The sequence below is a fragment of the Hetaerina americana genome, unplaced genomic scaffold (assembly GCF_022747635.1).
Source record: "Hetaerina americana unplaced genomic scaffold, ioHetAmer1.1.p SCAF_5, whole genome shotgun sequence".
Taxonomy (NCBI): domain Eukaryota; kingdom Metazoa; phylum Arthropoda; class Insecta; order Odonata; family Calopterygidae; genus Hetaerina; species Hetaerina americana.
This window is the reverse complement of record NW_027287095.1, coordinates 86,095,333-86,217,228: the sequence shown is the minus strand read 5'-3', so window position 1 is coordinate 86,217,228 and position 121,896 is coordinate 86,095,333. Positions and strand designations below refer to the sequence as shown.

Genomic DNA, 121,896 nt, shown 5'->3' with positions numbered 1-121,896 from the left:
AAGGGAAAATGTTGGAGAACTGAGGTAGAGAGCAGGAATTTATAGCCTTTCTGGAGGGAATTAAGAGAGACAGAAAATATAGAGGGTCAAAAGATGAGTTATTGTAGTATGGAGTATGCCATAGGCATTTCTCGAATCTAAAAAGTTACAGAGGTGCGATTTCCTGGTCAAAAATCATGCAGCAAAGAAAACAGCATCATTGAAATAAATAGTGACTTGTTGAATCCTTAAGTCTAGACAATAACCAACCAGCAAAATGGAAAAGAACATTTCAATGATGATCTTGTGATAGCAATTAAAAAGCAGTTTGCATTAATCCAATGTGCCAACAACTGGAAGAATCTAACTGCATAATACATCACACAATATTCCATTGTTGGGGAACAATCATGCCTGGGCAGGTTTTCATAACTGTTAAATAAAAATTCTGGGTGTTTTGCATATCACTCGGTGTTATGAAGAGTTAAGGATATTACCCATGAGATAATGGATTGTAACAAGACACTGCACAAAGGATAGTATCTCTATACTGGTACATTTCTGGAAAGAATGAAGAGCAACTTCTTGTGGTTCCAACAGGAACTGATGAAGCTACACTCTCCAGTGTGTGTATGTGAAAACGTTAAATGCACGCTTGGATAAGATGAATTTAAATAAAGAATCAAAAAAAGATGAAAATTCTCTCTATGGTCAAAAAATTTGAATTCTGCCATCACACTCATGAAAAAGTGAGTTTCTTAAGCACTTCATCAATTTCATTGCCCTATAAATGTTTTTATATAAATGATTAAAGAAGGTCTGGGGGATATCAATGATGAACACCAATCAAGTGCAGAGAAGCTGCTCGAAATTGATGCTATGACTTCTGAACCACTGTCATGACAATATGAATAAAGGATATAATGCCTGAAGATACTCTGGGATCCCACAGATCTTCACTATGGTGGGTTTATGTTTGTTGCAATATATTTATTTTAGAATGTTAGGTGACAGAAAATGAACAGAGGGTGAAATCTGTATTTTAACCACCACAAATCATAGAAGAGAAGAGTTAAGAACAGTTTCCAGTGTTACTGCTCCCAAATCTGTATTTTTATCATTAATTTCACAACTTTTGAAATCTCCAATGAACAAATAATTACAATTAGGCAAAATTGACAAGAAGTAACTTGGGAAAGTTCCTGAAGCATTATATTTTAGTTATATGACAGAGCCTGGTATGCATAGAAATAGTTAAACAATGATAATTTTACTCAAAGATTATTATTATCACGGTCAAGGTTGGCACAATTTAAACACAGTCCTCATCAAGTGACCTACAATTGAACTCAAAGAATTTATATGCATGCAGTGTACATTATTTTTTTCCAGATACCACAGTTCCACAAATATGATCTCCCTGAAACATTATGACGGCAACAAAAAGCTATCATCAGAAAATACAACAGCTGAACTCTTTAAGCATGATTGTTGCAACGACACACCATTCAAGGTCAATACTGGGCAAACTTTGCTTCTGTGAACACTATAACAATTTTTTCTCAATATCACCAGACTAGCATTTGCAATGGAAATTGAAATCTATTAATACCAATCAATGGTTCAGGAGTACGAGGACAGCTGTTACATGAATCAAGGGCATTAATGGCTAAGCCAAAAATTGCCTTGCAGGAGAACAACAAGCTCCACAAGTTTGAGGAACAAATAAAATTTTTATTGATTGTGGCAAAATTCAAGTAACCTAAGAGTAGAAACCAGTAGCAGCATGACAGGTTTTTTGTGTGAAAAAATCCTGGCTATTCATTCACTATGGAATTTTCATCTGGTAGAGCCTCAAACTATAAAATTCAGTCTATTAAATTTACGTATTCCCCATTTTTTTCTTGTGGCAATTTGTTTCTATGATTAATAATCAAGTAATTCAAAATACTTATACCTACATGGGCGGTCTTAAAAGTTTCAAACCTAACAAAGATACCAGACATTTTTCCTAAAATCAGAAACTTTCCAGACCCCCCTTGTAATACGTTGAATCCAGGGAACAATCCTTCAGTTTTTTTAAATTAGCAGAAAATTCACATTCATGATTTATTTGAAGGAAATAACTGAAATGGTTCCCCCTTTAAATTGAAAAAAATTAAAACCACCCTATTTTGAATGTACTAGGATGCACACACTGATTAGAACAGGTAGTGATGTAAGAAAGATTAAAAAGAATAACATTAAAACTTATGTGGCCTGAGGGCTGACTCTTTATCAGCACAGGAATGAATTGTTCAATTGAGTACAGAGAAGGAGGGTACAAACTCTGGGAAATGAGAAGTGATTTCCGAAAACATGGCAATTTTTCACAATAATTGATTAAAATAATTATCTTGGGTAATTCTATTCAATGTGACGTCCTTACCAGCAAAATTTAGAAAAATGTGGAAAATTATGAGGGGCTTCTGCCATCATCAGTAAATTTCACCAATTGTAACTCACAGCACCTCCAACATGTGAGTTTTGCGGGTGGGAGAACTTAAATTGACTGGAAGATGAGGAGAATTATTACATAGAAATGGAGCAATGTTTCTGATGTTCGTGAAAGAGGCTAGAGAAAATAATTTCTTGGCACTATGCAATGGATAAAAAAAAAGTAATAACCGAATTTTCAATTATTCAGTGTCGAGGGGAACAATCTGTATTGAAGGAGAGCTTATCAACACGTGAAATAAATGTTAATTTTTGCAGAGACCTGGCACAAGATCTCGGGTGATGGAGGATTTTAGCACTTCAAGTAAGCCTACCCTTATCAGTAGTATTTGAGACCTTAATGGTGTACACAGTGCACATATTAGCCTTGCGTTGGAATTGGGTATGAGATAACTTTTCAGAGAAATTGCAGAATTGCTTTCTCTGCCATTGGTAATGGCAGAGAGAGAGTTCACTTCTCTCTGCCATAACCAATGGATTTTCGCCAATGAACAACGAAGCAACTGTATAAATTGAGAATCTCAATCAGCGAGTTTGTCACTTAACCAGTTTAAAAGCCTAAATCCCTCAATACCTGGCAGAGCGCTTAAGTCAATTAAGTTACAATTGTAACCTCTCACACTGAATTCCGTTTACATCAGCAAGTAAATTCACCAAATGCCATTTCATTTTTCCACATTCTTTGAATTTTTCAAAAGAAAAGTCAATCTTAAATATGCAAGAACACCCTAATAAATTTTTATTAAATATCAAATTCTTTTCCAATTCAAGATCAACACTGAACCTTAAGAATAAATTGTGGCTTATTATTCGTAATATACAAATTTCTCACCTTTCATAGATTTCAGTGAAGACTTACCTTTGAAAAATTTTAAAAAGTATCTTCGATAATATCTTTTCCCTAGAACTGCTAAAATAGTACAGAAGAATATATGCTGTATTGGATGTGAAACAGTTTTAAGGCTCTCATAAATTATGAATTTTTGATCATTCTCAAAATATTAGCATATCGAGGAAAATACAATTATGCACAGAATCCCAGGCCAAGTGATCGCAGCAAACTGATGATGTTGATACAATGCATACCAAGACGTACAACTTTAAAAGTACTAGAGAAAAAAACCAAACGAGTGTTGCACTAACTTAACTAAGTAATCTCAGTGAAGGCAAATTTTTAACTAATGATGAGCCAAGTAATGTATTTTACTTTTTAATAGTTTGAACTTCACTAAGAGAGTTTTATTAGCACATCATATAAGAAAAACCTTGCAGCACTCTTGGCTACATATATGAATAACTATACTGTCTGACTATAGCTTCTTCACACTTCCACAGCCAAAAGAGGTTAGTTCCTAACATCCTTGCTGCAGCAGAAATTCACAAAAACAGCAATTGATTTGGTTATACCAACCATTTATAATAATCAATTCCTTCAGTCACTCATTCCCTAGGTAGCACTATTTAACATAGCAATGACTAGAACCATTTACTAGAACCAGAACCAAAAGCACACGAAGAACTGTTATCAATACAAAAATTGTGAGCACAGATGGGAATTAAATGCATTATTGATTTTCGCTGAAAAATAATCAGCAGGGACGCATGTAAGCCAGGAAATAAACCATGAAACTATTGTTTGTCAGGCAAATGCATGGTCCAATACACCACCAAGGATTTACGACTCCAAGGCAATCTTCAGTGGAATAAAGAGGAGCCAGGAATTAAGAAATTGAACTGTAATACATGAAAGATTGACTGCAAACAGCATTGGACTAAAATGCAGTCACTTATCGATGAAGTTATTTCTGTGCCAACGTTTTGAAAAGAAATACTACAACTACCTGATTTGGAAGTCACTAGGCAATTTATTTTTAAATTGTAATCATTGTACTGTTAGAGGATCAATAGATCCCATAAAAAATATGTTAACTAAAGCACTGACAGCCCTTGCGGTGTCAATGAATGTTTAAAATTTCCAAATCCCAAACAGTACGACTGGCATTTCATTAACAAGGTGCATTGAAGACACTTGACCACATTGTGGCCCATCTTGAAAATCTTCTGCCTTTATTTATGGATCAGGGTAAATGATTACAACTGGAAGGTAGGTACTGGGCCTGAATGTCAGCAGAATAATTACAAAATTACAGATGTAAATAGCAGCAAAGGAGGCATTAAAAGATGGAAAAGGGGAGGGGGGGGGGAATATGGAAGGGATATCATCCTAGAAAAAAACACTCGTGACAAAATCCACTTGCTGTGATCAGCCAAAAGTCAAAACTTGCAAAGTTTTTTTTTTGATGGCTGCCATGTTTTTTCCACTTTGAATGAAATACAATCCTAGATGCACTCAAATGTTGTAGTCTCCCACAGAGAAACACACTCTCTCACATGCACAGACAAACACACTGATGCAAACTTGTGCATGGCCATACTTTCAAAGCAAAATTGCCAAGGTATCACTGAAAATGAATTGACCAGTTTCCCTTTCTGAACCCCAAGCCCCATTCCCTACACTTCTGCCAGAGAAAAAAATAATCAATTAAAACGAAAGAGAGCAATTCGCCAGTGTTACATACAAAGAATATTTTAAGCTAAGAGCACAAGAGGATGTTGCGAGAATCATCAGAGTCCAGACAGCTGAGCGAAATAAATTGGATAAACCAAAGATTACCACTTTCATGATCACCATTCCAACATTTTTATTTACATTACTATTTTGGGTAAGGTTTACGGGTTCTATTCAGGGTAAACTGCAATAATTTAACAAAAGGATGACAAACACTTCCACTGAAATATTACCACAGTCAAGCCACTTTTAGCACTGATTTCACAATGATAAACAGCATAGCACACAGATAATTCAAAATTAGAACTCTATAAAATAAAACAAGCCAAAATCATGAATTAAAATCACACACAATCTTGAAATGATCATTACGGAATGATTAGAATGATTTACTGATTGCTACCTTTCGTTTTTTGAGACCATCTAACAAGGTAGTTTCTATCATAAATAATCAATGACAATTTATTACAATGGAAGGTAGGGTTGTCTGCTTATATCTGATAGTACACATGAAAGTAACAATATCAATGATATCAACTATGGTCAGACAACGTAAAGAAATAGGCATAAATGAGCATGCAACAAGCCATTAACTGGGATTGGAAAACAGGAACAAATGATTGAATGACTAAATGATTAGCTGAATGAATCTAGCATCACACAATTTATGATCCTGGGGTGTAACCAGAACAGATCCAAAGCTACATAAAGAATATATACCTATTGACAACAAAAATTCCTTTGTTCCTCATCATGTGCTTCAGTTATGATGTCCTCTTTGCCTTCACAAAAAGACAAACTCAAGTTGCAATATGACACACTATCTCTACATTTCCAAGATGCAATCACATGGCTTTCTCTCCACCTTTGGTGTGGCTTCTTGAGTTCCTCAAAACCACAATATCTGTAGAAACTGATTCTGACCTTGGCATCATAACTTTGACTAGTAGAGTGTGGCAGCATATGAGGTAATTGAGTAAATTAAAATATAGGCCCACGATGTTTTCCTTCATTTAATGTTTATCGACAGTAGGTGAAAAATAGGAAATAAATAGTCAATTAAGGGATTGGTAAGAAGAGTAATATTTGGTTTGGCACAAACAGTTGGCAATGTAAGTAGTGTGATTGCCAGACATGAAAAAACTACGGTTAAATTAGCCAACACACGAATGCTTCTACTATATACCAGTTCTTTCTTGGAATGCAAAAAAAGCAATAACTTAGCACATTCAAGAGAGCCACTCACAGTGTGGTCATCCAATTCCAAGAATTTACACAGAATTTGGCCACCAAGTGGAACAAGGAATTAAAATAAAAAAAAAGGGGGGAAAAGGAGCAATGGAAGGTCAACCACTTCGAGGCATCATCAATGCTTGCACTCTTCCACCGTAAGAGCATAAAATGAATGTAACACATAGAACTCATGATTGTGATTAAGACTACACCACGTCAGGAGAAAAGCCAAACTCAGGAATTGAAGCTACACTTGCTTTGCTTTTGACAAGTATAAAAACCTTCTAGATGCTAAATAATGTCTCAAATACAGGAAAAACAATTCCACAGCACCTTTAGCAGGAAGAGAAATTTTCGTACATATCCAATACAAGTAACTTGACCAATTTAACAATTCTGAAAATAAAATGATAAAACATAAGTAATAACAGGATACCGAGAATGATTTTCAGTATGTGAACTTTCACTTTTCACACGTGTTCTAAAATAATACATGGATATTTCAATTAGAGGACAGACAAGGATCTCATGATTTTTTTTACAACAAGGTTCTCACAGAAGGAACCTTACTTCACCCAATATACATACACGGTCCATAGAGCCAGGTCAGCTCAATAGTGTCTTCGTCACCACCACGTAACCAGTCACACAAGTTGCTGCGCTCTCTCTCTCTTGCACACGCACACACACACAGATACACACAGACACACACCACCTTGGGTCCACATCCTAAGAGAGGAGAAATAATGTCTCCTCTTCCCTCTCACAAGTAACTCCATGCAAAAAACACACTCGCTGACAACACGCTTTTGGCAACAATGCACATTCACGCCCCCAACTGCGCGCACTGTCATCGATCGGTAAGCTCTTTCTCTCTCTCTCTCATCGCATCTTCTTCCTCACGCAACATACAAATGTGCACACATGCACGCACAGGCTTACTTCCTTTTTCTCTCTCTCTCTCTAGTAACTCAACGGCCGAGCGCAGAGGAGTGGGTGTCGAGGAGGGGGAACAAGAGGCGCACGCAATGATAGATTAGAGAAGGCAGAGCAAGTTACGACAAAGGGTAAGACTAGGAGGCCACTCGAGGAAAAGCCATTAAGTTACCCAGCAAAAGTATGAGTTTTTTCAAAGTTAATAATAATAATTATAATAATAATAATAATATTGACGACACCCAAAGTGATGTAGAGCCAAGGTTCGGACAAACAGATAAGAAAAACATGGGCGTTTTGGGAAGATACAAGGGGGGGGGGAGACAAAGGGTCGACTGGATCTCCTTAAACAAGAGTGTTTCATTGGGGAAAGGAAACAAGGGGCAGATTGGGGAAAAGAGGGGACTAAAGAGGTAACAACGCCAGAAACATTATGCTTCACACCACTTTGGGGGACGACGATTCAATCCACATACACACACTCGTGCTCACTCACTCTTCCCCCCCCACTCCTCTCACATGCAAGCTCTCACACACACATATTCATATTTATTTATATATATATATATTTATATATAAGCTTTTACTTTAATACACATATGTTTACAAAAAAAATAATAATTATTATTATTATAATAATATAACATGTTTGCATTTACGTGTTCCTCTTCCTCCTACTCTGTACTTCTTCAGAGTTCCATTCATTTCAATTATTCCTTCTTAATATCCCTAAATGAATGCAAATGCACCCCGTATTTTACCCCCTCTACCTTCCGTTCACTTTTCAGTCTCTCTCTCCCCCCCCCTCCCCCCAAAATCAACTTCTCTTCCATTCTCATTCTTCCCCATGCTTGATTCCGACAAACACGTATCTACATGAATACGTATGCATACACCTCCGGTCATATGCATACATAAACACATATATACATACACGTATGCCCCCCTCCTTGCATCTTCACTCTTCTCCTCCAAGGGAATCTCGGTTCCTTCCTCAATCACTTCATCGAGTCAAAGAAAATCTCTCTTCCTCTTTCCAGAAAGAGGAGTAGGGAAAGGCGGTGCAGGCAGTATAGATTCCTTGGCATGAACTCATATTTCACCACAGCGTGAAATATCTTTGTAAAAAGGCTTTTGCGGAGGAGGGGGGGTGGGGGGGAGTTTTCGTTTAATGATTTGGGACACCATGGGAGAGGGAGCGAGAGAAGGCGAGAAAACGAAAATGGACATCAGGTGACTGAACTAATTTCATCAGGAGATTTGGGTTGGGGTAGGAGGAGGAGAGGAGGGGATGGGGTGATTTGTTTCAACGGTTTCCGAGAGGTAGATGGAGGAAAGATGACAATGAAATGGAAAGGTAAACACGCCCACATGCACACACAGGAGGAGGAAGACAGAAACTCCTCCTTTCTTTCTCTCTGTCCATGGTGAGGGGTGATGGGACCTGGCAAGGGGATGAGGGAGACAAAAAAGATTTGCGGAGCGGCAGGGTGGGTGGTTCGAAAGGATGAGAGGAGCCAGGAGGATGGGGGAGGACCAGAAGAAGGGGGACGATGCATGTCAGAAGGGGGCTAAACACTCCCGGGTGGGAAGGACATTGAGCTGTTGCTATGGGCCAGACTGAGAACACTCCCAGAGAGGCTCTCGTCGTCTGGGTATGCTTCCTTTGATGCCTCCGCTATGGCTAGGGCACTGGAAAGAAGGACACATGGACAATTTCAACACACACACAAGCAAATCATCAACTGACATGCTGACCACTGACATGCTGAAATATCATTCTTTCCACACCAAATGGATACAAAAGAATATAGGCCCAAACAACCCACCCCTAATCAGTAATTACAGCAGAATCTATTAAATGAGAGTTAACAATGCCTAAAATCACTAGCTAAATTGATGATTTTTAAATATCAATGGAGATTTTATAACCAATAGTGATGCAATTCCCAAGACTAAGGATACTGTAATAGCCATCGCTGGGGGCATTTTAAATGATGAAGTAAAGCCCCTTATTTGCATTACCAGACTCTGTTTTACCACAACATACAACCAATTTTTTGGGTCGCATCAACTTTCTTTTTATTACAATACAAGTAAAACACCAAAAATACAAATTTTGTTGTCTTAATTTGAAATAAGTTCAAAAGAAAACCATGCCACAGCTTACATAAGTAGGACAGCTAGTCACAAGTCCATATAAACAATTGGCCATTGAATTGTTGGAGTGGTGATGGATCAGATAAGCCTTGATTGGCATGCTATCTGACATGATCAATTTCCGCCAAGGCTCTGAAAATAATGGTTCTGATTCCAATACGCTTCATAATTGTTGAGGTGATAAGAATTGAATTTAGATTTCCCACTCTATGAATGCCCTGTGCAAAGAAATGTACAAGGTGTCAAGCCTCAGTTTTCCATTGCTACTGTATTTAATAGGCTTGTCCATAAGTTTTGTCCCCATTCCATTGCCTTGATAACACAGATTTGTCATTTTTTAGTTTTCCTAATACCCTACTATGCCAAAAATTTTTCAATTAAGGGACTAAATCATTCAGATTTAATCAGAATTGATATCCTAAGAACAGACATGGAGAGAGACAAGTTTCCGAGAGACAGATGCTGGAAACACGGAAATGAAGGCATGAGATTTATCAATAAGACAAATGTATGTTAAGGAAAAAGGCAGCAAAAGGCTCGCCATTGCTATTGCTTTCGGCAGAATTTTAATGGCTCACAAGGGTAAGGAAATGCTCTTTAAGAGTTCATCCACCAAAGGGAAGGGGGTACCACGAACCTAAAACCATAACGTGCAGACTCCTCATCAAAATTCTCCAAGTCTCGGTCTTGCCCTTGGTGGAGTAAGCGAATCCTCTCTGAGCGCTCCTGAAGGAACTGCTGGGTCTCCTCTTCCATCTGGAACAAAGACAAAGAATTAAAAAGACTAAATTGAAGACAAGTAAAACAGAGACGCACTTATTAGGGCTCTTGGTTTTCAATATAATGTACATTGAGTATGTAAGATATAACAATCGTTAACCCTCTACTAGTTCTACAATTATCTATTGATGGACCATTATTTGTATTTATTCTCTAGAAATGATTTTAATGTTGCTGAAATTGACAATTACCACAAGGTGCAATCGCAACTCCTGCGATAGCACGAGAAATTTTAGGACCAAATAATACCTCAATGCAAATTGGAAATTGATAAATATCTACCAAAACAGATGAACTGCTAGAAATAATCTTACTAGGGCGGTTCAATAAGTACCCGTGTTAGAAATGAAGAAACCATCTTTTCAAAAACATTTTTCTTATTTTTCAACATAGTCCCCTTTGTGATAATTATGTTAAGTGTGTACATCGAAAACTATATGAATAATCGTGCAACTTATAGATTTTGTGAATATTACAAAAAATTACGTTTGTACACGTAAAAATTCTTGTCGGTCTTGATAAATTGCCATTGCAATTTTCAAGTGAGCCCCTCTCTAACTTGAATAAATTTTGGATTCATCTCGTATAATCATAATGAGTAATTCAAAGCCTTGCATTATTGTAATGTACTCGTGAATGCTCTTGGTTGACACGGAACATACCTTTTGTTCAAGTAGAGCTCTTCGTACCGAGACACGATCTTCCAACTCTTTCCGTTCTCTATTCCTCTGGGCTTCAGCTTGCATCTTATTTTTGGACTGGTAAGCCATCAGAATTTCCAACTCGTAGTGCAAACGCTCCTTCAACTGATGACACTCAATTTCCTGGGACTCGTCCAGACGTATCTATGGACAGAGAGAGTGAACACTTATTTCAACAGTTCACACGTCAACACATTTGGTGGAATCTTCAACTTGAAGATAGATCTACTTTCATTCTAATATATAACTACAACATCTATCAGCCTAGTAGAGAATTTTAAGAATTTCAGATTTAAAATTTGATTCAGAAAATCAGAGAGGCGCACGCTCAAGAATGAAACCCCAAAAAAAAGTCTTACAGTTTAGCAACCTCATTAACACTTGGTGAATGGAGTTAAGAATTTAGGGTACAGACTGTTTTATTACACGAGTCTTACTATGAGAGGCTAGAGAATTATATAGGTAGCTTTATGCCATAGACAAGTTTTCCCTAGTTTTTCACCAAAATATTTTTTGCTATCTGGATGCTTCTGACAGTTTATACGACCCGACCCTTGGGATTCCAATAAGCCTAAGGTCAGCCAGTTAGTAGGTTTCCCAGATACCGAAACAATAGAGTTGACCAACAAACCATACCCAAGGAGGAACTTGAACTCCCTCACCTTTGGGCCAATAGTCAAGCACCATTAGCAAAATGTAGTCAATTAGCAGTAATTTTAAATATCTCAATATTTTCAGAGGGGTGAACGGAAACAATGATTGAATGAAGTTTATGATGAAATGCAACATCAAATTCACATTTCACCGCAGGACATCCGTGAATGCCCAAAAAAAGCTAAAATAGCCCATAATATACATCCAACTGTCCATATTTTTCATTAAGTCATTGGTGCTCTTTCATCAATGACTTCAGAATAATTGGTGCTTGACTGTACTAATACCAAAAAGAGTGGTCTCCAACAACAGAAAACCTGTAAATGATATCAGTTAAATTGAACCAAAACACAAAATGATACACATTCTACCACTAAGATTCGTGAAACACTTACCGATTGCTTCTGAAGCATTTCAGCAATGCTCTGCTCGTATTGATCACCCAGGAGTGCCAACTTCCTTCTCTGCTCGTCCTTCATTTTCTTTATTACAGCCTTTTGTTCCTCCTTTGGTGTTGTTTGAAGTATCTGCGCTTTCAGTGCTTTGTACTGTCTCGTTTGGATTTTGCATGTTTCTCTAAATTGTTTACGTATTTGCATTTCTTTTTGCTGGAGAAACAAAACAAAACGAAAGGTTATGAAAACAAATGTATTCATTGGGAGCAATTAACTGAATTGGTGATTTCTACAAACAAATCCACAACTTTCACATGTTCAGTAAATTCCCAAATTCGGTCTACATCACTTAAGTAACTGTATTAAATTATGTCAACCACTTGAATATTCCGGCAATTTGGAGCAATAATCTTTTACTGTAATATCTCTGTCCTAGAATGAGGATAGTAAGTTAAAAATCACTCCATAAGGCCACCAAGACTAGTAACACATGAAGATGATATTGAGTCAATGAAGTGATTGAGAAAATTCATTGGTTCAGGCTCCATTTAAGAATTTAATGAATTTCCATTTCGAATAATCAAAATTTCTCAATTGTTTTTAAATGTTCACAAACTACTGATATTAGCAAAATTACATTCCTTTTTTTTGGGGTTCTTACAAATTGAACTAACTGTCACATCTAAAGAACAAATTTCAAATTTAAAAGAATGAATTAGAGATTAAACATTTTTTCTCATAGAAAATTATGAATTAACAAGTTTTATTTTAATGAATGTAAGTGGGTTTTAAAATAAGTCTTAAGAAAATCCAAGAGATGGCACTCATAGTGTTGGAAAAGGTTGGTTGGAAAAGGTTTGCTTTTAGTAAGCCTCATCTCTCGCTAGACTGCTGTTCAAGTTTCAGCCATATCCATCACGTGATTTCATTTGCATACTCAACTGAAGCAACAAAACTCTTTGTTTACCAACAAAAATAAAAAAACATAAGTTTTGTGCCGTGATTAAACACTTTTATTTAAAAGGCTTAACACCAGAAGAGATCAAAACTGAGTTGCTGAGTTGGATGAAGTTCATGGCACATTTGGACCTGTCTGCAGGTCTTTCTGATTGGGTAAATGAGTTTAAACATTGCTGTTCATCCACAAATGATGAACATTGGAAAAAGATTCACCCCAGATGAGCAAAAAGAGGAATTGCCAATTGAGATGCCTATTTTGAGGACTTTCTGAAATCCTACTTTTTGGATGGCTTTCAAAAGTTGGAGGAACACTGGGAAAAGTGTATAGTAATATAAGGAGATTATACTGAAAAAGAAAAAAAAAATCCACCCAAAATAATTTGTACTTTTATTTTTTCCCAAGGACTTACTGAACAATCGATGATTCCAATGCCTTGAGGTCATTCTCGACAAAAGCTGCATTATGATTTGCAAACGTCAAAACATACTTCAATTGTTTCCAGCTCAACTTTGTGGAAATTCATTTTAATTAAATAAAGAATACAATGTATGTATACCTCATGACGATGCTTGAGCGTTGAAACTGGTTGTACGTGAATAAAAGACAGTGGAAAGAGTCAAAACATATGTTTGATTTACATGCCAATACACAAAGTACTCATTTCATTACGGTCGCCATCAATGAAACGGTTGAAATCCTTTCAAATGAAGGCACTAATTAAATGAGAACATGATAAAACATGTGCACAAATTAATTGCAGGACAATAAAATTTTGTGAATATAAGGTAGGGAGTTCTCACCTTGAGGCACTTAGGCTGTTGTTTGAGCTCCAATGCATGCCTCTTCCTCAGCTCCCTCTCAGAGCGCTGCATATAATCTTGCTGATTGGCTAGCTCAGTCTGATGCTGGCGAATCACCTGGTCTTCTCTAAGCGTATGAACGGCCTTCTGTTGCCTGTATTCCAAATCTTGGGTCTGCTCATGGTGACGTAACAGTATTGAATGTGCCTGCTCCAATTGCTGTTGCCTTTTATTTAATTCCTATAAATCCACAATTAATATTAAATTTATATATGTTTACCTGGGAGATGGGAAACAAATACTCAAATGTCACAAAAAATGCAGGATTGGTAATGCAAAAGGAAAAATTAGAACAGCCTTGAACAAAAATAACTAAGCCACTTTTATTTTATTTAGCTGGAGCATATATCAGCAATGTAAATGCATTGATGATCCTTAGGGGTACATAAGGCTTCAAAATTGCAGATTTCTTGATTTTGTGTAATATGATGAGTTCACAACTTATTATTATTTCACATTCCAATAAGGAAAGAGAAAATAAATTACTTTTGCATATTTTATGCATCCAAGACATTGAAATGGAATTATTGACGTGGTAATTCCACACAATTTATTCAGAACACGACCCAGGTTTCGACGTTGAACTTTGTCATCAGGCACCAAATGATGATGCTTTACGTCGAAACCTGGGTCGTGTTCTAAATAAAAAGTATGGAATAACAACATCAATAATTTCAATATGTTTGTAAATTCCATTAAGTTACGCCGGAGACAGAAAAAATGCATCCAAGATGTTTGAGGTATTATTATTATTTTCATTCATCAAATATAAATAAATGAGGACAGCTATAGTTTAAGATATTAATTATACATCCCGCTTCCCATCAGTTTTTTTATTTTTTCCTTTACTTCAGTAAGTAACCATGCAAATGTGAAAATTCTCCTTTTTCAGAGACTAACTATGCAATGTATTTAAATTACAAATTTTGGAAGGGATATTAAGTTCTAGGAAGCAAGTGATTCTCAGTGGAAAATATGAATTCACCAATATGCAGTCCAATGTCTATTGTTGTTCATTTAACAATCACTGCGACTTAGTTTGGATTTATGCTTACAGAGAGGTTTTCTAATTTACCCATGCACCCCCTAAGGAAGCTTCCTACATCTCACTGTGTCGCTGCCTTCACAATGACAATAAAAAACTAGAGAAATGACTGGCTGGCTGCAAGACCAGTACTGCCAAAAATAAGATAACTAGACAAAACTCAACTGAAGACTCATGGCCTGTGCCCCACCAGTTAAGAGGGTAGAAGGGTTTATAAAAAGGTTCGTCCACCTGCTCTGCTTAAAAGAGGAGCAGTTCTAAGATACTCTTCGGAACAGAAATCCACCCTGCCCTTCAAATATCTGTCCTTTACAAGGTCAACAGTTTCCTATTGCTCCACACATTTACAGCTTTCACCAAGGGGCTCAAGAAGCAGGGTAGTCAAATCACCACTAACTCTGGAATTGTTGTTTGCAAGCACATAACTTTTTGGTGATGAACTCTCCCAAAGATGGGCTATCCTTGGAATAACCATGTTTCCAAAATCCACTATCACTTTGCCAAGTTCACCCTTCCCCAAATCCACTTCCGTTTCCCCTTAATGGGTAAAAACTTAAACATCCCCATTCTCTACCAGAAGATAATGTAAAAACATTAACACAAATGTCACAATCGATCAAGTTCAAGTAATGGAAAAATGTATTTATTGATCATTTAGTGTGAGACAGTTTTTCATAGAGCAGATTGTGGAGAAATTTTATCCAGATAACCCAAAGTCCAGCAAAGATCCCCTGTCCATAGTTTTGGGAAATGGCATGAGCTGATGGAATTGAGAAGGGAATGGCAACTGGAATGGCTGGGTATATTCTTCGGCTTTAACTGAGGTTGATTTTGAGGTGAAAAATAACAATATCTTTCTCAAGACTGAAATCAACTGGTACAATCTCTATGATAAGAAAGTAAAGTAAAACTACTTGCCTCCCTTAGCAATTCTTGTTCTAAACTATGAAATATAAGAAATCTTTTCCTGCGAAACTTTCTTATTTCCAAATCCAGATATTCCTTCTGCACTCGCATCATCCTCTGCTCCTCTTGGGCCTCCATTTGCTTCAGGCTCTCTTTGTGAGTTCTGAAAATTATTATGGGAAGAAATCAGTTTATTTAAAATGAGACTGAATAAGTATTAATTATAAACACACTTATCAAATACTTTTTTGGTCAACTTCACTTAACTTTTGTTCCAAACACCTGAACTTGAATTAAAATACAAATTTAAAAATCAATAATAAAACACTGGCCAGTACTTGGATTGATGAGAGACAATGTGGCCATGTTGGGAAGAAAATCGAATGTTGGACACAATTACAACTGGTTAGCAGTTATAACCAAAAATGAAAATGAATTATACCTTCGAATTCATAACCAATCTATTTAAAACATACAATTTTTTCTCTTTCCTAACACAAATGAGTATTGAATTGTTAAGATGGCATGTCACACACATTAACACACAAAATGTATGTTTACTAGCAAGTTTAAGTTTAGTACATCTGCCATCTCGTGACCACTAAATAAACAACTCACATTACATGATTTGACTCTGTCTGAATTACCTGGGGTCTGGACTAGTAATACCTGGATTAACAATGGTTTACTACAGCTCTGAATATGAAGATGTGATGAATGTAGCAACGCTAAATTCCTACACTGTACTCAATATAATATAAAATGTGGCAAAGCAAAAAATACATGCAATGAAGGACAGTTGTACATTGCATAAACCAAAGCAGCAGATATGAGGCTTCTTTTTCAGTTGACTATGAAATATAATTGCCATGGGTACCTTTTCACAGGGGAATAAACAATCCTGTATTAGTGATTGACAAATTAACTTTGCTAAATGTGATTCCAAATTTTTTTTATCAAATATCACAGGGGAAATGCCACTTTTCCCAGTCTCTAGCCACTTCAAGTGAGAAAAATAATTCAATCTGCCCATTAGAAAATATGGGAATAGCCAAACATACAACTGTATTCATCATACTTACTGGAGTGTAGCATCTCTCTGTCTCTTTGGTGTAGATTCATCCAGACTAAGCTCCCTCTTCCACCTCTCCTTATTCTGCTTGTATTCCTTCTTCTTCTGCATCTCAAATGCCTTTCGATCTTGCTCTTGCCTCGAAGAGATATCCTTTACCAGCTTCTTCTCTGCATTCACATTCTGCTTCATCTGAAAAAATTCCACCAATGTAGTAATCATGACACCAAAGACAAGTCCCAATTAAACTCTAATCATGCTACCTTGGATACCATTAACTACATTAATTTTGGTAAGAATGATTCAATAGGAGGATTTGCAGAAATAACTTTTAAAATATACTTTAATTGCAATTTTCACTACTTATAATTTGCACATATTTAATCATTTATTTCATTGTAAATACGAAATGTGAGGGGTAAGCCAGGTTGATACATGCCACAAAACACGTCATGGTTCATACAGACGGAAAACATAAAAGATTGCAAAACAGCACAAAAACTGCCAGGATATTTCATGAAAGATGTATTGTCTTTTCAATTGATGTATATTTAAAAAAATATTGGAGCATAAATGCATTTAAATAGTTTAATCTCATGTAATTCTCTTATTCTAACACTAGCTTTCAAAAAACTACATGTTGCATATCATGTGACGATATACCAGTTTTGAATGTCTTGTTTGTATGGCACACTTGCAGACAAGTTTAAGTACAGTGGAATTTTGAATGGCACACACTTAAAGTCCATGAGTTATGCAAGCCTTAACTTATGTAAAACTAAATTTATTTAGGTGGTCATTCTCTAGGCGGATCCCATTTTCCTAAACAGTTTACAAAAACACAAGAGCAATAAAAATCTGATCGGAATACATTTATTCTTAATTGCAATGAGTAAATTCAGTTTTTGGAAACAACATTCACAAGTTTGCATGCATCATGGGATTGTCGGCAAATGATATCAACTAAGTCCTATGAAGTTGTCAAGCTTACCCACACTGTTGAATGGGGGGAATGGGCACTCATATGTACTTTGCCCATATTTTATCTTCACCAAAGAAAAGGAAGAACATCTTACTCAAGTTCAAGTCCCTTCCTTCTACCCCTAGGCCCTTCTGCATGTAAAGATTAATTAACCCCTCTTCTACCTCCCAGGGCTTTATATCACGGATTTTGATCCGAGGGAGGAGATCTGTTGGTTTACTTGTCATTTAAGGCCATTCAGCACTGTCTGACATCCTTTCACAATACTCTTGACATCGTTTCAACAATTTTTTGTTTGTACCATGCATAAAAACCATATTTTTTTAGCAGCTATATCGACAACTTTGAGGTTTTGCAATTAATGTACACAAAGTTCCTAAAATGAGTTAATTCAAAATATTACAGGCTTTAACAAAAAATGAAAAACTAAAATTAAACAAAAAGACTGAAGGAATAGGAAATCACTCAATAGGACAAATGTACAATATGCCTGAATGTTGCAAAATGAAGGAAAAATTTGATGGTTATCCCATCATTGATCAACAAATGGCCAAGTACATAACGTATGATAGACAGTTTGATTATGCAATATCATTTAGAGGTTGAAAATTAAGCCCAAACTTCCACTACTTCACTATTTAACACAGAGGGTGGGTGCTGTTAACATCCTCGTGAAAATACATGTGAATGTGTATATTTACCACTCATTCACTTTACAACTAATGCATCTGATGTTGGAGTGCATTAATGCCAGAACTTGGGAAACGGCAGCATAATATTTTTTCTTCAGCGAAGTGATATGCTGGTATGATGAAATTATGTGTTAGTAGTAGACAGTTAACTCTTGATTACCCTAGTTAACGGATGTACAATGAAACAAAGATAACCAAAAAATCTGGACAGTGAAAATATGGCTGTGATAACGAATATATACGTAAGGTTTCCTTTCCACTCCATGTGATTAATATAAGTTTCTTCCATTTTCCAGACAATTTTTGATTATGGAACCATAGAATTACAAGAACACGAAACTTTAATAAAGTAAATAGCAGAGCAAGTTTCCCCAAACAAGCTAAACCAATCATATAGCCAGGAAAAAAAACAAATGACTGATGGAAGGACGAATTAAAAAAAAAGGATCGCTGATATTGAGTTGTATTCATCATATGATACCGATTAAAATACCAGATTCCCATGGCTAAAGAATGCAAGAGACACGATAATGGAAACGAGAAGTGGATACTACAAAAATGTTTAAATTTAAATATTGAATATTATTGACAACTTCTGATTCAGTGAAATTGAAAACTTTTAATAAAGGCGCTCTTTCTTGAATTTGCATTTTTCAAAAAGTATACTGACGTTTCAAACCATTCACTGAGAAGAGATTAGCATGGATAATCTGCACACGGAAAATCAAGAGTTTACTGTATTTGCATTTGACTGCAGACATTTTTAACTGTAGCTGAAATTTAAGATAATATCATCCTAGCAAACAGATGTTGGAGCTTAATATTTCATGGACTTGACATGGTCAACCATCTGTGATCAAAATAGTTCCTATTAGAAGTTGATAAATTGTTACAATTACATGCTGCACAGTGATTGTTAGCATATTCTTAAAGAGAATGGAATCCTAACGAATTATGCACAAATACATTGTGAGCACAACACTCCTCTCCCCATCCTACCTCCTCGGTGGCCGTAAATTATGTATTCATTTCTGGGCAATTTTCACAGTCTTCCTAGAACATATCATGACTGTGCATGGAACCATACAGAAGCACTCAATGAGATCAATTCCAATATGAGATGAACATTCACATCAGTTTGAATAGAACATTTAAAAAAAATTTCAATTGACTCCACTGAATTCTGGCAAATTTTGATGTAATTTCATAATATTCATTCATTATTCCCCAGGAATTATTAATAACTTAATTTTTAGAGCCAGTTAAAAGTCACTCAAGAATATTTTACTTATTTAGCACGCACCACAATCATCAAAATTTCTATTTTGTTAATTAAAAACTGGAAACTTCTTTAGAATATTTAACATAAGGCCTATTATAAAGTTCAATTTTTCTTTTTCCAAAACTGAGTTTTCAGGATTTGGGAAGGGGGGCATTCTTAAACATGAAGTCAGTTCAAAAGTTTCAATAAAATTAGAATGCTATTTGCCGTACTCAACGATTTAAGGTAGATTTAGGATGGACAGACTGAGCATCACTACATTCCTTAACCTTGCCTAACAAGACACAACCTGACATTCCACGCTACATTAAACTATTCTTCAATTTCTCATTCTCTCTCCACCTCTCTTCAATCCATTCAACATGCCTATCCATTTCTTCCAACTACTTCACTTGCCTTTCCTTCACAGTCTCTAGCATTTCATTGACAATCCAAATGCTCTGTGCGCACCACTCCTTTGATTTCTCCCAACAACCTACTCCCAACCATGTACTATTTGGTTTGATTCAACACCCACTTCTCAAAAGCCACCAGTTTATGCTTTAATCTCCCTTCAGAGAATATTTTTCCAAGCAGTATTAAGCGATACTCTAAATCAAGGTTTTCACTAGTCTTTTCTGAACATCCACATCAACAATTTCTTCCGTAAGAAAGCTCCTTTGCCTAATGCAATTCTTTTTCTTACAGAGCTATAATTTTTTTTACAAATTTTTTAACAGCATGAATATAAATACAGTATCATGCAGACCAAGAACCACACGTTTGTAGATTTATTATAAACGTTTCCTTAGAAAACCTTCCTTGATCTCCCTTCCTCTGCGGTTTAATGGGGGATTCATCCATATTCTCACCTTCTTCTCCTTCTCCTGTTGGTGCCTTATCTGCAACTTTTCCAACTCCTTGCTGAACTGCTGCAGAAGACTTTCATACTCCTTGTCGAGCATCTGCTTGTGGGCCTCCATTTCAACCTTACACCGCTCTTCCAGCTTCAACAGTGCACTCTGATGCTCACGCCTCATTCGCTTGTAGCCAGTCATCTGCTCGTGCATCTCCTCCTTTGAACAAATTCAAAACCAAAATCACTCAAAAGCTAATCAGTAAACTCAATTGTGGATTTTCCAACTTAATTTCTGCTGTGAATACATCACAACAACATACACAAAGTGATGATTAGACATTTTATCCCTCTCCAAACAATCGGGGTAATTAATTTTACACAAAACTGACCCCTTGCACCCCAAGAGATTAATTATTCATTAAAACATAACATCAACCCCTTTGATAAATGAAATATATGAGAGTATTACAGGCCAGTGCCTCGAGTATTTTTAGAAAATGACAACTTATAATTGCATAACAAAATAAGATTTTTAATACCAAGATATACATTTAAGGGATTCATCACACGAATCATTTAGATAAAAGTTACCAGCAATTCATCTCTGTCATCTCCAGTTAAAAAATTGTAAAAGGGCAAATTTAATACCATAAATCAGTTTGCAGTTTTTAATAAAAACAGCAGATTGTCACTTAAGTTATGCAGTGGCATAGCAGAAAAGCAATATCCTAACTCATCACAACTTAAGTAGGTTTTTTTTTTACACATTAAGGCCATGCACCAACTTGTAACACGGTCAAATCCTAACCAATAGAACCCCTGAATGTGCATGACACCAGATACAATATGTATGCTAACACCAACATCTTTCCAACAAATCTCACAACTGACGAGAGATCATCACTATATCATAGGTGATGACAGAATGAAACTGGATTGAAACCAGCCACTTCCTTTGAAGGAGGCAGAGTAGCTTGAACGAATGTGGCTGTACCTGCATATGCTCCTTTTGCTGCTTCGTCACAATGGACGTTGTCCGTATGGTGGCAAAGTTATTTGCTCCCCCACTGAGCCCAGCACCTCCACTCACAAAGCCCAACCCCATCATGTCCGCCCCTGCGCCGCCACGCCCACCTCCACCACTAAGACCAGGGCCGACCATGTTTGCACCTCCATGATCAGCGGCCGCAGAGTTGCTCACCTGAGGCAAAAAAATATACAAGCTTCCTAAATTGTCTGCAGAGGCGACCCATTCTCATTCCTCACACATGCATGTGATATGAACTATAAATACCGACAAAGATATGTGCACACAAAGCACTCTTATAGCAGAAGCATCGAAGTTTGAGGCTATTCATTACCATCTTCCGCCATATGCATTAGTATCTTCAACGATACATACTATAGAAGTAACTATGGCAGAGAGATCAAGGTGCATACATACTAAGATATGACTAAAAATAGCAAACACAACTGTTACAATTGAAATGTTGCATTTTACAGACAAATGCATAGAAGGGAGGGAAAGATTATTCACCTTTAATTAAGTTCGAGTCTCACAGTTGTGCATAGATTTGATCTTACTTTAAATGAGAATACTTGTCACCTCAAATCACTCAATGAACACTGCAGGTTAAAACTGATCAAATGCTTTTAACCTCAAAATAATTTCTGTTGTACACACTTTTATTGAAATTACAACATCAGCGAAAAGTTTAAAAACTGAAATTATTCTGAATAAATGAATCACTCCTTGAAAGCATAATGATGAAGATCTGCACATGAAATAATTCATCACACAGCGTACAGAACATTAAAATCTCAAATGTATACTTTGAGAAGACTTACAAAAAAAAGTAACACTGGGGTTTAGATGTTTTTTTAACTTAAAAAAATCTTAATTTGATATTTTCCAAATTAAATATGCAAAGGTTATAATTATAATCGGAAATAAAATAAGTTTGTTCATGTAAATTGATGCAAACTCACAAATATCTGTTATGACTCATACTTTGATTCACAGATTCCCATTTGGAAAAAGAGACTTTTATTACATTTATATAAAGGTTCTACTGTTATTACTGTTCCATGCTTGTATTCTTCCCTGATATAGAAACTATACAATATTTGTCAAAAACTTAAAAATGAATAAGGGAAAATTTTTTATTGTTTTGGTTCAAGTTACGTGAATAAATGCGATTCAAAAGCAGCATATTCCCACTCCCGGAATATTTCAACAAGAGAAATACAATTCAACCACGTCTCTTTACCTTATGCCTGTTTCGACCTGATGGGTAATTGTTGTCGTTCCCATCTGCATTTGGTGGTAAGCTGTTCGTAGAACTACTCTGTGAGCTGGCACTGACTCCCATCGAATGAATGCTATGCTCTGAAGTGATGCTATTGCTTTTGCTGCTATCCCCTCCTGTTTGTTCATCTGGAGTGTCTGGAAATTCAGGGAGAATTAACAATGATGTAGGTCATAGGTAAGACATAGAAATCATAAAGGAAATACTTTGAAAACGTAAAAACGTTTGCAAGAATTCACGATTCTCTACTCAAACAAGGAAATTAGAGAAGAGAACAACCAATTCAAATCAATCAACCACCACTACCCATACAACGTCCGGTAGTCATATTTAACTCAAAAATCCAATAAGTAAACATCTTTATAAAGATAAAATAAACTGTAAGCATAACTAATTGCAAGTTCTTCGTAATTACAAATTTTCCTTAAAGCTTATGAGTGGAATTTTAAATAGACCAAATTATAATTTAGCAATGATAACTTTTACACACAATTTGTAGATGCCCATTAACTAATCAGGTAATGAACACTTATCATTTGAAACCATCAATGCATGAAAACATAAAACTGCTGGGTCAACAAGCCAGGCTCCTAACTCTTGAACCATAATCATAATTATAAAAAACAATGAATAATTGGATTAAATACCAGCAAATAATGGAAGCGTACTCCTTATTTATGACAGAAAATCATGAGAAACAACATCAAGTGAAATATTAAATTCACTTTTTTCAGGGCACTAATGAAAATTATTTTTAAGTTTACAGACTTTGTTTTGTGTAAAACTTGAGGTCAGGAGAAAGTAGAGAAAAAGTTTCTTTAAAATTTCTTTTGCTGTAATAATAATAATAAAATACCTGTCAAGATTACAATAAAGCAAAAAATATAAACAAACACCTAATGTTTTTCAGTAAGATAGTGGAATACATTTCACTATATAAATATTCTACAGAAATATCAAGACAAAGATATTTTAATGCCACAGTTGTTGCGTGACCAATTCTCTTTAATATTATGTTCAGATTCAAAATGTATACACTAACCTTTCAATTAAACATTCATGTCTACTTCTGCAGGATTTTCTGATTTAACTCTTCAGGTGATTTTGCTTTCTTTCAACTTTTTTAAAGCCATCTAAAAATTACATAATATGCTACAAAATATCAGCCAACAGCAGTGGTGTTCCTTAAGATGACTTAACAACTATTTCCAATACCAAAACCAAGCATAAGGTATAATGCAAGTCTTATTACTGCGTTGGTAGTGTCTACATTGATCATTTTTTTAAAATTGAATAACATATCCCGAAAAAGTCAACTGAAAGGCCAAACCTTATTTAATGGAACAATACACATAAACATTATTGAATAAAAACATAAGGAAACTGACAAAAATTAGCTTGTGATTGCCACAGAACAGGGAGCTCTGAAATAAACATTATGGTTCAGAAACATAAATACAGGATTTTTAATCCATCCATATTTATAGAACTTTCTTGGACGACATAAATTACATGAATTCGAGAATACTATGAATCTGAGTTATGTAAATTGATGTGTAAACTGTAATGCAAGGCGAAAAATATCCTGAAAGCATGCAAAACAAAATAATTTCTACCTGCATTGGTAATTAAAAATGTACCCAATATACATGTATGACTTGCAAATCATGGAAAACATCTGAGATTTCCATGTGCAATGCAATACTTTGGGACCATACAGTTGAAGTACAATTCGATGAATGAAATACTGACCATCGGCATCCCCAGCAGCACTCTCAGTTTCACATGCATCCACCATGAGGATCTTCTTCATCTTCCTGTAATTAAGATTGTCCAGTTCACGAACTGCAGCCTTGGTCCGCTGTATCAAGTCGATTAAAACATGGGGTGACCTTTGTCTTGTCACCATTTGGTGCTACGAGTAAAAGAAACCATGAAAATTAATTAATTAATATCCAATGCAAAACAACATTCATTGGAAAATCATTTATCATATTTCCTGTCTCATAAGACGCACGAGGGTAAACGGGCATAAATTCATTCTATAAGATGCAAGCTGATTCACTGGTAAAAATACTTACTATAAACTATTAGAAAGTATAGAAATTTATTCAATGCAATAGCCACAGGTAAAGCATGTGATTTTCCTCACCTAGCTATAATCTGATAAAAACTTTTTTAAGTTATTAACTCAACAATTTCAAGACAAGCTGCAATGCATTAACACCTATGTATTGTAATGAACTACTGAGAAGTTCTGATAGAAGTATTCACCGCCAGTAAGAACTCTAATTTCATTTAATCTTGATGCAAGCCTTCATTAGTAAAATAAGCCAGCATGTTGGAAGCAGTAGTACATTGAAAAAATGTATCATACCTTATATACTTGTAATGTTAACCACATCAGACTTGTAATACCTTGTAACATACTATACAAACTTTTTTATGCTTTATACACAAGTAAATCCTTGTTAATCTGGACTCAAGTATAACATTGTAGCAAGTGTGGGTAATAAATAATTATAACATTTCAATTGTGGACCATATTCCCATTGCATCTTTGAAATCAAGAATACATTCCTGCTACAAGAAACATAATTCACATGTTCACTTGGTCCCTTTTTAGTATGGAGAACCCTACTTTCAAATTATATGTAGTATTCTGTTCTGGGGTATGTCTACCCAGTCTGACACTTAATAAAATTAAACAAGGACCATGTGACTAATTGCCAATGAATAAATAGGCCCCCCTGCCTCCATCTGAAATATTTAAAATACTACTTTTGTCCGGCATATATATCTTTTTGTGTTTACTCCTATGTGAAAAACAAGTCTGTATTCTTATAAGACTAGATTACATAATGTTTATCAAAGATCATTTGCTTGCGCAAATGCACACTACAAATTATGGAACCTATGCTGGAAAAGGGTTCTTTAAATCACATTCAGCACATAGTCCTATTTATTTTTGAAAAGCAGCTTTAACAAAGCTTTTTAATCGCCATTCATGTATTCCACTATAAAATTTTCATTTGGTTTACTCATTCGCAATTGAAAGAATCCATTCCAAAGACTGATAGAAAAATTGAAAAAATAAAAGAAAAGTTACTCACGGATAGTAATTTTCCGGAAGTAGGGCGGTCATTTGGGTTTTTCTGCAGGCACGATTCCACAAAGTGACGGAAGACATCAGTCCATTCCGGTGCATGCATAAGCGGACTGTCATTCTGGGCAATGTGGTACAAGGCACTCATTGCATTCATGTTGAAATACGGCGGTTTCCTTTCAGCTAGAGGTCAAATACAAAAGTCGCTGAGGTCAGAGTCATTGATAAGTTTATAAAATTATACATTCAATTAATGAATTATAAAATCTTCCCAAGTGCTGAGCATTTAAGCCATAGAACATAGTGAACAGAAAATACATTTTCTCATTGTGCTTCTAATTTAACATTTTTCAAATTTAAATACCATTTAATGAAGAGAAAAGAACTTGATTTATTTTTGCAATTTACAGAACCTTAAATAATTAGAACAGATTGAAAATAAGCAATAACCAATTAACATTTCGAAGTATACTTAAATGAATTGTATAACTCAAATGAAAGTTATGAAACTTGATGCGAGTAACCTGGTTATTTTATCTGCACAAGCAAAGTGAATAGATTCTACATGATAATAGCTTGACCAAAAGTTATTAACTAAGGTATGAAATGTCTCCCTTATCTTTGCCAGGAGATTGAAGCATGCTTATGTTATTAATAAGTATACATTTATGTTCTGTCTACTGAGGAAAGAAACTTAATGGTAACCCACGGATCTCCATAACTGAAAATGAGGCACAAGAAGATCCTATTTTTGTAACAGTATTCAATTTGAGTGAGAACTCGAGATGGTTACAATTGAAAAAATGAAAAAAACAGGGAATGGCGAACACACTGCCATCTTAGATCTTGAGACATGTGATTGACAGGAGGCCAGCACTTGGCAGAAAAATCAATAGAATTGAAGTTTACTAAACCCCTATCATGTTTAGTGTAAGGCATTTGTAAGCTAGACACATTTTGTTTTTGAAGATTTGAGTAGGCATAATAGGCTATATGTCTTCAAAGCAGAGTTCTCTCACAAATCTGGGCTTAGTTTAAAAAATGGAAGTGGATTTGAAAAACTTGACGGCAAACCAGGAGTGATTTACAAATAATCCCCCAAGGTTCAAGGGACACACCAAAGTCATCCAATGAGTAAACCAAAAATCCAACTTGATTAAGATAAAAAGGAATAATTCAAATTGGGACTCACCTAACTCAATGCACGTGATACCTAATGACCAAACATCCACTTTCCCATCATACTGCCCTTCGTCCATTGCGAGTATCACCTCGGGAGCCATCCAATATGGTGTCCCCACAAAGCTGTTTGCTGGACATTTGATACTAGCGGAACCAAAATCAGCTGGAAAAAGACAAAAAGTCAAGTGTTATAAGTACAGGGAAAAAACTCAATGCACTCCATTTAGGCTACACTGCTTCTAATAGTACCAGAAAATGAATCAACAATTAGTTTTACAAAAAAAATTCATATTTTCTTCAAGAGAATTTTATGGAAACTGAACTTTGTCATTTGGACAAAATAAGGGAAATGCTAAAAGAAAAAACAAGACACAATTGTGATAAGTCTCCGATGGATAGAAAGAGAAAAATCTTTTGTATGACCTGCATTAAATCCATGAATAAACATGTCCCTGATAACTTCAACTCAAAAGGTGTTGTTTAATGAATAAAATGATATGATCTCAATAATTTCTATTCACTTACCTAACTTCACAGTGCCATTTTCAGTGAGTAAAATGTTTCCGGCTTTCACATCCCTATGAATCCGCCCAAGTGAATGTAAATAGTGTAGACCCCGAAGTACTCCCTCACATATTGCAGCTATTTCTTCCTCTTTCAATGGACGCTTGTGAACCTCAATTATGTCAGATGCAGAGCCTAAGCAATACTCCATCACAAGCTGAAATTAGCAAGGACATTAAAATTGCGGACATTGATGCATTCAAGCATTTGACAAAATATTATTTAACAGGACTCGAGCAGTCAAATACTGCATGCATCCATGCAGTATTTTGACTCAACAAAAATACAATCTCTCAGAATAATTTACAGCAAAACAATTCTATAGTAATATGTAGTAAGAACATAATACCTTAGTAAATATGCAAAAGGAAAATATCTTTTTCGTAAATGTTATAGACACCATTTGAATGCAATGACTAACAGAACAGATTTGGATATTAGTATTTTGGATACATTTATATATAATTTATGAAAATATTGTTCAGCAGATTAAGTATTTAAATACCATAACTTTCCAGTCAAATTTCAATTTTCCTCGTCTTCTAAATATTTTGCTGAACGCAATCATCCAGTTTTATCATGCGTGTAAGTTGCATGACCTCGAATATTTTGAAATGGTCAAATGACACACTGATCAAAAAATACTTATTGCTAATCATCTTGATGTGATGTGTTATGACAGCACCAAACCTCCAAAAGAATACTAATCAAGACCACAAGAAGAACAAAGATGCCATTAAATGCATGTAAGCTCCGAGTATCTAATGAAGGGAAATAAGAAAGAACTACGAGAAGAGTAATTTAAGACTTTTATTGAGATGGATTTGGAAGCGGCCCAAGATATTATCAAATCTCCCCAAATTAAAAACAACCCTCATCCATCTACAAAAATTTCTGTCATTTTTGTCACGATATACTAAAGAATTCAAGACATGCACACACAAGTTAGAATATTTTATACAACGAATTTGCATGAGCCTTGAGTCATAAATAATGGCCTCCAACACTGGGAATGGGTTCTCTCTATCTTACATGCCACAAATGAAGTCAAGAAGTGTTTTGCTATTTTTCAAATATTTCTGCAATTAATTTTCAATCATGCTTTAAAGCGGTGTAGGCAGTGTATTTTTATATTTAATTGTAAATATAAAAATTTCACAGGGTGTTTTTCTGTCCTTTTTCAGATGAGTGGCAGTTGATACACCTCAATAATTATGTCATCAGTGATATCAGCGTAAAAACAGTTGAGCATTGAAATACACAATCGAATTTTGGTAAACATATTTGTTACATATTATTTTAGCCAATCCCATGAATTGGATGAAGTAATTATTTACCCTAAAAATCTAATTAAAATTTATAGAAATGCCCTAATGATTACAATGAAAATAACATTGAAGCTTTCATTTATAGAGAAATTTATAGCCCAGAGATATGACAGAATTATATCCAAGACAAAAATATTTCCAATAGTTGATTTTTTTCATCACAAATTACAACAAAAAAATCTCTAAATCACTAATAGTTTGTTTTGTTCAAACATCTCGGTGGCAACTAAAAACAATAATTCAAACAGTTGTTGCATGTAGTAATATTAGTGTAATCCCTTGATCCTCCCCTCTAATTAAAAATATTCAGGTTGCCAAAGAACAGTTGCTTGAACTTGTAATAATAATTATTGGGCCTCCTGCACCACGTTTTCATAAATTGAAAATTCTACCACTACCCTAAGTTTGTAAAATGACGGTCATTCTTCACACTAGAGCTAAATTATAGGAATATAATTTAACCAGCCATGGAACTGAATAGCACGTAGTTATCTATAGATAGACGAAAAATTGCCACTGAACCTAAATGAACATATCTATAATAACCTCCAAGTAGAATTTAAATAATTAAATTCTATTGCAAATCCAAACAAACAAAAAAAAACAGATCTACATGATTAACTATACCTATTCACCTTCTAAACCATACCTCATGCTTTGACACTCCCATTTTATCTCCAATAACAATATACTGCTATCTTCAAAATGTACATTTAAGAAAATGCACATCCTAAAGACGTCTACAGCATGCTATATAATGACATTTTTTACTTATTTTTTTAGTAAACAATGTTGTCCCTCATTACATATTGTAATTATCTACGGTATCATTATCTGTATTACTGGACAAGTAAACATATCATTATCACTCTGAGAAAAGTAGAAATTAGCCAGCGAAAGAGTCAAAATTAGACATCCTCTCACCCATGCTGTATGGTCCCGTAAATAGCATCCTTTGTACTCAATCGTATTGGGGTGACTGAGCTGACGCAGGAAACGTATCTCTTTGAGTATATCTTGCCACTTGTCCACACTCTGCTTGCCAAGGTAAGACATCTTCTTGATGGCAACAATTTCCTTAGATACCACATTTCGAGCATAATAGACGGCACCAAAACTTCCATGGCCGATCTCCCGTAGGTCCTCAAAGATCTTATCAGGATCATCCTTGTCAAAGAGTTCTGCTATCTCAGGGTCCTTCAAGCTTCCAGGCCTAAAATTAGAAACAAAGCTTAGGGGAACATGTCCAAAATTCACAGCATGACAGAAATGTGCAATAATGATACAGACTAGCTGCAAGAGTGAGTTCATAGGCTTTGAAAACATTAAGAAAAAAAATTCCTTAGGCAGAATAAAATTGCATTATGGTGATGAACAGTACCAAAAATAAGTGCCTGTGAAACATATTTAAGAACCAGCCTTTATCCAGCCCTGCCCAAAATCAAATGAGACAAAAATATATTAATGCTAAAAATAATTTAAGCTTTGAATTAATATAAAAATAATAAATTGAAAAACTTAAAAAGAAAATGGTCATTTACAAATTACATAAGCAGTATTAAAGACTACTCAGTCACCTCCCCCCTCTCCCCACACTCATGAGATAACAAAAGGGCATACACCCCACCCTAACATCATATGCTAAGTTCTCCCTTAATTAAGCAAATGGTACAAAAATAATTCATTTTAGTTTTTATACCACTTAATTATAATCACAATAGCAGTTATCTGATACATGAACTCCGGTTACTATGGCAATTTATAATGGAAAGAGTCAAAGCCATTGGGCAGCAGATGATGCAATATCCATGATCGCAGGATTTGAAACCTGCAACCTTGTTTTGGGTCAGAGAGAGAGAGAGAGGATGCTATTCCCCAAAACCAATTATAACAGATCTTAGATGCATGAAAATACAAAATATGCTGGCTTCTTTTCAATTTTTAACATATCCATGGCAAAAGAAGCACAAAATAACATACATGGTACATTAACCCATAATTGGATTACCTACATGTCTAGGTGCATTACTTTTATTAATATTCTATTCATCAATATAAGATTTAATGGGGTTTACTTGGACATTAGACTAATTAAATAAATCACTCTCACAATTTCCCACTCTATAAATCTTTATTTCACAATGAAATATCCACTTGCTGAGTCATTAAATTAATCATGTGTACATATTAAATAGAAGTACACTTGATGATAGCTCAGCAAGTTGAAAAATATTGTAAAATCTACACAGTGGAAAAGCTCAAGATGTGATTCTTTTAATATCCAATCACCATCCATTGTCTAGCCTGACTCAAGTGAACTTTACATATATACACATACAATCAATGAAATGAATAGGGCGAGAATAGGTTACAGATCAAGAATCATCAATGAAATTGCAAGGAGTTAAAGCAGCTCTAAGCATTTGCACTTTTGATAATTAAACGAACTACACTCATCTTTAGGAAAAATAAATGATATCACATTCATTAATTCAATTCAATGAGTGAACAAAATGTAACTTTGACACATACGGCTCTTACATTTTCCGTTTTGATTGAGAATAGGTGCTTCACCGCATTCTACTAATTACAATTCTCATCACAACGGACCCACTATCATCGCCCAAACCTGCTTATGTAATTTAAGAATGACCCAAAACAATTATGCATGTAAATGGGAAAAGTGGCTGTCATGGATTTACCCAATATGGAGGCAATGGGCCGTGGTTGGCATCAGTGCAATACGTGTAGCGATGCCACTCATGCTAAAAATGGCAACAGATGCCAGATATTAGAGTTTTCTTCAGTCCTGCAAGTTGAATTGTATTGTGTGAATGGATGTCATTATAAGGTGCTTCATATCACATGATATGTGCAAATTAAACTGTCTCCAGGAGAACATCTTCCCTTCAGATAATCCTATCAAATATACTGACTGGTCCAAAAGAAAAGAAACACAAAATCAAAGAAAAAGTGATTTTTCAAACATGGGATACAAGCAATTCAACAGTAACTGAATGTCACATCAATGTCCATCATATAAAGAATGAGTTTAAATGGACTTCCACTTTGAAATAAAATGTTTAACTTGAATGGTGCAAAAACAAAATAATTTCTCATGTAAAAACTATAAACAGGCAAAGCAGTTTTTTAACATTTCATAATAGTACTTCTCCTATTTACATGTCACTTAGAAGGGGGATGGTTAAAGCGGAATCAAGTAAATATATGCATAAGTGATGAATAATACATTTTGGTGAAAAGTAACAATATAGGCGACTGCTGGCTTACGACACATAGGAAAGGAAGCAGGAGCCCTAAGGAGAAATGAATAATATTGAAAATTTTAAAACTAAAATGAACATTTATTAACTTCAGTTTTGAAAATAGGCAATCCTTACAAAACTTTATAACTCATGTATATTTCCACTGTACTGTCCACCAAGGCTTAGCTTAATTTTGACTAAAATGCATATTAATGTGAATGCACCATAAGGTGCTTCCCATTATTCAAATCACATATTAATATTTTACAGTAGTTCTCTTTCGAAAAAAAAATAATTAACAAAACATCAGTAACTATAAATTTGTCTGTTTCATACTCTATAAACAAATATGCACTGAAATGAGTTCTGGTAAGGGTTGCCTGCTTAGAAATTAGTAACATAACATCAGATGTGCTCAAAGCAATAAGCTAGTTTATGAGGTGATCCATACAAGTAAAATCAAGGATTAGCAGCTAAGTAAAGCACCCTGTGTTCGAAAACTCAAAAGCCAGCAATGCGACTGTTGCACAAATGCAAAGACCCTGATGGTGGCTACATAATAGTTACTTGTAAATGATAATTAAATACTGACATAGCATTCTATATCTTCTGTGCTAAATGTATGAAGCCTAAGCTTAGTGCAAATAATGTATCTTACTATGCATATTTGCACTTATTCCAATCCTAACCTACATTAAAACAAATTGCAGGCCATTAATGAAACTAAATTTCAAGTATTTGAAAACAATGTACAATAAGCATGGATGCTGTAGTTGGAGTAACTATCAGTTTGATTACTCACATCACTTTACTCATTCCGATCAAGTTAGTAAACTAAGTCTCAAGATCTTAACACTGGGATAATCATTGAAAATGAGGCTCATTAACATAAGTAGAAGGCCACAGCTTGTCTTGACAAAAGGGCATCGCTTTCCAATTGGTCACTTCAGGGCCAACCTCCACATACTTTTCATAAAACACAGACATCTTCAAAAGTTACCTACATTCAAGAAAAATTAACACTTAATGACACTAAAAAAATTATTATTATTGAAACATGTGACAGCTTAAAATATCCAAAATAATTTATTAAAATAATTTCACTGCATTGCAGCTAGACTTTCAAGCATACTGCTCATAAAAAAGAGCAGCAATTTCCAGCTTTCATTTCATTAAATAGGAATTCAATGTTGAACATTCCCAAGGAACTCATCACTGTCCATCAATATTATGGCAATGTTGTGTGGAATTGTGCTGGACTGGAGTTCTACAAAGTGCTGGTGAGTCATTACCAAATTCACAAATTTTGTCTGTTTTTGGGCAAGTTCCAAAAATTTTAATCTAATTGATGGGTTTAACATATATAAGCAACTGACTACCAGAATATGCAAAAATGAATTGAGCTTGATGCCTGTTTGAACTGTTTCACGATGAACAGAGTGCAAATTGTGCAGAAAGTGCGCCCATGTAGCAGCAAATGATTAAAAAGAATCAAGAAATAGTTCAACACAAAGCAAATTGTTGGAAATTCCTTCAGGATTTCCTGATATCACTACATTCTTAGCTCGACAAAATTTGACTTTATGGAACCATCTAGAGGGAATTGAGAGACTGATGTTGAACCTGAAGTAAAGGAAAAGACTTTTTTATAGTAGTTACATTTATTTGCAAAATACCCAAAGGTGAAACATTCAAAAAGAGCATAAACCATCTGGGAGGCCTCCATGAACAATTTGTTCATATGTTGAAATCCATTTGTTCATATGTTGAGAACTTAAGTTTTAAATGATGTAATACTGTAGTTGATTTTTCTCACACAGCTAGCAACATTTTATTTAAAATGTTGCTTGATGTGATGTGTTCTTATACATGAAAACTGATATAGAATAACCAAAGAAAATCACATAACACTTACCATAAGGTCCACTGAACAATAATGGCATATGAAATAGGATGATTATTTAACTGAGATTGTTGCTAATAGGAAAGCAAGATTTATGAATTTTCCAGTGGTTATAATTACTCTCTGCATTTCAGAAGTAACTAAAAATTCTAGTTTTTTTCATTTTCTCTACACACTATTTTTACTAATGAGCCAATAATGTTTTACAGCGGGGGCACAAATTCCTTCCGAGTATAGCAGAAGGATAATCATTTTATTCAGCTAATTTTTCGGTTTTACAAGCATTGAATAACCCATAATAATGATTTATGTGGAGAGAATAATAATTCACCAGCAAAAACAGGCACTATCCTTGGGATTATGGTTTGGATGACATGGAATGGATGGCTTTGTTTATCCTAATAGGCAGGCAAAGTGAAATACATCCAGGGTTTCACATATACACACACAACTAATAAATAAATATTGACCTTTTACCTAACTTGGGTAACAGAGCAAGGCATTAATTACAAAACTCCTAATCCCATGGCTATACAATTAAATAATTTTATTCCTAATGATTCTGTCAAAATCAGATTTTTCCCTTAAAGAGGTATTTCTTTAGTAACATTTAGTTTATGGTAACGTTTGACAATCATAACTTTTCTTTAACATTTTGCATGAAAATTGTGAAATTTTTTCAAACATAAACTAATAGTGAAAAGTTCTATAATAGCAGCCTTAGCTTTGGTTTGGTTTGGATGAGCATTATCTGTCAGCATATTAATTATCACATCTCCCAGTCAAGACTCAACACTACAGGATTTCACTTCACATAGAGGATTGCAATTTCACCCCGATTCCAACACACACGCAGCCAGCATGATTAGTGCCCTCATAACAAAATGAAGGGATGTTTTCGAATGCATTGAACAGTTTATCATTGCTGCAAAATGCGTGTCACAGATTAAAAATGACTTCATTTGTGAGATCTCCTTGGTCAATTTCAATTTTAACATGGGGACATTTTCTAGGTCAAGGATAACTGAAAATGTTTAGCCTCAAAATCTAATGTACCGTTTGCCAAATGATATTCTCATTCCACTCACCCAAGAGCCTAAAGAGCCTAAGAGAGAGGGATGCTATTCACATCATGTACTTTATACTAAATTACACACATGACAATGCTTTTGAAGTACACATACTGTGTCTAATTCATGAAGACGGCTGACATTAGACTGGTAAAAAAAATGTTCTCATATGTTCGCTTTAATGTTGCCCAGTGAGTCAGCATATTTTTTTCAAATTAACAACTGTCTACCATTTTCCACAAATAAATAACATTTAAATATGGTAAGGACTTGTGGAAGGGATTTCCTCGAGAGACAAGCATTGTGAAACGTTTACTGTGTGATGGTTCTCTTTGGAGTAATTCAACAGCATTGACGCCCAGAGTACTTTCTTTGCCTTAAGCTGAACAGAAGTGTATCATGTAGGCATGATATTCAAGAAAATGATACATCAGCGAGGTTCAGGAGTTTTTACCAATTCCATTTACAAGTTCATCATGCATTAAATGTCATAGGCTGAGGGAAAGTTTCCACAATTAATGCTAAATTTGAAACTTCCATTCTAGAAGACAATGCATACACAAAAACTAATTCTTTATCAACACCTCATCTCCATTTCAGAGGTAATATTTTTTTATCTCTCCTTTGGCTACCCCAACTCCTTGCCTAATTATTTCTTGGGTGTTTATCCACATGGCCCAAGCTGAACTACCAGTGTGGAACCATATCTCTATCACCTCAAGGACCATTACCTCGTCTGCAAGTTCCATTCCTGGCCAATGGAATGCAATCTCAGCTCTGCTCCATTAATATAAATATTCATTATGAAAAGCATGAGGAGGCCAATGATGAATCAACCATAGTTCTTTTACGGTTCTGGTCAGTCAATGCATCTTGAGCAGTTCCTTTCCTTGGGTTCTGGTGAATTCTGATTTTGGTGTTGGGTTTGCCTTGCAAGAGGGTTTTCTCAACCCAAATGTTTTTAAACGTTTCAAGGAATATTCCATATGATGGCATTGAATAGGAAAGAGAGTTCTTCGCACAAGAAGAAAATTTCACAAAAATCTACGCGCCAATGACTTGTCAGATGTACCAATGGAGTATGATGAAGAGAGCGATAAGAGTAGAAGAGAGTCTGATATTGTAGTGAAGGTCAGAAATTTAAAATCTACTCCTCTCTTGATTAGTGAAAGTGACTCTGATTAGAGTGCCAATGAAGACAATACTTTATCAGGAATCCCTCTCATTAGCTTTCATGAACCATTAGTTCAAATAGAGGACTCCCTGACACATTGAAGAGTGAGGCGAAAACAACAGAAAAGGTACAGTGCACATTTTCCCATAAAGGGTAAGTGCTTCCAGTGATTTGGAAAGACAAAAGGAAGATGAGGATGATTAAGTACTCTTCACAGTGCTTGGATGAATAATACACTGCTGAAATATAGATTCACAGGACTGACAATCAAAAAACTATCTGCATTTTGAAATACAATTTGAAAGTTCATGAAAGGCATAGATTAAGGCAGATATGTATTTATCATATTATAAAATCAAGAGAAAAACCATAATATGGTCAAAGAAAGTAGTGCTGTAGTTTATTCATTGTGCTCTTTTTTAATGCTTTTAAAGTTTATCAAACTTTTAGAGTATGCAACGAGTGGAGATGAGCGCGTTCCTTCAAGGGATCACCCTCATCATCATCTCTTGATGAGACCTTAGTAAACATCATCATCATTTTGCTACTATTGAGGGTAAGGGGAAGAAAAAATACCACACAAGAAGATGCTAAGTGTGTGCTTCAAGAAAAATGAGGAAGAAGATGAGGTATGTGTGCTCCTCTTGCCATGTTCCACTCCACAAAGGAAAATGTTTCATAGAATATCACACAAAGAAGAAATACTAAAATTATTTGTGAGTATTACATTCCAAGTTCCACTAAAATTCTTTATTTTTGAGAAAGTTATGATGATTTTACTGAAGCAAAGTATGTTCGAAAACTAGATTTTTAAAATCCACTGGAACATAGGGTTAGACCCATTCAAATACCCCATTACGCAACATGTTAATGAAGAATGTATTTTTGTAAGGCATGGAAGCATGGTCTTTGAAGCAAGGCCATGGGTGTAGATTGAGAGGCTTTTGAGATGTGGCTGTGGATAAGGATGGAAAGGTAAAATGGACGGAAGGGAAACCAAACAAAAAGCAATAGGTGTAGTAGCGAGGTGAAGGGATTGTTGGCCGAGATCCAAGCAAGGCAAGAAAAGAGGATAATAGAGGAGAATTACAACTGGAGATGGGATGCCGAGGAATGTGACAGAGAGGAAAACATTAGGCAGGCGAGATAGGGGAATGAAAACTACAGGCATAATAGACAGAATGAAATGAGGAAGGAAGAATGCAGCATTGAAGAATATATACAGTTTACTATAGAGAGGGGCATCAGGTTGCCCCTTATTAGGCAAAGGTAAACTTGAATGGCAGACAATAAAAACTGAATTTAATGAAAATAATTAAGGATGAAATTTGGAATGAAATATCACATTCTTTTCAAAAATTCTTTTTTATATTTTGCTACTATCTTATCTTTTGTGGAAGTTGGATTGACGAGATAAGACTAGAGAATGGATGCCAGAATAATGATTGGCTTCAAAAGATATCTTGAATGAGGATTAAAAACTGATATGTCAGGATGAATTTTTAAAAGACTTCATTTCAACTAAGACCATCCATCCTATTTGAGCCTCTACCAAGATTTTAAACATTAAGGAATGAGCTGAGGGAAATAGAAAATGTGGGTTCTGCAAAGAAATAATAAGAACATGCATACTTAGAGTGACGATACCTCACCCTAGGAAAAGGATAGGAGTGAATTCTCTGATGTTGGTCGATAAAATATCTGTGTAAATTATACCAAGTTGGCAAAGATCATATTCCAGCAAAAATAATGAAGTGAATCACATGTCAGACGTTCAACATCCTAATATATAGTAACACATCATCAAAACATTAATTTAAATTCAGTCCATAGTAAAACCCCAAACACATAAGCATTAAGGTTTTACCACCACGGATGGCATCTAAACCTGAACTTTTGAAAATATTCAATTCTTAAGGGAAACCTTTAATTTCATAAAATTACTCATTGGGAAATGTCAACCATGATATAGGTTGATAGAAGACCCATAAATCACAATAAAAATAGATAACAGCAAGCTATTAATTGGCAATATCTATTTCTTAGAGAGCATACATCATTATCATCGCAGAAAAATCTGAAGTGAAATAGATGAATAATTCCTATCTATCTATCTGGTTTTAAAATAATAAATGTGACGTGGAATGTCACTGCCACTCTTTAACGCATATAGCAAAGGAGCAAGGAAACGTCACGATTGGACCATCTCACATATTTGAACAGCATTTAGGAGAAAACTTGCCATGGTAATAAGGGCATTAGGAGAACCACGTTAGCGTATTGGGCATTTGTGGAAATGAGAGATGGGAGGTAAGCTGATTAGAGACACAAAGGGAAAATTAGTGAAGTAATATGGACTCCTGTATGATTGTATGGTCTTTGGGGCAAGAAGATAACATACTCGCACGCATTGGAGGATTTGAGAAGTGGGAACGAAAAAGAATGGAGAAAGTTAAGTTGGACAAAGATGAAGATGAGGAGGGGTAAAGGTTGGAAGGCATAAAGGGTAGAGGAGAGAAGACAATGTACTCTCTAGGCAGTATAAAGGCAGGTAAAAGTTTTGAAAAATCAAAGGCGGAAGTAAGGTAAGACAAACAGAGGTTCCCATGATATACATGAGATGATAATCATTAGGGACCACAAAAAACCTGCCTTAATAGGTATAACACTTCGAATGAATGAAGATGGCACCACCTCTCATGGAGACAGGCCTTATAAGCTGTAATAAGTCACGATTACGGCAGTGAAATTGTATTTACAGGTAAATAAATAAATAACGAAACAATTGGGCAATCACAACAGATTTTTTCACACAACAACAATATTAAACAAATATGGAAAAATTCTCATTAAAACATAAACTTATCTTGATCATTAACATTTTTAAAACTTAGTCATGGAATAAAATGTTAAAATTATGAGATAATAAATTACATAGGGAAATCATGGACACCATATTGAATTATAATGTCTTTGACATGGTTGAAAAACAATATATGCTCACAATGTTAATCACTACTGATAATATTGATTAAAAATAAGATATTAGGTTTCTTATAGCATACCGATCCTGATAGCTGTAGCCTGCGAGTGGTGATGCAGTGAATGTTAGTACAAACATAGCTTCTAATCATGAAACCTGGATGTGGTTATGAGTACCATTTTACATCTTGATTCAGAGATTTTACGTTTGTGGAGGAGCTGATGTAGATCCATTTGAAGCACTTTCCCTTGAATGGACGATCTGCGGTTTTGAGTAGGGTGGAAGTTATGGATTTGAGTTATGTACTTCATGAGGGGACGGGAGCACACCTTGGCGGTGCCCATATCATGAATAGTGAGCTGCAACCTTTCTAGTGTTTACTACCAAGCGAGTTCATAATTGACCATGATAGCGTTCTTTTAGGCCTGAATCCATAGAAGAAGAGAGTATACAATAAGTATACACAACCAGTATATAGGTATATACAACTTGGTCCTTAAGGGTTTCTAGATGTGAGCAAAGAGAAATTAAGTTGGACAGTTGGGAAGATCGAGTGCAATGAAGTTTTAAATATGCTGCGAGGAGAGGAATGCTGGTTAAGAAAGGTAGATCATGGAAGAGAATGTCTTTTAGAAAGCATGAAGCCTTCATGCAGAAGATATGAAGAAATAAGGAAGGAAATATTGACAATATATAGCAAAGAAGAGGAAGTTTTCTTGATGTGCAGAACAAATCAGGTATTAGAGACCATCCAAAGCCTAACTTTTACAGTTCAATACTACGAGTGAATGCTTTGAAAAAATCTTAGGAAACTGAGGGCCCAGTCCAAATTTATTTTGGGATGAGGTAAAATGGTAATGGCTTTTCAGGAACCAACTAGGGTGGAGTGGATGAGTTTTACACTCTCAGAAATTTAGTCACTCCTAAATCTCCATTGTGTTAACCTTATAAATCTGTGCTGTGCTGGCAAGCATCCATTGAATTAGTTTTCTTTTTTCCCCCCAGCTGGTTTTCCTTCATTCAATCCTTTTTCCCGTGCTATATGCTCCCTCCACTTCCTCATCACTGCCACCTTTCCTGCTCTTGGTGCACCATTTGCTGCCAAATCAACCAGGAAATCACTAATAAACATTAGTGCATAGTTGCTTATCATCTCCATTTAACACGAAATTAATAACTTTTACTTTCAAATGTCCATGTATGAATCAGAGAGGCGACTTTTTCTAGCAACCTTAATGCTCATGAAAATCCACGTTAATTTTCAAGGCAATCATCCCTTGAATTGAAAAGAATAGTACCTAGAGTGAACCTTATTTTTTCATTATTGTGGTGTCAGACTGCAGAACAGCTGATTCTTCATTTGTGTGATAAGATTATGCCCTTGTGAAACTTTTCTTGAGGTATGATTGAAATACTACAATAATATAATCAAGTTAGAGTACCATGTACCCATTCTGAGAATCTATAGCAATGTCAAAGTCTGAGCTGTCATTCTAGAAGCACTTCCCTCCCTTGTTCAACCTCCTCTACCAGTGGGAGTTGCCCTACCGGTTCTGACCACACACAAGAGGACCAATCCCCAAGATATTTGAAAAGGATAACAAGAAGCAAGATGATTCCTGCTGCAAAATGACGAATGTTATTCATTTACAACATTCCACAAACATGAGAAATTAAACAAAAGCAATTGAATATGCTGTGAATATACTTCAATCTTAACTACTCTTTCGACCAAGCACAAAATGTGACTGAAATCATGAGGAATTGATGGTATAAAATAATCGGGGGCAAGATTTGCTTCAAGTGGGAAAACAACACCTTATAATTTACAGACATCGGTCTAAATCGTGAGATTAGTCTCTTACATTTTCTAAGTAAATGTGATCCGCTATCTATCTCTAACTTTTGATCTACAAAAAAATGACCCAATTCTAAATTGAGGCAACAAACTTATTCCCTCCCAACACATTCATCCACAAGACACAAGAGTTATTCAAATGGTCTCTACAATATTTTTATTTATGATATTAAAATCTCAAGATGCTACATAAAAAAAATGAGAAACTACACAAATAAATGCACAAGAAATTCCCGAAACCCACACAACTTCATTAACTCTGTGAGGAAATATGGCGAAACTTACTCGCGTGCCATGCTAAGATTGGGCCTAACATGAAAAAAATGATGACGATACTATGTATTGAAACCTGGTTCTTAAGATTAAAATATTAAGTGAAATTAACAAAGCTGCAATTATTATTTCCGTAGTGAAAAAAACATACTTGACACACATTCGAGCTTTGTTAAAGTATACTAGTTTAATCGAGTGAAGAACGGAATACATTCAAATGAGCTCGGTAAAGGTATTATTTCACAACTGCATCTATGCTTGAATAGATCTTGCGTGCATTGGATCCAGTGCATAATGATATTAATTCTGAACTAGATCAGATGACTACGAAAATGCCTAATTTTTTAATGACCATTTACAATCAGAAAACAATTATCTCTAAACCTAGGACTGGAGCAAATTGAGGTGTGAAGATTACATGCAAGTCTTAATATATTAGACAATCATAAACTTATTCAAGTTTAACACTAGTATTGAGGGCATATTTCTAACTGTACACCACTGACCTCTGCATTAATATTATCTGAATGCACATTACAGTATTTGATTCACATAAAATTAACACAGCAGCTTTCCTATTTGATGACAGACACATAGTGTATGATGTAGGTTTTATAATAAGATACAAAACCAGTCATTTTTAGGATATCAATATTCACCATTGGCTATTGTGACATTGATCAATAAATGACCATCAACATATTTTTTTTACATCAACAATGCACATTAAGTACTAAATACTCCAAATTCACCTCACAATATGATACATGCAGTGCATGTCATGTGGTTTCAAATTTGCTAGTAACAATTATTATGCCGCACTTTCACAGCTCAATCATGGTGAAGGAGAAATTCTCCTGTTTGCTATGATTTCAAACTTCATTCTTATAAAGGAAATTTCCTAAAACCATAATCTATGGGGGCACAGAAAAAAAAGTTGATGAGGATAGGAGATAAGATAAAAGTAAAACCAAAAAAAATTATAATTATAATATTATACGTTTCTGCAAGACTTTATTTCTGGATGTTATTCTTTTACACCTGAACAACTCATTATTTCACCCACTAAGTTATCATCTGAATTTTCATTCAAAGGTTTGTAAGAATACTTATCTTCATCTCATGCCAACCGGTGCCTATTTAAAAATCATCATTTAAATGTACCAGAGAATAAAGAAAGATTTGTGAACGGGATGAAAATGAATTAATGGCATTATATCACTCAATCACTTCAAGGGCTACGCAAGTAACCACAGTTTAAGTTGTAGAGTATTTGGTGCAACGCACTTCCTGTTTGTGGGATCTAGCAATGCACTGACTACTTCCACGATTTACCAGACAAACCATGCAATTACAATCACACAGACCAGCTAGCAGTCATTACACAAATGACTCCTCTGCTTGTTTTTCTGAAACACCCACGCAAGTCTCAAGCACGTGCACACACACACAGTGTATGTGGGGAATTTCTTCCCTTGGTAGTGACCTAGCACCCATAATTAATGAACAGTAACAGTACAATTAAATTACATAAAGGCAATTACTCCCTTGCTTTGGTTAGTGAAACATTGTGACCCCCTTGAAGTCTTCATAATGTACATGGGATATTTCTTCCCTTGATGATGGCCAGCCACTTGCATGAATGTGATTTCATTTCTAGCTAATTTTACTATCCACACCCTCTTTTTTCCTCTGCCCCTTCATCAATGATGAAGCTATTCGTAGTATTTTGTGGAACCAGCAATGATTTCATCATAACGTTATGTATGAACGACAAAATGCTGCTGATGGCATCATGATCAATAAATGGATTTTTAACAGGTTATAACTACATTCATTTCTAGGACCACAGTTACATACTGCTATCTCCCGGGGACTCAACAGACATTTGGAAAACATGATCACCATACGTTCACTAGCAAAAAAGGACAGTTGATTTCATTAAATTTTGAGTGAAAACATTTACAACAAAATCCCTATGATTTTTAAGAGACACAAATACTTGCATGAGACATATAAGAAACCAGAAAAATATATCTTGGTTCTTGATAATGATTAGTCACCAAGTACCTCTACAATGGGAGAATTAATGTACATTTAATCAAAATGGCCAATTGTCTGGACATGAAACAGCAAAAAAATTGTAAATTCATTCTCCCAACTACACCAACAGTAACCACACCCCATGCATGCCATCACCTGCAATTTCCATAAAACTACTATCATAATTTTAACCCAATTTAAAGTTCATAAGATTAATACAAACACATTGTAATTAATCTATGTAAGCAATAATGAAGCTTTCCAAAACTTCTTTGTTGATTACGAATAACCACCATACACTACAGTAATCACATTGAGTAAATGAGATTCAAGTATAACCTTAACCCTGTGCATATAAAACTCAAAAGGCACAATCACATTGGTATTGTTATACTGCAGAAATCATCTCATGTCACTAATACCTTCCAGTAACTTCAAGTGAAAACAACTTTGTGTTTTCCCCAAACACTTCACTAATTGGTTGCTAGGCAGAATTCAGTTACTATAAACAATTCTAAACAATAAACACACAGACTCAATGGCCTTATAAGCATTAGGAATATGGTGGAAAAACATTTGCAAATTTGCACTAAGATATGTCATTTGTTATAGTTTTTCAAAGGAAATAATATTCAATTATGAAAGTGTGTCCTTTGAGATTACACACTTGCATAATAACACTGGAGAATGGAAACAGAATAACATAATATAAACTGATTATAACATAGATACATACATAAAAAAAGGAAAAAGTATTTTCTGTTTTGGCAAGCATTTCATGCCATACTTGTGCCTTTGTCGGATGCAGAAATGTGCTATTCACATTGTGAAGGGAAAGGTATGGTGGGTGAGGTAGTGGTTATTGGTGGGGGGGGGGGGGAGTGTGTTTGGGGCAACATGGTGAAGGAATATCGGTGTTCAGTAAATGATGTTCATCATGGATGGTTCAAATGCTACGGGTACCCACATAAAACCATACAAATCGTCACCTCAATGCTTCAAGCAGATTCAGGATGTGTTTGTTCTTGAATACTTGTATTTTGACCATAGAAAGAAATGTATATATGTGTGGGTGTGATGATTATGTATATGCGCTAGGATGACTGATATAGTTAAAAAACAAGTGAACAAAATTGGATAGGAAGGGAAAGCTGAAGATTTTTATTATTCAAGCTTCAAATCTACACGCATGTAATTGAATTTGCAAGAGGTATGTCAATAACCTCATCAGAAACTGCATCAAAATCAGCCACACTGTTACTGTAAGGTACAAGAAAAAGGTTGCCTTTTCAAGTTTTACTATGCTACTGGTGATTTGATGCTCTATGGATGTCATGTGTGGATAAAGGACATTGAAGCCAAGATAATTTACCAGCCATTCACAATGAAAAGTAGTCACGCGCACAGATTATGAGTACATAAGAGCTATGAAGAGGCAAAAATGAAAAATGAACATTTTTTCATTTCTGTCGATTTGACATGGAATCAAGAGCACATCTGAAGCAGAGCTTTAAGTCAAACTCCCACCTCCGCTCCATCACCAATTGATCCATGCTTTTAGACCAATCTTCCACATACACACACAAACAAGTATTCCAAGAACTGAATGAAACACACTTTACAATTGAGACTTGACAAGAGATCAAAAGACAACAGGTGTCAAGAAAAGAAACGAGGGCAATCCATAAAAGCTCCCATTCAACAAAAACAACTGGCCATTAAGCCTTCCATCGAAGGACACAGCACATCGAAAACCCTCTATAGGTTCAAAATTGAAAATATGCCTGCAGAAGAAAATGCAATTGGAGGTAAACTACTAACTAAGTTTGCATTACATCTCTTCAAAAGAAGTCCATCCAGGAATATTGTTTGATCTGATTACAATAAAAAACATGACTGATTTTAACAATTATTATAAATTACTATAGGAGACTATAACAAATTTCACAATACAGCGAACAGTAAAGAAAATATGATGACTAACTGAATACTGTCACATTTATTTCATTGATTTCGTGAAGGACCTATCCCAAACAGGATCCAGTATTAACTTTGGTTATAACCAGTATTAATTCTAAATATAAAAATAACAATCTTTGTCATGCCTTTTCAACTTAATCCACAATATCAAATGATTTCTTAGCTGGTAACCAAAGAAGTGAAAAGCCTTCCTTTAAAACCTTGCTTCTTGGCTTAAAACAATTAAGCCAAAAAAACCTGATTCTTTAACTTTTTTGCACTGATTGACTACATACATCCTTTCGGGTCTTCTCTCATCCTATTTAACATCATCCTTAGCCCATCCCACCTAAGTACTTCAGGTTGCATTTACTATTATTCATGGCTCCAGGATATGCATTACAATTTTTTCTGCAAATTGATTTCCCAAGTTCATTCCACCCAAATATTATTCACATCACTACAAACCAATACGCGAAATTACGTGTGCACCATTTTAAATTGATGAAGCGGTTTCGCTTAAAACTTTGCATTCGCGCGTTACCTCCTTCTTCGAAATAAGTAGATCAAAAAATTGGGCGGCGGCAAAATAATGCCAGATTAAAATGAAATAATGGCGATGGCCATTATCATTCTATTACAGCTATGTACCTTCCAAACCATGTATTTCGCTGCCACACTAATCATTACATGCCTACGTAAAAGTACACCAAAGCTGGCAAAACGGGCGTGTCAAAGGCGAACATGCCTTATAGGATTAACTATCAACTGAAACAATTATATTCGCTGCAATAATTTCAGATTTAACGTTTAACGAGCATGGGTGTGGGACAGCTATTTATATTATCATTAAGTAGTCCAATATTGGAATGAATTGTAACGGCAATTTTACTGTCTAAATTTAAAAGGAGTGGCTCTTTTATCAATTTTCATGCATTACATTAATGCAGTAGGGTATGACCTACAAGCATTTTCTCAAATGTTGACTTAACTACATCTCAGAACTTAAAAATATTACCACAAATCTAGATTTATTTAAAGCAAGGTTACCTTAATCAGGGCTTACCTTGGAACAGCTGGCATAGTAAATCTGTCACGTTAGTGTTGCACCCGACCTGTCTCTACTTGGTGGAATGCAACGGCAAGCTTTATTTTGCGACATACAAAATAGGCGTCACACAGGATTTCCTTCAGCCATTTTTAACATGTATTCTGACCATCACCTGAATGAAAGAATGGTCCTGTTATCAGAAGTTAGAAACCATTTCCGTGTAGATACACTTTACACCACGTATTTCATATTACCAGTTACATTCACTCACTTCTATTATTACGCGTGCGTCTTAGCGAAATAAAATACGTTTCGGTGAGCATTAAATATTACTATTTCTCTTTATAGCACATTTAACAAATACACCCAGCACTACACGTTAAACCCCTGCACCATTTCCTCCTTCCTCGAAAATGAATACCTGTTCATTTAGGTAGTGAAGGAACCCACACTGTTGTTGACAACCGTGGCATTTCGACATAAAACATAAAAATTGGCAACAAAGTAATTCAAGAAAAGGTTTTATGTATTCCCGGCACTGTCATTCCACCGAAAATCTCGAATAACCGCAGACCATTAATGGTACTTTTCCCTACGGTTCAGTACCGTAAAATAAATACAGCAGAGAGAAATTGCGAGTTCAAAGTAATGGCCTGAACCTAGTTTCCAACTACTGTGCTACAATATCCATCCAAAACTTCATTAAAAATCAATCACAAATTGTTTAGCTATGACATCTAAGCTTATTGAACTTCGTACGGAATAGAGGGATGATGAAGGCGTTTCGGTCTCCGAGAAGCCGTTTTAACCTCCCTTGTATTTTTTTTACACGCCTCTAAAATTCATGTGCCGTAAACCGAAAATGAGAGTATTCAGAGACGACCACGGTTACAACAATAAAGTAATTTGACAAATTCTGCCACTTACCATAAAATTTTCACTTCCAAGATGGCGTCTTTCAAGCATGCGCACTATTGAATTCAAGTCCGGATGCACGATATGCTGTAAGTTATTCAAAGTACCTTGCATTGGATCCTCTTTAAACTACTGCATAATTGCAATCATACCCCACGATTTGCCACACCATAATTAAACACGGTAAGTCATTAATCCAGAAATGACATTTCCTATACTATTGAATAGTCTTGGCAGTTTTAGAACATCCCCAAGGAATACTCACTATTAGAAACAAATTCGAAAGATTTTTCGATTGGGTGTGCTCTTGTGTTTCTGCGCTTTGACCACTAGAGGCCAATGCGAACAATTGTCAAAGAAATTCACCGCATCTAAAGAAGCGGCTATTTTAAATCAAGTAAAAATGTTCCAGTATATTGAAAAAATATATTTACTTGTCACAGCGTAAGTTCAAACTCCCATATTGTATTTTTACTCAACATATCCTGGCCATGTTTATTTAACATCTGAATTCTCCTCTGATACCTCAACTATTCTAGTTTCTATACCACTTGTTTCGAGCTGGCTTTAGATTTGTATCATTTTCAGCGAATAAATATGATTTTTATTATTAGATCCTGATAACTTTGAGAAATTATATAAAATGCAGTAACGGGTAGCTTTATGATTTTTTAACATATGTGAATTAACTGAAAAAATGGTCCGCGTACATCAATTAATTAGCTTGAGATGAAAAAGCTGTTAATGCGTGGAAAATAACTATCACGTAATTTAAATCCTCAGATCATTCCGAGACAGATCACTCAACGATTTGATGATGTCTTACACTTACTTTAAAATATTTAGTTTTAAACTATATCTATTCATGAATTAAGAGAGGCCACACAAAATAGGCTGACATCGAATATTCCACCCACGCTCTGAGTAACAGATGCAGTTGTCACTACTTGAAACCATCTCTATATTGATATTACTTCGTCTTGGCGTTTTTAATAATTCTGGACTTGAAGTCGTTTTACCATACCCTCCCGGCCGGATATAAAATACGGCACAGTATTGTTGCGTGCACACCACGGAAATGACGTGCTCGGAAGATTAAAATAGCGGGACATTGACGCAACAGGAAATAGTGGACCAGCCCATAATTGCGGTCAATTTTTCTGCGATAAAACGTAAACCGCAGAGCTCTCGAATCCAAAATCCAGGCGCTGGGAAAATAAAAGTCAGTGTCAGAATCATGCAATTTATTCGCTTAAAAAAATGTATCCACTTCATTTATCATTTAAGAATGAGGCAATATGGTACACGCGGTGTGACGTGCAAGTGGCCATTACTTAGCATTAGCCATAACGATGTAAATGCAAAAGGCCATGCCCTTTAAGTGAATTTTGCAAAAAGTTTATGATTTTACAAATATTACATTGCAAATTATAAAGAGACCATATTCTACAATTCATCTAGTAACAGAGTTCAAAACAAGGTTTAAGATGCATGATTTCATGGCACACTTTTTAATCCTCACAGTAATATCCATAACCTTAATACTTGAACACAAAACAGACTAGAGATTGTTGGTAAACCAGCAACTTTTCTACGGTAATCACACTTGGTACCACAAGGACTGTGGCTTTTATGGAAATGCCTGCCATTTTGTAATAACATTACAAAATAAATCATTGACTAATTTTTCTACACAAAATCTATAAAAATGTTTCATGAACAAAAGTATTCAGAATTACAACCAAGGATGACAATAATATTTAAAATAGCCATTCAGTCAGTCTTAAACACTACAAAAACCATAAACAGATAAACAATGTAAATGCAAAAGATAAGATGTAAGGAACTTTATACCTCCAACAAGGCCAATTATTAAAAAAAACCTTTAAAAGGCATTTGCTGAGGTAAAATAATCGTTGATAAACAGTTTCCCATAAAATCAAATATTGAGTTGAATCCCACAAATATTTCACGGGGCCTATTTGGTATATTTTGAAATGTACTACTTAACATTTTATTACACAGCCAGTCATTCCTGGTGAGGTATTTTGGAACCAGGAACTACCAGCATGGCAATGCCATTTACATTTTTTTCTAAAAATACCATCACTGCACCAGAGTATCCCAAGGATACAACAGCAGTCAACAGTGCCTATGACTCACAGTACAGTTTTTACAATAGCGGGAATGTGGTATCAATAGCTAACCTAAAATATTGGCACTGTAACAATTAAATCCAATTGGTGGAATCTTTGTACTATAAATTACAACTAAAAGCAGACCATAACATATGTTTGAACACACACTTTTTGACACAGGGTTACACCTACAACAGGAGTTTTTCAGTCATAAATTAGACAATACATAATTACATGTAATGAGAATAATCACAGTAGTCTGATCTGTATGCATACAAAATGTACAACAACACACCATCCAAGGGATACTGAAAGACAACTTTTTGTTGCGTTTTGTGGCACCAAGCAGTTAATGTTCATAAACCAGCACAGGCTTCAATAAACATTTTTTTTAGCATTATAAGCAGCCATCTTTACCTGCTTCAACTTCAGGAACAACAGGCACAAAGCTTTCACAGTAATAGATTCTCACTCAAACCAAACATAGAATCTTGTGTGGTATATAATACAGTCTTGAAACTTCCAGCACACAGCATTTTTAAATTACAATATATTTTTCCTAAGTGACAGAATATGTACTTGGTCACTTTCCTGTGCATGAAGCATCTGTTTCTAAAACTTCTTACAAATAATGGCAGGAGATTAAATGAGAAGACACTTAAAACCACTGTTAAATAGGCATACAAAGAGGAGCCAATATGTAAAAAGAAAGAAATCATTTTGACTTCACACTGGATTCAACAATTTTATGTGTACATTCAGAAGCTAATATATTGAAAAAATAACTTTTTGTGATATTTTTGATACCTCATCCTGATGTCAAATAACTCCTTTGGTAATTAATACAGACATAATTAAGTAAAACTGTACCTATCTACTCTCATGAAAATATTTTATACAGAGCTATGCAATGAAAGAATGTCTGAAGAATAATCTAGGGCATCAACTAGATTTAAGTACCTACCGGAATGAGTGGTTACGATTCCACTCCACACAAAATGTTTGAAATGCAAATACAGAGAACCAAGATTTTTATATACCTTTACAATCTTATATATGCAAGTTATTTATACTAATTCCATAAATGTTATTATTAGGACCAGCTAATAGAAAAATAGTACAAGATGTAGTCATTGCTTTAAAAGCAATTTCTTTGATTTATTATTAAAAAAATAAATTCAACATATTTGAAATTTTGAGTTCCAAATTGATTGATTGAAGCAATGTAACCCATGGAGAGTGGTTCTTTAAAGCAGTTTCAAATAAAGCATTTATAATTTTGTCATAATTTCTTTATCATAATTTTATACAATGCAAAAATAGTTCTTTTACTGGCATTACAGAACAAAACTGGAGTTAGGAAAATTACTTGCAAAAATTTATAAGACTATTTACATCTCATTCCTTCTCAGCTCTGGTGGAAAATTAAGAGAATCATTGCACCTCCTTTACTCAGCACATGCAAAATTTCAACAAGAAAATAACAGGGTGGTTTAATGATTTAATGACAACACACTGTAGATTAATGGAAGGTGAAGGTTATGCAATCAATTATATCATAAAACAACAATGCATAAAAAATAGAGGAGGTGCAAGAATTGATGATGAAAATATCTTAATTCAAACTGCTGTTAATTTTATCTAGTTCATCTCATAACAATCAAGAAGTGAAGGTGAAAAATAAATAATACTGTCAAGGAGCATACAAGTGGAAAACTTATATTAATCTGGAGTTCCATTGTATTTGAAAAATACTTATGAATACATGTGACTGGAAAAATATCTCAATAGACTGATGTGAATATTAATAAAATGTACATACTAGGTAGGTACCTTAGTATCAGCCTGTTCTATGATCGAATAATCTGCCCAACACAGAAATAAATTACATGCTTAAATGGACAAAAGCTGCAGGTTCTACTTTATTTACTCGAATGTAGGGTATGTTCTTATCAAGGAAATATATACTTTGGTTAGTAAAATGAAATCACATTAAGGGTATAAAGATATAATGTGACTGACACACTAGCAACCCGAGAGGAAAATATGCCAGTAAATATGACCCAAGTACTAAAACAAAAACACTGGATACCAAAGACAGATATAACATCCGTTGAAATTTTTGGATGAGAATGGCAGGGAGAGTCATTACATTTATGAAAAATTCTCCATGCATAGTCCTCTGGGAATGAAGAGATTGGCTAAAAGCAGGACAGCTTAGAGGGCTGCTGCAAACCAATCCTGGAAATGATAATTGTGCCTAAGGTCAACATTTCTCATGGCATGGGGAATCCTTGGTGATGCTTTTGCTTTTCATAATTTCCTTAACACTAAGAATTTTCATTGCCCTTTTTTTTTAGTTACCCAAAACCATTTTGCTTTCATAATTGGCTCTTTTACATCAAAATTCAACTCGCATCTCACCATAGGATAAAACTTAAGCGGCATCCTTAAATCTGGTTTTGAGACCATGCACTTGATAGGGGATTGGTGAGATCACCCTCTTAACCAGTTTTGGAATATCTTGCACACAGCAGATCCTTTCTTGGACAACTGTGAATGGGTGGTGAGAAGTTAAAAGCTTTGTTAGCCTTTAAGAGTACATGAGAAATGGTGGATAAGACCCATTTGATCAATACTGTGACAACAATTAGTTGCTTCAGTAGGAAAAAGACATTGATAAAAAAATCTGCAAGCTCTCCAACCCTGGTAAAGTAGAATGCAGATTACAACAGCCTTCAATTCCTAAAATCCTAAATAACTAGTTAACAAAATGACAAACAAAAACTACGAAGACATCGTAAATTTTAGGATATCTCATCAATGACTTCTTAAAAATGGAATAAATTAAAATTCACAAAGAAAAATATTGAGCAAAGGGATTAACTGTCTCCGATGAATTACTAATTTTAAGGGGCATAGTAAATCAACCAGCTTTTTCTTCTGGAAGGAGAGGTGCTACCATTGCCTCACTGGGATACACCATAATGAGAGATACACCAGATAATAAAGTTCTTTTGAATTTTTACAACATACTTTTAAAAAAAACCCTTTGAATTCTGTAAGTATTAAACAATAAATTTGTTTACAAACCCTAGTGCCTTTCTATATGAAGTACAGAATGACTCAGCTTTTTATCCCAAGAACCACTACCAACAGTAAAACAATGGCTGTGTACCAGATAACAATTCAATTCAGTTTTCAAGATTCATCCTCAAATTGTTTCAAATGTAAAGGATCATTCATACGTGGCAAAGTGTGATGCATGGAGTGAGTGGGTTGGGCATTTTAGTTTAACATAAGATGCTATGATGGCATTTCATAGTTTTCATCAATGAAATCCATCTATATGCATCCTTATTTGAAGGAGTTTATGAAGAAAACGCAGGAGAGGAGAATGGAGGGAAGCCGTTTGGAGACACCGAAGATTTGGATTTTGATCAAAATTTTAATGTTTTCAGATAATTATTTCAGTGTAGACAGAAAGTTCTCTTTGAGCTTTGTATCCATTGTGAATAAGGCAAATTTGCAAGTTAAAAAATGTAATTGCGACTAAGAAAATGGATTCATTTTGCATACACAACATCATCCAGCCTTTTTTTAATTTCTAAATTTAACTCTTATTATTTCACATATAATGCTAATTGGATTAATTACTAAATATTTAATGTAAACTTCAAGCCACTCATATTTACTGACCACATTTATTGTTCTGGGCAATAGTAGAACCCTCTATAATGATTTTTGAATAACTTTAGGACTGCTGAGGGGCAGACCAAAGTTATTCGGTGTGAGGAAAGCCTAGGATATGACTTTCCGAGGAACAACTAGGGTGTATCCTATAAGCAGGGTCTAGCCTTGCAAAAATACAGTTGAACCCCGATGCTCACGGAGTTCACTTAGCCAATTACATCTCCATTGCCATCGTTTGCTTGATTTCCCAAGTGCTTTTCTATGTCGTACCCTTTCCCAGTTCCTCCACCTTCTCATCTCTACATTTCCTTTTTTCTATTACCTTTCCTCTTTCTTGTCTATCTGTCATCTTCACCATAATTATTTTTTTCATCACGAGAATATTTCTTTGAGGACTTAGTAAAAAATAATCAAGATAAATTTGGGTGAGAGACAGTGGATTTATGCATTTTTCAGAGTAAAATCAACCAGATTGTTGCAAGGAACATTATTATGATATTTCTTTTATCATTATTCTTTAAGAGAAAAAGTTATCATGTTAATTTTCAAATGTACATTAGGGAATCATCGAAACAATTCAGCCAGACAACCCAATGCCACTGAAGACTCAAGTTAATTTCTAAGATAAGGCCCTATCATGAAAGTAATGGCAGCGAAAACCATTCCCATAGTTAAACCAAACATGGATCAGTCTGGCAATCAAAAGTGACTCTTCAAGCAATCTGCGGGGTTGCATCCTTGCAAGGTTCTTCTGGAATGTTACAATGTACATACGTAATTAAGCCGTGATCTCTTCCATAACGCGCATCTGAAATACAGTGCATGTGAAACCGCTTGATTGATCGGTCAATCAGTCAGCCAATCATTTCAGAGCACACATGAAGGGCCAGTCCCAAAGATATTTAAAAATGACTATAATGATAGAGAACGAGTTACCCCTAATTAAATATTAGTTCTCTCACCTTCAATTTACTTTTTAATGATATTCAGTCAAACTGTCAAGACCAGACTTATTCTTCACTGAAGATATTTATGACTTTATAGCCATTTTGCAGTATTCTTTCATTAGATGACTGTTATTTCCACAAGTTCAAGCAAAATGGCATTCAAATTGGTGAGATGTAAATATTATGGGACCCAATCTCACATAATGTTAAAAAATTTCATATTACCGACAAAAGGATCCCACTCTCTTCATTTATTGTGTGAGGACATCCTGTAAGTCTTAATTATATATTACTATCGCTTAACCATGTGTTTGTGATTGTTTATATGCAAGCAAACCAATATTGTTACATTAGTGCTCAAAAAAACGACAGCATTTTTGGCAAACATGCTATACCATATATTGTATCAACTGCATCATTTGTTAACAGTGATAACTGAAAACCCATTATTTCTTAGTTAATTTTAGAGTAAAAAATAATACAATCCCTCCCTCAAAGGTAACCCTAAGTTAGCATCCATTCATGTTTCTTTTGATGATACTGACTAACTTGTTCCCACTTCATCAATTTCTGTTTCACCCAACCAAATCAGGTTAATCAAAATTAATGAAAATATGTACATCCTTAGTCATAATTAAAATGCATATATTACCAATGTCCACTCATATCACTATAATCTTCCTATTTTCTTAAGCAGAAGCTTTCAGTAACTTATACTAGTGAAATGATTATACTGATAATAAACTTTGGCCGTACCCTAATGTTCCCATTCTCCCTTCTCACGGCTCTTGATTTAAGTACACTCTTGCAGATTGCCTGATGTTATAGCAACCAGTGTCCCTGTAGGAAAACAATAGTAATTTATCCAAAGTTATTTAAATATTGCAAACATGAAATTATTAAATCTTAATGTTAATTTACTGGCCAATAAAATTTCATTTCAGAAATGAATCACTTTTCGTATTCAAATATAGAAGTCCTTCTCAACCATCATTCAGATTGGTGAATGTCCCAAGAATGACAATTGAGAACACAATTCCATATCTCCAGTTTTACTTTTAATTTCCTAAGCTGTTTGAGGTATCAGCTGAGATTCCAACACTAGTCAGCCTGCAAGCATTCAGGCCTCAGAGAAGGAATACGAAAAATTTGGGTATATTTCTAAATTGTCATTTCCACTGGCAATTAAGCATGGGAATGTCCATAAATGATGTTATTCTGGACTGCATTGTGACGGGGACCATGTACTTAGACATATTACAGGGGCAGAGGTAAAGTATAATCACTTTGAAGCTGTTTGTAAATGTACAATGTTTAAATCCATCCCTCTCTCACTAGGACGCTTGGTCTAATATCACAGACCCTTCACTGCTACAAATAAATTCCATATTGCAAAAAGCAACACTTCCATGGAAACTATAAATTTCGATAAAAGATTTTAAATCCATAAAGTCAGAATTACCATTTGAGGAAATTAAATGCCAAGCCCAAATAAATACCCACACTTTGAGTGTGGAAATTTTGCACTCCTAGACCCTGGAACAGTAGATTACTGACTAGCTCTAACAGTACATTAACAGTGAGGAAATAATATGGGAAAGTTTACTCATGATTCTTTTATTTCAATATAACTCTTTCACTGATGGAAAATTTGGAAAAAGCATAGCAATTACGTTTTGTCTGATCTTAATCACTAAATCCCACAACTTCATGGTATTAAAATGTTTTTTTTTCAAGTAGTAGCAGTTATTGGGGGAGTTGATTGACAGAAAAGATCATTTGTACCATTAAGGATAGGTGGGCAATTTGGTAGGTCAAAGAATGGAGCAAAAGGTGAGAGAAACTCTGCATCGACAATAGCCTTATCTTAATGAGAGGTGCAAATACGTCCACAATTTAACATTTCATCTGATAAAAGCATTCTCCACATATCACCTAAAGTATGGATAGCAATACAAGTGACAAACTCTGCCAACTGTGGGATTCGAACCCAGGCCCTTGGGTTGGGAAGCCAGAACATTAGCCACTGCACAATCCCAATCCCCGTATTTTACCACTTTTACATGATTACCTATCATGTATATATGGCACTCAATGCTACATTCCCAAGGAAGAATATGAAAAAAATTTACATCATTTTCCACGCTTCTTGGTCAGGGGAGGATGGAATGGCTAACAATAACTTTCACTCATCATTATGGATGAATTACCTCTTCCATTGAAATTAATACAAATCACTTTGGAGTGAGAGTTAAATTAAGGTAAATGAAATGGAGCAGAGCTCACAGGCTTATTCTAAATGGAGAGCATGCATCTTTTTAAGACCACTGTCAAATATGTACTGTATTTCCTGGCCCAGCCATACCAACTACATGCATAAATTGTTCATTGCAGGGAAATTCTGTAGAGCTATCTGATTCGGCGAAATTTTTCTAAAGTATTTGAAAAATGATTCTGTTAAATTATGATATTCTTAGGTTTGGATGCCATAATTTGATAATTAATTAAAATCAACAAATTGGCTTACGAAAGATCTATTTGCACCAAAGGCTATGTAAATGGTGCTATCAAAAATTAATTTCGATAAATTTATTGTTATGACACTTCTTGAAATTCAAGTTTACACCTAAATCAATGCTGGGATAAGCCCTTACATTTTAAGGCCTTCCTCGTGCTCACAAAAATGCAAATAAGAGCAAGGCTAGATTAAATTTCAACTTCTCATTCATTAATGAACATTGACAGATGAACTGTTTCATGCAAAAGAAAGCTACTAATTAAGTCAGAAATATGAAACTGCAAATGTAGGATTAGACACTAAGTGATTGAAAGCTAAAATGTTCAACAAGCGAGCATTAAAATGAAACACTGAGAATAAAAGGATTTTATGCAGACTCAATAGTTCAATTTTGGATTTCAAGTTTTTGAATACGGTCTGCATGGGTATATATTCTTATTTTTGGAAAATATAATATTATTTGTTACTTTCAAAAGCTAAAAAGGAATTTCATATTTTAATTTTTATTAAACACTGACTGAGGCAAATATTAATGCAATGTAATTTAATGAGTCAGTGTAGTACGTTCCTGATTATGAGAATTGTGGTGTAATGTATCAATTATTAATTGTTGGTTGTTGCTTTTCTTTTTATACATTAATTTCAAATACGTAGAGTGGCTCTGACTTTATTTGCTATGATCTTTGAATTATTTGAATTGTACAGCTAAATGAATCAATCATCTCACCTTATAAAAATGAGTTTAGAAGACCAAGATTTCAGTAGGAAAAAGAAATAAAAAACAGATAACCACAAATGGAGGAAATTTTTAAATTAACAAAGATCAATTTGAAAAAATAATATGAAAATAACATGTCTAATTAGAGGTACTATATTAAGTAGCATGGGGATTGGGCTGGTCCGAGAGGGCCCGGGTTCAAATCCTGAAGACAACAAATATTTTTCAGTGATATCCCGATCCCTACTTGAGGTGCTTTGTGGAGAGCACTTTGAGTGAGTACGACGTCCGTCGGATGGGACATTAAACTGCGGACCCCTTGGTGCCTTTCGACAAGAGTAGACTAATGCCAACACCGGCTTTCTCTCCACCCTTCCTTTCTCATCCATCCCTAATGGTGCAAATGACCTTAAGTGCCAGTCGCCTCCCATGAAAACCACAACTACTACAAAGTAGCAGGCCTCACGGAGGGAGACTTTGTAGACTCAATGAAGTGGAAGAAATCTAATCAAATAACAAAAAGATGAAAAATATACTCAAGTGTGAATAATTTTCAATCGTGGATTTCTTAGTGGAGTTAAAGCTGTTGACCAACCACATAAGCTAATATTATACTTCACATACTCTTTATAACAGAATTTAACCAACAGTGACATAAAAATAACTGTTGGTACTTGAACAAAACAGAGCATCATAAATCATTTTTAGTCATAAACGTAAAATTTGTAGCAATTGTAGAAAATCTTCACTAGACATAGCAACTACTGAATGCAGAACCATTAAGTCATCATGAACATTTGAAGAAGTTATGCTCATGCATAAGGAGGGGCAAGGTGAAACTATTGTGAGGTAGGAAATTGATGCAACAGCTGTGGACTCGTCACATAAAAAGGTCCCAGAATCAATGATGCAGCATCCAAACTTGATAAAAATGTTGTACAGAAATTTAATGATGCCATACAAATTAACTATGACAACCAACTGAAAAATACGATTGATAGAACCAAAATTCGTCCCAATCCGACCTAATTCATGGATCTGAGATTTGATCCAACCCTTTCATGTAATCATTGAATCCACAAGCAAGGTAGTGAGGCTTCCTCTTTACATTTCACCCGGGCAAATGTGACTCAGCTACCATGGAGTGTAATTCCTTCCACATTTGTTACTATCAACATCTAAATGAATCAGCCAAAACTAATATGGCAAGGCATTTACTAAAGCATGATGACCCTCCTACCCTGATGCGTGTATTTCACACGTCATTGAGCTTAGTATTGAGTGAACTCTGCCATCACTTATCAACCTGACCTTTGGGTTGATAACTGTTTCATGGTTGCATATCCAATTTATACGCATATCCTACAGCTATGAAACATCTAAAAAAAAAAAGGATTTGTATTCACCTCAACACAAAACTATTCCATTATATTATTTCAAATCATTGCAAACCTAGCTACTATGTTAACTTAATTTGAGAAGGACATTGTAAATTCAGTATCCGATTCTTCCACTAAGGGATTACCTACTGAGACTTTAGATCTAAAGTAAATTCACTTATGATATGTTGAAATCAAGATATTGACATAAATGCCATCATTAACAATTAGAGATTTTTATGATGAACAGTGACAACTAACAAGTCCCCTGATGGTTAGACTTCAATAGGAGTTAAGACTTGTATGTGTATGCAGATAATTTAAAATCATTCTTGACATTGTTTTTATCTCTTTAAACCCAGCAGCATTCCTCTCACATTTCAAATTTAATTCTCATAAATCTGGCCAGCAGAAGCATTCTACTATTTATAAATGATGAAGTATGAGTCCGTCAACAATTAAGTAATAATGTATCTATTTTAGTGTATGATACTACACTGTACATCATATGTGAATCATCACTAAAAATCCAGTCAATAAAAGTGACAACTGGAGATCAACAGTCTTATGCTTTCAAGAATTTATATAATTATAACTTCTAGATGAAACCACAAGACACTTTTGTTTGCTGCTTATTTAAATTAAAATTTGCACCGGATAAAAAAATGAAACTAATGGATTTATGATATCATGCAGAGAATAATATTGACTTGGATTCCATGAAAACATTCAATTCAAATAAGAATTGGGGTTCAAAATGCAGAAAAATGACAGTGGATTTGGATTAGAGATTCCAGGTTCAACAAAAAATTCAGGGTTAGATAAAATTTTGGATTTAATCTATAGTTTCAAATTAAGAATGAACTTGCAAAAAAAACAAAAGTGTACCTATGTATACTACAATTCTATGGAAGAGAATGAAAAAGGAAAAACACTATTTCTCGACAATTTGTACAAAGGACAAGGTTTTTCATAATGCTGACTAGAAAAAATATTTCTTATTCTGAAGGCCATAGAAGTGTCTTAAAATGAGAGAAGAGTGACCAACCTCACCAGGAGGCTGCCATTATAGTTATACCTGGAAGTGGTGAGGCAAAGAAAAGAAAGGAATAAGGCATGCATGTACACTATCTCCCCAATGTCTACATTGAGATATTAAATTAAATTTAAAAAAAATGTCTTAGGGAGCGCACCGATGGAGATAAATTATTACCCTGCGCCTTACTGATGGCAAAACTGTTGACATAAAGAGAAGAAGAAGATTTGAAAAGAATGCTTTTTAAATTTGGAGAAGGTGATGAATACAAACCACCAAAGTACAGTTAACTCTCAATTATCCATTTTGCAGGTTAACCGTGCTACTCTCTTGTCAGCAACTTGAAATTTAAATAAAATTACAACCATTTAGATAACTGATTACTTTGAATATTTGATACAATTCTAGAAAAAAAATGCACGCTTGAAATATATGGGCTTTAACAAAAGTTTTTAATAACACAAAACAAAGGATTACCAATAATAATTAATGTTTGCATTTAAACAGTTTTGTACTATGAGCACTTTCCTATTATCATTTCCCCTAGCATTCATTAGCTCTGAATATTTCAGATTTTCCTTTAAGACAAAGAAATAAATAGTTTTACCAAAAAACAAATTAGTCATTAATGACCTACACTTAATTATTTTAATAGGTAGCATGTGACGGACACGAATCCATATCAACAATCCTTTCGTGTTATTTGTGCAATGCCAGGTACTTGTTTTTTTTCCTGACTATGAAATTGGTTTAGATTCCAGAGGAAAATATATCCTGCTCTTCACTTGAAGATGTTTCTGTGTTCTTGCAAAACTATGATTCCATCCTTATAATAATGGCAGGAAACAAAAAAAAATGTTGAATGATCTGGTACTTTCCCGGCGAATAATGTTTTCCAAGATTATTCGGGTCTCCCACCGGGTCCACGTTCGTAGGGTTGCCGACGTTTCGATGGCCGAGTCGTCCATCGTCATGCCCTGAAGACGATGGACGACTCGGCCATCGAAACGTCGGCAACCCTACGAACGTGGACCCGGTGGGAGACCCGAATAATCTTGGAAAAAAAAATGTTCTTTCCAATGCTAAAATATGTGAATTAATCACAAGGAATGAACTAAGATAGTCTCTAAATACATATTTGTTTATATCATGACCATATATTCCGCCTAATTTTGTTAACTGTGTTTTACCACCATTCTTGCATCATTGTGCATCACACAGATAATCGAGAGTTTACCGTATAACAAAAGCAAAGAAAATGTTTCGGTAACAGCAAAGCGTAACCCAGTGCAGACAAAACAAGGACCACAATCTAGAAGAAACAAGGACCACAATCTAGAAGAAATCGAAGTGGTTTGTTAATTGGGAAGCAGCAACAGCAATGATGAAAAGAAAGCCCAAATGGACAGAAAGGATGGATGAAAGAGGGAAGGAACGCTAGACAAACAGAAGAAGACATTCAGCATCAGTCAGCAAACAAGCCTGGAAGTAATGAAACATATACTTCAATTGGAGGATGCTTCTTTAAGGCAGTGAGGCATGGCCAACTAACTACAACAACACCAAGGAGAAATTTGGAAATGCTGCGTAGTACAAAAGAATAATGAAAATAATATGGATGGATGTTGACTAACTTACAAAAAGGTACCATGAAAAGTAACAAAAGGATGAAGTCCATTAACGACTCTGAAAAGAAGATGTAATAACCAGATTGCATACAATTTGATATGTGATGGGTGGATGACGACACTCTTCAAAGGGAAAGTGAACCGTAAGAAATACATAGGAAGACTCCAGTTATGAGAGATATGTGGAACAAATAATGCCAGATGTCAAAAATAAAATATATGCATACATGAAGAGTGTATTCAATCAAAGAATTAAGTAGAAAACTGCATCAAACCAATGCAATAAATTAAATTCTTATTAAATCAAAAAAATACAAGATGAAATACAAGAATATTTTCAGAAAGGAATGATGAATTAATTTGGATTTATGTTTTTTTCTGCCAGCTCTCAAAAAATATTTTTTCATAAGAAATTATTAATGTAAACAAAGTTATAATAATTGAGGATTCAAATACTAGAATACTAGCTGTCAGTAAAATAAAATGGAATTTATGGGAGAATGAGGAGAGTGGGATGTAAGAGTTTTCATATGGTATTGTTACTGAGACATTGAGCTTATGAAGAGCACAAACTGTGAATATCTTTCACACAAAGAGCTCCATAATCATATACCAAATCTTACATATCTCAGTCCCCAACAGTTGAAATATTAATTTATCTGAACTTGAAACTAACTCAGTTTTACAACGATAATTCTTATTAGGTGCAAAATTGTCAAAATATGGCGCTGTAGTAGTCCAGTGAGTAGCACAATGGGCCACTGACCAGATGGCCTTGATACGTTCCCAGGCACCCTCATTTTCACCCAAATGGTAAGATTTTATAGGTACCAGATCTTCCTGGGAAACCAGAGGCGACACAGGGAAAGGAACTGGCCTCCCTTCCCTTGTGTGGGAAGTTCACAAGGCCTTTGGCTTAGTATTGGGTAAACTACTCTCACCTATCAAACCAACCTTCAGGTTGATAACTGTGGTTTGTTGGGTTGGCTAAAACACAGAACTCGTCCAGTTTTGTAAACCTTGCTTCTTTTCAGAGATTCTGTTGCATTGGTTCCAGTATTTAGTTCTGAAATGCATTCTGTTACATTAATCATCTATCAGAAAAACTTGCTTTGACATGAGGACTCTTTCATTACGAAACAGGCATCTTATGTCATCACTTGCCTCAAATTATGATCTATTGTAGCCAAAATAATTAAGGCAGAATTTAAATAAAACTGCCATAAATATTTTGCCTTGGACATACGTATGAATTTTGGATGCTCTAATGTTTAGCTCTATGGGTTAGGGATATATTATTAATTTAAAATGTTAGTTTGGCATCAGGATACTCTTTCCGTCTCTAACAAACTACCAAGAGTCTTGGAAGCCAATGATTCAAAGTTGGAAGAAGAGTGCAATTTAGAATTTTTTTAACGTTTCAATTCTGAGAACAGATGCACACCAGAGTGTTCCTTCACTGATGGGTTCCAAAAGAATTTAAATGGTGAATTAGTAAAGATTGTTGCGACATCCTTACGAAGTCACTGTATTAAAGCTAAGATTTTCTTAACTTCCAATCCCTTCAATTTTGCAATTGGGAATGAAAACATTTCAGAGACCTATCATTAATAGAAGAGTACTTGGTAATTTTCTGATTATAATACACACCCACGGTGTCACATGTGAAAATATTCTTATTACCATCCATAATGCACCCTTAATTTTCTACCTTCTCATTTTTAAAACCTCCTCTTCTTCCCCTCATACATGCTTCTGTGCATATTTTGTACACTAACAGTTAGATCCTGGAATTTAACACACTCTGACATTTCACATTTCTACCATTACCAATGTAGCCAAAGAATCACAAACTGTTCATGTTTCAAGGATATAGACTGTAGTAAGTTGCCTATTTCATACACTGTTCTTCATCCGCTTTGGACTGGCTTAAACGACATTGTAAATGATTCCAAAAATTGTTGCTGGAAGAATCACATTGATAAGGTGCTTCTAATCTTATTTCATCTTAGATTGAATCAGGGTTAACATCTTGCGGACACCTTGAGCTCTATGTTAAAACAACAAGGTGATGATAAGACAGCTCCTGATTTAACATAAAATTCAAAAGAACCGAGTACACTACAGTAAAATTATACTGAAAATACACTTTTCAATAACATCTGACCATTAAAAAAAAAGTATCTATATGTAACTCTGATCTCACTGTGGATGGATCAACAGAACTCCCGCTACTGAACTTAGTCGAATTATTTAAAAAAGTCATTATTTAGGGAACATCCCACCTAATTACTTTAGTAGTACTTTGTGAGTATCTCACAGAGGGACTTATGAAGAGATCCTCACGGAGGTAAAGGGGTAAACAGAGAGATGGATGAACACCATTGCCCAAAACACACATGAAACATTAGCTGGAGTAATGACAGTACTGAAGCTGTCTATCTGGAGTGATGCTTTTGAAATCTTTTAGTACTAATGACTTTAAAAAAAAACAAACACAAGAAGGATTTTATTTCAAGCCTGCCACGTGGGGGTGGATCTGAGCAGGGGAAGCAGATGCCTATCAGCCTTTATGCCTTGTCAATCACCCTCTCTTTTGCAATCAGTCTCAACAACATTGTGCCCATTGGCCAGGGGTGGTATCACATACGCGTGGAGAAAAAAATTATGGATACGACAGAAGGGGGAAAAGGAGAATTGCATCATAAAAAACGACCATATCACCAGCGACAACATGTGCAAACATAGGACTATACATCCCATTGAATCATTCAATTTTGGGTTAGGTTAGCGATGGCCATATCTCATCAAATTAAAACCATAAGATATAATTAAGGAAGATAAAGACATTTGGCATACCTGGCCAAAGATAATATTATAACACCACATTGTATGGATACACTATCGGCCAATAATAATAAATTTTCTTTTTCACCCTCTCTGAGAGTATATATACTATAAACCTTTCTTAATATATTTCTATTTATATATATATATATATATATATATATATATATATATATATATATATATATATATATATGTATACATATATACATGTAAGTGTACAAGTGTGCATTTGTATATATTTGTTTTTAATGTTGGCTAAGACATTGACTAGCATTGATGTAAAACAGCCTTAAAACTTAAAAATTGATAAATAGTACCTCAAAGCAAGCTACATTTCTGGTCCCTTCTGATTTACCATAGTGGGTTAATTTATTTTTTGGCGTCCATGAATTTCATGTAAACTTATGACTCTTTGCAGCACACTATTCAACACTGCACAATCAGAGAAATTCCCTGTCGAAAATCACATGCTCTGTTATTCGAGTAAATAAGATAGGGCAGCTTTTGAACATCCTAAAATATTGAATGTTTCCCATCTTTTCAGTTTTGTCTCGTAAAAACATGGACATTGCAGTACTTCCTATTCATTTCTTTAATCCTTTACCAAAGAAAGCTTTTGGAGAATTAAAAAATAAAGAACAACATCCTCACCAATTAGCAAAACACTTTTTAGTGCCCCAAATTCAGTGGATACCAGAGCAAGGTATGCATATGAGTGCACCGTTCACAGCACAAATCCCATTTCATGTGTGATGCTCCTGTTCACTCTTGACCAGGCAGCTCAGATGCCCGGAATGGAGGCTTGTTCGAGGGTCATACGAAGCTGTACGTGTTTTCCACGGCACGGCTGCCTCCCCCGGCACCTGCTGCCGCCCCTCCACTGCCGCCGCTTCCCCCTTGTTGCTGCTGAGTTTGCTGCTGCAGCTGCTGGAGACGCTCCATCGACTCTGCCCTGGTGCGGACAGAGCCCCCATGCGTGGCCACCTGCAGGATAACACGCAAGCAATGCGGACACACACACACACATGTACATACATACAAACGCAGGAGGGTGACACGTCTGGGTTAATGGGGGAAGGAGAGAGAGAGAGAGAGAGAGTGAGTTGGGCATAAATTTGGGAGGAAGGAAGAGTTGAGACCATTTCACAGACAACAAAAATTCTACGGACTTATTCTGATTTGGTGGATGATTAAACCTAAAAAAGATACAACGGGAAATGAAATTGAGGCATTACATCTAAGCTATCTAGAAAGGTGGATTTCCTGAACTTAAAACTTCATATTTAACCACCAGTCTACAAGAAACAAGGACTAAACATCCCTATTTGACATATTCTACAAGATGCCAAAAATGTAAATTTGGCTTTTGAGACCATACAGTGGGGATGAAATGGCATTGGGCTATTGATCTGAGGGTTCAACTAAGATTGATGCAGCTGATGACACCTTGTCCATCTTCAAAAAGCCATGAGAGCTTTCAGGTGCTATTAGTTCTTCCTGGGAAGGTGTAGGTAGAGGAAAAGGAAATGGTCCACCCTTTTCACCCTGCTAATGTATGAATTTCACACATCAAAAAGTTTAGTAGGAGGCGAGCAGTATCCCAACCAATCAAAATATCATTGGCTTGATTACCGCAGGGGTTGGTAATATTACCATAATTAGCAAAGTGCTACATTTTTCTGTTCAATAAAATTTTCATACACTAAGTTATCCCAGTCAAGAGAGCCCCACTTTTCCAGGAAACATTAAAGCAAACACCCAGAGTGTTAGGCAGTACTGAAATAATATACACCACTTAAAACGATTAAGTGTAGTTGAGATAGAAATCAAGAAGAGCAGGGCAGGACAGAAATATGTAACAAGCAGTAAATAATCTTCTTTTATGAAGGCATTATATGAAAAGGACCCAAGGTCACATTTGATGACCATAGTAGGAAACCAAATTGAAAGACTTAATGATAACAAGTGAGTTGTGACACCAATGAAAACTAAACCATCAATGGATATGAAAACTCACGTATTAGGATCACAATATGTTTAAATATAATGTTCTAGTTTACACTAAGCCCTGTTTACAACGAAAAAACCTATGATCTCATCATATATGAAATGATAAGGTTCAACCACTGGATTTCTCTGGATAGTAATTCTCTCATCCCGCAATGAATGTACACAAACCTGGTTGGCTTATTGCCAATGTGAAGTCAGCTATACATGTTAGTCACCACGACTCAAATTAGAGAATATCCATAGATTTTGTAACAATATCCCTTCCTACAAAATCTATTACTTCCAAATTTTCCCTGCATTTGGTACAAATGTCCAAACTGCTCTTATTCCCAGGATTCTTATCGGTATTAATGAAAAATATGCAGCAAAACTTAAATATTATTATGAAAATTTAGTTGAACAATAATCGAGAATGGCTTTCTCAGCAATTTCTGCATATTGTAGGAGAACACAATCCATAATTAATTACATGCTAACTATAATTTGTATAGAGTACCTCATTTATTTGCCACGTCCACAAAAGTGAGATATCAGAAGAAAACAATTCCAAATTGCCACTAAAAGAGAGTTAAGGGGGAGATACAGAACACATGGAGTAAAGAGCTGGTCAAACAATAAGCTTCTGACAGTGATATTTTTCCTTCAATTTATGCAAACATTTGTTATGATTGGCCGGAAAATCATTGCTAACTTGTGTTTCGAATGATACAAAAGTTATTGTTGGGGGCCTTTTTTGTCATCTGGAAACAATCACTTGACCGAGTTTTTAATAGCTATAGTGAAAGGTATTCAATTCATATTGTAAAGGGCATTAGTACACCAGACTTTTGAAAATGTGCTTTGTTATACATTTGAGACTTGGATGGTTATAAATAAATGAAAGAACTAACTTTGTAGTTCCACACGAACTTCAAACATTCCTATGAAATAAACAGTGCATCAAATTGAGAAATCAAAACCGCATTTGTGGAGAGATATGTAACTTGTAAGAAATTCAATTTTTCTCATGGGTCCTTTGATATTCCATCCTTGGACCTCAAGAGCTTCACTTTCCTTATCCCCACTTTTCTAGAGTGCAGGCACACTGATTAATGTTCCTGTATTTAGTGAACATCTGCTGTTTCTGATGAAAGCTCTGATAAAACGTGGTATTCTTTTTGATTTTTAGTAAAGGATTATCAAACTTTTTATCATTTTTCCGATCACATTTTGATTTTAATTAAAAATTTGAAGAAAAATTAAAACATGATGGAAATATACCACTTTGTGATCCCTTCCTCAATCCTTGGGTAGGCCGCCTAACTCAAACAACCCGCAACATAATGCTACACTCCATTAGTGGAATTGAGAGTTAGGCTGAAATTAAATGATCTTAAAAAAAGAAGGAAAGAGGGTCCTTTTTCATCATATCAATTCGGTTTTATCAAGTATGAAATGATGTACTTTTGAATATTGCAATTTCTTCTCAAATAATTCGACTAAAGCAGAAATACAGTTTGAACAAAATGTTTTTCACACACACTACATTAAATTTACAGGAGAAGGCAAAATAAACTTATATTTTACTAGAAATGAGCCCTCTCTAGATTCACTTTTCATTTGAGGAGAAGGTAAACCTGTGTACTGGTTGGTCCTTTATAGCTATGGGGGCTTGGTGAGTCAGGATATGTAACAAAACTTGCATGTTTCATCTACCGTTCAATAGCAGGATCAGAGTATCCAACACATGCATCATCTCAATGTCAGGATTCCACCTAAGAATACAATCAAGTGGCCAGTGAAAAAAAATCCTGGTTAGGCTGCACAAATAAGCCTCCAAACAAAACCTGGACACTTACTCCAGCAAAGTTACTTCATAAGAATTTGGAAAGAAGGGTTAACCATGGTGGAGGGATCCTAAGGGGCCACATTAGTCCTGCCAGGCCATTCCTGTGGTCAGGGGTTTTGAAGACCTGCATAGGAGTGGACTGAGGCTCAAAACTCATGACAGTGACAAGGAAAGGTATGGTGTATGGAAACATTCCTTTCTCATGGGAAACCCATTGGAACTGTGGCCGCCAACTCAAACAGGAGGCATGATGAATGTGCTCAGTCCACTGGACAAACTGGAGGTTCCTACAAATGTGAGGACCACACAGAGAGCTAACTCAAGTGTGGAGGCTAAGTGCAAGGAATCCAGTAAGGGCCAATTAGCACTATCTCCCTGACCTTTTACCTTGATAATGGCATACTGTCATTGAAAACATGGTCAACGAAAATTAGGTGTGAAAATTAACTTCTGTTATTCTTTCATCGTAATGGATCTAAGCATATTTTCATTGATACCTTAGACATTTTAACATTATGAAGGCCATTCAGTAAGTTCAGAGACAAATGCTCTCATTATAAAACTATTCAATGATTCTTCATCAAGTTTCCAGGGGAGTCAGTTGACAATCTTGAGATGAGCCCTAATCAGCTGTTTGATTATTTTATGTGAATATAACCTCAAGATCTTCAGTTCAAAATGGCAAGTCCACTAGAAGATCTCACTAATGAAGAGCAGTGCTTTGCCATTAGATTTTTAATTGCAGGCGTAAACCCAAATGAAATACTTTCAAGAATGTTGATACAATAAGGGAAAAGTTAAATGAAATGTGTGAATGTTTACAAGTGGGTTGATTGGTTTAAAAGTGGCCAAACAAGTGTGGATGATGAACCTTGAAGTGGATGCCCAGTTGAAGTTTCTTGTCCTTAGTTGAAATCGAGGATCGATGGAGTTATTTGCAATGACAGAAGAATTGCTGTTGAAATAATGGATGAGGAAGTTCGAGTAAGCATTGGCACTGTTCATAGTATCATTCAAAACCATTTAGAGCACAGAAAAATGTGTGCCAGATGGGTGCCCAGGCAGCTTACTGATGCTCATAAAGAATTGAGACTTTCTATTAGCCAAGACTTAAAAGCAACAAAATTTGATTGAATGAGATACTTTTTTTGAAAGAATAGTAACTTGCCATGATGTCTAGATCCTTCACTACCGTCCTGAAACTAAGAGACTGAGTATGGATAGGAAACACACCAGCTCTCCCGGTGCCATCTTCTAGTGGACTTGCCATGGTGGACTTGAATATTTTGAGGTTATGTTGAGATTAAATAATCAAACAGTTAATCAGAGGGCATCCAACAGTTGCCAACTAGCAACCCTGAAAATATGGTTAAGATTCATAGAATAGTTTTAAAATGAGAGCATTTGTCTTTTTACTTATTCAATGACCCTCATACATTATTTTTCCCCTATTTTCAACATTTAACATATCTCAAGAGAAATATCAATAGACATAATTCAGACTTGGATTATTCGTATTTTTTTTCAATTATTAATTTGTTCATATAATTGATGGTTTCTGGCGTAACTTTATGGAACCGATTCATTATAAATAAATGAAAGGACTAACTTTGTAGTTCGTGTGGAACTACAAAGTTAGTCCTTTCATTTATTTAATTTGTTCATAGTAGAAACCCCATTGACAACATGGCTCCATTTTCCGAGACAGGAAAGAATGCCAAATTCGAGCCACCCAGGCAGAAAAGACTTCTATAAGATAACAAAAATTCAAGAATAAACTGTAAGATGAAATGATTTTAAGATATTTCCTTTACTGTGCCTTGTAAAGGCATAATGAAAAATTTTGAATGGATCTCACCAATGCAGCATGTTACTATCAATTAGTTACACAATATCTGGCTGAGTAAAGGAAAATCATACAGGAAATGTGCTCGTCACATCAGATTTATTTACAAACAAAATGTCATAATGACCACTTCATTAACTTATAATACCTCCATCCTACATTATTATTCCTTCAGATTTTTGCTAACGAATTTCTGGAATGACGAGGAAAATGATTGTAGCCACATGCTATGATATTAAATTAAAGATAAAATAAAATGAGTGTACATTATTGAAAGTGACATGCGATATTCTATAAATCTTGTCAGCTAATAGTAACCATTTTAAGTAATGCATTGAGGTTTCGGCAAAATTGAGATTGTAAAAAAATGTCCATCAACTTTAAATAAAAACTCCATTTTTTTGGTGATGATATTTTAGGAACAAATACAAAAAATAATTGTACAACTCTGATGTCACCAAATATCAAAGATACATATATTAATTAAGAGCTTAAGAGAGCTTTCTAACTATCAAATTTTCAACAGCAGTTTCAACTAATGATAGTGCTGATCAAAATTAATGAAATTAAATAATATATTGAAGACTAAAACATATATGGAAATAAAGGAAGAATCAAAAGAAAAATTAAATAAAATGTTTGCCATGGTAAATTACAATAGATTACCCAACACCACGTTAAATTCTATTAAAAAGAAATTCCACTCCCCAGTTATAATGCCATTATTTGAACTGTGGACTCAGATACATTGAAGGTATTATTTCCTCAACACTATACGTTCCTAAAATTTAGCTTTAATTATAAAAATTTTACCTTGCCTAGGCCTATGAAACCTTGCCTAGTACCTCTCCTGTTCCCCCCCTCCGAAAATTCTTTAAGACTCCAATATCTTTTTGCACCAACCCCACCCCCACCAAGGCAGTGATGATCATCGACCATCCCTTAATAAAGGTCAAACCATTGCAGACAAACATCCCCCATAATTAAATGTTTATTTTTCCACCGCTATTTCTAAGAACAGTGGAGTGTTACATTGTGTTCTTCATTTAATGATCACTTAATTAATATAAACTTTCCCAAATTTGAGCCAATAACCTTCCAATACATCCCCTCCCTTAGTCCACTAATAAGTTACTACACCTGCACTCAACTTATCCCCTCTCCCTTACTACCCCTACCTTACCCCCCCCCTCTCCTCTCCCTTACTACCCTCTTGGAGCCAGACTCTATATGTCAATGCATGTTACCTCATGATGATGTGCAGCATGGAAACCATGGTCGTGAAATATTAAATCTTTGTGGTGCAAGTGTAGTTTCTTTTTTACCCTCATTATGAAGGAATTCCACAAAATTAAACCTGAAACTGTTATGTTTGCCTAGGACTAATTTCATTCAATTGAAAAAGGCCAATATGCCAAAATAAATATTTTACATAATAAAGTAGTATAACTACATTAATTATTTGAGATAAGGAACTAATTTTCAGTCAATGTAAATCCAAAGAATTAAATTCCCACAGAATACAATTGTTTAGTATTGTCCTGAAAAATTTAAAAGGTGATAGCATTCACTTTTAACTTGTAACACTTATCTACTTATTTACAGGTCTTTGTTTCAATTTAAAACAATCTCTTCCTTTCCAATCTTTAATTTGAGCTGCATTTAACATATTTCTTTTGTGTATGTAATGACTTCTAGCTTCACTACATTATTTACACCTAAAAAACAGCACTCTGCTGGTCACCTTGAAAGCCATACTCCCATACATTTTCAGGCAAATATTTAGTTCTCAACCAAGATATTTGCAAATACTTCAGGTAAAAAGAAGGAATGTGGATCAGAACCCTGTGTAATTTTTCCATTGAATGTCATATATGTCAAGATATTTGTTCTGCCTTCGCTGCCACCACTTGGTATTCTCTTTTCCTGTTGTCATCCCACTCCAAAGAGGAGCTTTTCCTAATTTTGGGTTTCCATTACCATAAAATGCAGAAATAAATACCTTTAATCATAAAAAAGTAAAGACATTTGAACAGAAGAGAAAATTTGTTGATCCTAAAATAATACAACTGGTGGGACATTAATCAAAATGCAACCTCACTGATGCATTGGTAAGGTCTGGCGGACATTTAACAAACAAATTTGTGATGACAAAGGAGACCATAAAGTATGTTTCTCAGAATATTTTATTCAACATTGAGGATCTGGATGCTGCTGCGGCTAATGTACTCGCTCTCACCCATAGGATCTGAGTTAAAATCCCAAAGGTGTCAGAATTTTTCAGCAATGTCATTCCTTGCAGTGCTTTGTGAAGAGTGCTTCAAGTGGTGTTTAATGTCCCATCTGCTGGATGGGACGTTTGCATATGAGACCCCATAGTGCCTTCCATTAAGAGTAGGCTAATGGCAAGGCCAGGTTTCTCTCCACCAATCCTCCATTTCCTGAATATCCTACTCTACCTATCCCTAATGGTACACCTCTGACCTCAGCTGTCGGTCAACCCCCAAATAACTGCTACTACCTTATTCATTGTACATGTTGCTATTTTGTAATCCATAAGAGCATTAATGCCCTTTACAATTATGACTCTGTCTTATGCAGAGTAAAAAAAAGATATCTAGTAAACAATTTTAGACTCTTTTAATCAGATTGCAGACATTGAGGTCCAAATTGATAGGACAAAACAATCAATATTCTAGTTAATAACAAGGAGAAAGAGGATGCTGAAAACATGGACCAGTTATGTTCTTTAACCTCTACATGGCCAATGGGGATGGTGATGATAATGTTTCATGCCTTGAGTCATACAAAGATTAAGAATCTTGTGTCTCACTACAGGAAAGTCATGGGCACAGGACAAGAAGCAGCAGTGTGATGGTGGAGTACAATGCAATGGACGAGTAAAGCAGGAAGACAAAAGACAACACTGCCTTAAAGGCAAACCTGACTCAGAAGAAACTGCTGCATGGAAGAATACCTGCCAAGGAATCTGAGTCTTTCGTGCAAGGGAAATAGATGAGGTGCAAATCACCAAGACAAACCCCTTGTGGCTGTTGGTGGGTCTGCGAGTGAGCAGTTTCTATGCATGGAGGGAACCGAAGAACTTCAAGGCTAAGGAAGAGATGACTGTCTGGTGAGTGAGTCTTTTGCCTGCCAGTCAGACATGGGATCAACATGGAATTTTGTGTTTAAAATGAATACAGTTCTAAAAAAGAAACCCAAGCTGACCACAAAAGGAAAGATGGTAATATGCGAGATGCACAAGCAGTTTGAACTTCCATTAAAGGGTCTACATTCAGGAAATGCTTGATGAGGAGATGCAGATGGAATGCAGCAAGGTGATGACCATCAAGGCAAATATGGTGCCCCTAAAGAGTTTTATGGGTGACAGGGTAAAGCAGAAAACACACACAACACCATTGTGGCAACTAGAGACAGGACACAATTTTCGATGACTGCAAAAACTAGGCCTTGGGGTCAAAGTACAGGTGCAAGAAGTGGGTGTCTGTTAATACACCAATGAAACCTGAGGGCAGCATCTTCCTCTTGAGCATCAATGCACATACAGGCATTGTGGAGTGGGGATACCTCTGGTTAGAGCTGGAACAAATGTTGTGGAAGACTTGGGTCTACCCAACAGCTTTTATGATGTAAACATGTGACTAGAGGTAAGACTGAAAGTTCCTAAGCATCTGGCTAGCAGGTTGGTCACAGGCACCAAAGTGGAGTGGGTCTTTCAAAGTCAGATACATGCTGAAGACTGCTTCTTTGGCAAAGGTTCACACAGCAGAGTTGCAGCTGGTGCTATGTGACCATTGCGCAATGGCTAGATAACATACATGGCAGAACCAGACGGCGACAACATTTATAAGATTAAATATTATCTCAAGCCTAAAAATAATTTTTTTTTGCTTTTAGGGAATTAATTTGGATTATGTATGTATTATTATTGATTGATTATTATTATTAACCAATTATTGGATTACGAAATTCCCATCTTCCTGAAAATCTTCTTATGCCCCTGACATTGCACTGCAGTGTACTAATAATGCTAGAATATTTATTCAATTTTAGTTTATTGTATACTGTCATAGTTTTTTCCTCATTATACTCTGTTTGTTTCAAAAATTTATTTTACCTTTTTGCCGCTGTGACTAAATGAGCTCCACTACTTCAGGAAATGTCTTCAACTTTGAATTTCAGTTAATATGGCAATGTACATTGGTCCACTTTTTCAGTTGGATGTTTTTGTTAAATTTATTTCATAATAGTTTTCATGAACATACTTTTAGTTTACCTGCAAATAATTATTAAACCTATAATTCAAATAAACCACTGGGTTTACAACAGCAGTGGGATTGAATTATTTAACAAGCAAAAAACATTAATAGTATATTTGTTTCAGAATCTCTAAACTCATCCGATGCATTACCAAAATGTTGGTTGTTTGCAATTTGACATTTCATGCATTTTGTGTTTGTGGGAAGAACCCACAATGCCAGAGTGGTAAACAGGGAGGGCTCTCTCGTAGGATTGGCCTGTAACACTTATGTACATGTTTCGCCTCCAATGGAAAATAGCTTTTTTACATCCCATAAAGAACGGGTTGGGCTTGAGCCTGGCATGGCCTAGCACTCTCTTTGTCTCTATTAACAACCTCTGAATCCTCAAAAAAGGAAGGGCTCTTTGGACCACTAGTAGTAGTATTTAGAGGAGGCGACCAACAGCTGAGGTCATTTGCACCATAGGGGATGGAGAGGAAAGGATGAAGGGTGGAGAGAAACCCGGCGTCGGCATTAGCCTACTCTTGCCAAAAGGCGCCAAGGGGTCCGCAGCTTTACATCCCATCCGATGGACGGCATACTCACTCAAAGTGCCCTCCACAGATCACCTCAAGTAGGGATTGAGATACCTCTGCAAAACATTCAACACCGCCAGGATTTGAACCCGGGCCCTCTGGCTGGGAAGCCCGTACGGTAGCCACCGCACCACCTTGATCCCCTCTTTGGACCACTGATGGCGTGGGGGTCACAGCACATATTGGGATGTGTGAAGGAAAAGTGTGCATGTGGATTCTGACGTAGTGCGAGCATTGGTATGCGGCATATAACTAATTAAATAGCCGGTGGTGGCAAGGTAATGTCCTCATCTGCCAATTCAAGGGTCGCAGGTTTGATTTCCGCCAGGATGGGTTTTCCTCCGCCTAGGGCTTCGGTGCTTGTAATCGTCTCCATTGTTTCCAATGTTAATAGTCCGATGTAAATGCCAAAAAGTGCTGTTTTCAGACTATGGCTAAATAAATAAATAAATGAACACGTGCGTAGTATGAGCTCCAAATAATCATCATTCAGGGGTAAGACTTAAATGATTTCCAGGGTTATGACACACACTGTCGTTGAATATTGCTATTATTGCTGCTCTTAATTTCATTGAGTAAAATATTAGGTACCTCCAGACGTTCATAAACAGGAATAAGTTAAATGACATGCAGAGCAAACTACTTATGAGATGAGTGGTCTACTGGACTACTGCTACTACTGAGACTACACATTATCAAAATTTGTTTCAGAGGTTGTTTGTTGTAAATCTGCAATATAAATTCCAAAACCAGGGTTTATGCACCTCTATCACTATTTCGTTTTACATATTTTAATGTTTAGTACATAAGATACAGTTTCTTACCCAGTTATTTGGCCAGTCACCTATTTCTCTGTATTGTCCTAAATTCTACCTTCTCGCTTGCCATGGAATTTCAATAGTTTGGGATTTGGATCAACTTGATTGCCTCAAACCAGTGCTTTTGCAAGATAAAATATCATGAGACACAGTGACATGAAAAATTTCCCGGAAATGGTGCTTCAACAATACAAATTATTAGTGGAAGAGTATTGAAGATGCATGAAAAATGCATTTAAAGGCCGATAAGTATCAATAGGGTACAAACACATTGGTAAAAATGAATGGAAATTAATTAAATCGAAATATCTAACTAAAAAATGAATAAATAATTAGAAGTAATACCTTTCAAGCAACTAAACTAAGTGACAAAATGTCTATTGACAGTGAGGATTAATGGCTTGAAAAAATAATTTGATTAATGATAAACTGAAATTATCATTGAATACATACAAATTTTCTTGCATGCCTAATTTTTACGCATGAACGAACCAGTAATCATGCCACTGTTTGTATATAATATTATAAGTGGAAGAGTATGACACATGATTCCAAATGTTTCCTGAAAAATATGAGAATATAGATCATAGCCAGAAACTAGAACATTTTCCTGGTATGGTTTTCACAGAGGTCAACTTTGAATGGCTGGAAACTGGAATTTCTACACAATGGTATCTTTCACCGACTGACCTGCCAAATGTCCTCAGGCCACTGAGGACACCTGCGGATTAGTAGATGTAACACTGTAACCAAAAGATATCATTGTGGAGAAATACCAGAAACCAGCTACCAACACCTAAATTATTTTTATTTCAAAATATTATTTGTGTTAAGTCTTCCGGTGATGGATAGAATACTTTCCCAGCAAAGGTACTTCAAATTCATAGAAGATAACAATAGTTAGCAGATTAGATGGTAAAAACCACTTGTATTGCATAATAGAAGTAGGTTTCTGTAGTTTGAGTCAGAGATAAAAACTTCAGAAAGAATGCGATTAGAAGTGTATAAAAACCACAGTGACTCTACATTCAATTCATAACTGTTACTAGTAGCAGTATTGTCAGCAATGACCCAAGATTTTTGAATAAGGTGGTCAATAGAAGCACTTGTTATGCCTTCGATTATGAGGGTAAAAAGGAACAACATTTCCACCAAAGAGATTTTAATACTTCACGAACATGGTTTTGATGCTCTGCATCATCTTCAGGTTACGTACATCAATGATGTACGTTACCTGATGATGATGCACAGCATCGAAACCATGCTCGTCAAGTATTAAAATCTCTTTGGTGGAAATGTTGTTCCTTTTTACCCTCATAATGAAGGAATTCCACAAAGTTAAACCTGAAACTGTTATGACTCTAAGAGAAATGAATCTGGAGGAAGGTAAGGTGATTCTGCTGAGAGCAGAGTTCTTTCTGCTTTAAATTGCAAATTGATGAAAATCCCTTCGTTCAGGAAAGTATGGTGTACATAGAGTGGTGACTATAAGGGTACCGCTGGAGATATTTAACAGAACCATCGTTTAATTGCATAATCTTCCCATATAGGATGACAAATGAATGTATTAATTCTTTTTCATATCATTTTCGCTGTATATTTTAAATTAGACCTTTCAAGAGGGTGGTATGCTTGGCATTTTGTAATATTGCCTATATCCAATAATGGGTGCTTATGTCATCATAGTTCCAATGCTGCACAGGTGATTTTTGCGACAGCCTCTCTCAACAACCATCTACCTGGACATTAGTCTCCACTAATTAATAGAAATGCACTTCTACAAATAAATCTTCATGTTTATCAGAAGGCTGCCAATATCCCAATTAGTAGGTACAGTACATTTCCCTAAAACATATGATACATTTTTTAAACAAATTAAATTCTTTCAATGCTTACTTCTTAGGGTCACATGAAAAAAGACCAATACTGATATTACAATTTATTGGGTAAAATATAAAAGAAAGTCAATGGAAAAAGGCGGAGGAAATTATTTTTTCATAATTTTCAAGGCAGCCTTTTTCTAATGGTAGCCAATATGCAAGTAAATAAGGTATTTTGTAAAATATAGGTGCATTTAAAAGATAAATATAGCATGCATTACAATTATAGATAGTTATGCTAATGTTAAGTTTACAAAGAGTTAATAATGAATTCTGAAGAATTAGATAATGCCCTGATGCTAAGCTTAATTTGCTAATGCAGTACATTATTTACAAACATTACTTTTTAAATGATTAAAAACAGTATTGCCCGTGGATCAACAACATGTCCCAAATATAATTCTGGTATTGGTTTAGGTACACTATAGAAATCTTGCAATGGCATGGGGAAAAATGGCACTGCCTGAGGGGTCTACAGCCTGCTAAAACAAGCAATTCCCATTGAACATGCAGAATTCTTTTTTCAGGTATCACTCATGAGAAAAGAGAACATTTTACAAACCATGAAATTAACAAAACAGAAATTTCACTTAATATCAGTACGTTTTTAAGTTCCCATACCCAAGGAAATACATTGATGGTAAAAAGTCAACGTGCCATAATTATTCTGAGTTCTCATTATGAAAAATATTCCTATGGGTAAAAAAATATAGAAATTTGCAACTTCACTGAAATTATTACTTTTAATGGTACCAATTTGGAAGTTATGGGATAATATATGGTAGTTATAAGACTCATCATGTTTCTATGGATTCAGTAACTGATTCTGAGCTATATGCTCTGATATACTGAGTGAATGAACATCAAAGGATAGGAATTCAATGTTTCCCATAAGGAAACATTTAAGCATCTTGGGCTTCCAAGGAAAAAACGAGGGCACCATTGCATTCAAACCCATGCACACACAAATATTGACACATATTGGTTCATCATGGATGTAGTAGAAGCCTGTCACACCAATGAACCAACTAGTATCAGGGGAGCTAATGTAATCGACCATGACCAAGTTTTCATTACTTGCATGGATAGGATTTGTGCTCAAATTCTTTCAGACAACAAAATATACAATGAACACATCTTACTTGATCATTTAAAATAGCCAATGAAAACTTCCAAAGTTTTGAAATCCTAAGCAACCCGCAAATGATTTGAAAAGGAATAAAGGACTCAGTTTTATGCTTCTACGACAGTTCAACAAATTAAGATTTTATTCTGTTCAAACAAACAGCATTAATACCACTACTAGATGGAATGGAGAAATTAAAAGGTAAGCATTAAGTTTGTGTGCGACTACAAAACTCTCATTAAATGCACTCACTCAAGGTCACTTTTCCACATCAAATTATTATTTACAGTTTTGATTTTTCGGAAATATTCCGCCAAAATTCACTTAAAAGCAGGAAAATTCATATCACTGTACCAAAACACTATTGTTTAAAATGTAAAATGAGTTGGTACCCTAAGGTAATTCTACTGTATGAGGGAAAGAGATAGGGATAAATGAAATAATAAGAATTCTAATGAAGATAACTATCTAATGAGGACCGTTATAACAAGGTTCCATTGTAACCTTGACAGATATAACCGTTATCCTCCCCCATCTTCTGTTTATCATCTCAATGCGAATATTTTTTAGTCTGAGATTTATTTAATCTGCAAAAGTTACTCACATCAAAATCCAAAGTTATGGGCACCAATTCTTTGAGTGGGTTCTGTCGTACCTGGGATGTTCACACCTATGAATTACACGTACATTTCACAATTAGCAGAAGTTGTGAGAAGATGGTGTGATGATATTTAAAGAAAATTTTTAAGAGGTGTCCAAGGATGAACAAAATGTATTGATGTTAAAAAAAGGAATTAAAGAACATAAGTACATAAAGAAAAGTCAGATATGAGCCTTACTGAAATGATGAGACTACCTATATTTTTTCCTAATATAACTAAACAAAAATAGTATTTCTACATTCAGATGTATTAATTTCCATCCTCACAAATATAAAAATAAATATTAAATGGTCAAACTGTTTGACCTATTAAATCCTTAACATTGAAAAACTGGATCATTTGTGATCACCTAATTCAGGAATTAATGCTGGATTCACCCAATGAGTTCCCCACATTATTTAATAAGTAAAGACATATCTGGAATTTACACATTAAAAGATATTCTAACAAATCAAATCAAAGAAGTTAACTGAGAGAAAATACGAAAGGGTAATTTAAGAGCAACTATTGTGAAAAAATTGCAAGTAATGAAATGCTTTTTGCCCAAGAAACCCAGAGTGTATAATTATTTTTCACCTATTTCCATTCATAATTAAGTAAGCTGGCCTGAAAATTCTTCCATTTTATTGAAAAAAAATTTGTCCAATGTCACAAATTGTGTGTGTAAATTCACCATGACAAAAATCACATAACTTAGGAGTAATTTGAATTCAAGATATCTCCACTTATCGGTAGATTTATTTAACGATTGAAATCAATCAAGCATTATCCTTTCGGGTATATTTATGAGTATGTTCACGTGACGTAGATGTTGCTTAACTTGAACTTTGAAAAGCTTGCTTACTGTTTAAAAACATGAATTATCAGCGGGAAACACCATTTTTATAAGAACTTGTGCTTTAATGGCCACTATGAAATGGTAACACATTTGACACGCAACAACGATGTTTGAATCCCTGCAGTAAAATTCATGGTGGACTCACACACATTAAGTTAATCAACTAACACCCATGCTCATGAATGTACAATTTTCTTTGTGGACTTTCCTCGGAATTATAGTCATATTTTTCTTATAAATTCGATCCTGTGATATTTTACTGTTTGCATTGTTTCAAAGCGTACTTTACGGAGAAATTTAATAGGAAGCGGGATAAAGCTATCTTAGAAAAAAATTAATTATGTGACAAAGATTTGATTGCTGCCATTGCATCCCAGCATTTTTTTTCTAAATGTTGAATTAGGGCAAAAAATAAAAAAATTATGAATCATCATGTTTTAATTAGCATATTAGGATGATTCACCCAAGAATTATATTCGTCGTGGAAACCATCGCAAAATGCCTAGAATTAATTCAATTATCGCCACATAAAATTGACAAGAATGCCTAAATCATTAAAATTATTCAAGAATAATATAATTAGCAATTTGTTGCAAGAGTCTAAATTTTCCCAAGGGCACATTACACGCAACAGGAGATTAAAAAAGACTTTGGCTCTTTTACCTAGACTACTGAAACATAGACTTCAAGGAGGCAGCAATAAAGAGGTTAAACAAAAACTCAAGACTGACGCACGAGATCCTCGTTCCTAGCAAAGGCAAACACCACAGATAAGAAGACTTTCCCCCAAGTGTTCCTACCATTCACAACTACCAACTCAACTCATACATGCTTCTTAAGTACAATAATTTCACAGATGAGAGATGGGATTTTTAGAAGGCAGTTGGATTAATTGGGCAGGCTGGAAGAGTTGGAGATGTGGGAAAAGGATATGGCGAAGGGTTCAGTTTGATGAATGATACAATGAGATAATGAGCAGATAACCAACTCAACAACTGGCTAGTTCACTGACCTCCCTTGGCTCTGGTATGACTGGAGGTCTTCGTCCATCTCTGTCCCCAGTGCCAGTCGGCCCTGTTGAGGTGCGACCATTACTGCTAGAGATACTTCCAGCAACTGCAGGGGCAACGACGTACTCAGTCAGGGTAACATCAGATGCCCCTCCTGACTCGAGAGGAATTGGGTGCTGGCGGAAGTGCTCTAGCATGTCAAATATGGTCGGGAACCACAGGTGCTGGACCCTGCATTGCCCTTCAGAGTTTAGTGTCATTCGGAGGTGCTGGAATGGAGCAAAAAAAATGTTACAGCCCAAGAAGATAAAAGGAAACACACTGCAGTTTTTGATATAACATTAACCAAAGTAAAAATTTTAAAATGTTGTCATTGAAATGGCCAAATACTTAGAAATAGTTAATGAATTAAAATAATATAGAACTATTTTGTCATAATAATATATTAGAAAATGCATTTATGTTTTGCATATCACATTTAAAAAATTACATTTAAATCACTGAAGAAATTCCAAAATTTTTTTTTATAAAGTCAAGACAGTTTGATATTGTTGATATTGTGCTATCTCACCAAAGATGCTCACTTTTCCTGATGGACAATTAAACCCTTCATTAGCTATCCTTTTTTGGTCAAGCTGATATGAATTTTTCTTACTATTCTTCCTAATTGCGACTAGAAGGCTCCTCACCTAGCTCATTCATAGAGAGACTTGCTAGAAATTATCAATTTCTGGAAAGGTGTCAAGGTCAATGCAAGCTTGCATGCACCAATAAGCAAATGAACTTCAAAGAAGACAGATCAAATAGTATAACATGAAGAAAAATCCTAATTGGAAGGACCCATCAAGCAAGGTGTAATAATCTTCCTTAAAATGGAACAACCCTAATGAAAAGGTGGCAAAAATCCATTCTCAGAAGACGTCCCCGTAAAGGTAAATTATGGCTTTATTGTTAAACAAATGGGCTGTGAAACTAAATACTGGAAGTCCATTACTCTGTCAGAGTTTTAAGCATAATTAGATTTATATCATCCTTGAATCAGCCAGATTCGAGAAGAAACAAAGGTGTATGCTTACAAAGTTGAACATATGTCATCAGTGAAGACAGTTGACAGTATACTAATATAGACCATATGAGTACATTGAGGCCTAATATCTTCAGATACTCAAACAACTCAAGATTTTTTAATCACCGGGAGCTTTCCCAGCGATCGATTAGTTTACAAAAAAGCACGTATGGTAGCTCAATAAAAAATACAACATTTTTCAAATTTATTTTAAAGATCAAAATAAAATTTTAACAAGAATTCATTCAATGATAGGAACCAGCTGAGGTCCCAGAATGGAATAAAAACAATAAGGTGTGTAGAGAAGCTAAGAGAGGGGCCTAGAACCTCAACGACTTTGAACATTTCTTAGCATTGAGTGATAAGATTGTTAAAGGTGAAATTCAAACAAATGAACACCACGCAAGAGAAGGGGGGTTAATAATTATGACTGACACAAAAAGAAGACAGCATCCTCTCATCACCTACACAGAAAGCCATCCCTGAATTTGCAACTAATAGACATTTCTATCTCTTATGAAAGAGTGGGCTGTAAATATGCTATGCTCTGCAATATTACCTGATGGAGAATGCTGTCAAACCTAAGTGGAAAACTGTAATTGAGCAAAATACAATGAAGACATTCTTCATCTGAATATACCCTTGATATGGGTTAGTATCATATTAAACTGTTTATCACATGCAGCACTTTTCACTTACATTGCCAAGTCAAGTTAGAGGGTTCATGTCCTGCACTAAATCAGGCTCTTCTGTTATCTCAGGCCTTGCAAGGTACTGAGGAAGACAAGTCATTTTTCTGATCACTCCACTCCCGCCTCCAGGGTCATAAAGTATTGGATAAGGTCTGGACGGAAAGGGAGAAATACACCCTTCTGTCTGCAATATACGCAGAGTGCAAAAAGTAGGGCTACAATAACGTGTCCGCACCTCTATCACCAGCTAAGATGAGGTGAGGAGACCCTTCACCATTCTTGAGATATCTCTGCATTAAATTGGAGAACTGAAGTCACGGGCCAATCAAAAATAAATTTTAATAAAATTATATAAGTTCTAGCGATTCAAAGTTAGAGCTTCAAATATTTTATTTGAAACGGTTTTTAATGTTGCAACATGCACGGGTGCAAATCTCTATCACATCTTGCCTTCTCTCAAAGGAGAATCTGCAGCAGTATTTATCCCTTAACAGGAATACCTAGCAGCATTTTCTGATAAACTGAGGAAGATTGTGGATGTGATAAACAATTAAAGTGCAACGAGCGAACCTTTGCCCTCCCTTGAAAGTTGAAAGTGAGTACAAATTCTCCTTTCCGTGTTTCACTCTGCCGAACCAGGAAAACGCCATGGCCCCCAGCACCCTCATGCAGCACCAGCTGAGCACCTTCTGAGCGTGGAAGAGTACCGTGGAACCAAGGGTATTCCCTCAGGGACACGGACACGTCTCCTTCTATTTCAGACACTGAGAACAAGGAATTAATTATCAGTGCCGCATATGAATTGCAAGGATATCTACATGAAACAATGTCAGAAGCAGTAGATGCAATTGTTTATGACACACATTTGAAACATAAGTTAAAATGATAACTAAAAAACTGCACTAAAAAGTGAAAACCGTTTGCAATAAAAGAATAAAACTTTTTCATTGCATTACAACATTTCACCAATAGCAAAGAACAGTTGAATGATTAAATTCACTTGAAAACTGAATAGCTGTGGAACTTAATGAATCAAGTTAATTGATTTTCATATTTTATAAGAATATTTAACTATTCAAGGGTTAATTTCCTTCTGCATCAATATTTAGAGATTTTACAAATTTTCAAATTGGGATAGCAATCTTTTGTTGTGTTCCTACCTTCACCTTACACATTCCATTATAAATGGGAGTAAAATAATTTTTTTGACAACAATTCTGACCAATCATTTCACAAAATCATTTTTTTGGAACTTGTAAAGCAAAGTATACCTGTAATTCTTTTGTAATGTCCTGGTTCAGGCCTCAATTGAGAATAATTTGAAAGTTGATATCCTCTACAATGAGCTTTAGCTTTATGCGCTGAACTTGATTGGTCACAGCTAGAAAATATTATAACTCAAACAGCTTATCCTATACGGACACTGTTGCAATTGATGTAACCTCACTCAAGTATTCCAATACGAGGACTTGCCTATGATTTCAATTTGGCCATTAAGTGGTAATACCCGCTTCACCTTGATTATATATTTTAAAAACTGGGCCAGAGATGATGAAATGAAACAATACTGGAAAATGAAAGAAGAGGCAAAAGTATTAATAAAAAAATTCTTGTCAGGAACCTTGAAGTATCAGGTTATGGGCAAAAGAAATTAAAATTGCTTTTGGCACAACAACCATGTATAGGCATAATATGAAAAATAGGTACAGATTTCACTAGCATGATAAATTTTGACAAAATTAATCAATGCTAAAATGGAAAACGATGCTACTGACAACAATTATCAGCGCTAAGAACAAAGTTGAGAAATATAGCTAAATGATGGCCCGATATACTTACCCTAATGATATAATTAAATAACTGTAAAATTAATTTAATTAGTGCACATGCAACAAAAATGAAGAGAGCGAGAAAATTGATATGAAACTGAAATCAATCAAGAGTTCACCCTATTCACATTTTTAGCTCTCCTTTAATTCTAGATGTATATCCTGATTCAGATTTCACATGTCAGATCACATGCAATATATCAATTCGTTTCACATGCAGAATGCTTTTGAAAAGTTATGTTTAGTCAAAATGTTTTACTCATTCCATCATTTAAATTGATGGATTCCTTAGAAAACTCAAGAAATATGAAATAGAACCATTGTTTAAAAAAAATTGTTTGTCATAATGCTTTACAGAATTGTTGAAGAATTTTGGTTAATGACGAAGAAAGGAACAAAAGCATTCCTTGGGTTAAACTCTCACCAATATGATTAAACTCAATAAACAGTAATTTTTCAATCAGAATGTTCACCCACAAAGGTACTGGTTACAGGACAAATTCACAAAGAGGATCATTTCATTCCAATTGAGGAATTTTAAGACGTAAATATTTACACACTCATTGAGTCTCTGATAAAATTTGACAGTAAAAAAAAATCCATGAAGACAAAATCATGCAGTTTTACTAAGAATGTCCACTAAGAGAGATTGTAGCATACATTGCTCAATGTCTGTACGGGATGTACAGAGTTCAAAGTTGCTGTTGCTGGACAGACGAAGCCCTGGAGTGTCCGATCCACCAGAGCCTGTGCCACGGACACCACCCGCCAACCTGGGCGGGAGTTCTGGGGGATGCTCTCCTCCCAAACCATCACCTGAGGACATATTGCTAGCATCCGACTTTGATCGGTCGCCTCCACGAATTCTGAGATCACCGCTGTCATTCCCCAGTAAACTCCTATTTACAGAGAGAAGTCACAAATAAGCCATTAAGGATTTCAGGCACAGAGCACAATAGAATTGACTTTTTAAATCCCTAAAATATGACACAGCAACTATTCCCAACATTTACAACTCATAAGAAGCCCTATCTCAGATCAGAATGTTTCGAGAAAAATGAATTAGTTTCAACAATTGTCAGTCCACGTACCACAATTCAGCACATGTGGTATATTATAACAATATGACCTCCAACGAATTACCTTCCTTATGAGAAATAATGTCGGTTATTGTTTAACTCTAAAGAGTCTTAAAAAAATATCAAAAATTCTCCATTAATTAGTTTCTCATGCTGTAATTTAAAACTTATAGAAGTAAATAATTAACAGCTGCAATTTTTGTTCCCTCCAATATGGTCATTCTCTATGATGACACCTTATACAAACGTTACTTAAATATATCCAGTCTTTATCGAATAAACAACATTTAGATGTTTATAAGAAAACTTTTTGAAAAACTACCTTCAACTTATCAGTTAAGGATTTTTACTAAGTAAATTATCTACAGATAAAACATATTTCATAAAAGTGTGAACTTTCATTATTTCCAAGGAGTAATGCCTGTAAGTAATTCACTTAGAAAGGAATTATTTTATTTCTTACTTGGAATAACCTGAAAGCAACAATACTTTACCATATATCTATACATTTTACACACAACTACAGGAAATCATTGCAGGAGGACAGAATATAAATATCTATGAAATTCTAAAAATACAAAAATAAAAACTTAAACATTACATTTATAACCTTTTATTGAAGGGAACTTATTCATATGCATTTAATATGCTTCCAGTGATTACCCCAAATAAAAATCTTACTTCAAAACTGGAGGTAGATGGTTTGGAAAAGGACTGTCTAGTACCTTGCCAACACGAAGCCCCATTTTATTAATAGCATCTCTTATCTCTTGTAGCCCTTAAGAAATCCCTTCCATCACTGATTCAAATGTGATTTTTAACATAGGAGAGACCATATAGGTTTACTTAAACTTAAGAGATGACTATTAATTTGAGCCTCAGTGTCAACATACCTGCATCATATACACAACTAGTTATTTTGCATGCCCCTTGCCTTTTTCCTAGTGTTATACCCATTTGGGCACACAACTGCTCTACATTATATTGGAGAGACAGTAAACATACATACAGGTACATAATACATGGATTTTTGTAATAATTTTCCAAAATTAACTCTCTTCAGCAACAACACAAAATATGTATATATTCAGGTTGAAAGCTGAATTAAACATACTACTACTACTATACTGCTTGATCCAATCCTCGAAACATTTTTTATATTCGGTTTTCAGTATGTCCATCAGTGCTTCCTGCGATTTTTCCATTACTTCCTCTCGGCTGCTAAAACGCGTTCCCCGTAATGGTTTTTTAACTCGATTGAACAGAAAGAAGTCACAGGGAGCCAAATCAGGTGAATTCGGTGGCTGTTGGATGGTATTTGTTGCATTTTTCGTCAAAAAATTACGAATAATGATAGCACTGTGCGACGGTGCGTTATCATGGTGCAAAATCCACGAGTTTTCTGCCCACATTTCTGGTCTCTTTCGGCGAATTGCTTCACGCAAACGTCTCATAACGCCCAAATAATACTCTTTGTTTACTGTCTGGCCTTCTGGCAAAAATTCATGATGCACTACACCGTTGTAATCCATGAAAACCGTCAGCATTGCCTTCTTTTTTGACTGAAAACGACGTGGTTTTTTTGGTCTCGGCTCATTTGGTGAACGCCATTCACTTGCCTGATGTCTGGATTGCGTGTCGTACTCATAAACCCACGTCTCGTCTCCAGTAATGATCCTTTTGATGAATGTGGGATCGGATTCAGCCTCGCAAATCATGTCTTTTGCGACGTCAACACGGTCTCTTTTTTGCATGAAATTGAGGTCTTTTGGCACCAACTTTGCTGCTACACGACGGAAACCCAAATCATTAACCACAATGTCTTGGGCGGATCCATAGGCAATGTTCAAGTCCTCCGCTATTTCTCTGATGGTTAATTTGCGGTTATTGACCAACATTTCTTTTACTTTATCAATTTTTTCACCGACTTTCGATGTCGATGGTCTGCCACTGCGTTCATCATCTTCGATTGACTCACGACCACTTCTGAACCGCTCGTGCCACTGGTAAACGACCGTTTTTTTTAGAGAATCGTTGCCGAAACACTTTTCCAACATTTCCAACGTCCGTGCGCCACTAAATCCGTTTTTTACGCAAAATTTAATACAAGTTCGTTGTTGCAAATTTAAATCCATTTCTGAAATTGTAAAAAATCGCCAACACACACAGAGATAGATGTACTCTTGGCTACGTAACTTTTGCAAATGTCAAGTTATGACACTAAGATTTAAAGGGAATATCAACAACAGACGTACCAATTTAACAAAAAAAACAGAACTCAAATCGGAACGATGGGAGCGCCACACGGTGGTTATTCCGGGAACTTTTTGATCAAGGTAGTATATACACAAAGAAAGGCCACCTATGAACATGGTTGCCATTGCCATGTTCAAGCTTGTCAACCCCAGGATCTATTTATATGATACATATAGCCTCTAAATGAGAATGTAAGGGAATGCAGACATGCGATGACAAATTTTAGACTTTGAACATTTTCACTGATAGTCTCACAAATGCATAAAATATTTTTCAAAATGTAAACAAGCATGAATTCAATTATTATGCATCAATGTTACTACTACCACAGTTTATTAACAAATATGAATAAATGTTCATCAACAACCAACTTCCTCATACAATAAAATACGGAGGCATTGGAACCTTTAAATAACTCAATACTACATAAAAATATGCACAAATACTTTTGATAAGATTGGGTTAACAATCCGTGAATAGGTTTGTAGAGGCTATGCAAATTATTCTGTTCTCATCAAATTTCTTTATTCCCTCCGTAACTCTTTGCACCTGCATTTTCTATCACCTCCTCATCACATTTTATCCTCAGCCTTCACTGTAATTCTTCCCCTCTAGGTTTCTGGTATTTAGCAAATTATTGCGCCTCAAGATTTGCACAATCAAGTTTTCTTTTTTCTAGTTAAGTGCCTTCCATAGGCACTCATTCTTGGAGGAATTTCTTCATGGTCTATTTTTTGTGGATCCATGATATTTCCATCATTCTTTAGCAATACATTTCCATTGTCTCCTATCTTATTTTCATCTACTTCTTCTATTACCAAAGTCTCACATCTCAGCGGAAAAATATCTTCCTTCAATTAAAGATTTAATGAATTACTTCCTGAAGTCCAGGGGATAAAGATGGTGCAGTGGCTATTGTACTGGCTTCCCACCCAGCGGGCCTGGGTTCAAGTCCCGGTGGTGTTGAATATTTTTCAGTGGTATCCCGATCCCTACTTGAGGTGCTTAGTGGAGAGCACTTTGAGTGAGTACGCAGTCCATCGGGCAGGACGTTAAGCTGCCGACCCCTTGGCACCTTTCGCAAAGAGTAGGCTAATGCCGATGCCAGGTTTCTCTCCACCTTTCATCCTTTCCTGTCCATCCCTAGTGGCCCAAATGACCTCCGCTGTCCGTCACCTTGCCTATATACCACTACTGAAGTCCATTCTAATATGTTTATCATTAGTAGTTGCTTCTTCAGAAGTAATGCTTTCTTCACAATTCCTATTCTGCATAGTATATCCCTCTTTATTTCTTCCATCACTAGTGACCTTGAAACTTAAATAACTAAACTCTTCCACTTGTTTTAGTTTGTCTTTCACCTATAGTGGGAAATCATCTTTCCTTCTTCAAATGCAGACCATTTCCTCAGATTTTATATTGTCTTTCTCAAGGTTTGACTCCTTCATGCTCTTCTTCGCAGTGACTAGTATCCTTAAAACCATAGTAAAAGGAGAGAGAATATGTAGAGGGTCTGAGGACAGCACTTCAAAAAATGTTGAATGGAAGTGATGGTAGAGATGTTAGCTGAGATCATTAATAGTTTTGTACCGATCGGAATTTCCTATCAGTGTAGAATTTCCTCAAGGGTTTTTTGACAGCATCCTTCTTCTTTTCACTCTGAAAGTCTGTTTATTTAGTTACCAGATCCAGTGCCATTTGAACTAACAAGTAGACAATCAACTGCACAGCTCACAATAAGACTTTCTATAAATTATAGTTATAGTGTTAACAGCATAAAGTTTAGAATGACAAATTGTAAAAATCAAGAATTTATATTGGTAGCAGTTGCCAGGAGATCTACTTTTCATGAATCGCCCAAGTATTTATTTAATTTCGCTAAAAACTGGATTTTGAGTGAGACAAAATCTACCCTCATGACCCTTTACAACTCTGCTGATCACAGTCTATCAACCCCTGGAGTAAACCTCTTGGCATAGCACTACATAACCTATGATAATTTTCAGGTTTGCAAACAAGGATCATTAACATAAGAGGTCATTAAAACTATTTAAGGCACATTTTAAAATAAAATAAATGGCAGGTATAGGAAACAATGCCTAATTACAAAAAAATATACATGATTTTCCTCAAATTATTTTTGATTTCAATTTTATCACAAGTTCATACTAAGATTTACAGTACACAAAAATGGAACGCAATTGTCAGCAATCTGGAATAATGGATTGTTTTTCTTAAACAAATTTTCCCACATGAGGAATGTTGTCCAAATATTTCAAAAATGCCCAGAAATAACATTCCAAGCAGCTTTCACCACAGTGGGCTTTTTCAAATCTCAAATTGTTACATCTTAAGGAATGACCCATAATTATTCAAGAGCATGATATACCACATAGAATGCATCACTTTCTTATAAAGCTTTTCATAGCCGAGTTCTAAACAGCAGCATATTCTGTACCCACATGATTAGCACCTAAGCTAAACATTAAGAACAAGTCAGTAACTTAAAACCCAAATAGTGATAACAGGCCAAAGACAAATTCAAATAAGGATAAACTGATGTGTAAGTATACCTTCCATCAGGATTTTCACTGCTAGGAAGTGTGGTTCGCATGCAATATTTTATTGTAGCAAGCCACGACCGCATGTCATCTGTATCATGCGCTTCAATAACATACTCCATGTTATTCTCAGCCTTTAAAAAAACGTTTAGAGGAATAATTACACACTACACGAATTAAATAGCAAATATGCCAAATTGTACACGCAAAAGAAGTACACCAAACGCGCATTAGAAATAACTTTGTCAAGACAGTCATCACGAAATTTCAGACAACTTAAACCCGATGACACTCACTTTAAGAACAAATGTGTTTTCATGATCAGGCATCTCTAGAGCAGTTGTTTCCCTCGCTTCGGTAATCAGGAAGCAAAATACACCACTCTTCGGTTTCACGGCCTTAAGTGAGGATAAATTATGGGTCAATATGTAATAGAAATACAAACACTGATTTTCCACTTCTTCAACTGCTTACCTTTGGGGGAGAATAAAATTCCAACATGTACCCGCCAACTGTCTTCACCAATGCCAACCGGCATCTTTCCCATTTCTGGGTTCCATCCATATTTTCTCCCATTAAATAATTCACTATACCTTCCTTCCTGCATTCCACAACTATTTTAGCCAGCTTGGTCTTAGAATGTTTGTCATGTTTTGAATGTTTCTCGTGATGATGGTGAGAGGACAATTCAACCTCATCCGAATGCTGCTTATGGAAAAATCCTTTACCCTTCTTTAACCCTTTGAAAGACAACCTTCGAAAAAATGGTTTATGGTGTATTTTAGGCGATGGAGAGTCGGCTTCTTGCTCTGAATAATCACTGAATTCCTCATGACTATTGGCTCTAAGTGCTGAGCCAGAGGAAACTGTGGCTGAACCACTGACTGACAAATTTCCATTTACAATTTTATCCTTACTATGATTTGTTACATTTCTCTTGGTCAGCTCGTTCTCAAAATGGTCTACAAAACAATCTACAAATTTGCGCACAAAATCACGGTGAGAAACGGTTGTTCGAGCGCTCTCGGGTAAATTAGCACTAACGTAAATACAGAAAGCCTTAGCGAAATCCGACGCAGCACCTTTAGCATGCTTATCACAAAATTCAATCCAGTTCAAACGTTCTTCACTGTCTTGCGTTGCACTAGCCATGCTCGAGATGGGTGTTAGCAAAACAGAAGTCTCTATGATTTCGTAGCCACATTCACATATTAATTTTCACATTCCGGCTAATCGGGCATGGACGAATGGTATCATATCAGTAGCCTAAGATAACGTCGTCATATGTAATCATAACACTCTTGTCCACTCCTTTCCGCCATATTGACATATGACTAAAGTCAAATATGCAACTGATGACTGGCATGTCTTCCTATTGAATTTCCCAAAATGTACCATTGATTTTATTATACATTTCCGAGAAAAACATCTAAATAATGTTTAAAGATTTTTGATCAAGATACATTAAGCGATTTTTCATAAATAGCGTATGTGGCCTTCGCCTTTGTGCATTAATTATGCTCTTACTACTAATATATGGTGTTTAATTTATGGATACGAAATAAAACGGCAGCCAAACGTTGTGTTTAGTTTAACTCTGTTAGTTTATCTCATGCAAAATATTTAGCGAAATAAAAATGACAATCGATAATAAATGTTAGGAAAAAGGCGCCATTGAAAGACTAGTTACAACCGTTCAAATAGGAATTCACATTTGTACACCTGCCTTTATGTAAGCTAAGAGTATTTTAACAATTTAATGAATTAAGAAATTATATTTTATAAATATATGATTATTTTAATGGTATCATTAACATCTACAGCCAAGGAGAGCTGCGAATTTCGGTTTTATTGAATAGGCTTGTATACATAACTTTAGGCGATGAATTCCGTTTCTTTGAGAGTCCTATTGGCACAAGTTTTTGTCCAGTTAAATGGTTCGCAAAATATGAAAACTTTTCTTTTCTTTGGGAAAGAAAAATATTTACGTTTTTTGTTCTCCCTCCACATTTTATCAAAACGAGATTAGCAGTTTAAACTGCGATACGTACAGAATTGCAAATCTTTGGAAAAAGTGCTTTTTCAAGAACTGCTTGCCGATTTCTGTAACTAAGCAATCATTTGGCATAGTATGATTCTCTTCACGTATTTTTCTATATTTACGCCGAAAGTATCGAGGAAACATTTTCAAAGTCTGTTTGTTGGGGAAAAAGGGCTTAAAAGTGAATTATATTATAAAATCGTGATTATTAACCTTGTTTTTTGTTCATCGTTGAAATTAAACCTCTTGACTTAGTTTCAGGATCGTACTACAGCTTCAATCAAGACTGATTCACCAGCAGACATGGACAATTTCAAAAATGCCTGTTGTTAATCCGGAGGTAAAGTGATACCAGTTTCTGAGGTTTTCCTTCTTCGTAGGTGTCATGTAAGTCAGAGAGACGGAGACTAATTTTTTCATGGCACTTATAACTATGGATTAGTTCATCGATGAATATGTTGATTCAGGAATGAATGGTTCCTTGCTTCAGTCTGTGCCTGCTTGCCTTCATGTTGGCTGCCTATTAATCGTGTATGTGAAAAAATTCAATTCATTTTTCAAGAGATAATTTTCCTGTCAATTGGAACGTTAAAATGTACACTAAGGGCTACTGATTTTTTTATTATATTACCTATGTTCTATTATATTACTGGAATACTACTAAATTCAATGGGTGCTCCAATGAAATTTATAATTCTTTTCCTAGCGAATAATCTGTGTGCATCAAAATGCATTTCATTCAAAAGATAGATTGATTGCACCCCTTCAAGTTTGCCAATCATCATATACTCTGATAGCTCTTTTTTCTGTATTATCTTTTTTTTAGTTATCATTTTTAATAATCCAAAGATTATCCATGAGCAATTTTTACTATCCTCTCCCTTTTACTGTGTTCCTTATAAAAACATGTTACACGTTAAGGTATGCCCAAATCAACATCTGATCATCTCAACTAAATCATCCCCCTAACAACTAAAACATTCTACTTTTCTTTCTGGTGCTCAATTCTGTATAGGCCCTTCCTTGTTTTCCATATTATCCACCCATTTTATCTTCAGTACCCACATCCAACATCAGATATCAAAAACTTATTCGTCTTTCTTTTTTTACCAATTGACCACATCTCTGAACGATAAGAGTTCTAATTTAGAAGAGGCAACTCTTTCCTCCTTTACTACCAGGTCTATTGTGAACATAATTGTTACCACTTCATTACATATACCCTCTTAGTATGTCTTATTCAATGTTTGATGCCTTTCTAGCCTCTTGTAATGCATAGTTGACTGTTTCAAATATTGATTTGTTCACTTCAGGTTTCAGTCTTTTTTTTGGTTTATTTGACTCTCATGGGACTTGGCCTCTTAAGTTCTTACCAGTTGTTTCTTAACAATTTATACTTCTTATATTTTATTTCTTCTAGATTAATCTTTTTTTCTCATCAATATCTGCAACCATGTAGGGTCAACTCACATATCCTCTTGTTACTTCGGTAATTTTCTTCATCAGACCATGACATCTTCTTCAGCACAAATGTCCTGTTGTCTCCCAGGTATTTCAGTGATAGAATTGGTTAATATTTACCTTTTCAAATCATATTATAGACTGGAGCTAATCTGGAACTCAGTTAACGCAGAAAGACCCAAGCCATAGGTAAAGGAAAACCGACCTTGGTGAAAATCAAACCCATGACTTCTGAGTTTGCGAGAGTCGTTGCCACTCTGCTGCCACTGGTGCTTGCTATTTTTTACCCTTACCAGGAGTACATGGCTGCTGGAATACCCCATTCTTAATTATTAACCTTCAAACCCTTTCAGGCATGTTCTTGCTACCCATATCTAGAGGTCTTTCTTAAACCGAGGCGGGACAATTCATGTTGAGTTTCATTTTAATTGTTTAGGCAAAATGGACAGATTAATGATTCCATTTAGGTCGGAAATTATTGGAAGTAATTACTCATTATAACATTACAAAGAGGTCTTTTAAGACAAATGTTTTTATATTTGAGTTTTGTATTTGCTTTAATTGTATCTATATCGTTTACGGTAAATTAGTCGCTTTATTGATAATGTTCCATTTTAAAGCTTGTGGGAACATATTTGAAATTGATCCCTAGTCATCCTACGCGAGTTTTGTGACTCAATGTAGTTGATTCTGAGCTCACTCCTTACGAGTTGGTTTGAGAAATAACAAAATAGACAGAAGACAACTATTATTTGTCCAAGGATGACGATGCTGTGCTATTGCACTTGCCGCTTACCGTAACGACGATGTAGTCAATGGTAACCGACGGCCCATTTTTTTCAAAAAGCATGTGTATGCTTAAAGGTAGAAATATTAATGGATGTCAATAATTAGTTGGACGTTATTAATGTTTATTGGCGATGACGATATTTCTTTAGATGACAATGATCAAACTTGCTTCAAGTGACTTTGTTTTATAGCTAAATCATAATCGAGCGCTTGAATTCACTAGCGCCATCTCTTGGCGATAGATCTGTATTAGTTGTACACTGTTTCTCCTGTGTCCACTCCATGAAGACCTCTGGTGGTGAAAAGGCTACACTACATCACCACGACGAGAGATAATTCTCCTCTCGATGGGAGTGGAAACGTGTTCTGTATCTCTTTCCATGTGCCGGTGGCGTGTTGACGCCTGTTATCCTGTGAATTTCGAGTGCCTGCTGCCATCTTCCGCGGTTCATCTCAGTTAAGAAAGGACGTGCTGGTTTACATGAGGGGGTCGGGCTTATCAGTGTGTTGCTCGTGTCCGTCGGTGAACTACAGGCGTTGTTTTGTCGGGAGTATTTGAAGGTACACTACGTTTGTCTAAACAGTGCAGATTATAGTATAAACTTTGTAGTGTTTTATAATTCGGAGTTCTTCGTGTCTACAATTTAACCGCAGACAACTAAGTATTTGGATGATCACAACTGTTGAATTAGTGTGCTGTGATTTTCGCCGTGATGTGTGCTCAAGTGTAGAGTTGTCAAGTGTTTTTCCTCATCTGGCGCGAGTTCATATCGTATTTACTGCGTTAGTATTTGGTTTTTGGTTCTTTCAACGTCACCCCTGGCTGCATCGCTGGAACAAGTCGACCGTCATACACCAATAGGTTAGTTTCATCGGTTTTTAAAATGCCATATGCTTAAATGCACGTTTTATTGTGTTGTACCACGTTTCAAATGCCTAAAGCGGGCGCTAAGATATATTATCAGTGTTATAAATGGATGGCTCATAATTAATGGGATGTACGGACTTTTGAAGTTGATAAACACAACTCTGACCGTGATAATTACTGTTGCGTCCAATGATTGTCCATCCCAAGTGGTGGGCGTGTTTTTAATTTTTGGGTGTAGCGTATTAAGTCCTTATGCCGTCTATGTTAACGTCAAGGAATATCTTACTGTCTTCTTATCTACATTAGTTGAACTTGAAAAAGGATAGGATGTAATGTAGGCATCGCAGAAATTGATAGTGTCTCATTTTTTGTTATTGTTCGTTTGAGAAGATAAATAAATTTAATTGTACACGCATGATTATGTAAATATGTATCTCATGTTTTCTTCCAGTCGACGGCATATGATTTACGAATTTTGTTTGTTTAATCTTCAGTGCGAGGAAGTAACTGAAAAATCTTTTAAATTGATGAAATCTCCCTTTAATAATACATAATATTATTTGGTTGGCCCATTTTTCATTAATAGTATGCTTTGTGTAATTGTTACGCATGTAAAATTACTTACATAGTTGACAATGTAATGTGTGCGCTGGGTGCCCGAAGCTAATGTTGTTGCTGACGTAAAGTGTTGGTTATGTTCAGCTGCCTCGGGATTCTTGCCCCTCCCCGCCCGCAATCGAAGGTGAATCCGACTACGGGTACCGTGTTCGTTCTTTCTGCTTTGTATAGAAGGTTGGCTTAGGATTAAGTGTTTACGGTGCCAACCTTTGAGAAGTTTGAACATATATATGGGTTTTCCTCGTTAGATAGACACTTGTGGCTGAATTTTGTCTGATTGACCGATTTCACCACTTTACCTAAATGTATTCGTATTACCATTATTACTTGTCCGAAGACTCCGGCCTACGCTTGACGTTCACATATCGGGTTCAAATGATGTTATATCGCTTGTCCTTTCTATTATCAGGGTAATGGTCAATCGGCTATTTTCGAAAATCGAACCGAAGACATTATTATAAGAAAGTACTTGCTTATCTGCTGAAGTTATTCCGCTCTTGCTTAAGAGTTGAGCGGGATCTCGTGAAATACCTTGAGCGGCGGCATTTTAAAGGAGTAGGGGCGTAGCCTAGACTAAGGTGCACTTCGAATGAAAGAAGAATGCTCTGTATTTAATGCAAAACGTTTTTTTATTGAGCAACTAGTTTCGACGCATAGGCGTCATCCTCTGGACCAGGGAGTGGTGAGTGACTCCTATGCGTCGAAACTAGTTTTGCCGAATAAAAAAAAGTTTTGTGGAAAATACATAGCATTTTTCTTTCATTCGAAAATGAATTTCCGTCTAGTCATCAAGCCAGTTACCATCGAGCGTACTAAGGTAGACTTATCAAAAAAACAAATTTAACTCATTAATATGCCGGGAATTACTTATTGCTGGAAGCCGCCTGCAAAAATGTACGTCCGATTACCCGAAAGAGAAGGTCCTCTTTACATGCGTCGAGTTGGGAGACCTGAGGGATCGGTTACATCAACATTAATCTGTACAAACCTGCGTACTTACAAATTGTTTCATCAGCGATCCTGATATTGCGATTTGGGTGAAAACAGAGAACAGCCAACTATTATCCAGATGAACTGCCGGCCATTCGCTTTTTTCCTGCTCAAATGTTTATAAATCAAAGGCGCGATATGCCTCGTCTACGAAATACCAGTCTCTCGTTCGGATCTCCAAGCGGGGTTCATGCGAGAGGTTAAGTACATCAGTCAAGTGTGATGAACAATGAAGGTTATTTTGGGAATTCGTGAAACGAATTGGACCGGAGGAGATGCTTGGAACTGATGCTGGAATCAGGGATCACAGTGGGTCTCTGAAAGGAAAAGAAAGATAGTGGAATATGCTCGAGAAGAGTGCCGGGTGGCGTCTCGAATGAGAACACACTCTGCGATAAAATTAATGTTATTTTAACGTTTCAAGTTATTGCTGACAAGGCAACCAAGTCCAAGGACGCCACGGTGGCATAGGCCAACGACATGTTATGAAGATGAGGAAATAGGATAAAGACATGGAAATATCTCGGAAGCAATAAAAATACAAGAAAATGAAATTTCTAGGAGACTGAAGGTCAACGGTTAATGCCGGAGTAGACAAAAATGGAAAACTGTTCGAAGATACAGATTGGGAAAACAAACGAATCGGGGGAGAGGGGGCGATTGGTATTTCGGATGGAACACAAATTTAAAAAAAAAGGATAATTTTACACCTAGGTAAATGGGGTGGGTAAGTGGGGTGGGAATTCTGTGACTGTGTACGCCTGCGCCGTATTGGTAGAACGCGTAATTTCTACGCTAATATTCGCCCGTCGGATTCTCAGGATAGCGGCCCCAAGAGGTGATTTTTGGGTCGCTCTAAAGTAAAACCAAGAATAAAGGCGAATGTACAGTGGGGTACGTGAATGAAAAAAAATATTCCGGAACCAAGTCTAAACCCGCAAATACTACCAGGGTGTAAAAAAACCATAAATCGACCCGAAGGTCGGTTTGGTAGGTGATGGTTGAGTTACTAAGCCCTATACGGCGTGTGAAATTCACACATCAGGGTAGGGGGGGCCAGTTCCTTTCCCTGGGCCAGTACCAGGGTGTATGTGTTGACAATATGGCACTTGGAATTCAAGAAAGTGAAGAAACCCGTGAAGAATGATAAAATGAAATTGGATGAAGGAAACTCAACCAAGGGTGGACTTACAAAAGGACTTCGGAGGAATATTCAGAAAAGCAGTTGATACTGGCACAAAGGAGGGAAGAGTGGAGATTATGGCAACTTATAAAGTGACCATTGAAAGACGTAAAGCATGTCATTGGTTAAAAAATAAGGCCGCCAAGAGGAAGTTCTGTTGTACAGAGGAAGTAATAAGACTAATTGAGTGAAGAGAGTAGGAAGTACAGGAATGCGAGAACCGAAGAGCAGTTGTGGTATTTAGAGATAAAGGAATTAAATGATCCGGAGAGCAAGCATAGACATGTGGAAATGAAGAATCGATGCTGAGAAATACGTATCAAAGTGGAAAGGTTAAAGCCGCCAAGAGGATAGCGAGAAATATCCAGAAGGAACTCAGCTTAAGATGCAATACTAATCGAGGCAAGAATTGGGAGATGGATGGAGATCTCGTTACAAAATTAATTTCACTGAATTTTATGTTTTTGCCATCGTGGGTCACAAAGTCAAATGTCATTTGGGTGTATGTAATTGTCAAATTGTTATATCAATCAATATCAATGTTCAAAGTCCGTTCAAGTAAATGTTGAAGTGCTGTTTTCGGACAAATGGAAAATAAATAAAATGTTATTTGATGCCTGGAAAATATCGACGAACGTCCTGGAAATAATCGCTTGTATCCAAAAGAGAGCGCAGATTATCTTGAACACGCTCAAACCATAAACCTGACGATACATGTATCGACAATTTCTAATGGGATCATCTTCTGCGGAATTGTACGTAAAACTGAGAATTTTCAAGATGAAGAGCACTTTGCCTAGAGAAAATATTAGGGTACGAGAGTGTACAATTTGGCAGCAAATGGACATTTCTACTACTGATCACGCCTATGCTGTTTTCGCAATGGGCGCTATATTACGCCCGAATGGCGTGATTTGGGCTACTGTAATATAACTCTTAGAATAACGCTAACCAAATGCACGTGTTATCCCAAATTACGTCCCTGTCTAAACAATTCTATCGATTTATACTCACAATTTTGTGTTGCGAGTATCAGCTGAAACTGCTCAAGCTATCAGCTTGATTGTTTAATTTGGTTTTATGATAAGATAATTATTTTATGAATAATACCAAAACCACAGTTATCACCCCGGAGGTCGGTTTTATAGGTGAGGGTAGAGCTCGCCAAGTACTAAGCTCAATAGCGAGTGGCATTCACACGTGAGGGTGGGTGGGCCAGTTTATTTCCCAGAAAGATTGGCCAACAGAAAAATCAAACATTTTGGGCGAAGCTAAGGGTGCCCAGAAACTTAGTCTGCTCGGCTATCGAACCGAGGCCCTCTTGGTCAGTGGTCCAACGCTATATCCACTGGACTACCATAGTAATAGATGGTAATCTCCTTATATACACTGAGGTTTAATTAAGTCGGAGGGACGCAATCTACATATATCAACGAATGTTTTCACCTCTGCAACATTCGTCGCGTGCCTATTTCATATATTAGATGACAATCCTTTTGGTGATTATTATCGTGCATTCAAGGCCTTCGTGTTTTTGTTAGATTTGTGATGCGAGACAGTTCTGTGAATATTTCCATCCCAGTTTATAGAAATGTATGGAATTGTGGATGCAAGATTAGCGTGACGAGTGTAATTTGACGTTGATAAAATTATCGCATTTACGCATTTACGTATCGCATTTTTTTAATGTGTCTATATATATTGTTTATATGTGACGTGGCACGCAGGCATTGGCGTGGGCACGGGGGAGTGAGAGGGGCATTTCTTCGATCCAACCTAGCAACAGAAGTCCCGATCCGACGAGTATCGCTGAGAACCTATGATTTGTATATATGTGTATATGCATTGGCCTAGCCTTCAGTGTTGAGGATCACTGAAATATTTCTGTAACCTCGTCGTGTTAAGCAGAACGCGAGGGCTTCCATCTACATCTATCTGTAAGGTACTCTGCAAGCCACCGCTTGGGTGTGTGGCAGGGGGTGATGATAACGCCAGGCTGCATCGCGACAGGTATGGGATGAGAATCAATATTAATAAAACAAATGTTATGCGATTTTCTAGAAAGAAAAAGGCTAAGCTTAACATTAGAATAGGAGGGCAAAAACTAGAGCAGGTAGAACAGTTTACGTATCTTGGTAGTGTTTTGGACCAACAGGGTCAAAGTAGTAGGGACGTAAGGAGAAGAATTGCGCTAGGTATAGAGGCTTTCACAAGGAGGAGGGAGTTGATGATGGGGACGTTGAGTAAGGATGTTAAGAAAAGACTCGTAAAAACTTTGATATGGAGCGTAGCTATGTACGGCGCGGAAACGTGGTCATTGAAGCAGGAGGATAGACGTACACTGGAGGCTTTTGAAATGTGGGTGTGGAGAAGAATGGAGAAGGTGAAATGGACAGAGAAGAAAACAAATGAGGAAGTACTTGGTATGGTGGGCGAAGAGAGGGGTTTGTTGGGAGTAATCCTATGGAGGCAGGAAAAGTGGCTGAAGGGGGTATTGACCGGAAGCGGGGTGTTGAAGACGGTAATTGAGGGGAGAATGTTAGGCAAACGAGGAAAGGGAAGGAACAGGATAGGGATGTTGGACGGGATGAAGGGAGGAAGAAAGTACTCAGAGCTGAAGAGGGACCTGATGTAGAGTAGGATGTTGTGTTTTGCTAGGGGCCAAAAATTATTTAATTAGTAATTACGTCCATCCAAAAACCTACCTTAACCGGTACATTACCTAATAATAATATTTAAATATATATATAAAATATATATATATACGAGGGTCATCCGGAAAGTAGTACCCGTTCGTGAAATAAAGACACAAAAGTAAATATTAACAAACATAAAAAATTTTATTTGAAAGAGGATACTTTAAACTACTTCTCAACATAATCTCCAAGCAAATTAAGGCATTTGTCATAACGTGTGACAAGTTTCTGTATTCCTGCTGCATAGTCCTTCGCCGCCAGCTCATTGAGATACGCGAGGGACCCATCTTGCACAAATTTTTGCATAATGCAGATGGTGTTTAACAATTTCATGAACAATTGTTCGAGAAACATTGGGAAAATGCTCACAGATGTCATCAATTGTGACGCGCCGATCGTTCCTCACGAATTCGTCAACTGAGCTCACCAGTTGGTCTGTAATGACAGACGGTCTCTCCGAACGCTCATCGTCGTGTGTGTTCCCCCTCCCCATGTTGAAGTTGCGACACCACCGCCGAACAGACGACTCGTCCATTACATTGTCTCCATACACCTCCTTTAATTGGCGATGAATATCACATGGGCGAACGTTTCTTGCATTGAGGAATTTAATCACTGCCCTCACTTCACAACTGGCGGCGTTCTCAATTTTTTTAAACATTGTAAACAATCACAGAAACAACACAGGCAATGCTAGCGTCACGCAACTTGGCTCAGAGAAGGCAGACAAGCCACTGAAGCTATCTGACCTCGTCCAGCGGCTACTCGCGTCGTCAGCACTTCATGCGGCACGAACGGGTACTACTTTCCGGATGACCCTCGTATATATATATAATATATATATAATATATTATATATATATAATATATATGTATAATATATATATAATATATATATATAATATATATATATAATATATATATATAATATATATATATAATATATATATATATATAATATATATATATAATATATATATATAATATATATATAATATATATATACATATTATATATATAATATATATATATTATATATATATTATATATAATGTATATCCCTCCCCGGACTACAACCTTGACGTGGTGGAAGGGCTTGTGCGTTCCGATGACCCCTAGAGCTGTACTGGCGGGAGTAATAAAAATTGCTCCTGGTAGGGTCACCCATGCCAGATAGGTCGAAGGTTAGGAGCCAGACGAAAGGTAGTCCACGCAGCGTCTGTTCCTCAGTGAGGCGGCTGCAATGGCGTCTGACCCCAGTGGGGCGGCCAGTAAGTGATGGTGTCACGTTAAAAACACTATTGAGGAAGGCAACGGGAAACCACCTCAATTATCATTCCCTAGAAAAATATGATGGACAATAGAGATATTTTGAGTCCTGGCAACCACGGGGCTCGGCCCAATCGGCCGTGTGTCGTGCCCGGCAGCGGGGGAGGCAAGGCTTCCGCGGTCGTCATCCCACGAAACCCTTGCAAGGGAAAACCAGCAGCAGCAGGACAGAAGACGCAGGAGAAGAAGACCAAATTAGTTAGAATAGGAACGTGGAATGTTAGGACAATGATGAGGACGGGGAAATTGGAGAATGTTAAGCGAGAGATGGAAAGGGGATATATAGAAATTTTAGGTCTATGCGAGGTGAGATGGAGAGATAGCGGGGATTACTGGAGTGATAAGTATAGAATAATATACAGCGGTGGGGACGAGAGCCAACGAGGGGTTGCCATAGTATTAAATGAAGAGATAGGAAGAAGCGTAGTCAACATAGAGCAGGTAACGGATAGAATACTACTAGTGGAGATAAAAGCAGAACCGACGAACTTAGTTATTATCCAGGTATACATGCCACCGAGCAACCATAAGGAAGAAGAGGTCGATAGGATATACGATCAGTTAGAGGACATGATCGCGTGTGTTCCTGCAGGGAAACATTTGATAGTGATGGGGGATTGGAATGCGACAGTAGGCGAAGGAAGAGATGGTGATGAGGTGGGGGACTACGGTTTAGGCACGAGGAATGACCGCGGGGAGAAAGCAGTTGAGTTCTGCAGGAGACAGGGCTTAGTTATCACCAACACTTGGTTCAGACACCACAAAAGACGCAGGTATACATGGAAAATGCCAGGTGACTCGGGAAGATATCAGCTAGATTATATCCTGGTTAGACACAGGTTTAGGAACAGTGTGATAAATTCCCACAGCTTCCCGGGAGCGGATGCGGACTCAGACCACAATTTAGTTGTTATGAAATGTAGCGTACGTTTTAAAAAGATAAGGCAGGGGCGGCGAGTTAGAAAATGGAATGTAGAAGCATTAAATGGGTTGAAAAGAAAGGAATACAAACAGGCGGTAGAGAAAATCATGGAGGACGGTAAAGAGCTAAGTACTATTGAAGAAAAATGGGAATGTATCAAAAAAGGGTTGTCTAAAGCGGCAAAAGACACTATGGGAACCGTTAACGCTAAAAGGACTCGTAAACCATGGATCACGGATGAGATGATTGCAAAAATGGATGAGCGGCGAAAATGGAAGAATATAAATACAGAATTAGGCAAAATGAAGTACAAAGAATTGAACAATAAATTGAGGCGGGCAACAAATAAAGCAAAGGAAGCATGGTGGAAGACGCAGTGCGAGAATATGGAAAGTCTGCAGAGGAAGGGGGAAATCGGTGCGCTTTACTGCATAGTTAAATCTTTATCGGGAAGTTAGAAAGGGAGATCAACGATAGCAGTTAGAGATAAGGCCGGTAAGGTAATAGTTGACGTAGGAAAGATCCAAGAGAGATGGAAGGAATATGTAGAAGAACTGTATAGTAAAGAGCTTAGACCAACAAAGTTAGACATTGAAAAGGAACATGACGTAGAGGAAGATAGCTTAGGTCCAGGCATACTAGACAATGAGATAGAAAGGGCATTAAGGGAGATGAAACTAAATAAGGCCGTGGGGGTAGATAACATTCCCGTGGAACTTTTGAAATGCTTGGGAAAATATGGGAGGAAGAGGCTATATGGGCTGATCCGTAGTATTTATGAGGAGGGAATCTGGCCGGAAGACTTTGTGAGATCAGTTTTAGTTCCTATTCCGAAAAAGGTAAAGGCCACGTCATGTGAGGACTATAGGACAATTAGTTTGATATCCCACGCAGCTAAGGTTGTTCTCAGGATCATAAACAAAAGGATAGAGAGTAGGGCAAATGATTACTTAGGGGATGATCAGTTTGGGTTTAGGAAGGGGAGAGGTACGCGTGATGCCATTGCAGTAATGAGATTATTAATCGAGAGGAATATAGAACACAACCAGGAGGTATTTGCCTGTTTCGTAGATTTCGAAAAAGCGTTTGATAGAGTAAATTGGGAAAAACTAATGAGTATATTGCAGAAAATAGGAATAGATTGGAGGGAAAGGAGGCTAATCCGCAACCTGTACATGTCTCAGACTGCTCAGGTGAGGGTGGGAAACGGGGAGTCAGGATGGGCAGTGTTAGGAAGGGGTGTAAGGCAGGGTTGCCCATTATCACCGTTGCTGTTCAACCTGTACGCAGAAGAAATGATCAAAGAGGCATGGGATGAACTCGAGGTAGGAATGAAAGTGGGCGGGGAATTCGTAAAATCAGTTAGGTTTGCTGATGACCAAGCTTTAGTTTGTCAGTCAGCCAAGGGGCTGCAAGCATTGCTTAATGAATTGGAAATTCAGTGCGACAGGTATGGGATGAGAATCAATATTAATAAAACAAAGGTTATGAGATTTTCTAGAAAGAAAAAGGCCAAGCTTAACATTAAAATAGGAGGGCAAAAGCTAGAGCAGGTAGAACAGTTTACGTATCTCGGTAGTGTTTTGGACCAACACGGTCAAAGTAGTAGGGACGTAAGGAGAAGAATTGCGCTGGGCAAAGAGGCTTTCACAAGGAGGAGGGAGTTGATGACAGGGACTTTGAGTAAGGATGTTAAGAAAAGACTCGTAAAAACTTTGATATGGAGCGTAGCTATGTACGGAGCGGAAACGTGGTCATTGAAGCAGGAGGATAGACGTAGATTGGAGGCTTTTGAAATGTGGGTGTGGAGAAGAATGGAGAAGGTGAAATGGACAGAGAAGAAAACAAATGAGGAAGTACTTGGTATGGTGGGCGAAGAGAGGGGTTTGTTGGGAGCAATCCTATGGAGGCAGGAAAAGTGGATGAAGGGGGTGTTGACCGGCAGTGGGATGTTGAAGACTGTGATAGAGGGTAGAATGTTGGGCAAAAGAGGAAAGGGAAGGAACAGGATAGGGTTGTTGGACGGGATGAAGGGCGGAAGAAAGTACTCAGAGATGAAGAGGGACCTGATATAGAGTAGGATGATTGATTTTGTGTTTTGTTAGGAGTAATAAAATATTTGTTTGGTAGTTGTGTCCGTCCAAAAACCTACCTTAACCGGTAGATTACTTTTAAAAAAAAATAATATATATTATATATATATATATATATATATATATATATATATATATGGACACACAAACACATACATATACACTCGCACTGACACCCACAATTCATGTGTATCGTGATTACTACAGGTACCGTATCTAAGTGAGCTATACTTTTCTACGCATAACAGAGGGGTTTTAGTTGATAAGAATGACAATGATTAAAGCTAATGAGCTTACGACAACATAATGAGGTACTTAAAATGGAAAAGGAAAAACACTCCCTAGAGCGGTCGTATAATTTTATTCTGATACCTTATCGTGCTTGGGAAAAATGGTGTCTTAAATCTGTCGGGTCTGCTCTTGATCTTTCTTATCTTATTGATAAGATGTCTCCTACCGTAGTACGTTGGAGCTAATAACAACTTTTAACATCATCCTTAAAGAGACCTCTTTCTAATATATGTTAGAGGTTTCGGATGATAAGATTCAAATGGAAAAAAAATGCCTTTCGGTGAGAAAAAATGTAGACGCTGGATACTTTGGCGACCGCATTTCCTTCCCAATCCTCCTGGTCGGATCTTTTCATCTCCTAACTTATGTTTCATCGTCCCTGGCCATTTTATTTTTCCACTGTCATCAACCCCTGCCCTCCGCTCACTTGCAAACTGATCCTCTCCGTCATCACCGCGGTTTCACCTTCCGCTCACACTTCATACATCCCTCCCATGAACATCCCATCAGTATCCAAAATATGTGCCTGTGTATGACTCGAGGTGACGCAAACTGACAATTTAAATTCATATCGATCTAGTGCCTTCTCTGAGTGGTTTCCGTGCAACTCATAGCGTGAACCCAATCTGTGCTATTGTACAGGTGTACAATCATGCACATACAATCATGATTGGCCGTGAGGAAATGTAGTCAAATAAATATTGAACCCCGAGACGAGAAAAAGAAACATTAAAAAAATCATTATTCTTTTAAATGTCACCACTTTTTGCCGCAATTGCATTTTATTATTAGCTTATTATGCTATTTTTGTATTTAATTTATTATTTCAATCCTTTTCACAATATATGATAAAACATAAACACAGTAATCTTGCCGAAGGTCGGTTTAGTAGGTGATGGTCGAGTGAAAGTCACACATCAGGGTAGGGGGGCCGGTTCCTTTCCCTGTGCCGATTATCGTTTCTCAGGAAGATTTAGTATCGTAAAATAACTTTAGGTTGGGTGGAGCTGCAGGTGCGCTGAGTGCCTTGCCCGGGAATCGAACCCGGGACCTTCCGGTCAGTAGTCCAATGCTCTACCCCCTGGACTACCGTGATCCACAATATTGATAAGAGTTCTGAAAATATTATTTTTGAAAGTCGATGATTTTTAATTTAAACCGTGGTTACCTTTCATAATTTATTCGAGTTATAAGGTACCAGATATTCAAATGTGTCAGTAGTTTATTTAGGAAATTAGAAAGTATTTTACTTATTTGGGAAATACTATGTATCAATTTCAGCATTGATACTGTTCGCATCTCCGAAACTATTCAGAGTATTTTCTTATCAGGCGATCTTTCGTGACATTTTTCGTACGTCTTGAATTCCCATCGCCTGAAAGAAATTATAATTATTTTTCAGAAAGTATTCACTCGCTCTTGTCATGTTTAAGGTCACATGCCATTTATGGCATTTTTATTGTATTTTACCGGTTGATTGTATGTTTTTGATGGACGCAGAGACTAATCGCTGCTGCTGCTACACTTGTGGAACGCGGGTCTCACCTCACACGGCATAACGCCCTTAAACACGTCACAATAAATCGCCGCATACTGCCTGCCTGCCTTCCTCCATTCCGTTCGGCATGCCTATTATTTTCCTCATTCACTCAAATTCATTACGGCATTCAACATTCCATTGCAAATCAAAATATTCCCTCACTTTCTCTTTTCTTGCCTTACTTGAATTTCTCCAAAAACCCTATCTCCTTACCCACCAATCCGAGATCTTTCCCCTTTTCTCCCACTTCTAAATAAGTCTCCTACGTGCGCCTATTCTCTTGCCTTAGCGATACAATGCTACGCTACGTTTTTAAGTTTTAAATAATCTTACGTTTACATTTTATTTATGGTTGGCGTGGTAACTTGGTGGAATCTCATGGCAGTTGTTAAAGAAAGCACTTTTTTAATATACCTCACGATTGCCGAGCAGAAGTAAATAAATTATGTGGTATGGCCAAAAGTTACGTGAAATGTTTTCTTCTTTTCGTCCTAACTCAAGGTCCTACATCATCCGGACTATCTTTCGTCTGGCCCCCACTCTTCGACCTATCTTACTTGGGCGATTCTAATAGGAATACAGGTAATTACCATTTCACCCGCCAGCACAGTTCTGGAGGTCATCAGAACACGCACAAGCCCTTTCACTGGGTCAAGGTTGTAAGTCCACGGGGAGGAGGAGGGTTAGCGTAATACAGATGGGAGGAAAGACAGAATCGATGGCAGGGCATAATGGCTTTCAGCTAATGGTCATTTGATATAAATTTAAAAACAAACAGCAATAAACAAGAGTTTTGTACGAGTTGTATGAAGACTATAACTGCGATATTAATGTGGTGCCGCAAAATATCCAATTGGGGAAAAAATTCCGTTGCGTTAGGCTAGATTTGAAAATAATACGGTAATTTTGACGCCATAAGAGGGATTATAGGATGGCAGAAGAAGAAGGAATAAATATATAAGAAAATAGGATGACCGGTGGAAGAGTATCAAGCTCCTTTTTTGCGGTAATAGTATAGATTTCAGTTGACATGCAGGCGCCGTCAAATCCTACAGAATTATGACATGGAAGTAAACCTAAAATAAAATTAAAACTTAAGCGTACGGAAGAGAGGAGATACAAGCAGATGTCGTGTTAAGAGGAAAGAACATACGAGAAAATGTGGGCCCACGGCGGTAGTCATGGGGTAGTGGAATGTGGTTGGATCTGGCACGCCCTACCAAGTTGCATGGGATGGAAGGAGCTCGACGATTATCAAGCGGAGAATATCTCAAGCTGGGACGTACGTGTTTACTACTACAAAGAGGCGACTGTTCTCGAGGAAGATAGTTAACCGATAGCACGGCACCTGGCCTTTTTATTTTCAAACTCAACTCAAGGGTCCAAGGCTCGAAATACGAAGTTTACTCGCAATATTCATTGAAAATTGGAGTATTTGATTACCCCTTTTGAACGACTATCCGTTTGAGTCAATTTAATGACGACAGATGATTTTTGAACCGTAAAATTAAAAAAAAAACATGAAAAATAACTCCGCGTGCTTCCTCTTGGGTGGCAGAGAATAGACAGGGCAACTCGCAAGTTGGTAAATATTATTTATTGACCCGGTGACTTATCTGAAAATTTGGAATTTATTATTTGGTCTTTGTTGCCGGTTGATTTTGAAATGACGGTCACGTGCCATATTTTGTGATTGATCTCTTGTGCGTCCGTTAGCACTTAACTTCTCAAAAACGACTCCCCTCATACTGGTACTATTCGTATTGAGCGAATGAACGAATGTCCGACAGTAATGCCATCCATAATCGCGAATAACCGGCTGATGAAATGGAAAATAAATCATTGCGTCTAATTTTCCAACCTGGATATCCGCAACTCCACTCTCCAGATTGACGTCGAGCGACGACATCCGCCTGATTGATCGATCCGTGTTGTGATCATTTTTCATGATCGCCTTTTGATTTTTCTTGATTGACACCGAAGATTTACATGAAGTGTTATTGCAATTCACGGGAATTTAATTATATTTTAATTAGTCAGTTTACCCTCCTCTGCATCTTTTTTTTTAAACGAAATGTTTGGCGGTAGTGTAGCATTTGAGAGATCTTTTTAATCCGTCGAACTTCTTCGTTTTTTTGCCTCCGAATGAAATGTCTTGCCCCTCCGCATTAGAAATTGAGGTTATGTACGTGTCGAAAACTTCAAATGTATCTGGCGAAAACCAAGCAGGCCTCTTCGGAGATGAATGAAACGAGCACACGCCTTCCTTGGGTGTGTTCTTGTGTGCTCACGCGTGATTATTAGTGCAACTGACGAAAATAATTTGACCGGTCCTTGGGGGGGGGGGGGGTAGTTATCCACAAAAACTCACATCGTATGCGTGTGGTGGGTTCACGTGTGTTCCTTAGAGCAACGTTGTCCGGCCGCGCTCTGTGGGGAAAGCATTTTTGGTCAAATGTAGTGTGGAGTGTAATCACCCCCTGCCACACACCTTGGCTTGGTGCCTTGCAGGGTATGATGCCAATAATCAGGGTTAATAATGCAGGGTATTGTGTTTGCTGGCCCCGGTGGCGGCGGGGTAACGTCCTCGTCTGCCAACCCAGAGGTCGCTGGTTCGATTCCCGCCTAGGTGGTTTATCCTCCACCTAGGACTTGGGTGTATGAATTGTCTAATTTTTATATCATTGTTCAAATTCCGATGTAAAGGTCGAAGTGCAGTTTTCGGACTAATGCCAAATAATTTAATAAAATGGCGACTGAGGGAAGGGGTGTTCGTATTGAGGTTAGCCTTTTCTTCGTCACCTTTCATTTTCTAATTAATTTCAGTGCAATTCCGGTGTCACTGACGCAAGAGTTCCTTTTAGTTAACTTCCAGTGCGTCTATGATTTCGATTCAACGATATTCTATCTATGATTCATGATCATGAATTAAGTAGTAGTCATTCTGGGTTTTGTTCATTGGTTGTCACTTTTTCTGGTATTTTTATTCTTCTGCTTTCTCTTCATAGACATGTTGCCTTTTATTCACTAATGTTATTTGTTTATTTCGAAACGAATGTTGTTCGTCCTTGCCTTATAATGAAGCCAGCGATTTGAGTCCCCATCTCCCCTAACCATCGCCTAAGATGATTATACCGTGACATATGTCGCTTTTGCCATGCAGCACCGAGCATGTTGAGTCTTGGAGGCGGAAACGATAATAGCACGCGCGCCTGATCCTTCTACTGATAAAAATTTTAAAAAATCGTCATCAACCCGAAGGTAGTTTTGGTAGGTGATGGTAGAGTTCACCTAATATTGAATAACTAAGTAGAGGAATATTCTGTCACTACGCTGAGTGACATCGCGAAGTTAGAAATAATATTAGCAAAAACAAAGTGTCCCATTCTTAATTTTTGGTCCATAAGGATTTTGATGATGAATGCGTTAAAATTTAATAGGAAATTTCTTTTTTTCATTAGCTCATGCTCTGACGGAAAAATAAAGCATACGTAATTTCATTCATGATTGTTTCAACGTTGTTTCTTTTGTTTGGATCCGTTTCATCTTACATTATCAGTTTTAATGATTTTTACTTATTTGTAATTGCACTCTTATGAAATAACTGGGAAAAATATTAAACTTTTGTTAGGCAACAAATTTATAACGCTGGACCCTTTAGCCGGGCAATACTCTTTGCCTTCTAGGCACACGCTACACAAAGATATTTTTCACGAACAGGTTTTCAACTTTTAGCATCACTATCGTTATTAGCCATGCAACGCAGTCACTTTCCATAAAGGGTTGGGATCCATATTTTGTCCCCATCCTCTGTCGGATCCAAGGATTCATAAGGGAGACGCTGATTTTATTCACACTGGTGAAGATGATGCTAAAGCATTGAAACCCTGGTCGGGTGAAATGTGTATGATTTTGGGGTAACTGTTGCAAGAAATATTCTTATTATCATTAGCCTTAATTAACCGGATTAGGGTAGATTTCCTTGTGTACTCTGGTCCAGCACTATTGTACTCTTGATTCCAAACTAGCATGACTCAAAATATCCTTTACCTCCATGCTGCACATCAAAATACTCGTTCTTCATAATTTCTATCTCCTTCAATTCCATCCAAAATGCCCGTTCTTTTCCTCCTTCCACCTCACTTTTCCAGCATTCCTCCCTCTATTACCGTCCACAGCATCCCATTGCCTCTTAATATAGTCTGTGCCACTTATCTTGCCTTCATCCAGTTTATCCCGGCAAACTCTATCCTCTCTCATGCTTAGAAATTCATTTGTATTCTTTTCTGTCCATTTTATTTTTCCGATCTTGCTCGAATGCACTTATGAAAAGCATCCAATCCATGCTTATTCCCTTGCATCAACGACCAAAAACTATATATAGTATGTACACGAGACGTGAGAGATTTGAGCGCGCTAAGGAATACCACAAAAATGCCGGGACTATTTACTGCATTTGTTGTCAATACAAGTATTGTTACAATTCGGCAGTACTTGCATTGTTGTGAGTCCCTCCGCGAATGCTTTCGACTCGGTTCGCCCGACACCAGTCGGACCTCAGTTCCAACCTCAGTTCGCTCCACGGGGGATTCTATGGGACATTGCCTGTTAGGTCTGCGTTATTTTTCAGCACGGATTCGATTCGGAGGGGCCGGACATCAATTGGGATCTTGGACTCAGCACCAATGGCTTCCCGCCGTCAGTAAAGCGACTACCTATCCATATTTCTTACCCGGAAATTTCAGTAAAAGGCCTTGGAATCGCTCGCGCTCGCTTTTCCTTCGGTTATTGCGGGCTATTTTTAGCCCGCGCTGGTGTCATGCATAAGTTGGGAGCGTTTTTCATTTGTCATATGTCTCTCTTCGGTTTGATGCTGACCATTTGGCTCAATTTATTTTAAGGCCGTATCCGAAATCACCGATCGATTACCCAAGTGCGCTCTTTGAAGAAGCAGGGCAATATTTGATGGGTGTTCGGATTCGAAGTGTATTCAGCGGCAGTAGACTTCAAAGCCTATTCCATTATTGGCCGAGAGAAAGTAGCAATAAATATATTTTCCTTTTTCGACGCCATATTGGTTTACGTGACACCAATGATTACCGTTTTTATTTTCCGTCGTACTTCCTACAATGGCAGAAGTGTGATATCTTGAGTGCAACTGTTTCTTGTGTGCCGCAATGGAAGTCCTGCCGCGTCCCAAAGTCCCATTACGTTCTTGAAGGAAGGACTTGGTTGGCTGTGACTTCGGAATCTCGGAGGACCGTCGGGAGTGCTGAAGAACAGTTACCGAGTGTGCGCGAAGTGCGTGTTCTCTTGTTTGGTGTCGTCGCGATCCTCGCGAAATTCGATAAAATCGAGGGATAGAGCCTGGGGTTTGGAACATGGTCTAATCACATTGTGAATTTAAAATTGTTGGCAAAGAATTGTTTGAAATGTTATATCATCATTTGAACCACGCTTTCTTAAATGTCATCGTCATCAGTATTTAAATGTTAAGATTTTTTTCACTGTAGCTCTCTTTTCTTTTTTATTCAGTGTCAATACCCGCATGCCCTGATTACTCCTCTGTTTTATGTCCTTCTTTATTTGTCCTTTGTACTTGTCCCTTGGTCTTCCTGATCGGATTTTTCATTCTGTTATGTTTGTAACTAATCGATTGTGCCTCGAGGTGTGTGTGTCCAATTCATCTGCAGTTTTCTCCATATGTTCCTTTCCTCTTCAGCACTTCTATGTGCTTCCTCGTTTCTCACTTTCAGAATTCTCCTCCAGCACCATGTTTCAAAAGCTGGTCCACTTTTCCAATGCTCATATTCCTATAGTGCCCTGCTCCGAGCATACGTTTTGTCGAACTGCTTCTTTGTAATGAACCTCAGGTTCTGTAAACATACAAGTTCATCTTCTTCATGAGGTCTCCTGCCTAGGGGTATTTTTGGCTGTAAATTAATTTTCCTATATAAATTCGTCTCAATTTTGTCTCCGAAGCAGTGATTTCAGTGTAAGCGAGAGTGTTCCGCCTTCAAGAAAGTATTTAAGACCGAGACGTAGTTCAGAACTGACTTGAGGAAATTTCTTAATAAATAGTTATCATTATCTATCTTCACTCATGATGGGACATTTTATGAACATTCGAACGGAATATGCCGATTTCCTAATGGACTAATTCAAATCGAGTGCGTCTTCGCTGACTATTTTAAGATTAGACTCCATATTACCCGTAATTAATTTGGCGCTTTATCGTGTCGTGGGGAACTTTAAATTAAAATTCAAATTAAATTGCACTTATTCCGTCGGCGGCCGAACTACGGTTCTACCAGTGGTTTCATATCAGTTATGTCCCTTGAAGTGTTAAAACTGTCTTATTACCCTCACCGCGCTGTAAAAGCGCAAATATTCTATGTACTTTCAGAGTAATTGTTCAAAGCTACATTGGAAACTTCAAATCACATGACTTAAAACGACGTCTTTGGTAACTTTCTTGCTTTTAATATAATAAGTGTTTCCTGGCCGTGAAAAATGGGTGGTCTTGAATGAATGTGAAACTTTCGTTGAACTGGGGGAAATATTCCATTAACGGAGTCATCCGCTGATATACATCGAAATTCAGAGAATATGTCAGTGAAAAAAAATCATTCATCTTGACCGGGAGTAGAACCCGGAACTCCTATATATCCGACCGAGTGATTTAGTTAAGCTACCGAGGGTATCTCTATTTTTGAAAGCCCCTAAAAGGTCACTGTATAAGAGGGTCCATTGGTCACCTCGGATGAACAGGATGAAGTTATCGTCCGGGTATCGAGGAATCCGGGTTGGGCTCCCTGTGAAGGCGAACTATTTTTTACGCCATTGCTCCCATTTCTATTATTCTTGTGACACTGTGACTCATCGCAAGGAATTGAAAGTAACGATACGTTCGCTTTCTTGGCTTGGGCGGTCTAATACTGCGTAACCTTACGTTTGGTGGTAACTTTCCGTTCACATTTTCTTGGGTGAGGCGCGCATTGGTGTATGGAAGTGGTAAATACGTAATTAATGAGATATGGTGGTCATGAATGAGAATGTGCGGGGGGGGGGGGGTTGGGCGATAAGATTGAAGAGAGGTTTATTTAGATTTTTCGATGTTCGCCAACGGAGGACAAAAGGAATTTCGTCTTTAGTTTAGTGGTTACATGTTTCGTGATATGATTGAGAATGCATCGGAACAAAGCGGTGCAGTTGGTGCGACCGGTAATTTACAAACGCGTCGGGGAGAACTGATTTGCACCGCCAGCGTGTGGTGGATTGGCGGGAGAGGGGGGGGGAGTGGGTAGCCGCCAGGCCGACCGCAAAGGGAGGAGTGTCCGCGCACGTACGACTTGTCTGACTGTGTTGCCCTCCTCTTTACGTAGAGGTTCGTTTGCCGACGCGTGTGCATCTCATTCAACCGCGATTGTGGTCAGAGGGGTTTAAAACTTCAACGCCAAACTTTTGTTTGCCCTCCACGTTACGTCGCGTGCGGCACTCAAATAAAGTGACTTCCATGGACCACTTCGATGTCGACAAGGATGTCGTTATTGTTCTGCATGTTAGGATGTGGACCTTGGTGTTATAGGATTGCCATGTGTCCTTAAAAAAACTGAATTGAGTTGTATCCCGGCGTCAATAAAACCTTCTTTAATGATTTTGAAGAAAATATGAAAATATTTCGAATTTTCATATTATCATAGCAACATTACCGTCACCCTAAATGTTACAAATTCGCGGTATTGCGGTTAGTTTCTAATATTCATCTCGTTGATGTAATTCGATGTTATTTTTTTCTTTCCAATGCAAGTCGCTACGTATACGAGCTTACATTAGCAACTTACGTATTGGCGATGGCGGCGGGGTAACGTCCTCGCCTGCCGACCCAGAGGTCGCGGGTTTGATTCTCACCTTGGTGGGCTTTTCTCCACCTAGGGTCTGGGTGTTTGTAATTGTCTTTGCGATATTATTGTTCAAAAGTCCGATGCAAAGGCCGTAGTTCTGTTTTCGGATTAATGTGATGTAAATAAATTGAATGAAATAATTATTGCAACTTTCTAACCCCATCGTTTCGATAATACTTTAAGCAGTAATGTGTCGGGCACATGTTGGTTATTAATATCTGCGTAAATTTTAATCTGTGTAGAATATTCATTATTTACATGCATTAATATTTTTCTCGGCGTTGCGTTACATTGCGTGCGTCCATCGGCGCAGAGTCTTTGACCGGAGGCGCTTCTTCCTCCGGCGTTGAATCTGATTGGCTGGGCGGGAGGTGGGGCACACTCTTCATTAACTTTGAATTACGGGCCGAGTTATTTCAGTATTCCTCGAAGCAGGCGGTGTTGCCTTTTTCGTTATTGGGTTATTAGAATCTTTTTTGTGAAGTAAATTTTAAAGGAGTAGGCCTTGTCTAATTACTCTTGAAGACGCGAGTTTACTTAAGCAGAAACAATGATTTGCCCAATTATGAACAAATTTAGTCTGCTCATCTCAACCCGGACGTCATGTTCATCAGGGGCCCTTTATGTGGGATATCAGCATTCTCCAAACGACACAGCAGTTGCAGTAATTGTTAATATTCTCACGTTTCTCATAAAGAGATGGCATTTCGGTGTTTTGTGCGACTTGGTGCCAGAGCAAGATTTTTTAAATCATCTCCTCCGCAGGCGACGAATTTCGCCATCCAGGCTTCTATTTATTTACTTTTCCTTCTCAACGGTCTGATTGCAAATAATTCTGACCATCAGTTTCGCTAAGCTACGATTTGATTCAAGAATTGCCCGTAATTGATGTAATTCAACTGTGGAGGAACTAGATAGTAAAACGTTATTATGATAAACTGAGTAGCGTATCGAAATTACCAGGGAAGCTAGGTTAGGAATCATCCGCGCAGCGAAGATTGCATGACAGATTAAATCTCTTGCCTTAATACGAAGGAGGGTGACCCTCTTTAGCAATGACGTTCGAAGTGTGCCATTAGCCCCAAACGTACTACGGTAGGAGAGATCATGTCAATACAATTAGAAAGGTTAAGTGTGGAACAGATAAATTTAAGATGTCCTTTTTCCCACGGACGATAAGGGATGGGAGAAAAGTTGGGGGGGGGAAGTATTTAGGGTCAACAGTACTTGGGTGTGTTATCACCCCCTGCCACACATCCTAGAGGTGACTTGAAGGGTACTGTGTAATTAAAAATAATAAATAACCTGCAACCCACCCTTAGGTTATGCGATAGCGGGTGATTACACACCAGGTATGCAACATCGTTAATTGTTTTTCTAAATTATTCATTTATATATTTATTTAAATTATTCAAATAATGTGTATCATGATTACTGCACGTATATACATTATGGTACGTATGTGACTTAGGTATTCTTCTCCACGCGAACGATGAAGAGCTGTAGGTAACAAGAAGAACAATAACTTAAGCTGGATGTGATACAGACAACGCTAGGCTACTTAAAATGAAAATAGAAAAACATTCCCCCCCTCCCTAGCGCGGTCGGAATGTGTTATTATGATCCCTTATCGTTCGTGGGATAAAAGACATCTTAAATCTATCTATTCGACTCTTTTTTATTACTTTATTGTTACTATAGATTTCTAATTGTTATACAATTTTGTAAAAGAAAAATAAAATAGTGTTTTTTTTTCGAAAAATGAAAGTTTTTTACCCCTACCTTTGTGAAATGTGCTCCAGTTCATTGTCAAACAATTCCCATGGTTACCTTCTCTCCCTTTCCCAATTGATATCGCGACGCGGGTCGCATGTCTCGTCGTCGTGGTAGTGATTTCCAAGTTTCGTTTGCGTATTCAAGTAGCCACGAAGAAGTCGCTATTGCTAACAAAAACACGAGAAAGATCGCAATAGACGGCATATTTAATATAGGTATCACGTACACTCATCACTGTCCGATTCATATTTTTAATTTCATTCTGATAATGGATTTAAGGAATGCGAAACCAAGACAAATGATTCTTTTCGATGAGTATTCTTTTCTCTGAAATATTCTTGAAAATCTTACGGATCCATCTTGTTTAAATGGAGTTACGTGCATCCCAGATGTCATGAGTATCTTCCCCCTTGGAGCATTTCGTGTGTCAATGGTTTAAAAGGTTTCTTAATTTGAGGGATGGAAAAGTGAAAGAGATTCCTCTCTCTCAAAATACTGCTCAGTATGCAGGAAACCATTCCATTTCACTTTAGATTCGCAATTCCATTTGAACTTCGCAATCAATAACCTTGGTCCTCCATCATCAGAATAACATTTTACGACCGCGGTAGGGTCATATTCGGATTAAAATTAGTCTGGTGTGTATTCACATCCTGCCACACACCCTAGCGGTGGCTTGAGGGTCACTAAAGTATAAAAATAAATGGTCAGAAAATTAATCCGAGACTCGAGAGCATCGGCTTGGCAAGTCGAAAGATCCGGTGTTCAAGTCCCGGTCAAGGAAATATTTTTGCGCTTGTAATCTGCTCGATTCCGCCTTCCCCACCTCTCCTGTGTTCGTCCTTCCCAATGTGTTCCTATCCCTTTTCCTTATATCTATTTCCATCTGTGAATGGATATTTGTTCGCCATATGGGGGAATCTCGTGTTTGAATGTATGTGTGTATATATGTATATTATATATATATATATATATATATATATATATATATATATATATATATATATATATATATATACACACACACACACACACACACATTCAAACACGACGTCCCGCCAAGCGGCGGATAAATACTCATTTATAAGGAAACAGATCTAAGGAAAAGGGATAGGAACACACATGAAGGACAAACACAGGAGAGGTGGGGAAGGCGGAATCAAGCAGATGACGAATGTAAAAATATTTCCTAGACCGGGATTTGAACTCCGGATCTTTCCACTTGCCGGGCGGATACTACTATCCTTTCTTCATCTTGTGTGTTTTCTATTTCTCCTTTGGTGCTTGATGCCACATACCTTTTTGGTGGATCGCGAGTTATATGTGTAAATGTAGATAATATAATGTTAAATATTATCCATCAATGTGATGAAACAACAATAACTGCAATAAAATCTCTGATGCCAACTTGGCGTCGTTTGTGGGAAATTACGAGTCGAACTTTTATTTTCTTCGTAATTATTAAAACTGCGTGTCCAAACTGGACGGCGAGTCCGAATTCCATTCCCAAGTCTCGTCGGCGGATGATGCTTTTCACATCAATCAGAAATTCCCATTCAAAAGGAATCTTTTGTCGGCGAAACTGTGAAAATTGAGAGAGGGGGGTTGGTTCTTGAATGCGGCGGAATGAGAAAGGCCGGCCGTCATTTCTCTTTCGCGACCCCGCAGAAGTGGACTTAGAGAGTCGAGCGTTTCCCATGCGACCCCAATCATCTGCTGCGGCCCGCATCTTGTGTGTCCGTTGGCCTCCTTTCCATGCGAGGCCCGTGGGCTATCCACATTTTAGAAAGCATTTGCCTCTTCCCCGAGTCGCATTAGACTCATGATGTCATGAATGTCTCGCTGCAGTAAAAGTCCGCATTACCGACATGCTACTGCCATTAAAATTTTAAGCAGTCGTAGTAGTTGTAGTAGTATTGAGGTGAGGCGACCGACATCTGAGGTCATTTACGTCATTAAGGATGGATGGGTAGGAAAGGGGTGAAGAGAAACCCGGCGTCGGCATTAGCTTGCTCTTGTCGAAAGGGCCGAGGGGATTCCGCATTTTATTGTCCCATCCGACGGACTTCGTACTAACTCGAAAAGCTCTCCACAAAGCACCTCAAGTAGAGGTCGGGATACCACTGAAAAATGTTTGTTGTCTCCAGGATATGAACCCGGAAGCTGTCGTTTACGGTGACAATTTGCGAACATATTGTTATTGTTTACGTAGAAGATCCATGAAAGCCTTAATTTCGCGTGTTTCTGTAAATTTATATTCCATGTGGTTCATTCGGATTTTTTAGAGCATCTTACTTATTCAGAACCGGGTTGGAATTCTGTTTTTGGCAAAATGTTTAGCTAGACTATTAATATTAGGACAATTCGGCTAGACTATTTAATGGAGGCTCGAGTTCATATCCGGATCCATTCTTCTACCCTCTACGTACAGCTTCACGCAAGCTATATGGATTTTCTTGTTAGCAGACTGCGTGAGAAATCGCGGGCGGGCGGGCGGAAAGGAACCGGTCACCTAATTACTCTTTTTGATGCGGGAATTTCACACGGCGTAAAGGAATTAGTTCGAGGTGAGTTCTCTCCCGCCAACCCATCTAACCATCCTTCGCGTTGTTCACTGTGGTTTGGTGTTGAGAGTAATGAAAAACAAAATTGATCTAAGGTACAATTGATCAATAAGTCATCATCAATAGAAGATAGTGGTAAACTGTCAGATTGACATTCCTGCCATAGAGAAACTTCTTTTACTAGGTTAAATATATTAATGGAATGAAGAACACAATGTATTTCTGCACTGTTCTTTATTTTGGTACTACTAGTTTCAACGCTTAGGCGTCATCATCATATACCTGATGATGACGCCAAAGCGTTGAAACTAGTAGTACCGAAATAAAGAACAGTGGAAGTATATTTTGTGTTATTCATGATATGAACATGAGCTTCTACAAAGTTGAGCCAGAAACCATCGAATACATTAAATATATCGTATTTTTTTAATCATGATTGAAAGAAGGGTAAAGTAGGTAAAGTATTTAGTTTGTGTTGAAGTCGTACCACCAAATCAGACCCAGGAATTATACAAATTGGGTGCGCCGAAAGACTGACTAGTGAACAAACGAATACGGTGAACTTTGCCGAAGGCAACCCACTTGTCTAATAACATTTGAGGAGACTGCATGTTATTGGGAAAGAAACTAGCGTAAACGTGTTTGTTTTTTGTGTGAAATGCAACATTAGGTATTTATAGGTAAGAGACTTATAAGCAGCTGTTTACATTTGAATATTCTCATACGGATTTAATGTGCCTTTTCAATTTATTTAGTCAAGGTATTCTGCCTATTAGAGGCAGGTTTAGGATGAATATCCTGATCCCTGATGAATATTTACTTCTGCGCATCATGAAGAACTCCCTCTTTCTTTGACCTTCATATTCCATTTCTTCGTAACTTCTGTCTGGTGTCATGCTTTCTAAAAAGCCTGCTCTCTGAATTTCTTTACACCAGTCTCCCAACGCTCTCCCGTCCATCACGCCTTTCAAAATATCACTCACTCCCTTTCCATATTTCCTCCACCTACGTTTTCTGTCGTTTCCAGATTTCCCACAGAAACTTCTTTTTTTTTCGCCCACCGTATTAAAAACTTCGGCGTTTGTCTTTCTCTCTGTCCAGTTCATTTTCTCCATTCTTAGCCACACCCATATCTCAAAAACTTTTGTTTTTGACAAAAAAAGTCTTTGTCCATCCTCTTGCCACAAATACTAGGTTTCACATCAATAAAGGGCTAGGTTCCACATTGATCATTTCTACACATCTTTACCTGTCACCAATTCTCTTCTTTCTGTAAATAATTCTCTCGCAAAGACCATTGTCTTCCTAACGCCCCCATTACTATACGTACTCATTTTTCTGTGAATGCTATCGAAAAACATGAGCTTCTACATTTGCTCTAGTTTATTCCCAAAAACTTTAATTTTTAACTTAGCTTTCTTACTTGTCGAGAATCTTATTGCGTTTGTTTTCTTGTGGGTAAACTTCATTCCATACCTCTCCCATTGTTCATGTAAAACAATCAATAATATCTACAATTCCTTGTCCATATATCTGTTCCTTGATCAATCGCAAACTTAAATGGTTTATTCAGTAACAGCAGTTTTTATTAAGTTTTTCTTTCAAACGTTTGATCTTGTATAAAAAAAACCATAAACACTGTAATCAACCCGAAGGTCGGTTTAGTAGGTGATGGTGGAGATCACCCAGTACTAAGCCCTATACGGCGTGTGAAAATTCACACATCAGGGTAGGGGGGCCAGTTCCTTTCCCTGTGCCGGTTATGGTTTCCCAGGATGATCTGGTGCCCGAAAAATCACTTCAGCTTGGGTGCAGCTGCAGTTGCCCAGAGTGCCTTGCCCGGGAATCGAACCCGGGACTCTCCGGTCAGCAGTCCAACGCTCTACCCACTGGACTACCGCGACCCTTGATCTTGTATATTTTTTATTGTTATGTATATATATATGTACATATATATTTATTTTTATGTATATATATATATATATATATATATATATATATATATATATATATATATATTCACAAATTTTAATTGATACCG

General features: G+C 36.6%; 2 protein-coding genes across 5 annotated transcripts; both read right to left on the bottom strand.

Annotated features, from left to right (window-relative positions):
• Positions 1-6,109: 6,109 nt before the first annotated feature.
• On the bottom strand, positions 6,110-47,769 carry Tao (Serine/threonine-protein kinase Tao). 4 transcript variants are annotated; one of them, XM_071592819.1, is made up of 18 exons: positions 47,538-47,769; positions 46,626-46,782; positions 33,099-33,296; positions 29,955-30,243; positions 27,664-27,859; positions 27,149-27,301; positions 25,964-26,139; positions 24,603-24,765; positions 22,812-22,987; positions 21,536-21,742; positions 20,555-20,758; positions 16,758-16,939; positions 15,688-15,838; positions 13,665-13,904; positions 11,904-12,116; positions 10,816-10,998; positions 10,011-10,129; positions 6,110-8,905 (listed from the first exon to the last, which is right to left on the bottom strand). In XM_071592819.1, exons 3-18 carry the CDS (start codon positions 33,110-33,112, stop codon positions 8,785-8,787), a joined length of 2,787 nt encoding a protein of 928 aa, XP_071448920.1. In that variant the 5' UTR covers positions 33,113-33,296; positions 46,626-46,782; positions 47,538-47,769; the 3' UTR covers positions 6,110-8,784. The 4 variants fall into 4 exon arrangements, with proteins under 4 accessions (XP_071448920.1, XP_071448919.1, XP_071448917.1 ...); XM_071592818.1 differs by lacking the exon at positions 33,099-33,296; XM_071592816.1 differs by lacking the exons at positions 33,099-33,296; positions 46,626-46,782; positions 47,538-47,769 and adding an exon at positions 31,733-31,819.
• A 985-nt stretch (positions 47,770-48,754) lies between these two features.
• On the bottom strand, positions 48,755-91,943 carry Lnk (SH2B adapter-like protein Lnk). Its single transcript, XM_071591647.1, has 8 exons — positions 91,266-91,943; positions 91,088-91,189; positions 90,804-90,925; positions 85,556-85,794; positions 83,637-83,830; positions 81,311-81,577; positions 65,084-65,416; positions 48,755-55,143 (listed from the first exon to the last, which is right to left on the bottom strand). The coding sequence occupies exons 1-7, from the start codon at positions 91,941-91,943 to the stop codon at positions 65,246-65,248; spliced, it is 1,773 nt and encodes a 590-aa protein (XP_071447748.1). The 3' UTR covers positions 48,755-55,143; positions 65,084-65,245.
• Between the last annotated feature and the right edge of the window lie 29,953 nt (positions 91,944-121,896).

Coding starts and splice junctions, on each gene's coding strand:
- Tao (XM_071592816.1), bottom strand. CDS start 31,794: ATGAGTGGCATCGCTACACGTATTGCACTGATGCCAACCACGGCCCAT. Junction 26,140..27,148: donor TATCACGTGCATTGAGTTAG/GTGAGTCCCAAT, acceptor TTTGACCTCTAG/CTGAAAGGAAACCGCCGTAT. Junction 20,759..21,535: donor AGCAAAAGGAGCATATGCAG/GTACAGCCACAT, acceptor ATTTGTTCAAAG/GAGGAGATGCACGAGCAGAT.
- Lnk (XM_071591647.1), bottom strand. CDS start 91,943: ATGGCTAGTGCAACGCAAGACAGTGAAGAACGTTTGAACTGGATTGAA. Junction 91,190..91,265: donor AATTTTATTCTCCCCCAAAG/GTAAGCAGTTGA, acceptor TCCTCACTTAAG/GCCGTGAAACCGAAGAGTGG. Junction 85,795..90,803: donor AGTGAAAATCCTGATGGAAG/GTATACTTACAC, acceptor CTCTGTAAATAG/GAGTTTACTGGGGAATGACA.